At 44.1% G+C, this 112053-nt stretch overlaps 4 protein-coding genes across 5 annotated transcripts; 3 read left to right on the top strand and 1 right to left on the bottom strand.

Moving 5' to 3' along the window:
• Positions 1–31364: 31364 nt before the first annotated feature.
• LOC110086571 (uncharacterized) lies at positions 31365–44997 on the bottom strand. Of its 2 annotated transcripts, none has more exons than XM_020807567.3 (11): positions 44819–44997; positions 43655–43721; positions 42255–42287; positions 41058–41138; positions 39837–39919; positions 39396–39522; positions 35700–35899; positions 34773–35048; positions 33512–33736; positions 32770–32907; positions 31365–31721 (listed from the first exon to the last, which is right to left on the bottom strand). In XM_020807567.3, exons 2-11 carry the CDS (start codon positions 43711–43713, stop codon positions 31663–31665), a joined length of 1281 nt encoding a protein of 426 aa, XP_020663226.3. In that variant the 5' UTR covers positions 43714–43721; positions 44819–44997; the 3' UTR covers positions 31365–31662. The 2 variants fall into 2 exon arrangements, with proteins under 2 accessions (XP_020663226.3, XP_020663225.3); XM_020807566.3 differs by having other exon boundaries at positions 32770–32910.
• Positions 44998–46859: 1862 nt separating this feature from the next.
• Positions 46860–52874, top strand: CNEP1R1 (CTD nuclear envelope phosphatase 1 regulatory subunit 1). The gene is made up of 6 exons (XM_020807575.3): positions 46860–47014; positions 47886–47957; positions 49051–49124; positions 49494–49603; positions 50719–50773; positions 51394–52874. The coding sequence occupies exons 1-6, from the start codon at positions 46990–46992 to the stop codon at positions 51433–51435; spliced, it is 378 nt and encodes a 125-aa protein (XP_020663234.1). The 5' UTR covers positions 46860–46989; the 3' UTR covers positions 51436–52874.
• A 1249-nt stretch (positions 52875–54123) lies between these two features.
• HEATR3 (HEAT repeat containing 3) lies at positions 54124–66272 on the top strand. The gene is made up of 15 exons (XM_072980887.2): positions 54124–54369; positions 55992–56164; positions 57463–57550; positions 57934–58046; positions 58922–59031; positions 60000–60140; positions 60877–61160; positions 61698–61788; positions 62556–62710; positions 62973–63055; positions 63378–63514; positions 64205–64293; positions 64436–64579; positions 64686–64862; positions 65805–66272. Exons 1-15 carry the CDS (start codon positions 54202–54204, stop codon positions 65919–65921), a joined length of 2070 nt encoding a protein of 689 aa, XP_072836988.2. The 5' UTR covers positions 54124–54201; the 3' UTR covers positions 65922–66272.
• Positions 66273–74685: 8413 nt separating this feature from the next.
• TENT4B (terminal nucleotidyltransferase 4B) lies at positions 74686–111603 on the top strand. Its single transcript, XM_072980870.2, has 12 exons — positions 74686–75912; positions 97976–98099; positions 100612–100658; positions 101346–101466; positions 102815–102922; positions 104375–104503; positions 104950–105163; positions 106654–106780; positions 106876–106979; positions 107477–107664; positions 108611–108775; positions 109683–111603. Exons 1-12 carry the CDS (start codon positions 75113–75115, stop codon positions 109860–109862), a joined length of 2307 nt encoding a protein of 768 aa, XP_072836971.2. The 5' UTR covers positions 74686–75112; the 3' UTR covers positions 109863–111603.
• Positions 111604–112053: the final 450 nt, after the last annotated feature.

Below are 112053 nucleotides of genomic sequence, written 5' to 3' on the forward strand. Positions count from 1 at the left end.
CAACAACATGTATTTTGTGAAAATAGTCATAGTCAGGAAAAAAGAAGCCTAATAACCCAAATTCTGAAATTTTTACTTATGAAAAAAAAATCTGGCACTAGAGATGTAAATTATGTTCATCAAATGCTTTGTTTTCATCCGTTTGTGTGCAACAACAAAAACTTAACAAGGATTCTCCAAGCACTGCAAAATTCCTCAACTGCAGTATGAAAACAAAATATACAGTCCTTTTTTGGGTATGAAATTCCTCTATGCAAAACTAATTTTCCTTCCATTTGAGGCAAAAAAAACATTATAGGTAATTTCAATTAAATAGGAAAATCTTAAAACATCTGAGTGTCACATTTGCTACCATTTTGAGGTAATTAAATGCTTCCTACCACCCACCAGAGTTACAGGAATCCCTCCCTAGCCATCCCTTTCATCTTGGGGAAGACTTTGGGAGTCACTAAATGGGAAGTGGGGACTTTTTAAAGACAGAAAATTGCTGCCATCAGTCCCACTTCCAGCACCAGGATCAGTGGCAGCAATCTTCAGGCATTAAAGAGTCCTTGCCACCCCCACCCTATTTCTCAGTTCCCTAAGTCTTCTCAAGGACAAAAGGGATCCCTAGGGTTCCCCAGAACAGAAAAGAGGGAAAAGGAAATATCTATTTTCCCCCCCAAACAGCAGCGGATTATGACATCATTCAAGCTGCATGATGTAAACAGGATTCTGGCTCTAGACCTACATGCTATTCATTCATCTCTCTTTTGCCTCTGATGCGGACCACTGGAGATCCAGATGCCACAATTTTTGGGGGGCAGATCAGTGCTTAATCCTGGAATATATATCCTGGCCCTTCGGCAGTCAAAGAGGATTGAAACGGACTAGTGGGAAGAGACGGCAGGAGAAAATCAAGTATCAGAGTAACTATTTGGGCCTCATGAGTTTATTGTGGAAAAGCCCAGATGGCCAACTCCAATTAATTGAGAGACTCTATTTTTAAAATGTGATCAAGCCATTAATCAGCTAATTGCACCAATTAATCACTTTTCCCTTTCTGTCTTAAAGAGAGAGTATTAACAGAACGCATGGTTCCTATTGAGAGACTGTGATTTTAAAAGCCATGGTTTCTGCAATCCATACAAGACAAGTGTTATGGGGTCAAGCTATAAAGAATTGGTACATGATAGTTCAGTGTAGCAGAATATTAGCATGGATTAGGGTAGCCATGGTGCCAGCAATGATAATTTTTTTGAGTGATATAAACCTCTGTAGCTGGCTGGATAGGTCAGTGAGTTGGGTATCTTTCTGTGAAGCCAGAGGGTGCGAGTCTGATTCCCCACTGGGCCTCCAGAGAGAAGAACCAGCCTGGGTAGCCTTGGGCAAGTTGCACGGTCCGAGGGCACCTCCAGAAGAAGGGAATGGTAATTCACTTCTGAGTACTCTCTACCTAGAAAACTAAGAAACTAAGATCATGGCCACTGGTCCCATTACCTCCTGGCAAATAGAAGGGGAAGATATGGAGGCAGTGACAGATTTTACTTTCTTGGGCTCCATGATCACTGCAAATGGTGTAAGCAGCCATAAAATTAAAAGAAGCCTGCTTCTGGGGAGGAAAGTGATGACAAACCTAGACAACATCTTAAAAAGCAGAGACATGACCTTGCCGACAAAGGTCCGCATACTCAAAGCTATGGTTTTTCCAGTAGCAGTGTATGGAAGTGAGAGCTGGACCATAAAGAAAGCTGACCACCGAAGAATGGATGCTTTTGAATTGTGGTGTTGGAGGAGACTGTTGAGAGTCCCTTGGACTGCAAAGAGAACAAACCTATCCATTTTGAAGGAAATCAACCCCAAGTGCTCCCTGGAAGAACAGATGCTGAAGCTGAGGCTCCAATACTTTGGCCATCTCATGAAAAGAGAAGACTCCTTGGAAAAGACTGTGATGTTGGGAAAGTGTGAAGGCAGGAGGAGAAGGGGACGACAGAAGATGAGATGGTTGGATAGAGTCACCGAAGCGACCAACATGAATTTAACCCAACTCCGGGAGACAGTGGAAGACAGGAGGGCCTGGCATGCTCTGGTCCATGGGGTCACGAAGAGTCGGACATAACAACTAAACAACAACAAAAGAAAACACTAGAAAGAGTCACCATAAATCAGAACTGACTTGACAACACATGATAATCATGACTAATGTGTTTCAGCAATTAATTCTGCCAGAAAGCCCATTTGAGAACCAAGGAAATTCTGTTGCCACATATCCAAATAGTACTGGATTCTGCCATATATTAAATAAGATTGTTGGCTCATTTATGCCAGTTTTGTTGACAATGACTAGCAGTCGCTCTCCTGAGTCTTCAAGAAAAGACTTTTTCCAGTCTGCATATATATGACAAGGATTTAACCAGAGTCCCTCTACACGTAGAAAATGTCCTCTGCCACTGAAGTAAGACCCTTCCCATTTTAATCATGTCAAAATATGCCATTAAATAGTTTTTTTCATACACTCTTTGATTAGTTTGCAAATTAAGAAATTGAACAAAATTATGAGTAAAAACAAGCAAAAGAAAGAGGTTTTCCTGTTCATACAGCCAGGTTTTCCTCTCTTGTCAACAGGAGAAAAAGAACTATTGGGGGAGCCACATAGACATATTCATCTGGCTTTGGAACCTGTTATGTTACAGCACCTGCATGTGTCGGGAACATGGCTGAGAGGATGTTGCATGTAGAAATCAGGATCCTAACCATGTTTCCTCAGAAGTAAACAGCAGTGTCTTTAAAGGAATGTATTTCTTTGCCAATCGACTTAACATTGCAAGCCAGAAAAAAAGGAGATTTCATTCAAGGAGCTGGGGTGAAAGATGGGGGGGGGGGAGAAAAAAGAATATTCTTACCTGCATATTGATGTTTTCAGATTACCCTGAGTTCTGATCAGTTCATTGTTTTTATTTGTAGGTAGACAAGCCATAGAATTGTTGTCACTTTGCGCCTGGAAAACATGAACACTTGTTGAGTTCAGACAACTGTAAACAAGATGGCAGGAACATAAAAATTCAGTGCAGACACCTAACAAGGTGGGAAGCTGGTTGTTTTCAGAGAACTTACACATTTATTTGTATGAAGAATGAATATAATGTAATGGTGAAACTATCCATGATGGATGTTGTTTACCCATCATACTAGATTTTCACACATGGTTTATATTCTTGTCAGAACACTTATTATATGTTATCAACATTTTTAATTTTTTTAAAAATGCACTGCTAGCATATTCTTGCTTGCAATGTTTTCAAGGGTCAACATTATCCCTTCCCTCAGCACTTTATTCTAATTATGACATTCACCTGTGTTTCCCTCCTTAATTAGGCATTATTTTGACTATTTTAAGATAGCCCAAAATTGTTCTTATGGAAACATACTTCCCAAACCTAAGAAGAGACACTAATTAATCTGCTTCTTGAATATTTCCTCTAATAAATTTGAAGAAGTAGATGTTTACACAAAAGCCCATTTTGAAATATAAAAGCCTTTAAGGTGCCGCAACATTTTTGTTTTGCTATGCTGTGTTTCTGTGTTTCTTTGGATACAGTTCTTGAAAGTGAAACATCAATTAATCACAGTTCAAGTTTTGCTGTGACCTGCCTCACCAAGAATTGAATTTATCACTTGTTCCTGGTTTGTAGGGTTGCACATATTTGTGATTTTCTTTTAACAGCCTATTTGCAATTTTTTTTCACGCTAGGAATTGCCTAGAAAACATTAATTACAATGCCTGGCTTACCTAATATACTTTTGGCAGCCATTCACTGATATTAATGAATTTAATGATACTCTCTCTCTCTCTCTCTCTCTCTCTCTCTCTCTCTCTCTCTCTGTGTGTGTGTGTGTGTGTGTGTGTGTGTGTGTGTGTGTGTGTGTGTGTGTGTGTGTGTGTGTGTCTAGCTTAGAAACAGAATGTTTTCCACAGAAAAATTAAGCCCAGGAATTTCATTTTTGCTGGGGGGGGAATAATTACCTCACATCAATGGTTGGATTAAATGAACATTGAATCTGACCAAGCAAAAACTATCCTTATTTTCTGATATTGTGTCCTTATACTTTAGTGAAAGGGCAGGAGAGACATACCTATTAACATCTAAATTGTCATTCAGAGTATCTGATATTTGCATTACAAAAGCTGAGGGAAGAAAGCTGGGTTTTCTCCTCAGGGGGAGAAGAGTCTGCCCCTCATATGATCCCTGTTCTGAAGGACACCCTTGTGTTTTAAAACCACTATCATTGGCCTGTGTAGACCTACCTTTTACCACACATTTTGCCACAGCACTATGCCAGAGGCATGGCAAAAAAAAAATCCTCCTTGGCACCTGCCAGAATGAGATGAGGAAACCCCTGTTACATTGTCTCTCTGAAGGGAACTAAACAAGCAAACAAGAAGGGCAGCCATCTTGAAGTGGCCGAATCTAGGAGGCAAACCCCACATCATTTCTCTGAGAAAATGTGCCCTGCCTGTTTTTTAAAAATTATTATTATTATTATTATTATTTTAAGTCCCCTCTTTTTTTGCTGATTCTCAAGGTTGCTAGGAAAACTTCCTTTCTCCAAGTAAAGAAACAATTAAAGGAAAATAAAACTCTTCAGCGGACAAAAATGGAGGAAAGCAGCAGTCAGAAAGGGGCCTTTGCCGTTCTTTACCCCTTGACTTTTCCAGATTTACTTTTTGTGGGGAGAAGAACCCAGTCTGACGTGTTTCCATATTTATTTATTATTTATTTATGTATTTAATAACCCAAAGCAGATTGCCTCCTTAAAAACCCAATATGAGAAGTGAATAACAGTGGATTTTTCAAACACTAAAGGAGAATTCATCACATTATATTGAAACTGTGAGGTAAAAGCACTGCCCAAAAGAGATTTAGAAGCAACAAGAACGCTTGGCGGGAAACGCCTTCGACCGAGAGGCCTCGAAGGGGGCCATTCAGTCCAAGGGGGCTGACATTCTCCTAATGCCAACTGACCCTGAAAAAGCTTGAAAGACTGCCTTTTAGGACAACAGTTCCCAACATCCCCCCACCAGCTTGACCAGTGGCCATGCTGGCAATGAGGTTCTGTCCTCTGTGGTTAAATATGAATACTAATACCAAGGAGTTAACATTTCCAAGCTTTCCCAGGGCCTGCTATTGTACAGAGGGGTAAAATGCAATTTTTTTTGGTCCCTTTAAAATTGGCCCTGAAGAAGATATTTCAGCAGGCTATAGGTTGCATCGAAAGCCCTGCTTGCCAAAATGTTCTTTTCCACACAACTTTAAAGAGACCGAAGCTTGGTCCTCTCCTTTTTTAAATGTAGTCTCCCTAAGGACCGCTGCAAAACACAGTAGGGGATGCCGCCTTACACAAACGTACTTTTAAAAATTACTTGTTTCTGGACTACATTTCCCAGTATCCCCCAGCAGGCAAGGCCAAGCAGGCGGTGGAACACGCATACACGCATACAGACATGAAATATGCACGAAACCACCCTTGGTGTGTTAAAGAAGGATGGTTTTCAATTCAGGAGATGTTGAAATCTGAAGGGGAAAAGGCTTGCATGCTAAAGCAGACCTGTGGCAGGTTCACCGGGGGGGGGGGGCACAATCATGGCTTCTGCTACTACCTGCTTCCCAGTGGAGTGAAGAGGAAGGAAAAAGAAACAAGCACTGTTCTACAAAATTAACAGTTTCCACTCTCACCTCTTTCCTACGTCTCCTTTCCCTATATAATTAAGCAATAAGATAAGTCCTACTGTGAGCTGCCACAGATTAATATACCCCTCAGGTCCACAGTGAAGCACAAAGCAATTGTAAAAACAGGTATTTTAGAAGACGGCTAATTTCAAACCCACCCCCCCTTAATGTTAAGATATTTACAATTACTCACACACACTCACATACACACTTTTCTAAATGGCAGTAACTTCAGTGAACCTGTAGTTTGGAGTGGGTGGCATCCATCTGAGAACATTTTGCCATTCGGTTCCTGTTTTTGTATACTTTGCTTTGTGGAAAAAGTTCTATATGCAACTCTGTTCTTCAACCTGTTGCGTTCAGTCATTTGAAATGTTCATCAGGGTTTTTTAGTTTTTTGGGGTTTTTTTTAGAACCACTGTTCTGGAATTCAAGCATACACGTATCTTCTCCAGAAAGTGAAGATCAGTTGCATCAACATGTGGAACATTCCTCGATAAAAATAAAATGAAATCCAGATTTGTTGCTGTGTAATATGTGAGGTTACTTCCTTGCAAGGAATATTCGAGTGAAAGTAAAATCTGCCATATACGACATTTTCCACTCTTCCTTTTGGAAGAAACCTCTTTGAATGCCCTAAAAGTGGGGGACAGATCCAGAGCAGATGACTTTCTTTGGTGCTGCTAAACATTTTATTGCTGTACTTATTTGAGGTCCCTAGTTAAACTGGTTTAAATAATCAGTTACCATATTTTATACTTTCATTTCATGTATAAATATCAGTACTATTCTACCTCATAGTATATTTATTGATAAATATATATGACATGATTGATGTACCATATTGGTGCATTAATCTTTTTTAAACATTGAAATGATCTGTTGAATGCACAAAAAAGATGTTGTCTGTCTGACAATGTTTGCCACTTGGTAGTGTTATCGCACTCTTTTTGAGAACATCACAAAATCAATTATTTATTGCAATGTGTTTGCAAGCTTCAACCAAAATATGACCCATTACATTTTACTGGGGGGGGGGGAGTTGATGCAAAGGACAAATGCCTGATTTCCTCTGTGGGTGTTTAAAAGGGGAGGGGGAGTGTGTATGTGTAGCAGAGAAGGGAAATAGCTACTAACTATGCATATATTTCTTATTACAAGTGTGGCACGCATAAGACCAGTGAACCCAGCAAAGATCCAAGAGCTGTAGAGGGCAAGAGGCATCCTATAGCATCAGGAGCCAAAGGAGAGAAGATTAAACAGCAGGAGCTTCTGCAAAAGATGGAAGACAACAGCAGGATTGGGAGAAATGCTGGAGGGGATAGAAAAGATGGAACAGTAAGGGTATCCAGAGGGAACGGAGAGGGGGCTAGAAGTCCGAAACAGTAGGTGGGGAGATCAGAAGGAAAATGAGGAGAGGAGGAGAGGAAGGACAGCGGGGTAGGAGATAGAAGTTCAGGGAAGCAGGGGGTAATGGAAGGTCAAGGCAGAGTGACCTGAGAAGGAGGCAAAGAGAAGTAGGAACCAGGTGGAGAGCAGGTGCGTAAAAGTAACAGGCAACCACAACTAAGAAGCCTACACCAGGCGCAAAGGACACAAAAACAGAGAGGCAACGGAAGCACAAGGCACAAATGAACAAAATCTAAGGAATGCAGGGAAACTCAAGTCACATTAGAGCTGTCCTCCTCTGCTCACTAAATTCAGCCCATGGCCATCTATTCCTGCAGGGTGATTGAGAGGCTGAGATTTTCAGAGCCAAGATTTGGCACTTTTCCTTAATCCCCAGTGAGCTCGAAAATATAAGCCATTGATGCAGAGGAAGCAGTTTTTAACATGTAAAGCTGTTGATTGATGCTAACATGAGAAACCATAGGACTGCCAGGGAAAGTGGGATATAATATTGTCATTGGTGCAGTGATCCAGAAGTGTCACATATTGTTGTTGGTATCCTCAGAAGTGCTGTTTGGGCAGCTTAAATTCCCTTTCCCAATCTGGCTGTTTCCAGAGGCCCAGAATCTGATTGTGACCTGTAAATAAGTGGAAAGTGTCAGGTTGGAAAGAGCCAACCCTAATGCATAATACCTAAAAAACTGGGCAATTACCTTTTGCCACTGATCTGCTTTATCACTTGCCCCTGGCTATACTGTTCAACCACCTTTTGAATACCACAGGTTGTTGTTTTTTTAAAAAATCCAACCAAAATACTTCACAAAATGTCTAAAATATGCCCTTTAAATTCAGTATTTAAAAATGACAGGAGTGCATAACTTATGATGTGAAAACACCTAATGCCATTATGACTTGTGATGTTACTTTTGAGAAGTAATTAAAGGGTGCCCTTATTATCTCCCGAAGACACCTTGTTACAGGTAACTGTGCCGTTTTTTGTTTGTCACATCCCATCTCTGCTCTCACGGTGTTTGTGTTGCCAAAACTCCTCTCTTCCAAGCAAAGGATTCTTTCCAACGTCACAAGAGTTCTTTCAGCACTATCAGCACTTCAAACAGAGTTAAAGCCTGAGGTACCACATCATGTCTCTTCATATCTCCTCCAGTTTTATTCCAAACTTCCCACACCGTTAAACACTGACAGAGGTTTGAAATTGGCTGCTGTTTACTCCAAGGTGAAGGACGTTTGACTCCTCTTCTTCAGGGACCACAGTAAGAGCTAGGACACCATATTGTACATATTGCATCTCTTCTTTGCCTGCAAATTTCAGGGGTGGAGTAGCCACTCAGACTCCTATAACAATCCAGTGTTTCATCTCTGCCTAATCAATTTTAGACACCAGGTTGACTTGATGGCAATAGATCTTAGACACTTTAGCATTTTCCAGTGATGTCACTCTTTTATATATATTTCCTTATTGAACAAGCGTTGAGATTGCACTGATGCAATGGATCACTAGTTTCCTGAATCGCCTATGCAGATGGATTTTGGACAGATGCAGCTTGTCATCAGGTTGACAAAAGCTACACCTGCAGAAATCCCTCTTCTGGAAAGCTTTGAATGGCACAGGAACCCTGTCTTCCTCTGCATCTGCTTACCCTCACAGCTGTTCAGAGACCCTTTACCCCCAAGCCAGCAAAGGGATTTCAGCAGATCTCTGCACAGTCTGTATTCTTGCTTTAAGACAACCATTAAAATTCCATTTGCAGAGGGCCCAACTTGATACTCTATAACCTTGACTCTTTAATTTAAACCAAATAAAATAAAATAAAATAAAATAAAATCTCCTGGTTTTAGAGGTAACTTTTCCCCAGATTAGAACTCCGAGGTATATGGATAAAACATGAGAGAGAGAGGCTAAGCAGAAGCCCTAAACCTGAGAGATAGATAATGTACTGCAGGAATGCAGGAGATGAACAGGAATCTATGGTCTACATTAGTTTCTTGCTTAAGGCCACCAAGCAAAAGAGCATAGGCTAATCCTCCATAGACTGAACAGACAGTGGCAACCAAACAAACAAAAAAAACCCACAATACATTGAAGATATTAAGAAAGAAAACTCCCTCACAAAAAATAAAAAAACACTGCAGTACAGTTTGTAAAAGGTGCTGGAAAAGGTAGCATGCAAGTAAATTGTGGGTGATTTTTTTTTTCATTTTGCTCAACCCCATTTCGACCCGATCAAGAGCTGTGCTTATGCACTCACACAAATAGAAATACACACAATTTGAACATCTACTTTGATGCTTAGAAATGATTATGAATCCTGTAGTTGCAGCGTGAGAGGCGCCTTCTCTTGTCTTCTAACCCAGGCAAGCAAGGAAGAGCAATGCAACATATTTACAAGATCAGATCAGGGCTTAAAGTGGAGTGAGACTGGAATGAGGTGCCAGCCTGGTCTTTTTAGGCAGAGGACAGACTCTAAACATCCTTTTAGGAATGGCCTAACTGAATCTGGGGAATTCCTATAATACAGGGATCCGTTTTTTAAAAAAGGAATGTGTGTTGTGTTGAATCATCTGGGGGGCATTTATTTATTTAAAATATGTTTACCTCACCTCGTTCCTTGAAAAGGACCCAAGGTAGGTATGACACAGAAAGAGAGAGAGAGGGAGGGAAGGAGAGAATGAGTGAATGAATGAATGAATGAACGAAACAAATGAATATTGGAGTGCTATGACAAGTAAAAGCTGTCTGGATAGCTCGATTTAGGTATCTGTTTGCAAAACTATAGATTAGGAGTGAAATTCCTCACTGTTCCTCCCATGAGAAGAGGCAGCCTGTGTGGCTTTGGGCAAGCTGCACAGTCCCAGGGAGCCCACAGAAAAAGAGAATGGTAAACCATTTCTGAGCGCTCTATATCTAGGAAACCCTGAAAGGGTCAGCATAAGTCAGAATTGAAACATGATAATGATTGTGATGATGATGATGATGATGATGATGAGAGGTCAGCTAAGGTTGTTTCCTTACTTCCAGTTCCATCACAAATAATTTTTTTTCTTTCCCACATAATAGGGTGCAGGATCCTATAAATGTCAAATCCTCATTCAGTTGAATGATTCTGCTGTAGTGTTTCACACAAATATGGATGGGAATAACAAAGCATCTTTTAGTATCAGGTCAACAGCTCCATCTGAGAAGAAGAGTGGGAGGTGAGGGGTTATGAAGTCAAGGCTGATTTTCCATTTAAGAAGAACACTTTCCCGTTTTAGACCCCTGGGAAGAAACATGGTGGTGATATCACCTGACATGTTACCCACGAGTCACTGCAGCATTTCATGTTGGAATATGAGGCCCGATGGGGGAAGGAGCCCTTCCCATCACACTTAATTCCCCAATGTGTCCTCAACTTGGTAGAACCACAATTTTGACTCTGAAGGCGATCCTCCTCAGAAGTAAACCAACCACTCGGTGGGGTGCAGTTCTAGAGGCATACACACAAGAGCGGAGAGTTGTCCATATTTGTACCCTTGCTAGTCTAGGAAGCTCAGAAGATCTCCACTCTTGCACCCAGGAAGTGCCATTATAACACCCCTTTTGCCCTGTAAGTAATTGTCTTAGAAGCCAGCCTCTGGCAAGTGCCTTATGGCATGATTGCTCTTCGAGAAAAATTGTTGACATCAGAACAATGATGTAATTAAAAAGGATTAGAGCAGGCAGAGCTAATAGTGCAATTATTATTAGTTTGCCTTCTGGCTTGTATTAAAACTCTGGGTCTATAGTCTTTTATTAGCTGGGCATGGATCCTTTGCAAGTCGTGAAGCAGGGAAGAAATGTGTGGCACCATAAATTAAGAACGGCACTCTGTTCTGCTATTCATTGACTGATTGATGTACAAGGACCAACAACTGTGGTTGTTGTTTGCTGCTAGAAAACTACGGAGCAGCTAAGAGATGCAAAGAGTTACTGCATCAGTTCTAAACAGAACTCTGATTATGCGGCATATCCTTGAGGTCCCCTCTAACTATGAAATGATGTTATTCTAATGGAAAATATCTGAAGGCTGACTAAATTGAGATTGTGGTGATGAACCTAAAATGATAGCATAACAATATTTTTTTGTAATCAGAAGTGTGCCTTTTGCCTTGCTAAATGTCAATCCCCTCCAATCCAATTTTCCTGAAGCTCCTCCAGATTCCTCTATTACTGTTACAGCATTTTAAAAGAATATATCCTAAGAAAAATATTAGGAATTCTGGCTTTAAATTCACTCAAGGCCAAAACGTACGGTTCCTGCAGATCTGTCTGCAACCCCTGTTTCAAAGGCTACTTTTTCTGCGCCAGGACAACAACAGTAAAAATAACTAGCAGATGTGTGTTTGTGTGTGTGCACGCGTGTCCTTCAAGAAGTTTTATGTGGCTTTCCTATAGGTACGAATTTCTCAAGGGCTTCCGCATTTTGGAGAGGACTGGTGCAGCGAGAAGTTGTTACATGACCTAGCCTAGCGCTGTGTCTACCACGGCTGATCTAAAGATGATGAAATTTTAATTTGTCTGAGAGCAAAATACAATAATAATTGGAGCCCAAGTGTCTGCAGAAGGTTAGGGAACCAAGAACTGATGGAATACCACGACGTTGCAGAGATTCACAAGCTACACAACCTCTTTCTGGCATACAATATTAAACACAACAAAAGTTGTGTATTCCTCAAGTTTCCATCTCTTGTATCTTTTCAGAAACTGGTCAAGTGATCTGAAAAGGTATCTACGAATTCAAGTGGCTTTCAGTATGACATCTTTTGGGATTTACTCATACCAACTAGGGAAAAAAAGGGAAAGGTTTGAAAAGAAAACATCACACCACAAGATTGAGCTGAACTGGGAAACTTCCTGAGAGTTTTGTGGTGCGATATCAAGCCTTGTCTAGAGTCTATCAAAATGAAATCAGAAGATGGATTTTGAAGCCTAGTTTCCTTGTTGATTTTGTTTCCAGAGGCTAGGCTTCCTTCCTTACACACATTCATACACATACCTCACGGTTTGTTGGTGTGTACTGCCTTCTTGAACGATATTGGCCAGAATTTTGTTGATGGTTTACATGGGCGTGAGTTAAATTGAATAAACCACCAAAGCAAAAGGCCGACAAAGCTCAAGTTGAACTACTCGGCATACATCAATTGCCCAATTGCGTACAGCTTTCGTAACATGATCAGTACCTTCAAAGCAGCAGTTCTCCACAGTAATTAACATACTTTAGCTTATGTGCACATAAATTACTATCAGGATTCTAGACACTCTGTTTGGCTGATCAAGGCTATGGCCTTAATGTTGTACCTTGATTATAAACATCGATCAGTTATGTAATTCTACGTTTCAATAATTGAGATAATGATTCTTTACCTAAAAAGAATGCTTCTTTAAGTGATGAAACTTGTCTGACTGCAAAAGAATAGTAAAAGCAGAAGCACATATAAGCACTAGACATAGAATGTAATAATCAGCTTTTTTCTTTTCCTTTTCCTTTCTTTTTCTTTCTTTCTTTCTTTCTTTCTTTCTTTCTTTCTTTCTTTCTTTCTTGCTTGCTTGCTTGCTTGCTTGCTTGCTTGCTTGCTTGCTTGCTTGCTTGCTTTGCTTGTTTGCGAAGATACACATAGCATAATGTGCTGTGTGTAGGAGTGCAGTGCACTGTGTGGTTCATCAGGAAGACTTTCCACATGAATCTAACCTAGCGTATTGCCCATTTTTTCCTTTTCATCTGCCTGATTCTGCATGATCTGTTTGGAGCATTTGCTTTTACGGTGATTTCCTATTGTTTTTCGTGTTTTTATTGTAACTTTTGGTTTTATATTGGGAGGAGTGAGCAAAACAAACAAACAAACAAACAAACAAATACATAAATAAATACATAAATAAATAAATGGTTGCTGAACAGAAACCTTTATAAGGGTGGGAAATATATATATATTTTCTTGAACACTTGTTTTAACTGCCAGCAATTAGGCTCAGTGTGTTTCCCTGAGTCAGTTACTTTTATCTCTCCGTCTAGCCTGTTTCATGAGGTGAAAGTGAAGATATACAATATGCAAGACTACATGAGATAGGGAATCACATAAACTGCCCTGATCTCCACAGAAGAAGACTACAGATGTAGGAATAAATAAATATGCTATAATAAGTCTTCATTTAAAGTGCCTGCTCTCTGAATCCTTTATATGTATTTATATATAAGCCCAATGCTTGTGTTATGTTGCTTCCATCCACTGATAACGTGCTTGTATGGAGTAACAGATATCTCTGAGTGAATCCCACACCCTAGAGCAAGGACCTTGCATGCTTCTGGAGGAAAAGAGTTGGCTGAGAAAGAGAAGCAAAAGAAGAGACAAAGGAGGATATTTCCCCTGGAGCTGATGTCAAACAACTGACTGGTCTTCGAAGGACACAAACCGTGGGGTTTGAAAAGCTACAAGCAGGCCCCGCTGTTTTTAGACCAACCAAAAAAACCCCCACAAAATTGTGAAGGCAAGTCCACCAAGGATATTTTTACATGGCTGGTTCAGCCAGGTGTTTGCTTATTGCAATTACAGCTTCCAAACGCCATGTGCAGGAGCAGTAAATTAAGAAGAAGAAGAAAAAAATCTCTCCCCTCCAGCATCCCAGAGGGAGCCGTAACATTCCTCAGTCCACGTTCTGCACCTCCAAGTAAAAGAGAGGGGGCAGGAGAGAAAGGGAGAAGGAGGGAGATAGATGAAAGGCCGCCGGGTAACCATAAGTGGCCTCAACACTCCTCTTGGCAAAGCTGCGGATGCAAAAATATTATGAGAGCTGGATTTCCTGTTTCTGGAAATGCCCGTTGCTGGACATACCAGTGCCTTCGGATTGCACGGCGCCAGGAACAATGGACAGCATCTCCTTTCCCCAACCCACCATCCCAGCCAATTTGGAAGCCAGAGGGCCTCTTGAAAGGCTCAAGGAGTCAATTTTGTTCAGATGGCGAGTCTGGTTTCTTTCAGCGTCGCAACAATAAAGTGTGTGTTGGGGTGGGGGGGAGTAGGAGCTGGAACATGCACGGATGTTTTGTGCCAGGATGAAGATTTCTTAGGAAGGCCATCGGTAAGTCATCTTTGGTTTTGCAAAATAGACCCTGAAAGGAGACAGGCAAACTGTGAAGGTAGGTAAAGAGACAAGGGTGTTTCCGTAATTACAGGTTTAGTCCTTCAGCTAAAGGGTGACAGGATCGTTTCTGGTTCTTGTTGGAAGCTGGTATTAAGGTAGAGGCTGATCGTGGAGGCGATGTCAAAAGAACAGCCCAATCATTAGAATTGCTCGGGTTGCAGACAGTTAGACAGTATGAAAAGGCTGTAAATCTGTTATTTAAGTTACTGTGCTTGTATGCTTCCTCAGCTGGAGAGGGAGGGATACCGGTGTATGTGAAAGGATTTGAAGAGGTTCATGAAATGCTAGCAATATGATTAGGATGAGCAGTCAGTGAATGAGGCACCAATTCACATACAACAAAAATAAGAAATCGTAAGGGATAATGATGGTTGTTGTGGGTTTTTCGGGCTCTTTGGCTGTGTTCTGAAGGTTGTTCTTCCTAACGTTTCGCCAGTCTCTGTGGCCGGCATCTTCAGAGGATGGGAGTCAGGACCAGAGCACAGACAAGAGTTCTCCAATGAAGTAGACCTCACTGCCTTCTCAGGCAATCTGGCAAGCTGTCCTTCCACTGGAAAATCAGCTCTTCCCATTAGGCAGTTCTTCCTCATGTTTAGTCATTGGAATCTACTGGCTCGCATCCTAGATTCTCCAACAACAGAAATCAGTCTTGCACAATCTTTCATGTGGCATCGTGGCATCCGTTACTGCTTCCTAGAAAACAATACACACACACATACAGTATAGAGAGAGATGCCAGATCCTTAAGAGAATAAACAGCTGTTAACCACTGTTAATGGCCAGTCCCATGTCTAAGAATAGTTGAAAAATCAGTCCTCCGACAGGGAGAAATGCCGTGCATTGGCCTTTCCAGTTTTCTCCACCAACAAACAAAGCAGAAAAAGTTGAGGTGCTGTCGACACACTTCTGTACCCCTCCCATAAAACAGAAATGTAACTGTTTGCCTTCAGTTTGTTTGTTGTTTTGAATTATATACCACCTCATAGTGCTAAAGGACTCTCCAGGTGATTTACAACATACTTCAGAAAAGAACACTTTGCTTGCCAGCAAGCTGGCTACTCCTTTCACTAACCTGGGAAGGAGGGAAGGCTAAGTCGGCCTTGAGCCAGCCACCGAAACACATCAGGATTGAACTCAGGTCGTGTACAGAGAGGCCTGACTCCAGTCCTGCAGTTTAAACACTGCACCACCGCGCTATGTTGTTCCTTGCAAATGTTAATATTCAATGTTGAAAAGACATTAACAAAATACCTTTAGCAAAATATCTTTAGCAACAAGAACTGGACGTTCAGTTTCTGAGCCAGAAATATGCACTGCAAATTTATTCGTTGAGAAGAATTCAAATGTGCAATCTTATGCATATTTGCCCAGCAGTTCAATCCTAATTTGTTAAGTTGCTTGATCCCAAGCAACTGTCTATGGACTACAGCCTGCCTGCCTGCCTTTCTTCATCAGCTCCTTCCTTCCTTCCTTCCTTCCTTCCTTCCTTCCTTCCTTCCTTCCTTCCTTCCTTCCTTCCTTCCTTCCTTCCTTCCTTCCTTCCTTCCTTCCTTCCTTCCTTCCTTCATGGGGAACATGAAATATGAACTTTCATGATTCTGCCTAATCGATTAATACCCTCTGTTGACCTAAACAAGAAACTCTAAGGAAATTGGATATGACAGAGATCCCTGCTGGGATTTATTGTTATTAGTTTCCATTATTGCTGATCCCCCTCATTATTTTGCTCGGTAAGAAGCATGCTTTTCTCTTCTATTAAAAAAAAAAGAGGGTTTAAATTGATTTATGAAAAATGTGGGCAATGGTGAAGCAATTCAAGCAGCAAGATAAAAAAAAAACCTGAGTTGCAGAAATAAATGCTATTAATACCTCCTTTCTAATTAAATTCCATCAGAAATAATACAGGGTATTTCTGTCCCTCTCCTCATTCTGCTCCCATCATCTTTTGATTAACTCACTTCATGTGCTAGGAATTAAGGCGTGACCTCTAACTTTACAAAAGATGTGCCATTTTTAATATTAACGTCACACTGGCCTCTTCTTCATCCTTCGAAAGCGTGTGGGGAGGCAAAATCTAATTACACAGGACAGGATATGGTTCACATAATGCAAATGGCATTATAATGATAGGCAGCAAAATATAACAACTGAACACCTTAACCCTTATCCCCCCCTTTTTTTATTATTTTTATGGATTACAGCACCCTTCCAACTCCATTACAAACTGTTCTCTCCAGCGGATACACTGCAGAGATCTCACAATATATATTAAAGCTGCCGGAGATCCTCAGGGAAAGCGCTCCATCCTTCGGGAATCCCCTGTGCAGAAGCTTTCAGGCCATCCAATTTAAACTTACTCTGAAACTATATTTCACCCCGAAGCGGCGTCTGAGGAGCGAGGGCTGCAGGATTCCCCAGCGTACACGTGGGGAAGTGAGGAGGTGGGGTACACCGTGACATATTTTTCTGATCCTTTCCCGGTACTCAATCCTTCTGGAAGGGTGTGACAGACCAAATACTGCATTTTTTTTCCCTCCAGGGTAATCCCGGTGCTCCTATTAAGAAAGAACATTATGCAGTTTGATGTATCTGGGGCATCAAAGGGCCTAGTACATAGATGACTTTTGGAATTTAGAAGAAGAGGGTCTTGTCTTGGACATACTCTCTTTTACCAAAATAACCGAATTGAGCAGTCTTCATTTCAGCTGTCAGGAAAGCTACATTTTTTGCTTTCATAGTGCAAGGTTTAAGGGGAAAGGAAGGTAGTTTTTTTCACACTCACAAAAAGCTGACAAGTTATACGGAGATAAGGGCAGAAGCATCCATCTGTGTGTCTACACATACATGTTCCTTAAACCCTAAGCTTTCAGGGCAAAACCTCCGTAGTTCAATATGCTAAACTCCGATACGGTTTTACTCAACCTGCTTTCAGTATAACGTATGATACACTTCAGGTTTCTCTTGCATGTATTTTCCAGTGCTACAATATTTTGCCATGGCTTTCACCCTTTTAATTTCCCCCTTTACTCTTGCCAATATGCTAACACAGACTAACATCTCTACTTCTTGGAAAAAGGCTATTTATATAATTGCAAATACTATGAAAACACCACCCAACTTGACTGGATCGTCCCACGTTCTAGCATTGTGAGAAGGAAATATGTAACTCTGTCTACTTCCTCTAAACTAGGCACAATTGCATAGGCTTCTGTGTGCATAATGCTTCATGTATCTGATAAACTAAGCTCTGGCTCAGAAACGAGTGCACCCCCTGTGATGCATCTCTTTTAGAGAGCGTTTTTAAAAGATTAAATACTATTTTCTTGAATGTAATGTTAATTACACGGCTTGACGTTTCCGTTAATGAAATTTCTAGGTAGCTTGTGCGTCTTATGCCCACTTAGAAAGTGAACAGCTGTCAAAAAGCTGGAACAGGAATTGACGTTTTGAATATTTCCACCAAGAGAAGTGTGAGTTATTTATCTAATTATCTTCAACTCCCTACCTGCCTTGGCTTGAGCTTAGGCTGAGCCCACTAGCCTTTTCAATTTTTCCATTCCTTTGACAAATATCAATTTTCTTCCCATTACAGGCTATATGTATGAATACAGTGGCAAAGAAGGTATAGAAGATTCCCTTGTCAAGAAACTACACCAAAAAAACCTTGTTAATCGAAGAAAAGGTCAATCACAGGAGACCTGTGACTCTCGCTGTCCAAAATACATTAATTCCGGTGCCACCTAATGACTGAACCATGGAATTACACCATCCACTCATACTGACTATAAAACGGCACAGATTTTGTGAGCACAGTTCTACCCTAGTCTTGGGGAAAGTTTATTCTTGGCCCTTTTTTTGTCTGCTCTCAACTTTTAGAACAAGGGGATGAGGCAGACCCATACAATTAAAGGGAATTGTAACAGGTTGACCTTGTACCTTCCTAGGTTCTTTCATGTTTGACCCATTTATCAGTTGCAACACAGAATGAAAACAGAATAAGCGATGTGCGTACAGATGGAGGAAATTTTGATTGTTCAGAAACGTCTTCCCCTACTTCCTGCAAATGAAGATGGACCTCTTGCCATTTGGGTGAATGTAGGTTGCTTCCAGTTCATATCTTAACAGCCTATGTTTCCTCCCTTCATCTTGACCTCTTTTTTTCTTCCCCCAATTCTTGATGTCTGTAGTTTCTTGCATGATTGGAAAGGAATTGTGTGCGGATCACTAACTTCTGGACAGGTCAGCCATCTCAGCCTGAGCACTAACTACATGGATACGACTAATAAGAGGAAACGAATACATCAAACACATGTCTTTCTTTATCTACTCATACCCCTCTCCCCAGCTCTCTGCTTTCTTCCACGCTTGTCACTGCCCTTTCTTATTCTGTCCTCTGATTTCTCTGCAGAGATGGTTCTGTAACCAGGTAGGGAGAGAAGGTTGACTTTTTTTGGTCTTGGTTGACACTGCCCTTACAAAGTCACCCCGTGCCTCCCAGTTCACATGGATGGGGGCGGGAGGGAGGACAGGAGATGGCAGGAGAAAGATAATTTGACATTTACCAAGGCAAGGAAATGCCACAAAATTGTTCCCATTCTTTTTTTTTTTCTTTTTCTTCCTGGCTCCACTCTCAAGTCGGTAGCTATCGAAAGAAAAGTAAGGGAGCTATAAAGAAGTATACCTGTGGGATTTGAAAATAGCTGTCTGAAAGCAGGACATAACCCCGGATGGTTTTCTTATGCAAGACCATGGAACTGAAAGCTCTAGCAGCCATTACTAATACAGGAGTAAAGAATCTTAAAACGTGGTCTTTGATGACCAAAGAAGATGTAATGAGCATGTTTAGTTGTTGACTTGTGTTGACATCAAACAACCCTAGAGATTGCCAACGTTATGCACTTAGAATGACATAAGATTGAGTTCTTGAAGCGCTATGGGGTGGTATATAAGCATGAAGCTTTCGCTTTTATCCGTTTATCTATCATGGCATCCCATGGAAGCCAAGTACCAGAGAGTTCCAGCCAATCTGTTGATGACCACTGAGTCTAATATATTACATTTTTATCATATCATTCTCCCCCCACCCCCATGAAAATACAGGATATCTTACACCGTGTGTTTCCTTTAATCCCAACAACGTCTACACGGGGAGTCCCATGCTCACAGAAACTAAATTCAGCATAATGTTGACAGAGAAAGACAGCGCCTTGCTGGAATAAGATTGGTTTTTCCAGTCGTGCAAGCAGCGGTACCTTGGCTCTCTGGGCACGCCATCTTCAAACTGCTTGCCCCATCTCGTCCTACAACGGAGCCCCTCTTTGGTGTGTCGCTCAAAACAGGACACCTGGGAGGTCAAAGTCACATGGATTGGCAAAGGACACCCAGGGATACGGCCATTGTCTCGTAGACTCTAATAAATTGACCTTGATGGGCTAGGAGCACAGCAAGCCGCTATCACCCTTCAAACTCTTTACCCTCTCTGCAATTCGGTGATCATATCTGGCCGCTATATTAATTATTGGAGTCAAGGTTTCTTCCTTCACAGTACGGCTACTTGCAGACCAACAGACTGTCAGTAACGATGACTGACAGGAACCAGCTCCGTTTCATATCGAGAGCCAAACACATGTCAGCTTAGTTTGCTAAGAATGCTGTTAAACAAATCAAACAAAGGCCTGGAAGGAGAAGAAAAAAAAAAGGAGAGAAAGAGAATTTGGAAACTTTCCTGGTGTTCTAAACATCTAGCCATCATGCATTTATTAAGAATTTACTGTCATAGCCTCATCAGCTATTCAGGTGAGAATTTAAGCGACCACCCTGGGAGCTTTGACAGTAATTCACTATTAGTTAAGCATTATTTGACAGATGTAGAAAGCAAAACCATTATTTGTCATATATGCTGTCAGATCTCCCCTTAACTCTCCCCTTGCCCCTAAAAATGCCAACAGCCTATTGCCATGCACACCCTATGAGCTGCGCCCTGGTGAGCTGTCTTGATGGTGAGGCTGGAACCTTCAAGGAAACAGTGAGTGCTGGTTTTGTAGAACCGTCCTTTTTGCGGACATCGCGAGGCTAACCATGGGGGTGACAGAGAAACATTTCCTTTGTTTCTGTTTGCATGTTTTAAATATTATGTTCTTCTCAATTTTCCCCCCAAACAAAATGCTTCCATTTCCCATGAGACCAAACTGCTCTGTCTGGAATGCTCATTGTATCAAGGAATAAGAAATACTCTCCTTCTGGTTGTTGTGGGTTTTTCGGGCTCTTTGGCCGTGTTCTGAACGTTGTTCTTCCTAACGTTTCACCAGTCTCTTCAGAGGATAGCACTCTGTGCTCTGGTGTAGTTTGCTTGGGAGCGGAGTATTTATGGCTGTGAGATGGGCTTTTGTCCTTTTCAGGAGATGAGTAATACTCTCCTTCCTCAGATATCTGCAAATTTATGGCAACAAGTGAATTGGGCACCGAACTCTATGCCACGGGCACCTTTCCCTACCATTAGGAACATGTTAAGGCAATTCCTTTAAGAATTAGCAGCTGATGGTCGTCAAGATATCTCATTTGCTTAAGGGCAAATCACAGCCTCTCAGCTTGGTTGACTCTGTAGCAGTGGTTCCCAGCAGAGATGGGCACGAACTGGTTTGTCTCGGTTCATCCCACCTGGTGAGTGGCTGATTGAGCCAGATGAGACAGGGGAGGAGAGCAGCAACCCCCTGTGCTGCCAACTTTACAAACTGGGACAAACTTCAATGGACCGGTTTGTGCCCATCTCTAGTTCCCAGCCTTGGATACCCAGACGTCCTGACCCACAAAGGCTAGCGGTTCAGGTTCCTGGGAGTTCAAGGGCATCTGGGGACCACTGATCAATAGGATGGTTGGGAGGATAAAGTGATGAGGAAGAGAGCCACATACCTTTCCTTGAGCTCATTGGAGGAAAGGTGAGCTGTGAATGTAACAAACCCCTAGTTGCTTGCTGAAAAAAAGAGAGCAAATGAGTTGGGATTGTTGAGAAAGTATGAAGGCAAGAGTAGAAGGGGACGACAGAGGATGAGATGGTTGGACAGTGCCACCGAAGCAACCAACATGAATCTGACCCAACTCCGGGAGGCAGTGGAAGATAGGAGGGCCTGGCGTGCTCTGGTCCATGGGGTCACGAAGAATCGGACACGACTAAACGACTAAACGAATGAACGGAGTTGTTGGGTAATATTTCCTTCATCCCTGACCACCATCCATGAAGCCTTTGGCTAATGAGAGTCCAACCATTTCAGGAGAGCCCTGGGTTTCCCATTTTTTCCCATGTTTCCCCCTCCTGTGGACATTTCTGGATCATAATTCAAGAAAATTACATGCATGCAATCAACTTGCAATGGAATTTAGTTTACTCTGAATCCCAGCTTGCTCATACCTTGTGCCACAACATTTCTCGTTATATAGAAGGAGAGCTTTAGAAGTTAAAAAATGCCTTTAATAACCCTTGCTGTTGTTGGTGGTTTTTTAAAAGTTTTGTTTACTTTCACACTCAAACTCAGTGGAACAAGAAAATCAATTAGGCAAAATTAGCTTGCGCAGCTAACCCATAACCGTTTATTGAGCAGTTTTGTTCCGAGACCTGAGTTCAGGGGATGACCTTAAAATTCCCTGCCTGTTGGCTAGTGGAAAGCAGATAATGTTGGAGTTTAATGTGTTTGATTTCCATGAGGATTAAAACACAAGCTTTTTTTTTTTTTTTAAAGGTTGTTTTGTAGCAGCATAGAAGGATGCTGCATAAATGCCATCCTTAAAGAGGCCGCAACTAGTTCTCCCTTGTTAAGAGTGAACATCAAATGACAGTGGAATAATAAGGGTTGATAATGCTTCTGTTGGCAGAGCAGCCTTGCCTTTTGCGAAACGGATCATTGCTTAATTGTTTGGTAGTCTGGGAAATGTCTCCAAAATGGAGAAAACCATCCAATTTTCCAGCTAAGTCCATCTCTGTGTGGGTGTGTCAGAAATCACAAGTAATTAGTAACAAGTTACTCTATAATGAGTTACTTTTCTTGATAAGTGAGAACACAACCAGGCCATTTTTTTTCAAAAGTAACGTAAAGAGTGGGAACTATATTTCGATATAAATGAGAAACCATATATAGTCACCTTTTAATCTGACACAGCAATTGGCCAGAATCATTTATGGGTTTTATTTGCCATCTTTTATCAATCCAAAGAGGGCTTTTGTTTTCCTTCCTCAAAAGTAACAAAAAGTAATGAGTAACTCCATGCAACAAATTATTTCCCAAACATTGCTAAGAAATACTTTTCAAGCACCGTTAAGGAGATTGAGTTGCTTTTACAAATTAGCTTTCAAACCACTGTCGATGTTACAAAGAAACAGGAGAATCCATTCTCAAGCTGGCAAGATCCTCCTTGGGGTGTTCCAAAGAATTTGTGCAACCTGAGAGTAGGGAGAGGATGGGGTGCCATTGCTAATCCCTACCCACAACCAACCATCAAACAAAAGCAAGCTACTCTGCTATTTCTTACAGCTGTTGCTAGGAAAATCAGACTTTTTTTACACTCTCAAGCCAGCTGCACTTTGAACTGTGAAGCCAGAGTCTCCTCTATAATGCTATAATCACTTTGCCCCTGTTCCTCAGGCATAATTGGTGTATAGAGCTGCATGGTTCGTATTGGTTAGTATTTGTATCATCATCCGCTTTTGGATTAAATCCATCCACAGCAGCTCATCCCCCCTTCTGTCAAACAACTGTTCCACAAAATAATGTTTTCTGATCACGTTCTCCTGCGTTCAGGGAATTGCAACCCACTACCTTCCTCCATCGTTTCCGAAAGGCTTTTATTTTTCTTCAATTTGCAGCTACAAATGGATGAGGAAGTTCCACTTGGGATGGTAGGACTTCCCCCCCCCCTTGCACCAAGACGCCGCCATCGCTTGCATCTTCACGATGCCTCACATTGTCTAAGTGATGGCGTCTCCGCCAGGCAGATGCTTTGAAGCATAACAGAAGGTGATACTAGTAAGAACTTTGCAGGCTTTGGTCTAGGAGAGAGAGGTTTCCGAGGGCAGCCGAAGAGGAGACGGAGTAAGCTCTAATGAAGAAGCTACTGCTCCAGAGGGAAGAAGTAATCTGGGAGAGTGATCCCCACTGAATACAGAAGAAGTTTCCGACAGCCTCAAGTGCCAGAGGAAAGAAATAATGGTTGTCTCCTTCATGACCACAGGGTCATCTTGAAGGAAGATGTCGTCCACGGCCAATCCTTTTCCGAACGAGGCTCTCGCTACAAGCAGCTGCGAGATGCCCCACAAGACAAGGTTATCCTTCTCAACCCTCAAAAAAGTGATATTTTTCTTTCCTCTTCACTTGTCTTTTCATTAAAAATAGAGAGGAGCAGAGGCAGGTGAGGTTTCTTTTCTCCTTTTGCGTATTTCCTGCAACGCGGCTCGCCAGCTGTCAACCCCCATACGTTGCTGTACAAACTTTAGTTCGCTGTATTAACGTTTGCATACTATCATGGCCCTTGTACGTCTCAGGGCGTCAGCAGCCTAGAAATGCTGTAGACAGACAGACAGACCTTCAAGGAAGGAGTGCCTTAACCTGGCCTTTTGATGGAAGTTTGACTCCTGCCATTAATTACAGAGTGAACAAGCCCACCCAGCTACTTTGATGCTATTTTCAAGACATTTGTCTTCCACTTGTTGGGAGGCATTAAAATGTTTTATCACAGGAAACCTTTGCATTTAATTGCATCATCTCTTTGCAGAAACATCCAGAAGCTCAGCAAAATACCAAAGACGTCCAAAATAGAACTTTTGTCCACATTCAGAGCCTCATCTATATGCTTCTGTGAGTATGTTGTTGTTAACCGCCGTTAACGGTAGACCTTTTCTGCAACCTAATGAGTTCATAGCATTCTAATAAGGTAGGCTGAGTAAAACCATAAGGGATGGAGAGATTTCTGTATACCACCTAATAACCAGTATCTAGTTTTTTTATCTGGTATATCCAGCACTGTGTGGTGGATAGAGTGATGGACTCAGACTCAGGAGGCCTGGGTTCAAATCCACGCTCAGCCACGGAAATTTGCTGGGGTTGACATGCACGTCCTTTCCTTTTTTTAGAGGGAAGAAGGCATGAATTGTAGAGGATAGTGATGCTGTTGGCAGGATTGGGGGAAGGACTTTACCCTGTTTTTCCAAGCAAGCAGGTCCCAGGTATGGGGTGTGTGTGTGTCTAACTATCCAAAATCAATACCACAATCAAGCAGGAGTGGGCAAAGTACAGGCCACATTTGATTCCCAACCCCTGCTACTGCTGGCCCATTTTTCCTGGATCCGAAGCCAAAATTAAGTAGTAGCCTGCGATTCAACAGAATAGAATATCCCTTGAGTTGATGGCTAGACACAGGCCAAAGTGAGAGTAACTACAACCAAATCATGGAATATAAGGAACCGGGAAATGGCTGACAGCTTGAAGACTTGAGCCAAGGCGTTTGCAGAAACTAGACCAGAGGCAGCTCTAAGGCACTGATTGCCGGGTTGCCAAAACCAGGCTCAAAAGCTTAGGGAGACACTTCCCATTGCCAGGGGCAACCTGCTCTTTGCCATTTGCTGATGGAGAAATGCTTGGGATTTCTCTTCACTAAAGCAACTCTCTGGCAGGGGTGTGACGGATTTAGAAGGCAGAGGCTCAGGATCCCACCCTGTAGTGTAGGATGCGGAAGAGTCCCCAAATGCAGCAAGAGCTGCCTTATGCTGTTTTGAAGTGCATGGTGTAATATATCTTTGTAGAGAGGGGGTCTCCGTAAGACCGTCACTTCTGCTCTCTAAAACTACCAAAAAATACATTGCTGCGCATGCAGGGGGCTCCATGCTCGGTCCCTAGCAATTCCACAAGCAAAATGTATCATTTGGCAGAGATGGTGAAGTACCTTTTCATCGGGAATGCCACAGCCAGGAAGATGAGGCTGTTCTGAACAAGGAAGATATTAACAATAGTTTTAATGGGAAGAAAACAAGCAGATCTTGGAAAACGTGAATCACAGGTAACACAGTTATCTGCAACATGTTACTTATTTTATTTATTCAATTTATACCCCGCCCATCTAGACCGAAGTCTACTCTAGACCAAAGTTGTTTGATGGAGGAGGCACAATAAAGGTATTAAAAACTTGCCCTTCCAAAGTAACGCAACAAGAGAGAACAACGTTACATTAGTGGTGTGATGAGCAATAATTTCTGCTTATTTTTAAAAGAGGAAGTGAAAGTTTGAGTTCATTCTCTAAACAAGCCTTAAATGCATTAAAAAAATTAAAAGGCAATTAAAATTAATGTAAATAAAAATTGTGCAATTATCATGGTGACATTGTAAGGAAGAGGGGCAAAAGATGACCTTCGGAACACTATTACAAGTAACACAAATGAATTAGTTTTAGTCGTTCTCTAAGCAATGCTATAGTTTATAGGCCAAAATCCAAATATTATTCCTAGCTAGAGTAGACCTACAGAATCAGTAGGATTTATGGAGGTGTTGACTCCACATTCAATAATTCATTCAGTGGACTTAGTGCTGTTGAAACTAGCAATTGGATTCAGACCATAATTTCTTCTGTCAAGCTCATTGTATTTATAAAAGGGTTTTGTACGAAAACTATAGTCATAATTTGAATATCCCAATAAACCTCAGAAGCAAGCATTTCTGGCATGTGCAATTTTATTCCCGCATCCATTAAAAAAACCACCTCTCTCACTTCTTAAAATTGGACGCAACGTGCCTGGGAGTTTTTAGAGATTAATTCCTTTGCCCTCACAAACCATCTATTGCATCCTCACTTATAACCTCATGATGCACAATGAAGCATTCTTAAGCATTCCCCTCCTTCACACATGGATTTGTGCAACAAATCCGAGGCCTCGGGGAAATAGAGCAGTAAGATCAGGGTGAGTGCATGACTGGTTTCCAGAAACAGATGCAATGTCAAACCTCTGGAAGGCTCAGCCTGAGGCAGTGTGCAATGTACCACTCCTGCAACACCTTGGTCTATCTGTCTGAAAGGAAGCCGGAAAACCTGTACCCTGTCAAGTCAGCAGGAGGGTTTTACCGGGTTCCCTCTGAATGGAGCAATAAAGATTCTGAAGGCGCATCTCTGCTCTACTGACACATTTGTCTTAAACCAAGAGGACTAGTAGACTAGCTTGGTACAGTGGACCCTCTACTTACGGAACTAATCCGCACTGGAACGGTGGCTGCAGGTCGAAAAATCTGTAGGTTGAGTCTCCATTGACCTACAATGCATTGAAAACCAATTAATCACATAACCGGCTGTTTTTGATCTATTTTTGATCCATTTTGGGTTTTTTTTCTGGTCTGTAAGTCGATTCCCCGGCTGCAAGTCGAACCTAAATTTTGTGGCCAGAGAAGTCTGTAACTCGAACAGTCTGTAAGTCGAGCCGTCTGTAAGTCAAGGGTCCACTGTATTGCTTATACAAATTAGTGGTGAATTCTCCAAGGTTTCAGGAAGGTGTTTTCCCCTCTCCAACCCAGTCTGGAAACAGAACATGGGGAATCCTTCTGCATGCTCAGCATATGCTGTAACCCAGGGATGAGCAAACTTGAGGCTTCAGGCAGGCTAGCTGTTTCGGCACTTGGATATTCACCTGCCGATTGTTTAAGCTTAGGTCATGCAAAATTGGCAAGGAGGGGATGGAGAAGCGAGGAGAACTGTCAAGAGTCTCAGTGCATGAATCCGTTGGGAAAGATGTTAATGCTAGGAAATGCGGGAGACAGCAGGGAAAGAGGAAGACCAAATGCGAGATGGATTGGCTCCATAAAGGAAACCACAGCCTTGTGTTTGCAAAAGCTGAGCAGAGCCATTAATGATAGGCCATTTTGGAGGTCACTCATTCATAGGATCACAGTTCAGTCGGAGGTGATTTAACAGCACGTAACAACAGCATCCAGATTAACACGGCTGTTTCTTCTACAACATACATATTGATTCTGCACTGAGCCCCTTTTTGTCCTTCTTTCTGCCTGGAGAAATATATACTAGGGGTGAATGGATTTGCACCGTTGTAGCAGCAAATATAGTAGGACTCCTGTATCTGTGGGATCAGAATCCACTGATCCACTTACCCACAGTGTGAAAATATTTAAAATATTAAAAGAAAAATCCTACAAATACATATTTCTAAAGATGAAGTTACTGGAACTGGCTACTAGAGGGAGCCAGTGACCATGTTATGTATAGCTTTTGCTATTCAAATAGTGTTTGCTATAATCCGTGTTTTTTAGCATCCCGGGGGGGGGGGGCCTGGAACCGATCCCCCATGAATACGGGGGGCCCTACTGTACCAAGGAGTTGCTTTGTGCCCTTCCATCAGCCAGATTTTGCACTCTCTACATTTCAACACCATCAGTTTAAAAAAGCACTGAACACCCTGATCTAGTCTGGTGCTGCATGTTCTTGGATTACAACTTTCAGAACGCCTTGGAATCTTTCAAAAATAGTTCAGACTCCCTTTTTAAAGATGATTGAAGATTCTCAATAGTTTATTTAGCAGACTTGCATTTTCCTTTTTTTTTTTTAAGACACAAGTTAGAAAAGCACCAGATTCTATGAATTGGTTTTATTTGTGTTTTAAGACTGTAATCTCTTCAATTACCTAGCTGGTAAAGTTTCAGATACAGGTCTATGGGTAAACTCCGCTTCTTGTTAACTAGATTTTTCACTCCCAGTTTGCCAGAAAGGAGAGCACAAATTCTGGTGGCATCGTAAAGATTATCTCATTTATGAGATAACCCTTCCTGGAAGTGGCTGCAATCGAAAAAATATCAAATAAAAATTGTCACCAGACCTTCTAGTATATTATTTGGATGTCGGTTGCCGTTACAGAACCATTTCCTGCCACACCACTGTTTCCTTTTTTTTAAATCCCAGGCAACGGATGCCCTCTTCTGGTGAAAGTCAAGTTGTTCCATCAAGCAGGCAAATGGCAAGAAGAGGCTGGAAACTTTGCTGCGATGAATCTTCCAGGCAATTATACGTCGGAGCTACCCCTCTTCTGCGAAGCAACAAAGGTGGGCAAATCGTGTTTATGCAGTTTGGCAAAGCTGTAGTAGATACAATGGGAATTGTATAGCTACAGTGAGGGCGGTTCCTTAATCCTAAGATCTGCAAGCATTAAAGCTGTGCTCAAGGAAATTTCATAGGAGGAGAAAAGAACGGTGGCATTTCTCTCGTTTGCAGTGTGACAGTGTCATCCAGTACCACTGGGAGATTTGCCATTTTCCTTAAAGCTGAGGCACCGCAGAAGGAAGCCACGCAGCCGGGTGAGCGCAGCTGCCACCCGCCCCCCTCCGCCATGACCCACCTCTCCGGGCACCGGAAGGAGAGGCTCCTCCTGGCTGGGGCGCTCCAGCCACTCGCCCCGGGCCTCACCCTCCACCATGGCCGGTCCCACCGCCACCACCTTGGCTGCTGTATGCCGCTGGATGGGGCCCATCGCCGGCTGCCATCCACCATGGCTCGGTTGCAGCTGGGCCGGAGAAGGGGGCGATCAGGAAGCCGGGGACACCCCCTCCAGGCAGAGGAGGAGGAGGAGGGAAGGGGGTTAGGGTTGCATCCTCATTACCCCCAGGATTTTCATTTTTACCCCATTTTGGGTAATTTACCCCTGTTCCCTGACCACTGTATTATAGGAACATTTTGTGCAAAGATGGACATGATAAAGGACAAAAATGGGAGGGACCCAACAGAAGCAGGACATCAAGAAGAGGTGGCAAGAATAGACAGAAGAATTATACTGGAAAGACCTGGATGTCCCAGACAACCCAGATAATGTGGTTGCTGACCTTGAGCCAGACATCCTGGAGAGTGAAGTCAAGTGGGCCTTAGAAAGCATGGCTAAGAACAAGGCCAGTGGAGGCGATGGCATTCCAGTTGAACTATTTAAAATCTTAAAAAATGACGCTGTTAAGGTGTTACACTCAATATGCCAGCAAGTTTGGAAAACTCAACAGTGGCGAGAGGATTGGAAAAGATCAGTCTACATCCCAATCCCAAAGAAAGGCAGTGCCAAAGAATGCTCCAACTACCGTACAATTGCACTCATTTCGCACGCTAGCAAGGTTATGCTCAAAATCCTCCAAGGTAGGCTTCAGCAGTATGTGGACCGAGAACTCCCAGAAGTACAAGCTGGATTCCGAAGAGGCAGAGGAACTCGAGACCAAATTGCTAACTTGCGCTGGATTATGGAGAAAGCCAGAGAGTTCCAGAAAAATATCTACTTCTGCTTCATTGACTATGCGAAAGCCTTTGACTGTGTGGACCACAGCAAACTATGGCAAGTTCTTAAAGAAATGGGAGTGCCTGACCACTTTATCTGTCTCCTGAGAAACCTATATGTGGGACAGGAAGCAACAGTTAGAACTGGTCATGGAACAACTGAGTGGTTCAAAATTGGGAAAGGAGTACGGCAAGGCTGTATATTGTCCCCATGCTTATTCAACTTATATGCAGAATATATCATGCGAAGGGCTGGACTGGAGGAATCCCAAGCCGGAATCAAGATCGCCAGAAGAAATATCAACAACCTCCGATATGCAGATGATACCACTCTGATGGCAGAAAGTGAGGAGGAATTAAAGAACCTCTTAATGAGGGTAAAAGAAGAGAGCACAAAAAATGGTCTGAAGCTGAACATCAAAAACAAACTAGTTTTTTTTTTTTTTTTTTTGGCTACTAGTCCCACCACATCCTGGCAAATAGAAGAGGAAGATATGGAGGCAGTGACAGATTTTACTTTCTTGGGCTCCATGATTACTGCGGATGGTGACAGCAGCCACAAAGTTAATAGACACCTGCTTCTTGGGAGGAAAGCAATGACAAACTTAGACAGCATCTTAAAAAGCAGAGACATCAGCTTGCCGACAAAGGTCCGCATAGTCAAAGCTATGGTTTTTCCAGTAATGATGTATGGAAGTGAGAGCTGGACCATAAAGAAGGCTGACCACTGAAGAATTGATGCTTTTGAATTGTGGTGCTGGAGGAGGCTCTTGAGAGTCCCCTGGACTGCAAAGAGAACAACCCATCCGTTCTGAAGGAAATCAATCTTGAGTGCTCACTGGAAGGACAGATCCTGAAGCTGAGGCTCCATTACTTTGGCCATCTCATGAGAAGACTCCTTGAAAAAGACCGTGATGTTGGGAAAGTGTGAAGGCAAGAGGAGAAGGGGACGACCGAGGATGAGATGGCTGGACAGTGTCTGCGAAGCAACCAACATGAATTTGACCCAACTCCGGGAGGCAGTGGAAGACAGGAGGGCCTGGCGTGCTCTGGTCCATGGGGTCACGAAGAGTCGGACATGACTAAACGACTAAACAACAACACGTACATTTTAAGCCAAGATTTTGTTCTGCTTCACTCTTGAATGACAGGAGTTCATGTGGCATTTTAATTTATAGGACTCAAGAGACATGTAAGGATTGGGAAGCCTTTTATAGTGCATTACAATACCAAAGTACACAAACAGTGAAGTGGGGGGGGGAAGGAAAGGAGCGTCTCAAAAACTGAGAACTAGCCATTATTAATAAAGATTACAGGTGCAGGAGAACAGCTCTGATCTCAAACAATCTTGGATTTACAACATAAACTGTCAAGCACACTCTGGCTGAAATCTTGTTGCTTAGCATAGGACACGGTGCCACTAATTCAGTGGTGGTGGTGAGTGAACTCTGTCACAATTTCTATCGGGTTCATGGGCTGACTCTAGCTGTCATTTACTATACTAAGCAACAGGATTTTGGCCGTTAGTGTTATAGCCGACTATGAACTTCTTATCAGAAACTAACTTCTATTTTTCCCCTGACCAAAGAAGCTAGGAACTCCATGGTGTGAATACTGGGTGCTTCTCGCTACAGTCGGCTCAAAACGATCAGGCATGAGGTGAGCAAGGCATTTCCATGAAAAATCCATGTCTTAATGGGAAAGTTGTCTCCATCAGGGAGAGAACGCTGCCCAAGTTTCCTTGTTTCCCAAGAGAGAGAGAGATACGAAATAGTTGTCTTAGTGAGACCATGATAAAACCACATGACAAATTCTGCAAATAAATCCTTTATTTGGGGGCTATCCTTATTTAAAACATATCAATACTGGGACCTAAAACAGGATATTTCCACAAGCACCTATTTTCAGTCATCCACTGAAGTTAAAAAAAAAAGAAAGAAAGAAAAGAAAGCAAGTTCTCAGGAATGTGTACAACAAAGAGGCGATGCGTGGTTAAGCTTGTCCGGCCATACTAACAGCATACGTGTGCCAAGTTGTGCCGCCAGGAAAGAAGAGGGAAGTTGCCATCGGGGAATATAGTTTATTCTGTTGTTAAGTCTGGGTGCCCCGTCAAACCAGGAACTTCGGCTTGGGCACCCAATGATGCTGTGCTGATCGTGCTTGAGCAACTGCAAAAGAAATCACAAGAAAGGAAAGCATGATGGCTGCTCTCGGAACAGGATGGTTTACTAGATGCGGTCTACGAGCGTGCCAAGATTTCAAACCCAGTCAACAAAGACTGCTGGAACCATAGGCGACCAGGACAAAGATTTTGCTGCTTCTAGCTTCCCCATCCTCCCCATTTGGATTTTGGCCTGAGAAAATAAGGCAACATGTGGGAGGATGGGGACTAAGTTGTAAAGAACCACCACCTGCAAAAGTTCACATTGCTCCTAAATACGGATCACATAGATTATGATATCAACCTTTGGTTCCAATTTCCTGGCTTGGCGCAATCTGACTCTGCTCTGATCCACCAGTTTTTGGAGTGGACCAAAGAGTACAGGGACCAAACCATTTACTCCCTGAAGTATCACTTATTACTTTAACCTCAGAACTTATTAGTACAAATAGGAAAATTGCAGTCAAAATAGGCCAATTCTCCCATTTTCTGCAGACGCTTGCTTTTCCTCTAGCCTTTGCACTGCCTCGCCGGTACTTGAAAGATGCTAAGAGATCAAGCTGCATTCCTCTGCTCTCAGACTGACCCAGAAAAGGAAAAGGAAGTACAAACACAAACAGCCATGACTCAGTGATGAATTGCAAGTCTACAGTGGGAGGCTCACATACTGTATTTCTTTCCGAGATCAATTTTAGATTGGAGGGGGAAGGAAGATGATCTAAGAGCAGCAATTTCCCCCAAACTTCTGAACTTTGTCACTGATTGGATGTCATTCCAAGCTCTTGGCGCCCATGAAGCCTACCAACACAAGATCACATACAACTCTGGCTCACATCCACAGGGCTGTAAAGCCCACTCTGTCATATGCTACTTGAACTGCCTCAGTTCAACATTACTAAGAAGCATCTGAAATACACTGCACAACATCCATGATTTGTGTGGACTAAGAAGATGGCCACCAGAAGGGAAGGGAAACCTCCTCCCTCCCCCCACGTCCTGCACACACACACGCACACACAAACACACCCTGCGCAGCCAGCCACCTCCCTTCTCACCTGGGGTTGGCAGGAGGCCAGGCCGGACGCCAAGCAAGGGCCGCTTCGCAGGCAGGTGTGGAGACGGAGGCGGCAGGTGGATGGGTCTCTTAGTAGATTTTATCAGAAGAGGTGGGGGTTTCCCCTTTGGACCAGCCACTGCTGTTGGGGGGGGGGGAGGAAACAAACAAACCAAAAGTGATACTTTAGGGAACTGAATACAGCGGCTAGTCTTAATGAAAGCAGACCCTTTGGAAAAGAGAAGGAATTACACTTTAAGTGCTGTGTTACCATTCAGTGATTGATTCCATGGGCTTACATTTAGCTGGATCTAGCAACTGGTTGTCAGCTGGTTGTCCTTACAAGTTCTGGGACTTTTTATTATTCTTCCTTTATTTAAACTTGCATCCCATTTGCCACTACATACAGTGCTTAAAGAGTCCCACCATATTAAAAACAAGAAAGTTATAATAATAAAACTTTAAAACAAATCAGCTTTAAAAAAAACAAAAACAAACACCAACACACACCATGTCAAATCTATCTCAACAAACTGACTCCGTCCACTTGAGGGGCCAGGCTGTGTCTGAATCAGAACAACTTGGCCAGCTGGCAGAACGAATCAAAGAACGAAGTTCCTCCTACCAAGAAAGCTCTCTTTTGAGTTCCACAAAGTGCTGGTGGGAAAAGAGAAACTGGACTTGCATGCTGGTGGAGGGATTTTGAGAACGGCAGCCCCAACATCGTTCACTCTTTGACCAACCTGGTGTTGGAAGCAGAGCCCCCAACGGTCTTTCACCCAACAACGCTGGCTTGGCAGAGGGTCCCGCAGCCTGTCCCACCGCGACCGGACTCCGGCCAGGTGTCGGAAGAAGAGGTGGAGGCTTGCTCAGCGTCTGAGGAAGGGCGCTGGTACTTGGTCGGATGCTCGGCGGATATGCAGCCTCTTCAACCGAAGCAGCCAGAACGTTCGTTTCTGGAACAAAGCCTGGAGAACCAAGGGTCAGCAAGTAACAGGCACCAATTAGCGCGCACACCGTTCGTTAACAGCAGAGACTGCCGCTTGTGGGAGCAACACCCTCTCTTTAACTGCTCGTCTGTTTGTACAGGCAAGTTCTTAGCCTTTTTAAATAATGGTTTAAGGTCTCTACAAGCTGTAGGACAGATGGAGTTACTTAAAATAGCAGGCCTCCAGAATGTTTTCAGTCATAGAATATAACGTGGTCTGGATTCTACCCTTGTGTTCGCGAGTGTTACGCTTTTACTTTTAGTGCAATTTTAGTTACTCTAGTGATACCTTTTGCGGTGTGATTGTTACCAGAAGACAGAAAGTGAACAAAGGAAGTGGTTGTTCTCGGGACATTTGGACCCATTGTAGGCAGTGGTGTGTGGCGGGGCATTGCTTTATCAACAGTGTGTTTCCTGTCACCCACTGTTTGAGAGTGTCTCTGTTTCCCAAACCCATACGTGTACGGGGGGGGGGGGACTCAACCTCCACTTTTCTCTATCCTCCCTCTTTCATTCTTAAGAGCAACTTAGCAAGAAAGTAAAATCCACGACATGCAACAGACCTGACGGCGCTTTTACTCCACTGCTACGGGGATGGGTCTTAAAAATGCTCTGTCTTAAACAGCAGCAAGTGGATGTTTTTTAGGCGCACAGAAACAGACCCTGGATAAAGAGGGGTTCTCTGCACACAGACACAGCACAAAGGACACGAATCCACAGCGTTTGGTTCTATTTTAACCCCCAGAACCACATATAACGGGAAGAGTTACTGGAAATGTAGTTCACAGATGCCGCTATCGCAGAAGTGTAGGGTGTCCCTTTTGCCTACAAAGCCAGACGGACGTAAAGCTAATTTTAGGAAATGTTTGCACTGATACATAAAAATGGCCTATGAAGAAGGGCAGGGCAGGGCATTACGTTCGGTCTTTTGTGTCCTTTTTTATACCGCAAATACTCAAGAGCTGTTTTTGAAATAGTGGGGTTTATAGGGGAACAGGTGGGGAAATGGTTAATACCTTCAAGCTTATTTCTCCTGGTCTTCAGGTAGTCACTTATTGAATTCAGTTCTTCCACGTATAAATGTTTTCCCTCACTTAAGAGAAAAAGGAGGTGCCTAACGCCTAGAGGCACGTGGTAACTCTCATAGAGCTCCCGCTCTAAGTAGTCATCTGCCAGATCAGCGGCTTTGTGGGAAATCTCTGTGCGTTCCTGTTGTTCGCGCGCAGGAATAATGTTCTCAAATTCTTTAGCTATCAGAGCCAATGCATCCTCCATGGGCATATTACGGTGTACTACAGAGAAGAGAGATACCTTGCTTTTCAAAAAGTTCAAGACAAAACCCAAAACAATACGGCTGTGTGTGTTTTTGCACCACCCATCCACCGATGTTAAAAGCCAACGCCCGATTCAACATTAATCCATTTGAGCTGAGCTTTTAACAGAATCTTATTATATTCACGGCTCAAGATAAACCCGTTCAGTTCCACTAGGTGTCCTGTCATGTGCGCTTTTGGAAAGATAACGGGGCAACCCCTTAAAATCAATTAATCTTGTAAATGGAATAACTTTATAAAACTGTTCCTGAATAGAAGGGAAGTACTAGGAAATTCGTGTTGAAGCTAGAATTGTTTTATGAATCAAGGAAAAACACCCAGTTCAGTCGTGTTCCTTTCCTGTTTCAAATACGAGGAGAAAGTTAAGCCTGAACATTACAATTAAAAAACAAGAGGTATTGCATTCTTTTTTTAAAGAACAAGATTTTTTTGGGGGGGGGTGTTTGATGTTCCACACATTCAGCAATGTTTTAAAGGGGACTTAACTTTTATTCAGAAGCAATATCCTAATTGGTGATATATTTTAATACTTTATAGGTTGACCAGAGACCTAGATTGCCCCTTTTAAAAGAAAATATGGGGACTATTTTTTAAGGAAGCTGAACTTACTTTTGATAGACTGATGAAGCATGATTACGGTGCAAGAGCAAAGTGCTACGTTAGACGGTTCAACAAGAACACAAAATGGGGAACCATCGTTTTTAACTTCCTGGAGGGCACGAGTAAGACCTGATTCGGATGTAAGATATATCATTTCCACCACAAGGCCATGATCCTGCAACCGATGGCCTATGGCTGTTGAATATTCCCTTGAAGGAAAAAAAAAGAAGAAGCAGGTTATTTTACAAATAATTCCAAAAAATAAAAACTTAGTGCCCATGTTCTGAAGACTCGAGGAGCAGTTTACGAGAACACTGGGGGTCTTTTCTATTTACCCCATCCACATGAAATGGGAAGGATCGGGCTTGGTTTTGAGGACTGTTCAAATGAAGCCAGTAATCGAGCAGTCACCTCTGCCAAACGAAGCTTCGCTTCACCGCAACACCATGAATACAGCCATTACTTCTGATTTTGGAAAGGAAGGAGGGTTGGGCTTGGCTAGGAGTTAGAAGGGAGATTAGCAACATCAGTGGTCTCCATGTAGAAAAGAGGCTTGCCTGAAACTCTCCTTATACGCCGAGGCCATGTGGACCACCAGTTCGAATTAGGGTCAGGCCACTTCCTGCATTCGTTGCCAACTGGCCAGTGGATAAAGACCCTGGACTGAAAGCTACATTTTCACACACACGCATGCACGCACACACACACACACACACATGCGCGCGCGCACGCACGCACACACACACACACACACACACACACACACACACACACACACACACACACGCTGCGGATTTTCAGCCATTCTTCCTTTTCCGTTTGGGCTTCTCCATTGGAGACAACTGATTTCTTTACAATCGGAAACGGAACGTTTTTTCGCCTTTGATTGATCCATGAAAGCGAAGCTCTGTGGAATTTAGAGCTAAGCGAAATGGACTTCGTTTTACAAGTACTTTGGCACAAGCTTCCATTGTTATGTAGGTGAACTGCACAGGAACACAAAATGAAACTTGGTTAGCTTCCATTTCAGGGGCAGCTGGGGGGAAAAAGGCTCCTGTTTGTACCAGTGAGAAGCAATCTGGTATCTCTGAACATCTGGTTAATTTACAGATAGAACACATTTAAGCAAGGCTTCCTGCTCGTCTGTAAAATGAGAAACTGTGTGTTTATGCCAACGTGTTTAGCTCTTGGTAATTAACAAGACCATAATTCACAAGACGTAGTGAAATACAAGTCAGCTCTCTGTTCTAGGACTTTACATGCGTTTCCGCAGTTAAAAAAAAATTAGATAAAGAGAAGACAGCACAAATTACATTTCAAAGTAGTTTAGAAAATGGCCACCAGATTAAGACACGACATGTATTTTTAACTTTGTATTTGCTTTTTTATTGTGGAATCCCACCAGTGAAATGAGACTCCTGTTCTGGGTCATTCCATGTGAGTGACAATCATTGACTTCACTGCAGAGGCTTTATTTTTATCTCCAAGGCAAAATGACAAATTGTGGGGGCAAGAATATCAGACAGATGTTGTTGGAATGGCAGCCATTGACAGGAAGAGAGTGCGGTAATGTGATTTACGTGGAGGTATCCTATATTTCAAAACTATTTTGAATGAGTGCTGGTTGACTTTTTGGGACCTTCAGGATTTCTCCACTGAAAATGGTAAAATCGTATTTGTTATGCTCAAACTAATATTAAGAGTTTGAGAATGTTTTAAGAATATATCTCCTCTGGCCTCAGAAAGCATCAAGAGCTGAGATTATCATTCTATTATGTCTCCACAAGCATTTTAGTGAGTGACGTTAGAAGGCCCTTTCTAGGGTGAAAGCCACGGCTGACCACACAACCAGAAGGATGGATGGCCAAGTGGCCGTATCTTTTGAAGATGATAAGAACGAGACTTGCATGAGGACGAGTGACCAAGCCAACACTGTTATATTATCTTGTTCTAGGTGGACACGCAAGATTAGTCCACTAATGACAAGAGTGGATGAAAGGCAGATAACGTATTCAACCCATCTACTTGCTACTGGAAGGAAAAATAAAACTTCTGTACTAAAGAAGTCTAATATAGACCCCATGTATTATTCTTATAGTGAAATATCCAGGGAAAAATAAGATATAAGCCATGTTTAAAATCATTACCAGATAAGATTCACAGTATTTCAAGTGAATAAACAGCTTAAATTATGCTGATAACTCATTAAGTGAAAACCGACAGCATACTGTAGTATTTCAACAGAGACAGCAATTGCTTTTATGATAGAAAATGTGCTTGAACACTACATGGAGAATCAGAAAATAGCTTCCAAGGGAATAGCTTCTGGATGCAAATTAAGCAGCTCTGTTTAACATTAATACTACAACAGATTGAAGAGTCAAAAGGGAATGACAGAGTGAGAAAACCTTGATTGAAATATTACAGAACTCCCTAAGTTTCATTATTTAACAAAGGCATCAAATCTGTCTTTAATGGATGAGTATTTTTGCACCGGAAGGTGTTGAAGCTGAGAAAAATCCGAATATTGCACCTTGAGATGGAAGTGATAAAAGATATATTAATATGTACAAGAGTGTTGGCATGCAGTTACAATGTGTAAGACTGCATGTAAATATTTTGTTCAGAAAGAGGATAAGAAAAACTATTTAGTTGCAAATAGAATATTAAGTATCATGCGCTGAAGATACAGTTTGTTTTGAAGCTCCTGGCATTTACAGTCAAATCACGTGGACACTGAGTACTCGGTGAAACCTCATTTATGGAATAATCTTATCAGCTCCCAGTTTTTACAAACAACCACTGCTCTATAGATCTAGAGTACATTTCCTAAATTGATTTCATCTAGCAATAACACAGTTCTGTTCAAACCTCCATTTTAAAAAGATTTTAAAATATCAAATGCTTAAAAAACACACAAACAATCCTGATTTATAGCAACATTCAAATCATGTTTGGGCAATCCAGATCAAGACAATGTGTCCCACTGCAGGCACTTGTAATAATGAGTACGCAAAAGGACAAATCTTTGTTAATGATGCATACTTCACATTTCCTTAAGTGAACAGGTGGTGTATTATGTGGCCATGGATTTTTTAAACAGCCGAGAGCAAAAAAAAAAAATAATGAAATTTTTCAGTGTTCCTTTTCAATAAGGCTTCTTTTGTGGGGCACAATCAGACGAATCAGAATTAAACTTATAATTGTAACCCTGCAAAAGGTGCATGAATCAAAGCCAACTCTCATCGATAGAGCCAATGTGGCAAATTCGTATCTCTAAATGTGGGTCAGGTCCATTTGCGTGGGGAGTTGTAGTTCAGGAAGGCAACTGAAAGGGGAAAAAATGGAGCATGGAGGGTAGGTGCAGAACCTGCCTTCGATTTGCTGTTTCTGTCCCTTGTGTTCATCCTCCCAGGCGTGAACAGGAGAGAGGATTTAGCACCTCCTTTAACATCACCTCCTACCTCCTTAATAGGCAACTATTTAAAGGAACAGAGAGGCTGCAGTCCCAGGTGGTGGTGATGATTGGGCATCGGTAGCCTAGCACAGGTTTGCACCACTTTGGGAAAAAAAAAACTTTTAGGCAACACAAAAATTCTTATCTGCTCTATTCACTGTGAAAACAAAAGGCAAACATTACAAGATGAGTTCAAAGATCACTGCTATCCATAAGCAACGTCTTGGGAAAACCCCAAAAAAACTTACGCTTGATCTTTGCTGATCGAAACAATGACACAATCTGAAGGCCTATCTTTATCGTATTCCTTCTCTATCTGCTGGTAAAACTGCAGGTACAGCTTCTCCCGAAGAACGTCCTTGGTGTAGTCATCATCTGAAGAGGGGAGAAAACACACTGAAGGAAATGGAGCAGGGGTGCCGCATGCCAGGCCGTGATGAAAAACTATCATTATAAGTGCACCGATTCCCTCTCTTTGCTACCACATGGTCATGCAGCATAAACTCCACAATACCTGTTTCTAGAAGTGCATGGCAGCAAGGAGTCAAAAGTGCATTACGGTCATCTTCCCTGCATAAGGAAGGCTTTTTTTGTTTTTTCCAAACTACGTAGCATGACTAAGAAACAAACCCGAGGTTATATTTATTTTTGCATTGTTTGAACAAAAGCCACCAGGGAAGCCATCTTACCTTTCTGGGAATAGTGGTATCTCTCATAGTTATCTTCATTCCCTGTTGATGGATGATACTGCTGCCCAAAGAGCTCTTCAAAGCTAAGTGCGTTATGCACAAAAGAAAATCAGGAAGATTAGTTCAGGGGTTTAGGAATCTGGCTGCAGAGCCAGAGGTTGGGAGTTCGATCCCCCACTGTGTCTCCTTGACAGGGGCTGGACCTGATGATCCATAGTGCCCTTTCAGCCCTGCAGTTCAAAGACGATGGTGATGATGAAGAAAATAATGCCATTTCTGATTACTCTCCACTCTACAGTCTCCATCTGAAGTGGGAAATCATAATTCTTCTTTGCAATTACCACCCTTGCACAACCACATTGCTAGTCAATTCTTCTTCAATCACACTGCTAGTCAACTACGGCAAGGGCAGCCTCAGAGACACGGAAGATCTGGCATCAGGGGAGATGCACATGGCAGGAGGTGTGGGAAACTGTACATTGTCAGAACTACAGAATAGGCATAGCTATGCACACACTCCCTTACCCCTGCTTGTTTATGTCGACTTCTTTAAAGTATTTAAATTGTTCATTCTACCTTCAGTTTGGTTTCTAAACCCTTTTACAAACTTCAAGTTGAACACTGTTTATAAATACATAAAACAACTAGCCATCATTTAGGAGTATAAGAAACTGCCTGATACCATGGAGGACTCTCTGGCTACTTTGCTGACCAAGGTCTCCTCTGGACAATGGTCTTTTGGCCTCATACGCAGAGGTCTTTCACACCACCTCCTACCTGATCCTTTCATAACTGGAGATACTAATCATTAGGCAAGGGTCCCTTAGCAATGCAGTGACTCGCGGTGCAAACCGGCAGGCGGGGTAAGCACCATCTCCCTCGGACCATCAGCCACCGGTGGTCCTGCATTCGTTGCATGTGTTCCACCACTGAATGACCACGGTGCTTTCTCCAGTGTAATTTCAGATGGACCCTAACAGCAACTGTCTTATTTATGCAGTATTGGACACCATACACACGGGAGGTCCCTTCCGGGGAAAACAGCTGCTTTGAGATGCAAGGGTTATGCCCTATAGAAGGAAGGGAGATTGGCAGCTGTATTCCAGAGGCACAGAATAAACATTTTAGGAAGACTCAATCCAACCCATTGTGATTTGCCATATGCCTGGTGAGTAGGGAGTGCGTTACAGTTAAAATAATTACAGAGAAAAACTCTCTCACCTGTTAGCATCTTCATAGTCCTTTGAATAACCATCGGGAGGTGAGTAAGAGCTCTTCTGAATGGATTTGTAAGGATTTATGCTAGAAATAGTAAGATACAGAGAAAAGATTTTCAGAAGAACCTTTGGATTGTACTGGCTTAAAGAGGAGAACAAGTTGTCCCTAGGGAATTCTGAACTCTACCTGAAGCAGTGGAGAAGGGGCTTGAAACTCTTTTATCCATGAAGACAAACAGAAACAGCCGTTTCCCCTCCACTCAGACGTTAGGAAAACTTGCCAGAATACAGGAGGGCATAGCGTTCTCTTCCCTCATCCTGGTTCAATCAAGTTTTGTTGAGAGTTGGGGCAATAAGGCCACACCGCACACAAGTGGTGCCACAGTAGGAATGATGGAAACAACATCATTCAGAATGCAGGCCCTGACAACAGGTCTCCATGAAGGTGTCTTCCAGGGATGCTCCCTCAAGCAACCCAGAGAATTGACTGAGCGAACCAAAAGGCTCTCTGCAAGTGTACTGTGATTGCATCAACTACAGATTATTATTATTATAAGAATTCATAGTGATCTGGTAGAGCTCAATGGATTGAAGCCTTTGGCTGTGGAACCAAGGGCCAGGGGTTTAAATCAATATCCTTCTGCTAGAGCGATTGGCGCATAGGTGGCTGATGGGGTTACTTGCCCTGCTGCCTGTGTGGCCTTTGGCAAACGGTGTGGTCCCCGTCACTAGAAGGAGGGATTGGTAAACCATGTCTGAGTACTCTGTACTTAGAAAAGGCTGGGAAACTTTCCCAGAAGTTGGAATTTACTTGACAACACGTAATCATTATTTTATTAAAGAAATAAACCCTGCCCCTGAACAAAAAGCAATCACATACATGCGTTTCAGAGGGTCATTCTGGAACACGTGTGCAGACACAGGAAGATTTATGTTATTTAGGGCTACAACTGTCAGAAAACAGACTGAGAGAGTATATCAGAGTATCAATATGATTCTGAAGTCCCAGAAGCCCGGGCCACTGGTTAGGGCTTCTGCAATTTAATGTTTAAAACATCTAAGAAGAGCAAAGATTGAGAACCACTAAGATAGATGTAAAAAATTGCACCTTTACATACAGAACAACTGGATTAAGGTTTTGTTTTGTTGTTTTAAAGAAAACATACATATCAATGTAAACAAAAATATTTGTATTACTTACTCCAGAAGTCGAGGAATCCATCCAGGTCTATGCCTAGATTTGAAATAAAGAGTTGTGAGGGGAGTGCAGGTTAACGTACAGTAAATGGAAAACACGCTGCTAATAGCTATCATTACATCAAAATTAAATTATTGCAGCAAATTTCTTTACAAGAGGAATGTTTATTTTTGAAAAACCCATGTATATATAGACATTCTTTAAATATACAAAGCAATAACAGGAAGCTACTGTTTCAGGCAGGATTTATATATTTCAAATGATCAGAGCGCTTCATTAACACACCATGCTAATAATTGACTAAGAAAGCTATTTTTAGCTCCTAAAAGTGGACACCTCATTGCTAGTATTCTTCAGAAAATCCTAGTCTGCTTTTTCCCTTCATCTATTTCCTCTCTCTCAAACCTTTCTTTGGGTAGGTGGGTGGAAGCTCATTTTTAAAAGGTTGCCCAATGTACCCATCCTACATAATTATGAAAGATGACAGGGTTGCAGAAAACCAAACAATGCACGGTGGTAATGTGGAATTTTACTGGGTGATGTCTGTACAAGTTCCAGTCCTCTCAGCAATGAGTCCTGCAACAAAATGGGTATTGCTGTGGATGCATGAAGTTTGCTACTTGTCTGGGAGTAATGAATCATGACCCACAGTGCAGATGCAGCACACAGCTGTTGTTTCCTGGTGAGCAGGAACAACAAAGAAATGAACACTTTTGTGCATGTGTGTGCGTACAGGCATGCAGTTCATTGGTGAGCCAGGAATCCTAGTGTGCCATTATGCAGGAAAGTTGCCAATTGTGTTTGCTAGGGCTGGGTGGAAAGGAGGAGAAAACATGATTGATGCGCTTTAGGTAAGTGCCCAGTTCCTAAAAGGTTCAGTTACGCTCCCATTTATGCACAGAAATGTCAGTGACGTCAATAGGATTATCTCTAATGATTTAAATGCAAACTTCAACCTATTTAGCGTTTAGAAAAACATAATCAAATAAGCACACACTGTATTATAGAATCCTAGAATAATGAACTTGGAGAGAGCCTAAAAGGTCATTGAGTCCAACTCCCTGCTCATATCAGTTTTGAAATGAAATCAAGTGATAATACAAATATAAAGTACATCTATGTTAAGGTACATTGAGTACACCGAGACATGTTAAAATACATAAGAGGGCTTGTGGTATAGATACAGAACAGTGTTTATGCTTTGTAGGTACATAGAGATATATAGAGAAACTTCGAAGCATTGTCAGCACATATAGCTGCAGTAGCTATGTTAAAATACAGTACCAGTATCCCCTCCGGTATCAATGCTAGCTTCTAGAATTATTTAAATTCTAAATATTCTTTCAATAAATAAATAACTGAAGAAACAAATAAACATATGTAACTCAAAACTTTGCTTTTACCTTTTTTCAGGATCAGGAGCTTGTGCTTGATCTGAATTTGCTTTGATCCATGAAGACATTTTAGCTTCTAAATGGAGAAGAAACTGTTACTTTTTCTTTAAAAAAAGTTTCAAAAATTTCCAATACTACTTCGTCAATCATCTCTTTCCCTCCTACATGGTCATTGATAAGACACCGTTAATCCTTTAATCTATTTTCTCTTTATTACTGAAGTGAAACAAAGTGAACCATTAAATATTGCCTTACAATCCTGATAATCCATGTACTCCACAGAATTAACATGTTTCTTAGCTAAAATATGCTTTCACACAGCTCCTCTTATTCTTACAATGGGTCAAATTCATGTTGGTCCCTTCGGTGACCCTGTCCAACCATCTCATCCTGTGTCATCACCTTCTCTTCTTGCCCCCACACTTTCCCAGCATCAGGGTCTTTTCCAGGGAGTAAGCACAACAAGTGTGTCTGTCTGTCTGTGTCCGTCCTACTAGAGCAAAAGTTTGTGTGTGGGTGTGTATGTCCATCCTATAGAGTCCTACAGCTACTTCTTATTGCGTAAGAATCATCTTGCTATCTTTGGCTACATCTAGTTACCTGTTATCTTTGGCTATATACACATCCACACACACATGTATGTGTATCTATATGTATACAAACATGTATGTACAGTATGTGCAAATATCTATATCTATACTGTATCGATAGATAGATAGATAGATAGATAGATAGATAGATAGATAGATAGATAGATAGATAGATAGATAGATAGATAGATAGAGAATACATATGCATGCATACATGGCTAGATAGACAGACAGACAGATATCCAAGGTAACAAGGTAACAAAAGATAACAAGATGCTTCTTTTGCAAGCCGCCTAGAGTGGTCTTTTAGATCAGATGGGTGGGGTATAAATCAAATAAATAAATAAACCAGCCTCTCATTCTCCTGTGGTGGTTTCACCCGGCTTGTGGGCTGCAAGGAGACCCGGCTGGGGTGTCTCATTTATATATGAATAAATTATTTTATATATATATTTCTCTCTCTTCCCCCCCCACCCTCGTGGGCCCCTCAAGGGGAAGGCTTGGCGAGGGCCGGGCCGCCTCGTCGTCGTCGTCGCCCTCTTCCCGGGCCCGGAGCCCCGGCCGAAGCCGCCCCCTCACGCACCCGTTCAGGGTCTCCGCGGCTCTGCCTCGTTCCCCGGCCCGCCTTCGGGCTCTCCCGGCGGTTTCCGCCCGCCCGCCTCGGCTTCGCGACCAGCAGCGCTCTCGAGCAGGGACGGGGAGGGCGTCAAAGGGAACCCGGCCTCTTCTTCCTCCTCCTCCTCCTCCGGCGGCCTCCCTCCCGACGGCGGCTCGGCGTGGCTCGGAGGCCCTCCCGCCGCCCATGCCGGGCTCCTCCTCTTCCGCCACTTCGGCCGAGCCTCCCTTTCCCCTCCTCAGTTCCTCTCCTAAAGCCGAGAGGGAGGGAGGGAGGCCGGCCTGGAGGCCCCGGAGGGAGGCCAGCGCGGCCTGCTCGGTTTCCACGGCAACGGCCCGACCCTCGCTGGCGTGGTTGTGTGTCTGTGGGGGGGAAGGCCAGAGGGAGGCCACACCTCGGGTAGTAGCATCCTGCAAAGAGGCTCTCGCCTTATTGCTGGCCAAATTAAAGGGAATTGCAGAAGAGAGAGGAAGCAAAATATTGTGGCATTTTAAAGACTCCTATACTTATATCGGCACCAGCTTTTATGCACCAAAATCCCCATCTTCAGACCCTTGCTTTGTTGTTATTTAGTCGTGTCCGACGCTTCGTGACCCCCATGGGCCAAAGCACGCCAGGCCCTCCTGCCTTCCACTGCCTCCTGGAGTTGGGTCAAATTCACGTTGGTTGCTTCGGTGACCCTGTCCATCTATCTCGTCCTCTGTCGTCCCCTTCTTCTCTTGCCTTCACACTTTCCCAACATCAGGGTCTTTTCCAGGGAGTCTTCTCTTCTCATGAGATGGCCAAAGTACTGGAGCCTCCGCTTCAGGATCTGTCCTTCCAGTGAGCACTCAGGGTTGATTTCCTTCAGAACGGATAGGTTTGTTCTCTTTGCAGTTCAGGGGACTCTCAAGAGTCTCCTCCAGCACCACAATTCAAAAGCATCAATTCTTCGGCGGTCTGCTTTCTTTATGGTCCAGCTCTCACTTCCATACATCACAACAGGAAAAACCATAGCTTTGACTATGAGGACCTTTATCAGCAAGGTGATGTCTCTGCTTTTTAAGATGCTGTCAAGGTTTGTCATCGCTTTCCTCCCAAGAAGCAGGCGTCTTAATTTCGTGGCTGCTGTCACCATCTGCGGTGATCATGGAGCCCAAGAAAGTAAAATCTGTCACTGCCTCCATATGTTCCCCTTCTATTTGCCAGGAGGTGATGGGACCAGTGGCCATGAGCTTAGTTTTTTAATACTATTTGCATACTCCAGTTTTGTGTTTTCCATTTCTCAGAGTGACTTTTTTTTAAAAAATTGTATACCTATTGATCTTTGCCTTAATATTGCCTGTTAATGATACAAGATGCCTCGTTATTTACTGTTTGTTGTTTTCAATACAATCTTTTAATTATGTTCACAACCATTGTATACTCATTGTTTTCAACTTCAAATACAATCGCTTAGCGATTAAATCACTTAGCGATGTTTTTTCCGGAACGGATTAACATCGCTAAGTGAGGCACCACTGTACTGTCTTTAATTGTTCTAAGCTGCCTTGGGTGATTTTCAAGAAGAAAGGCAGAGTAAGAAATATTTTAAAGAAATAATAAATAAATAACAGTCTTTAATGTGCCGCCATGTTTTTGTCTTTTTCATTTATTATTTTATTTTTTTGAGTTTAACCTGTAATGTTTGCACAGACTAACATGGCTACTAACATGTATTTCTAAAACATCAGTTCCCAACATCTCCAGATGTTCCTGGACTAAAAACTCTCAGAAGCCTTCACTACCAGCTGTGCTCACCAGGATTTCTGGGAGTTGTAGTCTAAGAACTCTGAACACGGAGGCTCAGAGGAGCAAAGCTTCTTGAGCAAACTGACAAATCGCCTGGCCGTGTTTCCAAGCGACGCATGCGCCTCCTACTTTGCCCTTTCTTCTCTCGCGGCTTCTTGCCCTCCCGGCCGACCGTCCAATCAAAAGGAGGCTTGCTCGATCGCGGCGGAAACGATCCAATAGAAAGCGGCGATGATTGAGCTTCTGTGAAGGAAGCTCGGAGGGTCTGGCCGCTGCAGGGACAGACGGCGGCGGTTTTGGTGGGTGGTGGGGGCCGGGGCTTTGGACCGAGCGGGGCCGGAGGTTCGCCGGAGGCCCTGCCTCTCGCCATGAACTCGCTGGAACAGGCAGAAGGTAATTCGGAGGCTCCTTCTGAGGGAGGCGAGGCCGGGAAGGCCGAGGCCTCCCCTCAAGAGAAGGGCCTTTATTCCCCTCAGAAAGAGGGGCTGAGGCGAGGGGTCGGTGGGGGGAGCACACAGGATTCGGACCTGCCCACGCCGGCCTGTGTCCTTTAATTGAAATACACTTTTCTCCCTCATGATGCGAGCTGTACCTCTTTGGTTGCCAGCCTGTCAGATTTCTTTTTTAAAAGGGGGTATTAAAATATTTTACATTTTAAAAGGGAGGTAAAAAATGTTTTGAAGACAAAATCGTTGTGGACCCTTAAAGATTCGATTTGAATGTGAATATTAGATTTGAAGGTGAGCTTTTGGGGATCTAGTCTCTGTCCTCAGACATCAGAGTAAGGCTGTATGGCTGTCATATTTATGCATAGCTTCCCCACCCCCCAATTCCAGCTCTGCAGTTCTAAGAGGATGGTGATGATGAACACCAAGTGAGGATGTAGATAATGGATAAAGTGAACATGGTTCGTCACCACAGGAAAGGCACGGTCAAGCTGAAATTAATTGAACTAGCAATTATTAGGCAGGGTAACAATGGCATTATCCATATGAATGGCAAACAGTGGGAATCAATGTAGAGTATTATGCATGGTAATATGTTCAATCTTTCTGAGACCTAAACCACTGAGCTAACCTGCAGTTTTACACCACTTCTTCCCAAGTATGGGGGAAGCACATGGATGGGAATGAAAAACAGGATTTGGGTCAGAATGAGTGCTTTGATCAAAATAGGACTGGAGTATCTTTATCTATCAGGAATCTTATCCTTAAGGTTGTTCCCTATAGCTAATTCGATTGCTCTCTCCATCTATATCTTTCAGATCTCAAGGCTTTTGAAAGAAGGCTTACTGAATATATAGCTTGTTTACAACCAGCGACTGGACGCTGGAGAAGTAAGTCAGGAGTCTCAAATGGCAAGAGATTGAGAAGAGGACTGTGAAACATCCACTTCTTCTGTCTGTTAACAATGTATTCCTCTTTTGTTCACACTGAGGAGTGTAATTTACACTAAATGTAGTCTGTTTAAATAAACAAGATTCATAACTGATTGGCTTGTTTTGGACCTAACTAAAGTTAAATCAGGGTTCCTATTAATGGAATAAATAGAAATGAGGATTTTTAAAAAATTGGAATTATATTACAAAATAGGCTAGGCTTGCGATAGTGATTTATCTGTGCATATAGCTGTGCAGAATTTGGATTCTGGATTTCAGAAATCTGGTAGATGCCTTTCAGCTGGATATATGGAAAAGCTGTGTTTTATCTACTGGGCTGCCAGTTAATCTATGTATCTGTGTTGATTCTAGGGAAATGTCATACTTTGCAATAAAATAGGCAATTGTTGCTATGAATATTCATTGTGGGAAACTTCTGCTTAAAGGTTGTAGCTGCATTCTGTTCCAGGGACGTGCATACACTCCTGGCAGGAAGCGGCAGCTCCGAGCAGGCGGGGTAACCTCTTATTCTGCCCTTTCGCTTAGAGGTAGAGCATAAGATCAAAGCGTTATTTCAGCCAATCCTGGTTACTATTAGGTAACTAGTATCCTATCTGTCTCTCTCACAACATATTATGTAAATCATGCTAAGTCAATAAAAGAGTTCTCAGGGCGTTGCCTGTAGGTTCCCCTGGCTCGGACATCCATTGTCGACTTCTTTGTTCTTTCTCTAAGGCAATTAGCCTTCCTTTGTTCCGTGATCACCCGCAACTCATCAATGAACGCAGTATGTCATAGGCTTAGAAATCTGCAAACTGACCTGAGACATTTTATTGAAAAAGGTTTCCAATGCACTTGATATTGAAGTAATGAGATAGATACGCAAATCACTGTTTGAAGGAGGGAAAATCCTAATGATGTCATGTACTGAATGTGACTTTGTCAATTATTATGTCCTCTATGAGAGACTTTCCTTTTCTTGTGATACATGCAAGTTATCATTTGTATGTTATGCAAATGTGTTGTTTCTAAAATGTTTATTTTCTGTCAGTAATTCTTATAGTGGTATCAGTTTGTACAGCTACTGGTGCATGGAACTGGCTAATAGATCCTGAAACGCAGAAGGTGGGTAATATCTTTCTTAAATTTCTGTTGAATTTCTTTTAATCTGAATTTAAGGTACAGTATTTCCCTTAACAGAACTAAGGTTTCTCATCCCTGTCCTAATGACTCTCTGGCCACTTCTTGCCTCTTTGCTTTCTCAAGAAAAAAAGACAGGGAAAAAGAAACATTTGTCAGTAATGGGCAGGTAGGTATCCTGATACCCAACTTCTGTTGGATGAAGAAAACTTATTATGAACAGAAGTACTTGAGGCTTACAGAAATGATGTCTCAATTGCTGGATGTTGTGATGTAAAACAAAGGTTGAAATGTTTAAGAGACAGTCATCTCTTTAAAAGAGGGTATTTGTGACAGTTATTATTTCTCTCCCAGGTTTCTTTTTTCACATCTCTGTGGAATCACCCATTCTTCACAATCAGCTGTATTACTCTGATTGGCTTATTTTTTGCTGGAATACACAAAAGAGTGGTGGCACCTTCAATGTATCCTTTTCACAGTGTTTTAATAAGAAGTTGGGAAAAGTCACGTTTTTGGATTACAGGCAAAGTTCCTGCTACGCTGGGCATGCATGCACATCTCTGCCTCCCTGCACGCAGCTGTCTTCCTGTTAGGTTCTGCTCGCAACAGGGGAGGCAGAGTTGCGCACACACGCAGGGGTGAAGTTGCATGTGAGAGAGGTGGAGCTCTGCCCAGCGGGGCTGAAATTTAGAGGATACGTTGGTTACAAGTCCCAGAATCCTCCAATGATGCCATGATGGCTGCAGAAGTCTGGGAGTTTTCATTAAAACAGTAATGTTTCCAAGCTCATAGGCAGTTATTTCACCTAAACAAGTCTTCACTGAGAGCACAGATGGGGAGGCCTGAGTCTGCCCTGTGGGCCAGGTGTGGTCCTCCAGGCCTGTCCATCTGCTCCACTGGTGTCTTCCAAGCCTTGCCCACTTTCCTTGGCTTCATTGTCTTAGCCTTTCTTTGTGCACTCGGTGGGGACACAGGAGAGGGCCTTCTCTGTGGCTGCTTCCAGGGCTCTGGAACTCCCTCCCACAGGAAGCTAGGCTGGCCCCATCTCTGTTCTTCCTTGAGCAGGCAAAGACCTTTCTCTTCAGGCAGGCTTTTCCTTTGTTACTGGTGGTCTGAGAAGGGTTTTTCAACGGATTGTTGTGCTCTGTTTTAAACATGTCTTCGTATTGATTTTAGCACTGTTTTAAATATAATACTTGTCTAATTCTTTTAAAAATATTTTTATACTTACTTTTTTTTAGTTTTTAAATATTGTCTTTTTAAAGTTGTTAAAGCGGCTTTGGCTTCTTTTTAAGGAGAAAGGAGAGGGGAAAATGTTTTAAATAAATAAATAAGAGCGACCATTACTTAATACTATACCCTCCTATGCCCAGAAAGTTAAGCAGAAGTGATTGCTACTTTAGCACTATCCCCAATCCCTTTTCAAACTCTTTTTTGGAGCATCTGGCCTTATGGGGAGTTGACTCGGGCTCCTCAGAAACCCCTAATGAAGTTCCTCCATCCATTTGCTTTGCTGATGTGAATATGGATATAATTTAGCCGTAGAGTTTAGTAATGTTTCCTTGACACTGCCGTACAGCATAGCAGCTCGATGCCGTACAGTCTTGGCAGAATACAACATGTCTTGTGATGACGTGAGTAACTCTCTTTCCCCTGGCTGGATGTTTTGAGTTGGAACTAGAAGTCTCAAAGAAGTCAGAGAGGTCTTATTTTGTTGGACGGGCTGAGCAAATGATTCTGCCTGTCCTCTCCTCATTTTGCCAGCCTTCTCATAGACAGTGCCTCACCCTTCTGGCAGCTTGCATTGCACATTCCTTGCTTCTTTCTGCCAATAGTGGAAGTGGATTTCAGATGATCGGTCATGCATGAGGAAGAAAGCTTTGAAAGAATCCAAATAAGGCAGAACCGATTTTCTAATAGGGTCTCTGTAACTGTATCTGTTATTATGTAAGTAGCTACCCTGGAATAGATCTGTTACTGTATCTGGCATGAAATTTAATGGATCTTGTGAAACCATAAAGGAACGTGACAGCAATTGGGACAGGAATGGTCCCCTATTAATTTTACATTTTACGGGGTATGTTCTGGGACACTAGGATTATAAGTCTCATGCACTCAGAAAGAACGAATGACCGTTTAATTCTCTTGTAAACCACATTTCTAGTAATTAAAGTAGATGAAAGGGAGTTAATTCAGATAAAGGCATCATCATGGGAAATGCTGTGAAGCAAAAAGTATTTTCTTTTCTCCACAGACTGGAAAATTAATATTGAAACCCCGGCTTCACGTCCAGTAACCCACAGTCTTCCTTCAACAATCTCCATTGCCATGCAAACATTTACAAAAGGACTTTTCTTCAATAAACTGAAGACTGTGGGATGTATCTCCATGGAGGCATCTTAAAAATCGATGGTGGAAGCAGGAAATACCTGGCCCATTTATTCAGAACCTTTTTGCCTTGTCTGTGCTGTGCTTTCACTCCTACCTTTCAAGTATTAGCCACCCCACCAACCAGGTGGTTGCCTCTATGCAGAATATGACCCTCATTTGTTTTTATAACATGCAAATCACTGTAAATAGAAAACGGAACCAGTATTTTAAGAGGTACTTAAATTTGCCATTCTCGTTGCTTTTTTACTTCTGCAATTATTTAACAACAGTGAGTCCCAGCTCTTTTATACCTGTGAATTTAATCTTTGTGACGTAAGATGCATTGCCCTTGTTTCCACAAAGTGATGATGAAGCAGAACTCCTGGCTCACATTGTTCTCCTGGATTGCTTACCCTTGGCTTCTCCCATCACTGTGAGCTTCAGTTTCCTGGAGGAAAAACATAGTTTGTGTCTCAACGGGACCACCAGGCTTGTTACTTCCTTGAGAAACCCCCAAGTTTCAGCCTGGTTTACGGTTGATAGCTTGTTTTGGAATGACAAGCCAGGGTTGGGCTAGGTGGATGCAAGGCTAAGCTTTTTCTTGCCGGCGAGTTCCTGATAATGACAGGAGCAAACCAAGGGGGAGTGTTGAGCATCATCCACAAACACCTCAAGTAGTGAATAAACCATGAGTTCGAATTCTGGCTTATCACATTTTGTCCTAATGCAGCTGATAATGCCAGTTTCCGGCATTAATTTTAGTTTGTCTAGTTTCACCTACAGTAGTTCTGGTGTAGATAAGAATGATGTATTGTTTTTGAAATTTACACTGGAGCAGTTTTTAACCACAAAGCTAGTATTGCTGAATTTCAAATTATTTGATCAAAAGAAGTGCCACAAATATAAAAATAATTCAGTTGGTTGGTTGGGGGGAATCCTTTTGGGCAGAGGCTGAACGACAATCTGAATCTACTCTTGTTACATAAAAGTGTTAACAGTGAAAATAGCAGCCACTATAACATGACTTTGAAAGAGCAATTTAATTTTAAATCCTAGACGTGCCTTTTTTTAAAAAAAATGCTCTTGAAATTATTTTAGAAAGAATATAAAAACTGTGAGACCATAACCCCAACTGTTGTGTACAGAATATCACACTTCAAGAATCCATAGGACAATTGTGTCTCAAATGTTCTGGCAACCAAAAATTACACTTGCATCAATAATGAATTTTAATTTGATCACAGCAATAAAATTCCTGTGCTCTCCCAGTCTTCTATGCATCTCTTGCTCCTTCTCCTTTGTCTTCAGATGATAAACATTTTTGTAGCAATTGTGTACTGAATAAATATTTTATTTATAATTCTTTATTGGACGTTTTCATTTTTTTAAAAAAACACCAAGTGTATAACTGTCGGCTGTGAAACTGTTGTGGACATGGAACATCCCAAAAGCTTCTCAAATGATAGATTTGTAAAAGTTCCCTTTTAAATATCAAGTCTGATTGTAGTGGTCAGAACTGCTCATTTGTGCAGTTCAACACTTACAGAAATGCATAGAAAACTTGTGCTGTTTCAGGATTTGTGTAAGATATCCAAGTCCCTGAATTTTTCTCTTTTGAATGTAGACGAAGGATGGAAAGTTCTTGGCGATTTTAAGACCACAGGCATTTCAGGAGCATTTAATTAATTAATTATTCTGGAGAACCTTTTAAAATAATAACAGCAACCCAAATTAAGATTCATTAGTAAATCAGAGTCTTGGCTTTTTTTGGGGGGCCCAAAACCTCAGGATGTGTGCGGTCTCACTTTTTTGAGGTTTGAACGCCTCAAATCTGAACCCACCGTCTTGAACGGACACTTTCCTGGATGCCCACGTTGTGGCTGACCACGCCGAGTGGGCATTCTGGCCGATCTGCCCCAATATGTGCTTGTCCTGCTTTGGAAGTGATTTATTCTGGGATGGATTTCCCACCACTACGGTTTCTGCTATTTTTTTAAAAAAAGAATAAACAAAAAAGCGGCACAGGCTTCTCTTTGCAGGCAAACCACAGACACAAGAGATTTTTCATAGGAGGAAGGGCCACTCCACACTCTGGTTTTGCCATTGTGAGATGCTCTCTCTCTCTCTCCTGGGGGTCCAGGAAGGCATATATTCTCTCTCTATATATATACTGTATTCTCTCTCTTTAAGTCATGCCATCCTGGTAATACTGTATCACAATTGTAATTCTATTCTTTGTGATTTTATACATGTTATATTGATGTGTTTTTATCGATGTAAGCCGCCCCGAGTAGACATAGTCTAGAGGGGCGGGGTAAAAATCTAATTAAATAAATAAATAAATAAATAAATAAATAAATATGTCCCCCCCCTCCAGGCCTGCACCGGCCTGGCCACCTCCAGGCGGGAGAGGGGGGGCTCCCTTTTCCGAGCCGGTCCATCTCTCCCCCCACCCCCGCTTCTCCTCCTCCTCCTCCTCCTGCCTCCTCTCCCTCCCGCCAGGGGGAGGCCCGATCCCGGAGCCACCGAAGCCGGCGCGCGCTCCGCCTCCCCCGTCCGCCCGCCCGCCCCACGCCCATCCGGGGCGGGAGCTCTCGCTCGCTCTCCCCGCGCCTGCGCCCCAGCCGCCGCCGCCGCCGCGCACGCGGGAGGCTGCTCGGGGAGGCGGAGGAAGGGCGGGCGGGCGGCCGTCATGGGCAAGAGCCGGGCCAAGCGGTTCCGCCGGGCGCCCTTTTCCCCGACCGGCAGCCGGAGCGAGAAGCCGCCCGAGGCCGGGGCCGCCGATGAAGGAGGAGGAGGAAGAGCGGGCGGCGGGGACAGCGAAGGCGGCTCTTCCGCGGCCGCGGAGCTGCTGGAGAAAGTAAGCCCTCGGGGGGGGGGGAGGAGAGGCGGGAAGGCTTCTGTGCCGGACTTTTTTTCTTGCAGGGTTCATTCGTACTTGTTTGTCCATTGCTTTGGGAGGGAGGGGCAGAGAGCTCTGTAACAGCCTTGCAAAAGCGTGATCATCATCATCATCATCATCATTTTAAAACAGCAGAGCTGGAAAGGGACCCTCTGGATCACGGAGTCCAGCCCTTGCCAAGGAAGCCCAGTGGGGGAATCGAACCCCCCAAAACCTCCGGCTCCGCAGCCAGAGGCCGGCTTAAACCCCAAACCCCTGGGGTTGGATAGGAGAGCCAGATTCTCTAAACCGGGCGCGGTGCTTGATTCAGGCGCTCCTCCGAAGCCAGACGGGGTTCAATTCACAGACAACATCCCCCCCCCCAAAAAAAAATACCTGTATGTTCTTTATTGACTTCCTTGGGTTGGTTCGTCTGCCTAGGAAGCAAAGGTGCACTCCACTCCAGTCGTGCTTTCTTAGCCCACGAGTACCCCCTACCTGTGAGTAAACCTATTGGGAGGCGGTTCCCTTTACTGCCCTTGGGGTGAAGCCCCCTAATAGGTGCAAACGCTTATCAGCTGTAAAATATAAGATCTTACGCCTCCGGCCACCTTTTCTACCAAGGTGTCGTTAGCCGTTGGAGTGTGAGATGAAGGCTTGGGAATTCCTTGTTCAAATGGCCCCTCCTCGGCCGCAGGTGATCTTGAACTTGCTCACAAGGTGGTTGTTTTAAGGATAAGGGGGGGGGGGGAAGAGAGTTATAGTCTCGCTGATAAATCTGGAGCTCTTTCACATGAGCTTTGTGCAAAGCTGGGGTCTGTTGAGATCCCAAGCTTGGTAGGTCGAAGTTTCAACCTTGGTTCTCAAATTCCCCCCCCCCCCCCGGTTTGATTTCCCGCTCTGTCTCCCGGGACGAAAGCCAGCCTGGATAGCCTTGGACAAACTGCATAGTCTCTGGAGTGGCCCCAGAAGAAGAGGATAAATAAAGCATTGTTGAGGACCATCTGCCTCGGTAAACCCTTCAGGCACAACCGACTTGGTGGCGTGCGATCCTTGTTAGGATTATCGCAGAGAAGGTGGAGCACGTTTGTCGTCTGCTGCTCCTGAGGTCAGTCTCTGAACCAACGGATCTAGACGACGAAATAAGAGAGATGTTCCAACTAAATTTTAGGAGGAGTCCATGAGAACTGGCGCAGTTGCCTTGAAAGTGGGTGGATTCTCCTTCGCCAAAGGATTGTTGGCTGTTTGCTAGGGATGCTTTAACTGTTGGCTCTCCTTCCTTGGTAAGATAACAGGAGTGGTTCCCAACCTTGAGTTGCCCAAGTATTCTTGGACCGTAATTTCCAGACAGACGCCTTCACCATCAGCGGTGCTGCCTGGAGGTTTCTGGGAGTTGCAGTTCAAGAAGACTTGGGTTGACCGAAGGTTGGAAACTTGGTGATCACCGGAGAGCTTCCAACTCTACCGTTCTGTCATTTTGTAGCGAGGAGCAAAGGGATTGTGATTCTGCGACCCAGAGCATCATCTGCGTGCCCGACTGGTGTAACCTCCTCATTCTGGCTTTCTAATCTCTCCCTCCCTCCCTCTCTGCCTCTCTTTAGCTCCAGCACCCCAGCGCTGACGTGAGAGAATTTGCCTGCGCCAGCATTTCCAAAGTCTTGCAGCAGAAGCAAACAATCCCCGCTTTTGTGCAAAGAGATGTCGTCCGGTGTTTGGGTCCGATGCTGCTGGATGCGAGCCTCGCCGTTCGAGAAACTGCAACGGGAGCTCTCCGGTGAGTTTAAAAAAAGGGGGGGGGGCAAAGCAGACTGGAGGAAGGAAATGTTTCAGAAGACCCTGTTCTGTCCCAGAGTCTTCAGCTAACACGTCCCCCGTATCTTGCATGCTGCTTTTGGCTGGGAAAGCATGAGGAGGCAAGAGTTATCTTCCCAGATCAAACCAAAAAGTCCACCTATTTGATTCCGGAGATGGCGAAAATCACATTTTTAGGGAGTTGGGCTATGACACTACCGAGTATGGCCAATAATTTCTCCCTCTGGAGGGAGATTGTCACTTATTCCCTCTCTGGCCCAGTTTTACACAACTGCCAATATATTTTGAATGACAACTCATATCATTTCTCATCCCTCTTTCCCACTGGACATGCTAGCACACACAGAGGCATGCAACATATCTCCTTTTCATTCTCTGTTCTTTGCCCTAACGTCTTGTTTATGAGATTTAAAGCTGAAGGCCAGATACACATTATTATTATTTTGGAGAGGCTTGTTGGCAACCATGCCAAACCATAATTTAAATATCCAGAGCTTGGGAAGATACAGTCATGCCCTGCTTAACGATTACCCTATATAATGATGAATCCGCTTCACGATGATGTTTTTGCAATCACAATTGCGATTGCGATACGATGTTTTAATGGAGTTTTTTTTGCTTTGCGACAATCGGTTCCCTGCTTCGGGAACCGATTCTTCGCATTATGACGATCAAAACAGCTGATCGTTGGGGTTTCAAAATGGCCACTGGCTGCTCAAAATGGCTCCCCGCTGTGTTTTTGGACGGATTCCCTGCTTTATAGGCACCGAAAATGGCCACCCCTATGGAGGATCTTCGCTGGACGGTGAGTTTTTCAGCCCATTGGAACACATTGAACAGCTTTCAGTGTGTTTCAATGGGCTTTTTTATTTTGCTTTACGACGTTTTCGCTCTACAGCGATTCGCTGGAACGAATTAACGTCGTCAAGCGAGGCACCACTGTAATTTTCAGTTGTACTCAAACTCCCAGGCCACGCTGGCTGGGGAATTCCAAAAGCTGTCATCCGAAGAAGTTATTTTCCAAGTTCTGTAAATATTAAGAGTCTTTAGTTTTACCAACAGTTTTGCACCACCCAAGGGAAATATGTCTGTTTTTCAAATCATTTAAGGGGCTTGTCCCAGTTTTAGTTACAGTTCTCCATCATGCCTGTAATTGCTAATTTTGTGATTACTGATTCTGAAGGTAAATATGATGCTACGTTTAGGGGAGAAAGCACACACACAAAGCTTCTCATCAGAAGATTTTTTGTTTTCTTACAGAAACCTCAGCGCTTGTGGAGGGTTTGAGGTGTGCGATGACATGGTGACCAAAGATGTCATGACCCCCCTGGTAGCTTTATTGAAAGAGGTACGTAGCGTAGTGCTTAAAAAGCTGAGCGGAGAATCAAGAGGATCTTGGTTTGAATCCGGCCCATGTCACCTTTGGTGTAAAAGCACCTGTGGAGCTGTCGCCCTAGGAACCAAAACTAAATTCACTGCATGGACGGCGCCAGCAACCAAACGGGGAGTTATTTTTGGCATTATTTGAAGTTCTGGTTTGTGAAACAAGCCTGCCCTTGGAGGCTTGGAAAGAGAGACCCCGCCTTGCCTAGATGAGTGACACCACTGGCGTGCCGCTCTTAGGGAAATCTGCCGCTTACTGGCATTTTAACCATCAGGTGTGCTCTGATTCATCCTGATTTGTTCTTGTTTCCTTCCACCACTTGTGCTAATATATATATATAAAATCAGTGCCGGGCAGGGCTTGAGGAAAGCAACGGTTCTCTGAAAGAAGCCAAAGACACCAACAAGAACTACTTTGAAAATATCGCCTACGAGGCGGTCAACCTGCTTTGGAATGTCTGGTAAGCTACAGCTTCCTTCCCTCCTTCCTTCCTTCTCTCTGTCTATCCTTCTATCCTTCCTCCCTCCCTCTTCCCTTTCTTCCTTCCCTCCCTCCTTCCTTCTCTCTGTCTATCCTTCCCTCCCTCCCTACATTTTAATAGCATTTGTACCACTGTTCATTTAATAAAAAACCTATCAAAGCACTTTTTGGGTGATGATGATAGTGGCTAAAGACCCGTCTTTGAAATGACTCTATAATATAGCATTTTGTTACTACTGTAACTGTTGTGGCTCTGTCCTATGGTAACGCAAAGCCAAGTGTGCTGCTTATAGACCGCCCCATAGCACTTAAAGGACTCTCTGGGTGGTTTACAGCATCGTTATTGCAGGCGACGCATTGCCCCTTTCCCCAGCAAGCTGGGTGCTGAATTTACCAACCTTGGAAAGGTGGAAGGCTAAGTCACCCTGGAGCCAGCTACCTGAATCCATCAGGATCAGACTCGGATCGTGAACAGAGTCTGGACTTCAGTCCTGCAGTTTAACTTCTGTGCTACGAGGCTCCTAAAGTGGAACCTTTATTGTACGTCTCCCTCCCTCCCTCTTCTCCAAAAATATAAGAAACAATAGGTGGAATCTTGTTGGCCTTCACACTAGATATACGAAACCCGCTGTGGCTAAATGCCGCTAATTGAGGAGGTGCTGGGGCACACCTTGGTTGCTCAGGCAGGCAGGCAGGCAGGTGCCTGAGACACATTCCAATGTATCAGTTCGCCCTACTAAGTGGCCTCCATGTTACACCAACACTGATAGCCTTCTGCCCTCTAAATCCTAAACAGATCTTTCGATGGACATGTGTGGGTCCGTTTGCTAAAAATTCCTTTTGCTCAACTTTTAGCGAGTGCAACAGCACGGCAGTGTCTATATTCAACAGAGAAGGCTGCCTGGAAATCCTGCTGCAGTATCTGAAGAGATTTCATACAAGTGTGGACCTTGCTATTGTAGTGGGTAAGTCGAGGGAAATGACCGATAGCCCCCCCTTTTCTTCCCAGGGTAACTGACCACACACCCCCGGCCTTACCCGGCATTTCTGACTGGGAGGGAGCTGTCTGTTAAATCTGCCAGCCACAGCAGTCTATAAACTAAATACTTGGCAATTCGGGTGGTGGTGGTTTCATAAATGGGTGTCCTGCTTTTACTGTGTTTTCCAAACATTGCAGATTGGCATATGGGGAGGGGGGAATTGAAACACAGCCACCGTGTTGTACAAGCAACCTTATTATCAAATCAAACAACTCCAGAGCTGAAAACAGTGTGAGACAATAAATAGTGATAATAATCATGTGCTGTCAAGTCAAATCTGACTTCTGGCAATCCTTTTCAGGGGTTTGCAGGTAGAGAAGAGTCGGAAGTGGTTTACCATCCCCTTCCTCTAGGGGGCACCCTGGGAGTGGGCAGCTTGCCCAAGGCCACCCAGGCTGGCTCTCTTCGCCAGAGGCCCAGTGGGGAATTGAACTTCTGGCTCTGCAGCCAGAGACCTAAACCACTGAGCTATCCAGCCAGCGGGATGATAAACAGCCACACCAATAACAATACTTTTGAAAAAAAGCAGGCGAATAGGAGTCTCTGTGCCAGTGTCTCACACCAAACCCATGTTACTGGCATCCATAAGTGGGGCCTAGATTGGAAAAGCCCCTCAGTTTCCTCTCCGAATGTGGGGTCTGGAGGATCTTAATGCCCACTCCTTTGGAGAACGGCAGCCTTTGCCCTGGTGGGCCAACGATAGTGGGCAGGACTCCTCAGGGAGGCTGCAGGTTGCTGATCAGCATCTTCGAGAACTGAGCCCACCTGCAGTTTGAGGTCTTCCGCCAAGGCCCGAGGGCCTGTCCCGTCACCACAGCAAGAACCCTCTGCCCTAGTGCTGAAAACAGTGGGCAGGATTTGAAGGCCCTCTGTTGTTTCTCCGGTCTCCCCAGCGTCCTGTTTACAGGCCGTCACAGAAGAGAACCCGGATCTGCTTTCTGCCTTTGGCGCGTCAGAGCATCAGGTGCTGGAAACCGTCATGGCGTCATCGGAGAAAGCAATGGAGCACATCCTTCTGCGGACGCTGGTGGCAGGTAGGGTTTCATGCTGCGTTCGGGGTATCGAGCAATACAGAATAAGTCTCCCACGTAGATGTCAGGCTGATTCTCTGCCATCTTGAAGTAGACCCTCTTGGAAACTCTGGCCGCATTTCGGTCTGTAAGCACATTCTTTCTCTTTCTTACTTTTTAACCTTTGTATCCTGCCTTTTCTCCAGTGAGAGCAAGGCAGCCTATACAACGCTCCTCCTTCCGGCTTGCTCCTTCTAACACCCCTTTGGAGGTAGATCAGATGGTGACAGTGTTACTGGCCCAGGTTCATGTCGTGAGCTTCACGCCCGAATGGACCTTTGAACCCCAGGTCTTCCGGGTCACAGTTTCAAAGAGGTGTAAACCATCTCATGCCATCTGTATCTTCCATTTCTGTGTTTTAGTTAACGTGGAATTGAGATGACATTCTTAACCTGTGCTTATGCTTGCTAGGTCCTTAAAGCACTTGTTGGAAAATGGAGGCGTCATATAAATAAATAAGTTGACGGTGTGCCCGGGTAAATGTGCCCAAGGGTGTGTGTAAGGATCGAACTGGCAAAAAAAAAAAAAAAAAGGAAGAAATGTGATACCTTAAAGACCAACTTCTATATTTTAATGTGAGCTTTTGTGGACAAGAGCGGATCAAGCTAGCCACTGCATCTTCTGTGTTGCCCTGCCATGTTACGACGTCAGAGGCTTGAAGGCTGACTGACCTCTGTCTTTAATCTCCTTTTTACTAAAGGTGTCACCTGGAATATAAAGAGCACCTTGCCTGCTGGCAGCCAGGCAAGTACCGTGAACGCCATTCTGAAGATTTTTTCAGAATGTTTAGCTATCGACGCAGGCGAGACCATTATTTCAATGAAGGAAGCGGAAGCCGAACGGTTGAAAAGCTCAGCCCAGTTGGATGCAGAAGAGCACCAAGGCAACGGTGAGAACTCGGTGCTTAATGAAGAAGAGGAGATGGAGGAGGACGTGCCTAAAGACATAGTCAAACGGGAAAACGACGTGTCGGATCTCCTCCCAGTAAGTGACGCTGCATATTTCAGACCAGGTTGGTAGAAAATGATTTCTGCTCTGGAGGTTAGAACTTGTAACTCTAGAAAGGGTTGCGGCTTGTTACTCTAGGAAGAGTTACAACTTGTTACTCTAAGGAAGAGTCACAACTCGTTAGCCTGGACCCCCCCCCCTCCCCGTCCAGCACCAGAAAATGGACACCAGAGCATGAGTGCTGTAGTGAAACAGCGCTAAACGGGACAGCGCTATACAAGATACTACTGTACTCAGATGGGCAATTCTAAATATTTCCTCATAATTCTTTCCAACTAGGCCCAGCCCATTACGGAAAGATTTCATACCTGGGATAGCCCGCCTCGGTGTAGGTGGGATATTCCGGGTGACTCCTAAGCATCTCCAGTCAAAAAAGGGCCCTAGTAACAGATAATGGGAAAGATTAACAGAGACTTTGAAAACTGCGGCCTTTCTGGAGTGGGCAAAACTAGTCTGGATGGGCCAGCAGTTGAATCCGGCATAAGGAAGATTCTTACACCCTTTGCTTTGTAGAACAGCAACCAGGAAGTGAAACAGGCGACGGCTTTGCTTCTGGCTCAGCAGACTGCTCTGGAAGTCATCGTGAATATGTGCTGCAATGAAGGTCGGTGTGGCTGTTTTGTTCATCTGGTGCTAGCAAGAGCTTAGTAAGATTACCTTTTTTGATCTACAGCTCCCAGAATCTCCCAGCTAACCATTAATTCTAATTACTTCACCAAATTACAATCTCGTGATTCTGTAGGCGGCAGGCATGGCAATTAAAGTGGTAATCAAACTGCTGTAATGCTTGAGTGGGAGGTACACACACACACACACACGCACTGGCCAGAATCCTCTTGGGTTTCTGGCCAGCACAAACCCAGAGTGGCGTCCTTAGCACGTGATAGTGGCCGCTGGCTGTCACGCCCTCGGACCTACCCATTCCCCCAGTCACACACTCGGTTGTGCCCCCCGGGGGTGAGACAGCCAGCTGGAAAACGGCCAAAATCAGTGACCCCATTTCCCTTGTAGAAGGCGGTAGCCGGGTGAGTCTTGGCAAGCATTATAAGTGAAAACAATTTTTAAAGAAAGTTTAAATAAAGAAGAGAAAAATGTAAGGGAAAATTTTTCTCTTAAGTGCATAGTATTTTGCAATTGGATTCCGGCTAATTTCTCGTAGTGAGTAGCTGGAACAATCGGTTACGTTTTTTGTTGTTCCCCCTCAACTCCCCTTCCCTTCTTCTGTTGTTTCTTTCTACCATGTGAAAGTCGAAACAGCAGACTCAATGGTGTATTGCACCCAGAAATACAGTCCCGACAATAACAATTTAAAAGGAGCTGTGGTGATTCTGAGTTCCTAGAATTTCGGCTGACTGGATTCTGTTTTCCCAGATCCTTCCGATGACGAGTGGGAGGAATTATCCAGCAGCGATGAAAGCGATACCTTTACCGAAAACAACCTTGAGGAAGAGGGGAAGCTGCTGTCTCCCCTGTGCCTGTCGGCGGAGGTTCACACAGCCCTCATGAACCACCTTGTGCCGAAGAAGGTAGAACCCCACTGTCATCCCGTAATTTGGGGTGGACTGTATCCATTTTGAAGCCTGCAGGTCCTTCTGGATATCTCCCTTGTGCGGGAGGGAGAAAGGCCTGCCTGGCCTTTTAGTTTTCCTAAACTAGAAATAGATCTCTACTCACCATCTTTTGCTAGAAGTCTTTTACTTCTTAAAATGCACACCCATGGTCAATGAAATAAGAATCGTAACAATCATAATGATGTGATGACGTGGAATTGCTCCTTTTCCTCCCTAGATACTTGAAAAAACAGCTTTCCCCAACGGTATTGCTGTTGACATCTGTACTCACCATTCTGCTTGGAAGCCACTGGTTAAAAAGTAGGTGTTCGCTCATTTGCCTCATGTTTTTTAATGTGGGTGGAGGCGGTGGGTCGTTGCATCAGTGGTAGAGCACCTTGTTTGCACACAGAACGCCCCAGATTCAGACCCAGGGATCCCCAGGTGGGGCAGGAAAGAGCCTGCCTGAAACCTTCAAAAGAAGCTGCCAGTCAGAGTGGACACTATTTGGCTGTATGGATCAGTGGTCTGACTCAGTGCACGGCAGCTGTTTATGGTGGCACAGTTCCTGTTTGCATCCTTGATGGGCTTAGTGTGGATGGTTTACGGCACTCGACAGGATGTCCTGTTCTGGCTGTTCCAGGTTGAACATGGTTCAGTACAGAGCCCTCACCTGCCTCCACAACATCCTGCTGGTGTCCGACATGGACTGTCTCGGGGGAGCATCCGTGCTTCAGTCACTCTCACAGCACCTGTCCCAGTTGATTTTTTCTCAGCCTGGTGAGTATTTGAGGACATTTCATGCTGGGTTCCCCCAGCGTCTGCCTTCTCCCTACCCCTTCATTCCTGCTTGGGGCTAAACCTTAGCTGTAGCCAATCAAGCAGGCTTATCTCCGATCTCTGAAAGAACAGAGGATTTACAAGTTCCTGCTGCAATGAGGAAGTAACAGGGAGAGGTGGCTTACAATTTGAGGTTTGGCTGCAGAGGGTGGGAGGGAGGGGTGGTACTCTGCTCATTACCCCAGGATTTTCACTTTTAACCCATTTGGGGTAATTTACCCGTTCCCCGACCACTGCTGTAGAGAGATACTTTAGCTGTTCATGGCGATGGACGAGGTTCCAGTTTTTTTGCCTTTCCATGGAGCAGGTCTTGGCAAACTCTGTTCCCTCAGTAAGGAGGATTCCAGGAAGTGTGACAGTGACCATTAGAACGACCTTGTTGGTGGTGGTGTTTTTGCTAAGAGCAGTTAAATTATCCTTAACAAGCATTTGCTGGAGGGTTAGGAGGTGGGTCCAGATTGCAGGAGTGAACGAGCAAACCCTGAATTTCTGGAAGGCAAGGGGTCTGAAAACCGAAACACATTTCAGCCTGGTCCAATGTGTCCATTCTCATTAAAACTGGTGTCTTGAACGCTGCATGAATTTAGTGTTTTTATTTTTTTAAAAAAAACTATTTTTACTTTTGATCAGAATTTTCAAAAGAGGTGGAGTTTCTGGAAGCAGTAACCAGTGCCTTGAGAGCTCTTTTGCAAAAGTTGGCGTCCAATAACATACCGCAGGTGAGATGATTGGCTCCTCCACCCTGTTCTCCCCCAAATTAATTTATGGCAAAATATCCACTAAGCTTAAGGATTCCACTTTCTCCCTCCCTCCCTTCCCTGGCTATTGTTCCTTCCCTTTTTCAAACCTTGTTTTACACAGTGCCTGACCCCTGAGCAGCTCATGACGTTGTGCGAAGCCGGAATTCACAGCAGCAACATCAGCGTCCGTGTGAATGTCGTGAGCATCCTAGGGATCGCAGGTAGCGTTCTTGCGAAAGTGGAGGACACGGTGGAAACGCTAAAGGTAAAACTTGGATGGCCCCTCTCTCTTTGAGCCTTTAGCCGCCACTGTGGTATCTGAAAGACCGCTGAGCTGCTTTGTGGCATGTGTTACTTTTGTGTCCTTCCAGATGATCGGGAAATTCCTCCTTGACGTTGCAACCAAAGACCCTTCCCTCGTGGTCGTTGGAGAAGCCCTAGACGCCCTCTTCGATGTTTTCGCCGACGGCAGGGAAGCCGAAAGAGCAGCCGAGCAAATAAAACTGCTCCATGTACTTAAGGAATTCCAGCCCGTTTTCAAATCGCGGGTGAGCATATTGGATCAATATGAGAGGGGGGAACGTTAAGGGGCTTGGAAAGCTTGTGAAGGTGTCAGGAGGCAAAGCCAGCTCTTGACTAGAGATGGGCACGAATCGCCAGGTTGGTGGTTCGTTTGTCAGCCAAACCACAGTTCAGTGCCCTTCCACCCTCCAGGAGCCTTCCCTAATCCTGAGTGTTACACATGCTGATGGAAATTTGTGTAAATTACTCAGTTTTGCACAAGTTAATGAGAAGGACGGAACAACCCCTGAACAATTTTCTTTGGTTTGTATTCAAAGATTGTTTTTTTTTTTCATAGTTGTCATTTATTCTCTCTCTCTCTCTTTGACACCTGCAAAACCAGGGAAATAAGTACTACAAAGCCCATTGTCCTCACATGGGCGGTGGGGGGAATGGCTGTGCCTTTCTGGAACAAAAATATCATTCTGCAAAGAAAGCAAAATAAATATAAATTAGTTTGTGCTGGAATCTAGTGGCTGAAATCCAGTAGTAGCCACTGGAGGAGGGCCACTGAATCCATTGCACTTACAGGGGAGCTGGCTTGCCAAATTCCCTCTGATTCAATGGTCCTACTCTAGTTACTTCTGGCTTTCAGCCCACAAAACGCTTGGCCATGCATGGGGCTGGGTGTAACCAACACCTCGACAGAAATACCACAGCGTCTGCAGTTTGAACTTTATCCATATAAGTACTGATCAGGATACTGGCCTGAATCAATGATTCTGTAGCTAGTCAGCACTGATTGGACGTTCTGTGCATCCATCTGTTCTGATTTGGGCTAGCAGTTGGATTTAGGCATTTGAGAGCATTTCACCCTTTTTGGAACAAAACAGTTCCCTTAATTGGGTGTTTTGGGCTCTTATCTCTTGCAGAAGGTCTTAAGGGTGTACGGATTCCACCACACACTTTTTTTATTTTAAATTTTGCAGATGCGGAAAGAAGGGAAAGGGTGCTACAGCATCGACCAGCTATGTGTGCTTGACAATGTAAAACTGAATTTAAGAAGATTTATAGCCTATCAAGAGACACTGGAGAGGAAAAAATGACGTTTGACTCCTAAAAAGAACGTAAAACTATTTTTTTAATTATTATTTTTGTTAAATATTTTAGGAACGAATAGCACCTTGCAGTGAGTGGTGGTAGAAGGAGGAGGGGTGGTGGGTTTGCTTTGGACTTCACCATTCTTATTGATAAGGAATGGGGAAAGTGGGGGGTGGGGAGAGATTTCTTCCAGTTAATAAACAGAATTGGAAATTAAAGCTGATTCAGGATTTGTCCACGCCAGGCGTTGCCTTACGTCAAGACTGGAAATGTATTGGGAACTCTTAGGAGGTACAATCTTCTAAGCACAAGGCTGCCTGATACTGAATAAATATTATGAATATTGGATGAAAGCATGAGGTTTCCAGGTGGCGAGAATTTTTCTTCCTTTTGAAGCCATATCGCAGATATAATGGTCTAAGCCAGTGACCGGGGGGTGGGGAGTAGCGATCTGGAAACTTATGGCTCATGTGCCCGCAGAAAGGGCTTTGCGTGGGAGCTGTGGCACGCGTGCCATAGGTTCGCCATCACTGGCTTAGACATTGGCACTCTTCCACAACCACAGCTAGGCCTCTGTCCGAGACGAAACACCTGCAAAACCTGGGAAATAAGCACTATAAAACCCATTATCCTCAAATGGTGGGGGGAATCTGTGCCTTTCTGGAACAAAACTATCATTCTGCAAAGAAAGCAAAATAAATACTAATTAGTTTGCTGCGACAACCATTATTTTTATATATAATGTGTATTAGTGTATATTAGTACACTAATACCGTGCTTGGTGGGGTGAAATTAATTGGAAAAACATACGCAAGACACAACTGATATTGCTGTGAAGTCAACCCCATTGGTTCAGTGCTGGTACCGGCTCTGCACCATCCACATTGGCTCCCCACCTTGTTAAAAAAAAACATACGAGAGTGCTTTGGACTCCTGGCATCCTCTTTGGAATATTTATGGGGTTCTTCAGGGCTGGGATACCCGTATAATCAATTTGGTGTAGGGGGGGGGGGAAGAATCAGGTTTCATGGGCCGCTGGCCTTTTCTAGACTGCCCGGGATTTTTCATGTCTTGGCTGCATAAAAGATAGATGGCCATCGACTGCTTCTGCTGAGCAGTGGCAACAGGTGTATACGTGGCTGCACTACAGAACTGCCCATGCCTGCCACCTTGAAATGTGTTTGCTGAACGGTTGGGGGGGGGGAGGGAAGAAAATTGCAGATGGCACAGAACCCGTTCCTTTTTATCTCAGCTCGATCGAGCGGCTTGAAACTGAGAGTTAATGCAGAAGTCAGAAATTTCCAGGGAGATCAGTGTTCGTCAGTGGTCTGGTGGAGCAAAACGGGTGAAGTCTTGTGCCGCTTTGAAGATGCCAGGTTTTACTTGGCATAGGCTTTTACGGACCGAGTCTAGAGGACCGTCGACAAGTAAAGCTCACTAAATCCTTCAAGTGCCACTTCTGGGCTACAGGCCGCGCCGGATAACACTCTGGTCGTCTTTCAGCGCCATGTGATCGGGTTGGTTTTGCTGCGAGCATCCGAAAAAGTGGCCCGGCGAAGCCACAAGAGGGATGTGGCATCTTTTGATTTAGCGTGGATGAAGAAGGTCAGGAAGCAAGGCACTATGGCTGGAGGAAAGAAGTTTGGATTGCACGGGGAACCAAGATAGATCAGTTCTGCATTCAGCTTATGGAGGCCAAAAATATGGATGGCCTTGAATGATTAATTCCTTTTTGTTCTGTCCTCAGCCTTTTGGTTTTACATGAGGTTGCTTTGAAATTTTTTTTTAAAGTTCATATATAATTTGGCTGGGTGGCCCTTTTGGCCAGAAAAGTGTTTTCGTAACTATTTAAATAAAGAATTTTTTTAAAAAGGAGAAACTATTTCAGATTTACCTTCTACTTCCGCTCACATCTTGGTCAGTGGAGGAACAGCTTTGTACGGGTTGCTTTTATCAAACCAACAACTGGTGTAGCACACTGGGTAGAGTGTGTCTGCTAACAGCTGACAGGCATGTTCAATGCGTGTGCACGTTCGGACACTCCATGTGATGAAGAATTTAATGGCTTTGGGGTGATGAAAACTAAAATGTTGCTCTGAACCAGGCATTACTGGAATCTCTGCACCCCAAAATGATACCCTTCATCTTTCGTTTTTTGAGCGAGATGGTAAAATAACCTTCTAAATATGCCAATACCTATGTAACAAGGATTGTGTTCTTATTACCTAGAAGATGATACAGTATAATATATCAAAGCAAGCTTTTATTTGCCTACTCCTCAATGTTTTTCACCAAATGAATAATTATTATCCGTGCATTGTATGGCTGTGTTTTCCACCCAACACACAGCTTTATGGATGGTGGTTTTTTTTCTCTTTTTATAGAAAAGACCAGTGATTCCCAGACTTGAATTGCCAGATGTTCTTGGACTACAACTCCCAGAAGCCCTTGCCAGCCCAGCTGCTGGTGAAGGCTTCTGGGAATTGCAGTCCAAAAACACCTGGGCTACCCAAGATGGGGCACCCACTGGAGAACACTTAATCAGTTGCTTAAAACAGAGAGTTTTAACGACCACATTGAAGACACCGTTATTTTTGTACTGGAATAGACATTTTAAAAATAGATGCATTTCTATCAAAATACATTTATTGGGTCCTTGGGAGGATCCAGTTTAGTGAAATCCGAAAGTACCTCTTTTCAAAGATATACGCGGGTTGGCCCCTATGCATACATCTAAGTATTCTGTACATGTAGATAGTAGTCAGATACACAAATGAAACTTCTACAGGGGGGATGTGAGTTTTAGTTCAATGTCCATGGCAAATAGCGGGTTGGGGAAGGCTGTCTTTAAATCTTTTGACATATTATTCCGTTAATTTTTTTTTTTTTTTAAAAGGGAATTGAAGGAAGGTGAAAGATGTTGCATCCGTTACTCAGTTTCAGACAGCTGTCAGTCGTGTGGGTTTCAAAGCAAAGCTTCTTGTTCTTAAAATCTCCCGAGCATGAGTCTTTTGGCGGCTTATAAATAAAGGTATGGAAATTCATGCTGAGGATTTGCAGAAGCGCCAGCCACCTGCCTCTTCATATTTCTAAAATTGGTGTCACTTTCTTGCTGTTTGATGCAAATACAGCATAAACAATTCCTGCCTGTGGCAAATTTTGTTCATTATTATGGAAGAAAGTGTTGCATGCTTTAAAAACATGCATTAAGTAGCGCTCAGTAAATGTTTGGTCAGTTTAATCATACATACAAAGATGGAAGATGTCCGTGAGCCATTGATAACCTAAACAATTTTCACAAATCCATCCGGAATAAGGAAAACAAACTAATTTCCCCCTTCCAACAAATGCGCTTGACCCTCTTTGTTCTGTGATTCAATTTTCCATTACAGCTATAAATGTAAACCCTTTTTTGAATAACTTAGAAACCTGAAGTTATTACTATTAAAAGGGGGTAGGAAACTGTGTGTTGCGTTTTATTAATGCCATTCAGCATGCTACATCTGTATTGGGAATATTTTAAAATTAAATGTACAACTTGAGTCCCTAAAGCAAATCCAGTCTGAACCATATCTGGAGTCGAAAATGGCTATCATACTTTGGGCACATCATGTGAAGTCAGTATTCTCCTGGAAGAGTCAACAATGGAAATAATAGAAAAGACGATAATGCTGGAAAAGGTTGAAGCCAGCAGGAAAAGAGGGAAACCAAATAAGAGTTAAATTGACTCCCTAAAAATCGTTGCATTTGTGTTGTATTTGTATATGTGCACATATACAGACGCCAACATTTGCTTTCTCTTGATGTCCAGGTCAAACTGTGTGCTTAAGATTGTGTTTGTGTTTAGTCGTTTAGTCGTGTCCGACTCTTCGTGACCCCATGGACCAGAGCACGCCAGGCCCTCCTGTCTTCTACTGCCTCCCGGAGTTGTGTCAGGTTCATGTTGGTTGCTTCGCAGACACTGTCCAGCCATCTCATCCTCGGTCGTCCCCTTCTCCTCTTGCCATCACACTTTCCCAACATCAGGGTCTTTTCCAGGGAGTCTTTTCTTCTCATTAGATGGCCAAAATACTGGAGCCTCAGCTTCAGGATCTGTCCTTCCAGTGAGCACTCAGGGTTGATTTCCTTTAGAACTGATAGGTTTGTTCTCCTTGCAGTCCAGGGGATTCTCAAGAGCCTCCTCCAGCACCACAATTCAAAGGCATCAATTCTTTGGCGGTCTGCTTTCTTTATGGTCCAGCTCTCACTTCCATACATCACGACAGGAAAAACCATAGCTTTGACTATTCGGACTTTTGTTGGCAAGGTGATGTCTCTGCTTTTCAAGATGCTGTCCAGATTTGTCATCGCTTTCCTCCCAAGAAGAAGGCGCCTTTTAATTTCAGGGCTGCTGTCTCCATCTGCAGTGAGCATGGAGCCCAGGAAGATAAAATTTGACACTGCCTCCATATCTTCCCCTTCTATTTCCCAGGAGGTGATGGGACCAGTGGCCATGATCTTAGTTTTTTTGATGTTGAGTTTCAGACCGTTTTTTGCACTCTCCTCTTTCACTCTCATTACAAGGTTCTTTAATTCCTCCTCACTTTCTGCCATCAGAGTGGTATCATCTGCATATCGGAGGTTGTTGATATTTCTTCCGGCAATCTTAATTCCGGCTTGGGTTTCTTCCAGTCCAGCCTTCCGCATGATGTATTCTGCATATAAGTTAAATAAGCTGGGGGACAATATACAGCCTTGCCGTACTCCTTTCCCAATTTTGAACCACTCAGTTGTTCCATGACCAGTTCTAACTGTTGCTTCCTGTCCCACATATAGGTTTCTCAGGAGACAGATAAAGTGGTCAGGCACTCCCATTTCTTTAAGAACTTGCCATAGTTTGCTGTGGTCCACACAGTCAAAGGCTTTCGCATAGTCAATGAAGCAGAAGTAGATATTTTTCTGGAACTCTCTGGCTTTCTCCATAATCCAGCGCAAGTTAGCAATTTGGTCTCGAGTTCCTCTGCCTCTTCGGAATCCAGCTTGTACTTCTGGGAGTTCTCGGTCCACATACTGCTGAAGCCTGCCTTGGAGAATTTTGAGCATAACCTTGCTAGCGTGCGAAATGAGTGCAATTGTACGGTAGTTGGAGCATTCTTTGGCACTGCCTTTCTTTGGGATTGGGATGTAGACTGATCTTTTCCAATCCTCTGGCCACTGTTGAGTTTTCCAAACTTGCTGGCATATTGAATGTAGCACCTTAACAGCATCATCTTTCAAGATTTTAAAGAGTTCAACTGGAATGCCATCACCTCCACTGGCCTTGTTGTTAGCCAGGCTTTCTAAGGCCCACTTGACTTCGCTCTCCAGGATGTCTGGCTCAAGGTCAGCAACTACATTGTCTGGGTTGTCCGGGATATCCACATCTTTCTGATATAATTCCTCTGTGTATTCTTGCCACCTCTTCTTGACGTCTTCTGCTTCTGTTAAGTCCCTCCCATTTTTGTCTTTTATCATGTTCATCTTTGCGCAACATGTTCCTCTAATATGTCCAATTTTCCTGAACAGATCTCTGGTCTTTCCTTTTCTGTTATCTTCCTCTATTTCTTTGCATTGTTCATTTAAGAAGGCCCTCTTGTCTCTCCTTGCTATTCTTTGGAAGTCTGAATTCAAGTTTCTGTAACTTTCCCTATCTCCCTTGCATTTTGCTTCCCTTCTCCTCTCTGCTATTTCTAAGGCCTCGTTGGACAGCCACTTTGCTTTCTTGCATTTCCTTTTCTTTGGGATGGTTTTCGTTGCTGCCTCCTGGACAATGTTACGAGCCTCTATCCAAAGTTCTTCAGGCACTCTGTCCACCAGATCTAGTTCCTTAAATCTGTTCTTTACTTCCACTGTGTATTCATAAGGGATTTGGTTTAGATTATACCTGAGTGGCCCAGTGGTTTTTCCTAATCTCTTCAGTCTAAGCTTGAATTTTGCTATGAGAAGCTGATGATCAGAACCGCAGTCAGCTCCAGGTCTTGTTTTTGCTGACTGTATAGAGCTTCTCCATCTTTGGCTGCAGAGAATATAATCAATCTGATTTCGATATTGCCCGTCTGGTGATTTCCATGTATAGAGTCGCCTCTTGTGTTGTTGGAAAAGAGTGTTTGTGATGACCAGCTTATTCTCTTGACAAAACTCTATTAGCCTTTGTCCTGCTTCGTTCTGAACTCCAAGGCCAAACTTCCCTGTTGTTCCTTTTATCTCTTGGCTCCCTACTTTAGCATTCCAGTCCCCTAGAATGAGAAGAACATCTTTCTTTGGTGTCAGTTCTAGAAGGTGTTGTAAATCTTCATAGAATTGTTCAATTTCAGTCTCCTCAGCAATGCTGGTTGGTGCATAAACTTGGATTATTGTGATGTTGAATGGTCTGCCTTGGATTCGTATTGACATCATTCTATCATTTTTGAGATTGTATCCCATTACAGCTTTTCCCACTCTTTTGTTGACTATGAGGGCTACTCCATTCCTTCTACGGGATTCTTGTCCACAATAGTAGATATGATAATCATCTGAGCTGAATTCGCCCATTCCTGTCCATTTTAGTTCACTGATGCCCAGGATGTCGATGTTTATTCTTGCCATCTCCTGTTTGACCACCTCCAGCTTCCCAATGTTCATAGATCTTACATTCCAGGTTCCTATGCAGTATTTTTCTTTGCAGCATTGGATTTTCCTTTCACTTCCAGGCACGTCCACAGCTGAGCGTCCTTTCGGCTTTGGCCCAACCACTTCATTAGCTCTGGAGCTACTTGTACTTGTCCTCCGCTCTTCCTCAGTAGCATGTTGGACGCCTTCCGACCTGAGGGGCCCATCTTCCAGCGTCATATCTTTTAGCCTTTTGTTTCTGATCATGGGGCGTTCTTGGCAAAGATACTGGAGTGGCTTGCCATTTCCTACTCCAGGTGGATTGCGTTTAGTCGGAACTCTCCACTATGTCCTGTCCGTCTTGGGTGTCCCTGCACGGCATAGCCCATAGTTTCTCTGAGTTACTCAAGCCCCTTCGCCACGACAAGGCAGCAATCCATGAAGAAGGTGCTTAAGATTAGTTTTCCTTTTTAAGGTTCCAAAGGACGACCTGGGGCATTTTGAAATAATTCCTGAGAATACTGTACTCTGAATATGGTTGTTGTGGGTTTTTCGGGCTCTTTGGCCGTGTTCTGAAGATAGTTCTTCCTACCTTCGGCCTAAGAGCCCGAAAAACCCACAACAACCATTAGATCCTGGCCTTGAAAGCCTTCGTGAATACTCTCAATATGTTTGAACATCCGCGATTGGTACCATGGATTAGGCAGTTCTGTTAACACGATCTCCCAGTGTTTTGTGGTGGGTTTGATCTTGTCAGTCAGAACTTTAAAAGCTGTTTGAAATAATTCATAGGTTTCATCCCTTGAGAATCTGAAAACGGTGTTTCATCTTGTGTTTTCTTCTGCATGTGCACAAGAGAGAGAGAGAAAAGTAAGCTGTCCAAAATCTGGCTACACCTTCCTCAGCTTCCGATTGGAAGCTTGATGCAATTTCGAACAGATAGAAGTCTCTTTTTTGTGAAATACATTTCCCTTTTGCAGAGATGCTTTTGGATCTAGGATCTTTGCCGAGCAATGGTCTTCATTCTATGCATTCCCTCCATGTCGACAATAAATGCATTTTTCTTGCTTCGGATGCCAGATTTCTAACATGAACTCCACCGTGAATGGCGTACTTCTTTTAATTCACAATACAGTTTCGCCACAGAGAACTGGGAATTATTTCACCCCAAGCTCATCATTCCTTGCCTGTTTCAATGTCACTGCGTCTCTTTATTTTGCTGTATATTTGTCGCTGTGAGGGAGGTGCGATAAGGACCTCGGATACTGTAAAATGGCAGCAGCCATCCAAGCTGGGGAATAAAGATGGGAAGACTTCCACTAAGTGGCAAAAGAAGAGGGTATCTATCTAGGCGGACTTCGGCTGGCTGAAAGTTTATTTTTTGTTGCAATAAATCAAAACGAGGCCTTTTAAGATGCTACCGGGCTTTATTATAGATTATACATCTGGATGCCACACCATCTTTTGACTCCTGTTTCTTTTTCTTCCAGCTGAAATAAAATTGTTCAATTTATAAAAGGGCCATATCGATAATGCTTTTGTTTGGTCATGAGTAAACTATGCTGGCATTTGTTACTGAAATTGTGTTTTTTCCTCACCAAACTCCTATTGCTCATGAAAGCTCAAGGTTAGGATGCTTTCCAAAATCCCTAGTCTTGCGACTCTTTCGTCGCTCCAGGTGCTGCAAGGCGCCTGGATCATCATCCTCCCTGCTCTTCTCAGAGATGCTCCCACACTTTTGGTCGTCATTAAGAAAAGTCATTCCTGCTTTTTTATTTTTTTTTAAAGCTGCTGACCCAGGGGCGGGAAGGGGAGGAGGGTCCCTTCCATCTCGGCCGTTCTAAGATGATGAGGATGATGAGTCGAGGACTAAACACGGGGGGAAGGGTGTGTGTGTGTTGCCACCGCCAACGTGCTTTGAGGGGAAAAGCGGGCGGGCGGGCGAGCGAGGCCTAGCTGAGCCCCAAACCAGGCCCTCTCGTAGCGGGAGGGCCCGGGCCAGGTCGAGCCTCCGCCGGGCCGCCGCCGTGCGCTCTAAGGAACCCGCCGGTCGTCTCTCCGCCGGGCGGCCCTTCTCCTCCTCGTCGTCGTCGTCTCCCTCCCACGCCTTTATTACGCCAGGTTCCCCCCTCCCTCCCCGGGCAGGAGCGGCGGCGGCTCCGCCTCGGTGGCCAGGCGAGGGGCGGAGAAGACGACGGAGAAGGAGCCGCCAGTCCGACCGAGACCTCCCGCCAGGCCGCCCTCCCTCCCTCGCTGGGTCCCCGGGCTGGGAAGAAGCGCGAGCGCGGGGCTGCTGAGGCGAGGTCAGGCCGAGGAGGACCCAGCCGTCGTCTCTCTCTCTTTCTCTTTCCCTTTCCCGGCCGGGTCTCCCCTCAGCCGTTGGCCGGCCCGCCCGCCCGCCATTGGCGCCGAGAGCCGGCGGGGGGCGCCCCCGAGCTCTCGGCCGGGCCGGGCCGGGCCGGGCGGGGAGGAAAGAAGGGAAGGGAAGGCGAGGAAAGGAAGGAGGGCCTCCACCGCCGCTGCCTCCGCCTCCTCCTCCTGCTCGGCCTCCTGGGCCGCCCCAGTGCTCCGCGGGTCGGGCGGGCGTTTGATGGATCCCCGGATCGCCTGGTTCCAGCCAGAGCAGCTCGGGCCCTCCAACCGCCTGTGGACGCAGATCTGGGAGACCACGCAAGGGGTCCGCAACCTCTACTTCCAGCAGCACCACCAGCAACCGCCTCCACCACCGCCGCCTCCTCCACCACCGGCAGCCCCGGCCTCGGCCTCTCCGGCGCCCGCCAGCCCCGGCGGCAACCCCAGCAGCAGCAGCCACAGCGGCCGCCGCCGCCGCCGCCACCCGTCCTCCTCCTCTTCCACCGCCGCCGCCACCGCCACCTCCGGGCTGGGCCCGGCCTCTTCGCCCGGCATGTCCCGCGGGGACCCTCCGCCCGACTTCCTGCCGCTGGAGACCACCAGCAGCAACAACAGCGGGGGCCATCCTCACCATCATCACCACCACCCTCACCACCACCACCACCACCATCATCATCACCACCACCACCACCCCCGGAGGCAGGCCTCGTCCTCGCCGCCGCCTCCCTCGCCTTCGCCTTCCCCGGCCGCCTCCTCCGCCGCCGCCCTGGTGGGGGCCCCGGCCTCGGCGGCCCTCCCTTCGCCCGCGGCCCTCTCGCCCTCGGCGGCGGCCGCCAGCAACAAGCGGAAGCGGGACAACAAGGCCAGCACCTTCGGCCTCAACTACACCCTCCTCCTGCTCGGCCCGGGAGGCGAGAGCGGCGGGCCGGCCTTGGGCGACGACGGGGCCTTGGGGCGGCCCCCGGCCGGGCCCGACCAGCCCGCCTACACCGGCACCCCGTGGAAGAAGAAGGGCAGCTACAGCCCCGGCGTGGTCGGGTGAGGAGGAGGGGACCCCGGGGGGGGACCGGAGGGGGTGGGTGGGTTGCTTGGGGTGGGGGGCGCCCCCTTTGCCCCCCTCACGCCCGGCTCTCCCTTTCTGTTTTTAATCGCTTTTCTCCCTTTGGCCTGGTGGTGGTTTGGTTTTATTCCCCCCCCACACATACCCAACTCTTGGGGGGGCTGAAAGGGTTCCTGGATCATCCTCTGCAATCTTCTCTGGGGGGTGTGTGTGGATCAACCCCCACCTTATTGGAAAGGATCGGGGTGGGATGCTGGGGCCAAATTCAATAAATCAATACATTTGCTTTCCCCCACCAAGGCTTGGCAGGATTATGGGGAAAAAAAACCCCAAAAAGGGGGGGGTCCAGCCTTAGTGTGGGCTTGGTGGATCGGCCCCATGAAGTGTGGGAAGGGGAAAGGGAATCTTGGTTTATTTGCTTTATATTTAATTCCAAAGGCAGAGGTGTCTGGTTCTACCTTTGGACTTTGGGAGGCCCCAGAGGGCCTGATCCCTGGCGCGTGCCTAGAGAAGGGGGTAAAAGGTGCGCCCAGGGGTGGAGGCGATGCCCTTTGCACGTGCTGGCAGGTGCTCTCATCATCTGCCGGCCGGGCTGCCTTCTCCCACGCCTGCGCGCACACCCACCCACTCACACCCCTGGACCGACTTGGCCTCTCCCAGGAAGGCCCGGAGGGTATTTTTCCAGGGCCGAGATGCAGCTGTGAGTGGGATCCAGGCGCTGAGAAAAATTTTGGACGAGAGAGTGGAAAAGTTCCCCCCCCCTTCCGATCAGGTGGCCGGACCGGGTGGCAGAGCCTCCGTGTCTTCTTGGGACCCACGGGGTAGTCAATGGGGGAGCAGAGGGGTCAGGTTTGGCTGCCGCTGTACTGCGGAGTAGGGTTCCCAGTGAATCGCTTGGGGGCTTCTCAGGAGTAAGTAGGTGGTGATGCAGAAAGAGAGCACTGGTGCGTGGGCCGAAGGAAGCGTGGCCGTTGCGCTCGTGGGGGTTTATTTTGGGGGGGGGGGGAGAGAAAGCCTGCCGGGCACTTGGAGGTTGGCCAGTCTTTTACTACTACTCAGGATCGATCCAGGCAGAAATGTGCAGCGTAAAGGTAGGTGGATAAGCGTGGGGAGCGGCGTCAGGATGGAGACACGTGGTCCGGAGTGCTGATCTCGGCCGGTTTGGAAAAATAAAAATCAGGCAAGGGGCTTGTGTGTGGCCACACCAGTTTGGTTTCAGGGCGCTCTGCGGTAGAGAGTGATGTGCCGGGAAGGGAAAGAGAGGGCCTCTTTAAGATGCTGGCTGGTTCGGTGTAGGCCCCGAAGCACATGGCGTGGGGTGGAAGAACATGTTCCCATTCTCATGTGCAAAGCAGACCTCTGTCATGGTAGGATGTTGGCCATCTACCCACCTTATTTTTATTGTTTATGCAGCTAACCTGCCTTCTTCGACTTTGCATGGGATGTATTAGGGGCGGCTTCTCTGTCTCTTGTACTTAGATTTTAACATAGGTTTGCCGTGCAATATGCTTCAACCTCCCGTTGCTGATTTGTGCTTGCAAAAGGGTTCGGGGGCCACTTAGATGTGCGATTTGTTTTAGTTTTTTATTTGCACAGAGGGCTAGAATTAGCAAATGTGCCATGTGTGCCCTTAAATATCAAAGTAGGAGGCTCACATGATGTACGAAAGGACATGCCCCGGGTTCAGTTGTCTGGCCATGCGGCGAGCACCACCCTGTGCTGTCGCAGCATGGGTTTCGGTGCATGGGAGAGCATGGGCCAGCAGTTGTGTTACACAGAGGTGGTGTCAGAGAAAGCAAGGCGTGCACAGAACATCCATTTGTTGTGACGTAAAAGGCTTTGTGTTCAGGGAAAAGAGGGTTACCTCCTGAGCCGGCTTTTGCAAAGACTCCTTTTGTATGCAGTTAACAGATTTTCTAAAGAGAATCTAGTCATTCATACTGTAAGATTATGCAGGATCCTAGAAGATAAATGTGTTTCTGCATTCGAGGGTAGCGCCAGTAGACACAGCACAGAGGGCATGGAGGAAGGTCTTAAGTGGAATGGATGCACAGCTGTTCTGTAGCGTGCCACACTTAATTTAACAAGTGTTTGTTAGATAGTTAAAGACATTTCAGAATAGTTCACCTGCAGATCTTGCTTGCTTGACCCTCCAATTATCCTCATTTAAATGTGGCCCAGCCCTTTTTTGCTTTTCACTTTCCTTACTTAAAATTAAAATCTTCTGTGAGGTGAACAGGCTAGTGTAGCAACCCATTGTGTATTAGCCTGCTTGAGACAATTTTACAATAATAAATGAAATTTGTCAGCATTATGGATAGTGAAACAGTGTGGTTTGAAATTGTAGCTTTTCAGTTGAGAAACTGCAAGGCAGTTTGCTGTTTTTATTTGACTTACTTACCAGGCAGGGGAGATACCTTGCTTTATGACGCAGGCTTTCCCACATATGCTGAGTATATGCGGATCCCTGCCATTTCCCCCCCAAAGCGGGAAGCTGCTTAAATGTAATAATGTAATAATTTCTACTTGCTTTGTTATTGTAGGGTCCTTGTTGTGGCACAACTGTCTGTCGGCGTATGTCATGCATGCCCCTGGGAGTGACTATAGAATGAAAGAGTAAAATTGGTTTCAGAAAGAGAAGACCACAGTCATCTCCAAAGTCTAATTTGTTAACTGTTACTTTTGTAAGGTTTGAAGTATTTTATCGTCTCTCATTTTCACTCACACCTTGGATAGTTGAGCTTCCTCAGAGCAGAAAGTCCCACCAGCCCAGTTCATTCTGCTTAAGCCAGTGTTGCTGTTGTATAAACGACCTCCGTAAAGACGACAACCCACCCTCATCTTGTTCAGGTACTGCAATGCTCCATTACCATGGTGGCCGCACTTCCTGCCAAATGGAAATTCAGTCGGCTACTGGCCTTTGAATTGGATGACCAAGTGGTTTGCAATGACCATAGACTAGATACCCAAACTGTGGCTAAAATGTCCAGAAACAGATGCTGGTCATGGTTTTGAGTTGATTTAACTGCTGTCCTTTCCCATCTGTTTGTTAGGGTAGCCTCTAAGTGCTGTAACCTCTCGAGATGGCGCAAGCTTAGTTTGTGGATGTTGGTAATACAGTACACCACATCTTGGTTAAACTTCCTTAACTATGTTTTGGCCTGGAAGCTGAGCGGAGTCAGTAATTTCATTTGAATGGGACTTCCAAGGATGGTTTAGGGTTAACACGTCCGAGCTGTGGGCTTGTCTGATTTCTTTTCCCATCTTCCTCCTGTTCAACACCGAGCAGGAGATTTTAGGCTTTTCCTTCCATTTTAGTTGCTTTTGTTGCTGGGAGGGGTCCCTATGCCCCCCTCGATGCTGTGGGCTGTGACCCCTCTTATGCTTCAGTGGTTCTGCCTGCAGGGATCATAACTTGTTCATGGACTCCCAGATGATTGATTGATTCTTTAACCCAGAAGGAGACATATAGGTAGCCGACAATTAAAGCTGAATGTATGTTAACGTTGGAGTGAAGTGACAAGAGACCATCTTTTGGGTTTACAGAATGAGGCGCCAGGTAGAAACGGTGGTTAAATCCTGAGGACTAGTCACCAACAGGGGTTGCACATTCCCAGAGAAACTCCTGGTGTGGTAGCTTTTTGTTAGTTCATGGTTTTCTGGATAGACTTGACTTCTCTTTTTTCCCCTAGTCTTCAAACTCACTAGTTTATTCTAGTAGGTTGTGCTTCTTTGTGGTCATCTCTCTGTCAGCAGAGCCCGTTAGGGGTAGAGCACCCTATAAGTCTTCCTCACAGTACCTAAAATAAATGAACAATAGGACTTGAAGGTCTAACTTTCTGCATGGGAGTCGAATTCCCTCTACCACAGAGCGGTTAGATTTATCAGCCTCTGTTACTGGTATTCCAGACAGATCTGTAATCTTCTAGTTTCTTTCTCTTCCTTTGCCTTCGAAATCATCGTTTGCAGTGATTCTCTCCCACCACCCTCCTCTGGAATTTTCATTTTTAAATTAAAATACAGAACTGGGCTGTGTCAGGTTTAGCAAGATTCATGTGCAAGTGTGCATGTCTGGAAATAATCTGTGCACTCCTTAGAGAGCATGTGAACCTGTTCATTAATGCTGACTAATAAACCAGCTGTAGATAAGGTGGCAAAGCTTTTTTTTCTTTAGAGATATTTCCAAAGGATTCTGAGTAATATATCTTGAAAATTAACATGAAAGCTAACACAGTATACTTCCTTTGATTCTCTGCACAGGAACCCAGTCTCATTGTTAGGTTCCAGAACCTAAGGAGCAATGTCATAGTTCAAACACGTGCATATGCGCGCACACACAGGTATATAATTCATTAACTATATATTTAACAAGGGAATTCAACAATCTTTCTGTTATAGCGAGTTTATCTATTTATTTTTTTGGGGGAACTCCTGTTAACACAGAAACAATGGACAGCTTGTTACATATAATTCTTACCCATATGTCTAATTATTTAATTCATGCAGGTTCCAAAATAATTTAGATTATAGGTGCTGCCTCTGACGAAGTGAGCTGTGTCATGCTGTAATAGGTCTGTGCTGTATGACTTATTGTCATTTTTCTGCATTGGACTAGCTGTGGCTACTCCTTTAGAAATACCTTGACAGATTGGTGCAATATGAACATGCTCATCTGTTGCGAAAAATGCTCATTTTCTCCACAAATTAAACCAGAGATTCCTGCCGTAATGAATGTATAATGGTTGGGTACTTCATTGGGTGTTTTAGCCCTAAAAGAAATAAGTTTCTTCCATATGTTTCATCTTTTCAAAACATGTCACATTTCTTCTTGAAATTTACTAAACATTGTCAGTGTAACAATGGCTGTAATCCTGTTTGTAATCCTGCTCTTTTTCTTTCAGGCAGTGTTTATTATAGGCAACAGTATTGTGCTACCAAAAAAATAGATATTTAAAAAATCAGTGGCATAGTTTAATTCTTACAGCAATGGAAGTGTGGGCAGACAGATTGACTGGTGAATCCAGAGGTCATTGCCTACTAAAATCCGACAAGCCGAGGTCCTCATTTTGGATTCTTCCAGGATTTTTCCAAATATGATTGGGTCTGCTCCTTTCGCTGCTCAGTTGACCCTCTGAAGGCTCATTTGATTTGAGGGAAGCACCTGTCTTGTTCTACCAATTAATTTCTCACTCGGGGAATATCTTCTATGTAGAGGAGTTGAGAGTTGTGCTTTTCGACTACAGTGCCCAGAATCCCCCCCAGAGTAAGCACCCGCCAGTGGCTTTCTGAGAGTTGGCGCCTAAAGCCCCAACTTCTATGTACTGTATTTCAACTCTTGTGATGCATGTATGCTTTATATGGGTTGATACCGTTTGTTTGCACATTTCAAGGTTTTTAAGATAATGAGATTCAAGGGAAAGGATTCATCTTTTAACCCCAGTTTTCTTCTTATGTACAGAAACCCTTATTTCTTTTTGGGGGGTTGGAGCTTTGTTTCTGAGACTTTTAGGTTTTCATCCATTGGACCTGTGGAGTAGCTGTCATTAATGTTCTGTTTCTCTAATCCTTTTACGTGTATTCAGATTTCCAGCACTCCTTAATCTGTTATTGCTGGTAAACTGGGTGCCAAAAGTGATTTGCAGACTAACTAGCTAATGACCAGCAAATCTGATACAGTGGTGACTCGCTTAACGATGATAAGCTGTTCCAGGAAAATCGTTGTTAAGCGAAAACATTGTGAAGCAAATTAAAAAAAAACATTGAAATGCATTGAAACCCCTTCAGTGCGTTCCAAGTGGCGTCACAACTCACCGTCCAGCGAAGATCCTCCATAGGGCAGCCGTTTTCTCTGCCCGTCTTGCGAGGAATCTATCCCAGAAAACAGCGGGGAGCCATTTTATTTACCCGGTGGCCATTTTGAAACCGGCAATCAGCTGTTTTAAAATCGTTGTTTTGCGAAGAATCGGTTCCCAAAGCAGGGAACCAATCATCGCAAAGCGAAAAAAAACCATTTAGACCATCATTTTGCGATCGCAATCGCAATTGCAAAAAGATTGTCATAATGCAGTTTCGTCGTAATGCGGGGCAATCATAAAGCGAGGCATGACTGTGATGCCACATGTCGGAAGCCCGCATCCCGTTTTTCCTTGCTATGTGGATCTATTTTTGTCATATGGAGTAACTTTAAGCCTTTGTATTCTGCTGCTTTTGGAACGTAAGTGCTTCTATAAGATGTGTAGGGAAATGTTGGTTATTGAGCAGTTTCTAAATGTAATGAACTGTCAAAGCTCTGCTGAAGGACTGGATAAATTGAATTGAAAGTATGCGCCGGGTTTCTAAAACTTGTTCTTACAGGGAACAACAAACCAGGCCTGGGGAGAGGTCTTTAATGGTTGGGATGCAACCCCAAAATGCCTCCTTCTCAAGAGCCACATGGTCGTAGGGTGGGAGGCATGTGGGGCAGGGCGTCTGATGAATGCTAATTGGCGTGCTGTGTCCAGATGGGAGGAAATCCAAATTTCAGCACTCAGAGTTTGCTTGAAAACGGGCAGGCAACTAGTAGAGTTGACTTAGCTGTTTCCTTTGAGGTGCAAATGTAGCGTTTCCAAAATATTTTGGACCAAGAGAGAGAAAAATGTACATATTCGTGCAGTTTGCAGAACAATCTTACGGACGTTTTCTGAAAAGCTCCATTCAGTAGAGTTTGCTTTTATTTCACACTGCATAGAAATGTAGCCTGAGAAGTATTTTAAGTGGAAATAAATGTCCAGGTTTTGCGTGAGTAGAACTGTGCCTATGCTTAAAATTAAAAAAAGAGTGAACTACAAATTGCTGGACCCCATTTTCGCCAAGCATATCTGTCTTACTCTTGGCACCTGTGAAGAAGAAGAAAATGTTGGAAATCAGAAGCGCAGGTTTTGCAGTGAGCAGAAAAGGGTAATGTTTGTATAGATAGTCTCATACAGGTACAATATTAAGGAACAGCAGTATATTTGAATATTACGTTTATAACACCAAAGTTTTCAATGTATATTATCACCACACAGACTCTGTATTACATATAGATACCTGCTGTATGTGGCTGGGTGTTTAGCTTCTTATATAAAGTGCAAAGTCACGGTAGTAGCATTGCCTTTAATAGATCGTGTCTGGATTTGATGCTTTCTAATACTCTGGAAGCAAGATCTAGAAGAAAGCCCTGTCTTGAACCTGTGGATTCAAACAGGTTGACGATCTTGCACATAATGGCTGAAATCGTATAGACCAGATGGGTGGGATACAAATCAAATAAATAAATACATACATCCTGTGGGGCATGTTCTGGATGTACAAGGGGAGTGATGTCGTCATCAGCAGCAGAAGATTGCTCCTGGTTAAAGACTTACCTTTTTTTTCTTTTTGGAATGCACACACCTCAGGCTCATTGCATGTGAGTCACGCACACCCCATAATTGAAAAGAGGAAGTCTTTAATCAGTGGCAATCTGGCATTCACAAGGGCGTATTCCTCATTGCCAGGCGAAGCTGTGCAACAGGATTCTGGTCATTACTATTTGCTATTCTGCCCACAAGTTATTGAGAATAAAATAGTTGGACCAGGTCTTAAGAAAGGAGGATGTGCTAATGAAACTGTAGTTTTAGCTGTTAAATGGACAGGACAAACACATTAGTCTGTAGATCGCAAGCTACCCATTTGCTTTAATCAGTGCTAGGGGAAAAATACAGAAGAATGCTGTTACTGGCACTCAGATTTTTTTTTAAAATGTTGGCTCTGTATAGGTTGTGATGTTTGTGCAGAGTTATTTTGTATAGATGCCACAAATGTGTTTTTTTTTTCAGAATACAATGAAGTGTCTAGACTAGGGTTATGCAGCAGTCTCAAAACATTCTCCCTATCAAAATAAGACTAAGACACAACTGGGAAATTTTATCCGCTGGCTGGCAACGGTTATGGTCTTTTACAGATGTTACTCTGTAGAGTCATGCTATGCTGTGGTTAAAACTTTCTGTTGGAAGCAGTGGCATCTCTGCCGATGGGCATTATAATCTCATCATCATCACAGAACGGGATAGCTTGAAGGGACCCTTTGGATCATCCTATCCCTCCCCTGTCAAGGCACAGTGAGGAATCAAACACCCAACCTCTGGCTACGCAGCCAGAGAACTAAGCCACTGAGCTGCAGTCTATATGACTTACATTTCACCAGATGTTGTCCTGGTGGTAGAATATTTAATTGGAGCAGAAAACGTGGCTTATGGTACACAGCTCCAGGCGGTTTGTGACTGTGAATGATGGCAGCCATAGAGGCCACTGGGTTCCGTTGGAACCTCCCGTCACTCTGTTGGCTTAAATCTGTCAGCCGTGTTGACTCTCCTTGGTTCTGGCTATCATGGTTCCACGGCCTTTAGGAAGGACAGTGTTTAAGCAAGAAGTATGCGCACATGTAAAAGGAGGTATGACTGCTTGTGCGGCCCAGATAGTGTGAATTAATGCTCGATGCCATTTTTCGGGAGACTCTTGCTATGCAGAGGAAATGAAAGGTGTATAGGTGTGGTTGAAAGAGCTTAGGGTTGAGCACTCGGCCAGTCCTCCTTTGAATCGGTTCCTGTGCTGATAAGGGAATATTTATCATAACCTCAACACCTCTGTGCACGTACACAGGGCGGGAGTATCAGCCCCTTTCTGTACAGGTGCCTGTTCAGTGTCCTCATGTGATACTTCTTACCTGTTCTTGACATGAATTAGTTCCTGCCCCCCTTTTCTTTAATTATTTCGCGTCGTACAGTTCTGCTCAAACGTATCTCTCTGCCTCCCAAATCATTGAGAGACTTGGGAATGAATGCATCTGAAAATGCAGTTGGCATAATAATGGGTAAGATACAGACTGTAACCTGTTTGCCACCTGGACTGTATTGGGGTCCTTCTGTGGCAAGTGGAAGCAGATATTTTCCCCACATAGTGTTTTCTTCTTGTCCTCATTGGTTCTCTCCCCTGTTGTATGTTTCAAAACAAGTGCAAAGGGCAAGGAAATACACTCATGTTCTGATAAGTTCATGTCACCATGAGTTCTACGCGTCTGCCTTCAGAATCAGCCCAACAGGTAGATGTGTTAGTCAGTTTATAATCTGTCTTTTAGCTGCTGTGTTATATACAGTGTAGGCTACAGAAGCTAAACACACTCCTAAGTCCATTAGTAATTACAGCGGACCCTCGACTTACAGACGGCTCGACTTACAGACTTTTTGAGTTACAGACTTCTCTGGCCACAAAATTTAGGTTCGACTTGCAGCCGGAGAATCGACCTACAGACCAGAAAAAAAACAAAAATGGAACAAAAACGGCCGGTTACGGATTAATCGGTTTTCAATGCATTGTAGGTCAATGGAGACTCGACCTACAGACTTTTCGACCTGCAGCCACCGTTCCAATACGGATTAATTCCGTAAGTAGAGGGTCCATTGTATTCTTGTATGGGGATAGCAGCCATCTGAATTTGCAAACATCCAGATGAAACATGTGTGGATTTATTCCCCAGGTGCTAAACAGTGTATATGAGTAAGGGTACCTAAAGACTGATCTCTGATTTTTTTTTTTAATGATTTAAGTTTGAGGCATCTTCTTTCCACGTCTGTGTCTCATCCAGGGTGCTCACCTGGTTTGCGGCAGAGAACGACCGCGTGCAGGTTTTCGTGCTTGTCCTTCCTCTCTGGCCGCAGTTCCCGTTTTTCCCTCCTGTGGAGTGGGACCACTGTGCTTGTGCAGCTGGGCAAACACCAAGGAGGTGCTACCAACACGGAGACTTTTTTTGTTGCAGATCCTCCCTGTTAAACATCTTTTCTTATTTTTTCGTTCCTTCCCCAAGGAACTTAGCCTGGCGGGAATGAAGAACTGAAGTGGCTTCACAAGTCATTCCTGGAGCGACTCAGACTTTCCACTTCAGGAATCCCTGGGGAAAGATAAAGAAATCCTTAAACGTACCTTGTCAGTTCTTTGAAGGGAAAGTTGCTAGCAATCTGAATCTATGTTCTGGTGTTCAAGGGCTTACGGGACTATTTAAATATCAAAGGTGTACCAGACTATCTGATAAGTTGTGCAAAGTCAAGGTGAAGGTGTGTGACCAATTCTGTTTTTTTAAAAAAGGAAAAGTTTGTGTCAATCCTTAGAATTACACAGTTCATAGAATCATAGAATCATGGAGTTGGAAGGGGCTTATAAGGCCATGGAGTCCAACCCCCTGCTCAGTGCAGGAATCCAAATCAAAAGATATCTGTCAGGTGATGGTCTACGTTTTTCTTGAATGCCTCCAGCGTTGGAGCACTCGCTACCTCTTGAGGTCATCGGTTCCATTGTTGGACTGCTCTAACAGCAAGTTTTTCCTGAGATCCAACCGAAATCTGGCTTCCTGTAACTTGAGCCCATAGTTGCATGTCCTGCACTTTGAGAGACATCTTTTTGAATCAGTGTATTCATAACAAAGCAGTAAAGTATGGCTTAAAATACTAGTAGGGCTTTCACGCACAGCCAGATGCCAGAAGTTGAAAAGACGATTGCATTTCAGAAAGAGAGAGAGTATAATACATGCGTGTAAATTGGGATTTGCATTTTCTTGGAACATAAGACAGAGGGAGGAAATCTTGTCAGCTTCCTACTAGAATAATTGCAACAGATTGTGGAAAGCCGGTATGTTTGTAACCAGATGTAAAGCCTTAGCATTGCTCTCTGAAGCTGCAAAAGATAGTTAACATTCTTTCATACCAGAATCCAGCGTTTGGGTAGCGGAGTTGCTGCACAGAGGTGATCAAATTAATAGGCGTTGGTGTCAGATTATTTGTGGCCTGTGTGACCGAGGACTTGCTCTGAGTATTTTCCAGTTATGATGATGTAACCAGTAATAAATCTTGGCGTAAAATCTACTCTTCTTGGACTTCTAATGTTACACTGAGTGTTGGTTTATTTTTTAAGGTTTTTTTTAAACAGGGCTTTGTACTTTCATAGCATTGATCTAAAATCTCTGGACTATTTGATGCGTAGAATGACTCACAAGTCTGTTATACAAATATATCGCAAAGGTGTGTCTTAAATGTCAGCTCCCATGGTTTATTACCACTGAGCGGGTTCACTTGGCCTTATGTGATTTTTTTTGTATGCAGAACATCAGGACTGCATCTGGTGGGGAAGACATTGGAATCATGGGCTGGCCGTGACGTTTCTTGGTGACAAGGCAGAGGCAGTGTAGAATATATGGAGATATATCCTGCACTGTGTTTAAGGTTGGTCTAAAATAAATGTTTCCTCCAAGGCTAAATGTGAAGTAAAGAAAACAACACAATGGGAAGCCTTGTATGAGGTTAAGATGCTGCAGGACAAGCTCGGCGATCTTGGATTGGCATGTGCCGTATCTGAGCAAACGCACACAAATTGTGTATGGCGCAAATACTGGGGATAAGGGCTGTGTAGCTCGGTTCAGGAATGGCGGCTGGAGACATTGTCTTGAAATTTTCTGCCGGTAGTTTGCTTGCCTGCTGTGTTCTGAGCTCTACACGGGCGAAAGTACACTTCTGGATAATATTTAAAGACCTGACGGTTGTTCGCTGAGACGGAAAATATTTGATGCTGATTCAACGAAACTTAATTGGGAGAAAGGGTCAAAACGAGATCTATCAAGCACCATTTGTTTTTTTTTAAGTCATGGGTCTGCCTTACAGGGCAGGTGGCAACACGTGTGTTATTTTCACAAGTGCCGTGCAAAGGGATAGAAGTGACACACTTGGCCCTCACTGCCTTCCCAGTATCGTGGTGCTTTCTCTTTAGTTTGGCTTTCTCTCTTAACCGAGAACAGGAAAAATCAAAACAACAGAGTTCAGTGAGATTTTCACGGATGGGAAAAGGGGCAGGCCGTAGCTTTCCATGGGCCCCGCTCCATTGTGTGTGAAAAAGAGACACATCGGAAACACTAATAAAACTAATGCAGTTGCCTCGCTCTTTATGGTTGTCTCCGTGTCCCACTAAAACCAATGGAATAAGTTACTTGGGATTCATCTAACTCCCATTGTTTTTTATAGGGTCCAGACGGACTAGCTTCAGTTTGATTGGGCGACCTTTAAGGTCAAGATGTATGGAAAGGCAGCCCCGAGGGTAAAAGACATAATACGAAAATAGAGCTAGCTCGCGGCAAATTCTTGAGATGCTGGATGGTTCTGGCTTCCTCCCAATGGACATGAATACCAGCAAGCTGCAGGCTGGCTTGGCCGTCGGTCTTGTCCTTCCCACTCGCTTTGGGTGAGCAATCTTTTTTTTTTTTTAAGTGCAAAATTGCTTTAGGCCTTACGATGTTGTAGAGTGAAATTTTCTGGTGCCATGAGTCAGCCACTCGGTATTGTTCACTGGCAAATGTCTGTTTCACAGTCGCGGTGCTGGAGTATGTTGGTGTTTTTTGTTTTTGTTTTTTGGGTTGGTTTTTTTTTAAAGAACCCAGGTCTGAAATGGAATAGGTACCTTTGTGCTGAATATGTTGAAAATGTTTCCTCCTTTCAAAGCCCTATTTGTGCCAGAAACAAGTGGGAGAGCTTTCTTTTCGATCTACAGATTTTGTGGCCTCTAAGAGGTCTCATTGGATGTCCTGGTAACTTGACTCGCAGATTGGTATACTTGAAAAGAAAAGTTTTTATAACCCCAATGATGGGGCTATACAACGATATATAGACACTGCAGGTACCCTGGACTGGCAAAAAGATGAATTAAGTGGGTTCTAGAGCAAATCAAGCCTGAACTATCTCTGGATGCAAAGGTGATGACACTGAGGCTTTCATACATTGGGCGGATTGTGAGAAGAGTCTCCGACAAAGACAGTAGCACGTGGAAAGGTTGAAGGTGGCAGGAAAAGAAGGCCACCAAATATGAGATAGATTGGCTCTCTAGAGGAAGCCACAGGATTGAGTTTATACTTACTTTAAAAGAGAACACACAATAAAAAACGAATCAAATTTTAAAGTCTAATAATAAAAGATGCATGGAAAACCTTTGTACAGAGCACTGCTGAATCTGATCTAAAATATTTGCGTTTTAGCTTCTAAATTTTTAGAATGAATCCAGAGTGATTTTTTTTTAGTAGGAGTTTTAAAAGGGCTGTTTTAAGAGTTCTGCTGGGGGCGATCACAGTCTTCTAGACAGATAAGTCAAAGGGGAAAAAAAAGGGTTGAGGTTGAGGCAAAGAGTAAATAAAGGGTAGAGGGCTTTACAGTTGTTGGTTGGCCAGGCAGGTTAAGTCAGAATGTGTGGTTTCAAAGCGTCTTCATGTCTTTGTTGGTTTCGTTGCTGCGTGGCCAAGGGTGCATCCGTCTCTGGCTTGCTTTTCCTTAAGCAAAGACCCAGCAGAAAGCCGCCCTGTAGCCTAAGAAGCCTCCATCCTTTCTCTTGGACAAGTGCTGGAAGCGTTGGGTTTGCCAGTTAAGCTGTTTGATGCATAGCTGGGATGTTCACCGTGACTGATTTCAGAAGCTCAGCCGGGATCCCTTGATAGGGCGAAGAAGAGGTATTGCTGATCTGAGTTGGCAAGACCGTACTGGACAGACCCGCAGAGCCTGGCGTCTCCTCTCTCTCTCTCTCTCTCTCTCTCTCTCTCTCTCTCTCTCTCTCTCTCCCCATGTGTGCTGAAGCTGTATTTCTGCCCCCGGTCATAGGCAGAATTTCCATGTATTGAAGTTTTACTTGTGCAGACATTTCGAATGTGGCTCTACGTCAGTTCAGATAAACGAGTTCTGCCTTTTTAGCATTGTTAGTGTTTTGGAAATGGGGTGCGTTTAGGAGAGAACAGGTTTTCTGTTGTTCAGACTGAGTTGAACCCCCCCCCCCATCCTGATCAAATTTAAATGTTTTAGGATGCTTGTATACTAGTCTAAATAACATTCAGTTGATTATATTTCACAGCTACATTTTTAAAAAAAGTTTGCCTTCCATCATCTCGTCGTCGTTTAGTCGTTCAGTCGTGTCCGACCCTTCGTGACCCCCATGGACCGGAGCACGCCAGGCCCCCTCCTATCTTCCACTGCCTCCCAGAGTTGGGTCAAATTCATATTGGTTGCTTCGATGACACTGTCCATCATCTAGGTGATAACAAACATTGTCATGTTCACTTTGGGGTATAAGAATGGACTAGGAAATGGCTTTGTTTGAGCAGGAGCTGTTACTCAGTTCTTAGTCTTTTGGCCTGATCCTGTTTACAGCTGGACCAGCATCTAGGGCTGATGCTTCGGAGCCCCTTTTCACCTTCCTGCTCCTCTCCTCCAGCAGGTGGTAGCCGCGTAATAGCTAGCTGTTCTTTGGGAAGAGGAGAGTGAACAGCCTGGTCATTTCAGTAAACGCCTCTCGGTCCTGGGATAGGAAAGAGGATGGTATTGGGTCCCGCCAGCGGTTTGATAGCATTGCGCCTTCTAAATGCAACGTGTGTCCCTCTGTAGCAGGAAGGGGCAACTGATGGCCCTCTGGGTCTTGTGGCGCTGCCGTTCTTGCCAGGCCTGCCCAGGAAGGCAGAGGTTCCAGGCTGATGAAAGTTGGAGTGCACAAACGTCTGCAGAACCACAGATTCCCCGCCTGCGATCTGCTGTGCGTGAATGTGCGTGGCAGGACACAAAAGTGAAGGCTCAGTAAGCTTAAAGGCATTTACTAATGCTGACAGGTATTGCTTTGCAGAGTTTTGTTTTTTGAGAGAGAGAGATAACCTTTGGTAAACGTGTGTACTTTACCAAAATGAAAGGGGAATTGTAGTGATAACGTGCCATCTGTGCAATGTTGAGAAACTGACTTTCCATCCATAAACTTTCACCCAGACCAATCTCAGTCCTCAGAGTCTGCTTTGGAGGAAACGATTTAAAGATTAGCATTCCACCTCTTTGAACCAGGGGAGAGGAACAAAGTCGGAAGACCTGTCTCTGTGCTCTTGTTCGGAAATGAGTTTAACGTGCATCAGTTTGAACTGCATTCCTTTTCCGAGAGAGGGCAACTTTAATCCATAGTGCATGATACAATGAAAACTACTTTCTTCTGCGGTTCTAAATGGATACACTGGAAAATATAGTTAATTTGGAAGAGCCAGTGATGTTCGTAGTACTGCTGTGCAGGACTCTTGTCTACCAGCGTTTTAGAGGTCATAGAGAGTAAAAAGAAAGAAAGAAAGAAAATCTGGATTTTGGTATGCTGCTCTTTTATTTTCAGAGATCTGGGATTTTCCCTTCTGTATACCTTAAGTTTAGAAGACCTTGAGCAGGGCTATTGAAGACTGGACATATTGGAAATGTCTCGTTCATAGGGTTGCTACAAGTCGGAAATGACTCGATGACATATCACAATAACCATACACAACAGATCCAAGTGCCATCAACTCATTTGAACCTCATGGGATTTTAGAAGTTCCTCTTAGCAAGAACGTTGGTAAGAACGTTTTGATTTCTGGTTTTTTAAAGCACAGATGTGACAGGAACAGTCCTTTTCCTGATATTTTTAAAAACACCTCCATGCTTTGACTGAGTCCCAGATCAAACACTACAAGAGGTGAACTACTGTCCAACTCACCCCAGTCAAAACCGCAGCCAAGGCTGGAATCAGATGTGCCTCTGAAAATATATGATAAATATGCCTCCAGGTATGTTAACCAGTTGTAAAGCCTTTGTATTTGCCACATTTCCCGTAAGAGCTAAAACATCTGTTAGTACAGTATTAACTTTTAATGTCAACACTGCGGGATCATGATCCAGTGGACTGTTAAAGGTAGACAAGTTGTATGCTTTTCCTACCTCCATCCTTTATGGTGTTGCTGTTAGAATTCAGAGGTGCTATGGCTGAACAAAAATGCAATGTTTGCCTTTTTCAGTTTTGCCCAGAACAGAAGTCTAGCAGAGTTTAAGGAGCAGGACATTTGTTCTTCCCATAACTTCAGAGAATCATGGTAGGGAAGACAAGACTTGAAGGAGTCGTCCCTGAATTGATTCTTTAATGAATCTTCTTCTGTTCTTCAGGGTATCAATCAGGTTGTTTGCGACAGAAGAGGAAACCGTTAATAGCCCTTCCTTAAGCCCAAGGGCACAAAAGCAGACAAGAGGTTTGAAGGACCAAACAACAGTAGCTAGTCTTTATAAGGCTTCCCAGGAGAGTAAAGGGCGTTTTAGTGTTGGAAAGACATGCCCTCGCTCTTTTTTCTGTTGTGGCTGGTAAAAATAGAATCCGACCCTGTGTTTGAATGCAAAGCAATGAGTATCCCTGGAGATAAATATGTGTGTATAATTCTGATTTCTATATCTTGATTTTTTTTGGCATTACACATCACCATTGTTCATCTGGATCCATATTCATTTGGCACAAAATGCAGCTGCAAGACCGATGGCTGGAGGACTCATTTGTTTCTAGAGCGATGGGATGGTGGTGGTACACTGGCTTTCTTGGCTGTCTGTCTGTTTCTGGTGCTAATTCAAAGTGCTGGCCAGTATCTTTTAAAAGCCTATTTAATATTTAAAGAATTGCCTCTCTCTATGGTTCTGTTCATCAGTTAAAGTCCAAAGGAGATACAGTACCTGTTAGACCCATACTGTTTTGGAGACCTGCTTTGACTTTTTGGTGGAGGGTTCGCCAGTCATTGAAATCTGGTTTTGTTCCATCGCTCTGTTGACTTTCTTTTGGATTGATCTTTGGTTTTATTTGGAATATGTCTTTCCGTCTTGATACTGTATGTTGGGAACTTTCCTGCGTGTTTTACCCTGTCTTGTAACCTGCTCAGATTTCTTTGCTCTCAGCCACCTTGCATGCTCTAGTTTTCTTTTTACTTTCTTTCTTTAAAGCCTTTCAATACTGGCCTTCAGTTTAGCCATCCTCAGAGTGGCTACAGAAGGTCGTAAAAATCAATCAAATGGTGAAAACTTTTTTAAAAGGCACTAAAATGTGACAAAAGGCAAGGAGCCATAAAATGGCTAAAAGACCACTAAATCACAACAAGAAGTAAGAACTGCCTTAGATTTCAAAATCCTGGGGGAAGCAAGTTGCTTTTTTCTTGGCATCTAAGAGATACCAGCATGAGTAGGCAGTAAGTGAGAGTTGACCTTGTGGAGAACATTCCAGAAGTCTGTCTTTCTTTATTCGTAGGAGAGCATTGTACATTTAAAATTATGGACGTATAGTATATGAAATACAGGTAACGTTCAAAGCAAATTAAAATGTTAAGATACCCATAAAGGCTGCATTGACTGAATTTCTCCTCAGTCACAGAATATCTATCCTATATCCCAGGTAGTCCCATTTTATTTGATAAATCCTTGATCTTCCTCCTCCTCTTGAAAAAGTCGATTAAGTGACTTCCAGCCGGAGTCTTGTCCTGGTGGGAGACACTCTTCAGCCTTCATCCATTTGGCTAGGTGTGTACAAGAAGCACTACATTCAAGAAACGAGGCATCACAACAAGGGGGGAAAGGATTATTGTTCCTTAGGAGAACCTTTGAGTAAGATCTTCGTGGGCAGGATGAGTGCGGAAAGGTGGGAAGGATAATCTTGCAACCAATAAAATAACACCCGGTATTCCTTAGTGCTTCTTGAGAACAGGTATTCCCCTCCTTTGGGGCCAAAAGATCCCTTCTACCTGTGTGTAATTTGTGTTTATTTGGGGGCTGATATCATGGTTTTTTAATCCTGCTTTTTACAGAACAGTTACTTCTTAGTGTTTTGCATTTACGTTGTACAGTAGCTTTTATTGTTTGTTATTGTACATATGCTTTGAAGATTGTGTGGAACACAATAATAAAAAGGTTTCTGAAGTGGACTTACTGTTGTATCACATCTGTGCAACATCACTCAGTCAGAGAAACTGATAGTATTGAAGGGAGTTCATAACTTTGATTGCTATATTCATTTTTTTTAATTTTACTTTATTATCAGAATGCATTTGGTATGTTTTCTCAGCGTTTTATACATTTCAAGTGGAATTACGTTTATATGTGGTGGTGTTTATATGTGTTTATTGGCTGCCAGGGGCAAGCTTCTGGTTTTTTTTATTACAAGAAGAAAAACATGGTTTTTATGATGGGCAGCTTTAGAATTTCAGTTACACTTTAATGTTAAAGTGCAACCAACATGTGTGTTCACCGACTTGAATTAACTACCACTATTTATAGTTCTTCCTTCCCAAAACTGGGCTTGTAAAAAGGGAGGATTCTCACTGCCTCTGGAAATTCGGCCGCCTACCAGACAGGCAGTATATGGAGAGATTTCGAAACCACAGAGGCTGCATATGATCCCACTTCCCTGTATCCTTCCATCCACCCTTTCTAGTTTTTATTTCCTCCAGGCCAGAAAAGTTGGAAATTTTCTGCTCTGTCCTGTTTGCAGAATAGAAATAGCTCTGCTTGAGGTGGACGTTTGTGTCGCCTGTGATGGAGAACCAAACCTGTCTTCCTTTCTACCTCTAAGCAAATCTGTGGGCTCCTCTGGATGAAATCTAGCATGGTTTCATCATCTCATAAGCCCCTTTGGTGGTCTCCAGGGTGTTCTTCCTCCATTACCTCCAAAGACAACGTGCAAACTACACCGCCTTAAGCTAAACCTTCCTCCTTCTTCTCTCTGCATCTGATATTTCTGTACCATCTTTCCCAGAGAAGAGATCTGTGATCTTAAAAGCTTTTGTTGTTGTTTAATCAAGTCATGTCTGACTCTTCGTGACCCCATTGACCAGAGCACGCCAGGCCCTCCTGTCTTCCACTGCCTCCCGGAGTTGGGTAAAATTCATGTTGGTCACTTCGATGACCCTGTCCTACCATCTCGTCCCCTGTCGTCCCCTTCTCCTCTTGCCTTCACACTTTCCTAACATCAGGGTCTTTTCCAAGGAGTCTTCTCTTCTCATGAGATGGCCAAAGTACTGGAGTCTCAGCTTCAGGATCTGTCCTTCCAGTGAGCACTCAGAGCTGATTTCCTTCAGAACGGATAGATTTGTTCTCCTTGCAGTCCAGGGGACTCTCAATAGCCTCCTCCAGCACCACAATTAAAAAGCATCAATTCTTCAGCGATCAGCCTTCTTTATGGTCCAGCTCTCACTTCCGTACATCGCTACTGGAAAAACCATAGCTTTGACTATGAGGACCTTTGCTGGCAAGGTGATGTCTCTGCTTTTTAAGATTCTGTCTAGGTTTGTCATCGCTTTAAAAGCTTGCTTAATACAAATAGGCCTCTTCCGTTGACCTAGTAAAAATATTGCCCCAGTATGGACTTTGGAGTTTCTTTTAGGGTTGCCTCGAGTCTTCTGTGTATGCATTTTGGTGGCTGAGATAGAGCATTCACGGGTTTCCCTTCACAGATGCAGAATTTTGTAGGGTTCGTAAGCTTCAGAGAGGGCCCTGAACCTAGTCAAGGGAGACTTGGAAATGTCATTAATGAAAACAACAGTTTGTCCTTGCCATATTTTTAAAGAAACAGTACATAAAGACTTGCTTTTTGAGTTGCAGTCATCCTCATTTCAGCAGGTGGCCTGTGGCTTTTTTGGGGAAATAAAATATTTCTCTTACTCTGCACCCCAACCCCCAATTTTCTTTGCATGTTCGTGGTACGAGGCATGTTGGGAAATTGGTTTTTCTCCAAGCAATTGAATGTAGAACTAACATGTGTTTAAAAAATGAGCCCAAGAAAAACATTGTCAAAGCAATTTGTAGACTGTCCACCAATATCACTGACTTATACTAAAGGCAAGTCATCTTTTCCATAAAAGAGAGGTGGATTTCAGGTAGACTCTTGTTGTGGAAGAGAGACGTAGGCGCTGGGTCTCACTTGAGGGGAGAGGATGTGGAAAGAGGCTGGGTAGGCAGGCAGAAAACTATCAAGATGGTGTTGGCTAAATATTGGCATGCCATATTCTGTGTCTGCCGCATCATAGAAGGATTGTTTATTTCTTGCTGATATGAGAATAATGGTTTAGAATCATTGCTTTAGAGGCCTTCAGGGTGACTCTGTTGCATTTCACACCCATCTTCTCAAAACTTTAGAACTGATGAAACAGGGGTTGGCCAAGGCAGCCTGCACAAGGGGTTTGCGGAATTCTTTTTTAATATTTGTATGCTTGCCGCTTTTAGGTTTTAAATGCTGACTTTTCAACGATGTAAGCCGCCTTGGGTTCTTTTTTAAGGAGAAAGGCGAAGTAATCCTATTTTGAATGAGCGAACCGATGTTTACTTACCTGCGAGGGAGAATGGGAGAGGAAGGTTGGAGAGCACCTTGTATTTCTGTTCTTGGGCAGGGCAGAGCAGGATGGGCTTCCCTCTCCTGGCAATATCTTCTGTTCCCTGTGCAGAGGACATTTTTTGTCAGCTAGCTCGCTTCCCTCCGTGGAATTCCTCACACAGGCCTATATGCCGTCTGCTGTGGCTGCCAGGCTCCTGGATCAATCTATAATGATAATCCTGACTTGTGACCCTTTTCAGGGTCTTCTAGATCAGTGGTTCTTAACCTTTTTGAAAGAAACGCCCCCTTGAGCCATTGAGGAAGTTATCATCGCCCCCCTCCCCATGGTGATGAGATCTTTTATTTATTCATTCATTCATTCATTCATTCATTCATTCATTCATTCATTCATTCATTCATTCATTTATTTATTTATTTATTACACTTAAATCCAATGACCCCTGAAAACAAAATTCAATTCCAAGAAAATGAAATGCCCCCAAAAAGTAACATTTAATGATTTAGTTGCAAGTGAATTTTAAGACGCAAAAAGAAATATAAAAAGGGCATAAAAACAAACCGCAATGCAGGAACTAAAAATTTCAAGACGAAAACTCTGAAACTAAATTAAGATTGGAGGAAAACATATATTCATGCACATTGTAAAAAGGCTGCAGCCATCTTCACAGGTTTGGCTTGCTCCAGCGCCCCCCTGCAGCCCCCCTTCTGCTCCAGCGCCCCCACGCCGCCCCTTTTCGTTCTACCGCCCCCCTGAAAAATGAAATCGCCCCCTGGGGGGCATTATCGCCCACGTTAAGAACCACTGTTCTAGATAAACAGTGCTCGGACGTGGTCTCCCGTCCCTTTCTTCTGAGGACACTTCTGAGACTGTACAGCTGGCCCAAGGCCCCACAGGCTGGCCCTTCTGGACTCCCAACCTCTGGCTCCACAGCCAGAGACCTAACTCACTGAGCTATCCAGCCAGCCTTGCATCAACATAAGGCTTGATTAAATTGGGTTTAGAGTAGTTACAGTTCCTTCAGCCATTCTTTCCCATCTATAGTTGGGGAAAGTTCTTGCAACCGTTCAATATGGATGAAAATGTTATTCAACTAGGCGGTTTTCTATGTTGCTTTATACCATAAAGGAGTATTTTTGTGCTTCCATCATTTGTGTAATAGTTCCGTGCGCAGTGCAGCTGAGCTTGGACTTGTGGCTAGGAAATGGGATGTGAGGAACAGTGTCGATTCTTCTGTCATTTTTTTCCCATGACAGTTCATGGAATCATAGAATAATTTAATTGGAAGGGGCCTATGAGGCCATTGGGCTCAACTCCCTGTCCAAAGCAGGAATCCAGATCAAAGCAGATCTGACGGAGGGTTTTTCAGTTTTCTCTTGAATGCCTCCAGCGTTGGGAGCGCTCACCACCTCATAATGTCATGGGTTCCGTTGTCATACTGCTCTAACAGTTCGGAATTTTTTTCCCCTGATGTTCCGCCTATTCAGTTCAAACCAAGCCTGGATTCCTGTTGAACCGTAGATTCTGTTGACCTTGGTGTCACCAGGAACAGAAGCTCCTCGTTCTGGTCTTGGCGCATATATGGGGGAAAGCAGCTGATGGAAATGCATATGCTTCATCACAGCCCTGTTATCCCTGTAACTTGTAGTTCTGATCTTACCGCTTTTAAGTGAGTTCAAGGCTGAGACCTAACATATGGTTACCAGGTATAGGTTGTCGCTTAGTGTCCATGGGTCTGAATCCTATTGAACTTGGTTGGACCCTTTGAGTTCAGAAGCCCAGAATCACAGTACATAGGGCTATTATTGCTTCGTGGAGCTAACTTGATTTTTCTTTTTCAGACTTCATGAAGAAATCCATGACTTCTACAAATACATGTCTCCCAGACCTGAAGAAAAGAGGATGCGGATGGAGGTGGTGAACAGGATAGAGAGCGTTATAAAGGAGCTCTGGCCCAATGCAGATGTAAGGTTAACAAACTTCTGCTTAGTTATCGGGAGGAGTGGGGGGGGGCTGTTTGTTTCTGGGAAATGGTTCCCTGAATAGGGTTCTAGGTGTATGTTTGGCCTCGGATCCACAACTCTGCAGTTGAGGAAATGCAAAGCCTAGAATAAAATTAGGTAAATGCTTACCTAAGTTTTTAGAAGGCCAGCAGAGGCAAAACTGCTGGCCAGGAAGAGTTAATGCTCTGGATGAGAGCAGCTTGGCCAAGTACAGTTCAGTTGCAACCATTCCAGTTTCTAGCTATCCAGTGATTCAGCAGGAGTGGCATCGTAAGGGGCTGCAGGTCAAAACCTATCTCTTAAAACCTTCAACTTCCATTTCACCGCTTGTTGGCCCCCTTTCCTCTAGACCCTGGCGGGTGGCAGCGGAAGCGGAAGTGGCGTCGGAAGGGGGAATCCCAGGCACGGAGGTGCCTCCAGACCCTATTCTGGATCCGCCTCCCGTTGTGCCAAACTCCACCACTGCCTAAAGCTCGGCCACCCCACTGCCTCCATTGCCAGCTGCTCCGGATCCTGGCCTGCTGGAGCGCGAGCATCACGGCAACAGCCTCTTCCTCTGGTTGGCCTGCCGGGGGGGGTCACCATCCAGCGAGTTACGGCTCGGGTGCCCACAGAGAGGGCTCTGCGTGCCAGCTGTGGCAAGCGTGCCATAAGTTCGCCATCACAGCTCTTGACTGTCCCCTTTAACTTTCCCCCGTAGGAATTTTATAGGTGGCAAAAGAGCTGCGAATCTCCCCGAGTAGTCTTGAAACAGATGCATGGCTAGATTTTTGACTGTGTTGAACTTTGGAATTCTGTTACTCCTAATAATTAGCAAAAGGGCCGCATGTAAACCATGCAGCCAAATCAGGTGACTTGAATGGTAGCTCCTTTTTTTTACAGGGGCTCAGTTTCTGTATACTCTGAAACCTATGTAAAGTGGGGAGTGGGGGGACGTCAGCTAATTGCTTAGTGGCTGACAAATTAAGCAAGCAGCTAGCACCCTGCCCAGACCCTATTCAGATTTTTCCCACTAACTCAAGCCAGTCATACTTGGTTGCAGAGCTCTAGATACGGAAATATAAAATTGGGAGAGAAGGAACGTCTGCAGGACTTTATGACTTTTTGATAAAGAGCCTGGAGGACAGAGACACAGAAAGAGAAAGAGAGAGAGTATATAATTAGCGTGTCTACGAAAACAATAAGACAGAATTGGTGTTAAGCGAGCCTTTCTTAAACTATGATTTTATTTATAGAACCCAGCAATTGTGTCATTTGCTCTGTTGCTCCAGGGAATGTGCTTAGACAGGAACATTCCTAATAGGTGAGAACTGTTCTTGGCATCAGCCGGACTCCCCCATAAGAGTGGCGAAGAGAGGCTTTAATTATCCTGGGATTGAAACGCTAGAGTGGACGAGAAGAGGAAGCACGTTAAATTCATTTGGGGGAAAAGAAAGTGAAACTTATTAAAACGAATCAGCAGCAGGCTGTTAGGATTAGCACGACCCTTAGAGGCCATCCGGTTTCTTTCTTGGCACTCTGTCTAAAAACAATATTATGGAAACGGCACGGGTGGCGATGACTTTTCTGTGGGTGTGCTTTCCTGCCTCCTTTCAAACCTGCCCCGTAAAATCAGGGATCAAAATGCCTCCATGCAGAAACACCATGCGGCACCTGTATGATATAGGGGTCCCATTCCTTCAACGCTTGCGGGCAGAGATGAAAAGGCTACCTGCCAACATAAAGGCCCAGGGACGGCTTTATCATGTACCTGGTGCGTTGAGGGTGAGTTGAATTGAAAGATCACCCATGCGGTCCTCGTAGTTGAGCCAGGCCTTCCAGATAGTCGCCCCGGGTAGACATTGTCTAGAGGGGCGGGGTAAAAATCGAATAAAATAAATAAAATAGAACACTGTTGTGCATGTGTTTTTATCACATGGCCTCCACCTTGTATGCTGTATGATTATGATAAGAGTTAGATGAAGCCTTTGATGTTATAAAAGTCGGCGTGGCGTGGTTTGCCCTTTAAAAAGCATCAGCAGGGAGGTGATTCGGTGGTAAAGAACATTTGGCAACGAGAACGTCTGACATTGAGTTTCAGTCTCCTCTAGTTAAAAGCATTGAATTGTGTGTTGTGGGGGGGGGGGGGCGGAAACGTCCTGTTCAGCCCCGTTCTCTCCCCCCCAATGCCATGACTCTGGCCACCCCAGAATGTAATTCTGAACATCTTTGCAGCTTAGAAATTAGAAAGTTCCTCCTGCTTGATAGCAGGAACCTCTTAGGATTAGCAGTCGGCCGGCACGTTTTAGAAAGTGAAGGCACAGCAGCAACTTGATCCACTGAAGAATTAATACTAATGTCTTTTACTGTAGCCAGACTGAATATTTTCCATAATCTACCAGCTGATGGCAGCAACCCTCAATGCTACTATTTATTCCATGTTTTTGGAGAAGAATTTTAACTTACAGCTTGTGCTATTTTTCCCCTCCCTCCAGGTGAAGATATTTGGAAGTTTTAAGACTGGTTTATATTTACCAACTAGGTGAGTACTTATTATTATATCTATATCCTCCCTCCCACCACAACCCCCAGAGCTCAAGGCAGCATACACAATCCCCCCCCCCCATCTACCCTTCACAGCAGCTTACACTTGTGTCACTTGAAATGAACACATTTTCCCTGTCTTATATAAGTGATATTAAGGCTAGACAGCAGCCATTTTTATGATGCTGAGCTGGGACATTATATAATTTTATTGGAAAGCGTATTTGAAGTTAAAAACGGTCACTCTTAAATAAGTTGTATTCTTTTCCTTTTTTTTTAACCTGTCTCCTAACCAAAGACATGTTCATTTATTCTGAATCATTCCTGCATTGAGCAGTGGGTTGGACTCAATGGGCTTATTATAGACCCCTTCCAACTCTATGATTCTATGAATCTGTTTATTTAGATCCTGCATTGAGGGGTAGAAATCATTCCATGGTGTATTCGCGAAGGCTTTCACGTCCGGGATCTAATGGTTGTTGTGGGTTTTTCGGGCTCTCTGGCCGTGTTCTGAAGGTTGTTCTTCCTAACGTTTTGCCAGTCTCTGTGGCCATGGGCATCTTCAGAGGACAGCACTCCCAAGCAAACTACAACAGAGCCTCCCATTCTGATTCAGAATCTGCTTACTCGAGTGGGAAACAGCCTTCGATTTACTGTTTTGTTTTGTTTCTGTTTTAAATTCCAGTGATATTGACTTAGTGGTGTTTGGGAAATGGGAGACGTTGCCCCTGTGGACCCTGGAAGAGGCTCTCCGAAAGCACAACGTGGCTGATAAAGGCTCCGTAAAGGTTTTAGACAAAGCAACGGTAAGTTTCCTTTTCCCTTGACCCTCTCTTCCTTTCCAAGGTAGGCACAGAGACCATCCAGAGATGCCAGGCAGGGCATGCAGGACAGCTCTGTGGGCCTTTAGCTTCTACGGCAAGCAAGGCGTGTTTGAGATGTGTGTGTAATGCTGTTCCTACAGGCCCTGCAGACTTTCATACAGGTTTGCCTGGTGGGTGCTGCATACCTTCAGGCAGTACTGCTCAGCCTTTACCGTCTTGCATCTCGTTGATTAGTTTATCAAGGAACTCGAGTCGTTCTCCCCCCCCCCCCCCCAGTGCTGGAAATGCAAAACACATTTTTTTTAAAAAAAGACATTTGTATTTTTAGATGCGCGCGGTTCCTGTTTTTATTATTGGTGACATTTGGGTGGGTGGGTGGAATAGGGGACCGAGGAGAAACACTTATCTAACGTTGCTGCTGGGATGTTGAAAGATCACAGATGAGTAATCTCTGCAGGCAGTATCAGTAGCACTTGAAGACGGGAAGGGAGGGATCAAAGATTCACAGCGGGTTGGACTCCATGGCCTTACGGGCCCCTTCCAACTCCATGATTCTATGAAAGGAAACCGAATTCTTAGTTCTTTTTATGAAGCTCCTCTGTTTTGCTCCGTTTGCTTTTCTGTCCTACCAGTGGTAGGGCTTTATGCCTGTGTTTCTCAGGAAATTTCAGAGACTGCCGCACACTTGAGGGGAGTAGAGGGGAACAACCAGAAGCTGTTTGAGAAATACGGCATTGGTGGTAGATGGTTGATCAGAGGAGTGGTCCAGCCTAAGGACAGGCTGAGCTCTTTCAGTCCTGATTTTCTGGGGGTCCATGGTTAAGCGCGAGCCACGAACCAGCTCGATTCGTTTTTCGATTCGTGCCCACCTCCAGTTCTGACTTTCGTAAAGGACACCTCTGTGATTTAGAGGAGGCTTTTGAATCTTCAGCAGGCTTCAGCGCTGTAATTTGGATCCCAACGAGATCCAAATTCCAGTTCTCACTTGAGGGCAGCGTTGTCTTTCAGCAGGAGCTCAAGAAGCATCTCTATGTGATGTGAGTTGCTCGCTCTTTCTGCCCTGTGCCTTTTCCTTCACCGCCCTTGTAGGAATTTTTTTTTTCATTCTGTGGCCTTGTGTCTCCCCCTGCTGTCTGTTTATGACTAAAAGTCGTTTGCTTTGGGCTTGAATTACTGTCTTGTCGCTGTATAAAAGCCCTCTCGTGCCCCGTGGAAGACGGGATTCTATAAAGATTAGTTTTCTTTAAGTGAGGGCTGTGCGAACGGAGGTTAAGTGGAGCAGAAAAAGCTCTTTCTCTGACATAAACATTGTGTTTTACTCTTTCCTTAGGTACCGATCATTAAACTGACTGATTCCTTCACTGAAGTAAAAGTTGATATCAGCTTTAACGTTCAGAATGGGGTAAAAGCTGCTGATCTCATCAGAGATTTTATCAAGGTAAGCTGATACCTGTGAACTCTTTCCTCCCAACACAGATTGCTCCCATTTGAATTTGGTTGGGAGCCGACAGCAGCAGACTTAACAGTAATGCACTTTCTTGAGAATTTTCACTGCTCCTTCTCTTCCTTTTTCAGCTTAATCTGGTTTGGCTACCCGGCAGCGTAAAGAAATGCTAGAGAAGTTTTAAGGAGGGAAAGGGATTTTAAAAATTCTTGTTAATGCGTTCAGAAGAATCAAGTTTTAATTAGCAAAAGATGGTTTGTAGGATGGGCTCACTTTTACAGATGCATTTTAATGGAGGGGTCTTCCAGTTCCCAAAGGGGGACCCCCTAAGGGTCACATGGAGCCACGCTTTGTCCACCTTGAATAGTAGTTCCCAACCTTGGGTCTCCAGAGGTTCTTGGACTACAACTCCCAGAAGCCTTCTTCACCCCTCGCTGTGCTGGCCAGGATTTCTGGGAGTTGTAGCCCAATAACATCTGGGGACCCAAGGTTGGGAACCACTGGTTTAGAATTTTTTTTTCTAAAACATCTAGCCCTAAAAGAGTCCTTCACCTTATTTTACATTTTCCCCCAGCAGAGGGCACCAGAGAGCGTGCAAGGAGTTGGTCCGTTTTAAATGCCGCTTTCAGAGCAACTTTTCCCTAGATGAATTCATGCTTTGTAATTAACGCAAAGCAAAGTTTGTGCACTGACAGTAAATTGGCCGCTTCGGGAGTGTTGTAAATGGGCCGATACATTTATTTTGACAGTTAAATTCCGGTGACTGAGAGAACGAGTGAGCCAATGAAAAGTACCCAGTGACTGAGCGCACACATTTTTTGCCTTGCGATAAACAGCGCTTGCTGTCAACCGGCCAGTTTCCTTGGGGTGTTTCGCCAAGTAGACCAGGGAGGCAGCCATGGAGTTTGTGGGGGCCTCATCTGCCTCCTATCCACCACCACCCCCGGCTTGTGCCCCTTACAAACCACAGCCGGCCACTTTTGCAGAAATTCAAGTGACTAGATAGTCATTTTTGGGTTTTTTCCCCCTACAGTGTTTTCAAAATGTCTGCAAGTTTGACCACAGCCCAGATGAACTGGGACAGAACCCACCCTTGTTGGCTCTACAAAAATCAACTGTGTTCATCTGAATAATTTCAGAAAATGTGCCATTAAGTAAGAATTAGAGTAATGCATCTATTCTGCTCTCCCATTTCTTGCCTTGGTCCTTTTAAGAAGAAAGGTGGGGTAGAAATACGCTTAGTTTCTTATTTACTAATTAATTAATTATGTTAGATCCTGGCTACACAGCAAAAAAAAAAAAAAAAAAGCGCAGGAAAACCAGCCGTTCATGGCCATCGCTAATCACAGTGTCATTTCTAGCAGCATATGTGACAGAGTTGTGCTTTTCATGCACGATGTTGGTGAAGTGGACTTCTGATTCCCATTTCCTTTTTTTCTCTTGCAGAAATATCCTGTATTGCCATATCTAGTTTTAGTTTTGAAACAGTTTTTATTGCAGAGGGACCTGAATGAAGTCTTCACAGGTGGAATCGGATCTTATAGTCTTTTTTTAATGGCTGTCAGCTTCCTCCAGGTAAATTATGAGCTCCTTTCATTACATGGCTTTTTAAAAAAAGAAAATAGTTGCATGCGTTCTTGTTTGCAGTAATGCAGGCTGCACATTAAACTTAATCTGCGCAGCTTGTGGGTGGTTGGGGAGAAATGAGCTGTTAGGCATAATAGCAAATCTTTAATATAAAATACTGCTTAGACTATCTGCTTGCTAATCTATGCCGTTATATTCCTTGGAGAGAAAGACCACTATGTTTAAAACCACAACTGGTAATAACCTTTCTAAAGGATGAGCACATTCAGCTGAATGAAGGAACCCTCTCTTTGCTTTTTGTAGAGTCCTCCTCCGCACGAGCTTTCAAACGGAGATGCTTTCATTTCACCTTTTGAGTTTTATTTTTAAAGGGCCTGTAAAGAAAGAAGGAGAAACGATCTTAACGCAATATATATATATATATTTTACAACAGCTGCACCCCAGAGAAGATGCCTGCAACCCCGATGCCAACTACGGGGTTCTTTTAATAGAATTTTTCGAACTCTACGGCCGTCATTTCAATTACCTGAAGACTGGAATCCGAATAAAGGATGGTGGTTCTTACGTCGCCAAGGACGAAGTGCAAAAGAACATGCTGGATGGCTATCGGCCATCGATGCTGTACATTGAAGATCCCCTACAACCAGGTCGGTGGAATGCCTGCTATCGCCCCCATGAAGGTTTTTTTAAGATGAATTTGTGCAGAGCACAATTCTTAAATCCCTGGCGTCTGCCCGGCTCCGGATTGTTAGTCCTTCATAGAATTACCATATTTTTCGCTCCATAAGACGCACCTTTCCATAAGACGCACCAATATTTTAGGAGAAGAAAACAGGAAAATATAATCTGTTTTCTTCACTCCGTAAGATGCACAGACTTTCCACCCCCCTGTTTTGTGGGGGAAAAGTGTGTCTTATGGTGCGAAAAATACGGTAGACCCACTGGCTGAAATACAGTGGTCATTCACAACAAGAGTAGGCCATTGAATCAGTAGAACTTGCCTAGGTGTTGACTGAACAGATCTTCACTGATTCAGTGGGCCTACTCGAGATGTGACTTTCTCCTGGGTGTCAGCTGTGGCATCTATGGAGCCTACGCAACAGTTGACTTATCGCTCAGCAGTTGATTCTTTAGTTCAGGCACTCTAATGAAGACAACTAGAGACGGGCACATACTAAGAATGTCATTCGTTGATCCTGGTCTTAACCAGCAGTGACCTCAATGAGGAGCCACGTCCTCCCGATATCTTGCTCTCCAATTATACTTTTAAAAAGTCATTGCCAGCATTTTCAGTGGGGTCTGGAAACAAACCAGAAGCCAATGCAGCTGTTCAAACGAAGGAGGAGTGTATCCCACTTCAAGTATCTGGCAACTACATTCTGGATGAGTTGGGTGTTTCTGATAGCCCCTTGTTGGGTGCAAGGCAGATGCGATGCATCTTGTGTCCGTTTCCAGAGGCAACACATTTCAGGTGTCTTGCCATCTTTTCTTTGAAGACTTTGGATCACTCACCCTGCTGTCTTTTTCTTTCTTTCCGATCTTGCCTGCTAACAAGGCCAGACTTTGCCAAATTAGTCCTTAAACGTTGCATAGGGTTTGCTTTCCATCATCCCCTAGCCAGGCCGGTCAATGTTCAGAGACAATGGGGATTGTTGTCTTGACAACATCGGAGAGCCTAGTTTGGGGGTGGGTGGGTTAGGAAGGTTAAATTTAGCTCAAAGTGACAGTGATCAAAGGTAATGGGGATTTCTCTGTTGTTTTCTTTCTTGTAAGTGTGCTGGCTAACTTTGTTCCTCGGGCTTCGGTCAGAGTCTCCTCGGAAGACAAACCTGGAGATCAAACTCATATTGATTTCAGCACTCTGTTGTCCAGAAGCAAATGGTCTCTTGTCTCCCAATCCCTTTGTTCCCTAGCTAAAGGGAGGAAAAGAATAGAAATCATGTATCCATTAAAGGAGGGCTATGCTGTGTTAGTCTTATAATTAGTGGCACTGATAATTTTCTTTGGCAGACCAAGAGGTTGATCGGTTTGTTTTAAAACTAGAGCTTCCTGGATCGGGTGAGGTTGGATTTTATTCAGAGGCCCTGTTTCCCTACGAGTCTCCTTTGTGAATGTATTGTTGTTGGTTCCTCTTCAGGTAATGATGTCGGAAGGAGTTCTTATGGTGCCATGCAAGTAAAACAGGCCTTTGACTACGCCTACGTCGTTTTGAGCCATGCGGTCTCGCCAATAGCGAAATATTATCCCAACAACGAAAGCGAAAGGTAATAGATCGTATCCACGTCGGAGGGAAGGTTGGTTTCTCCTTCCGCCCCGTGCTCAGACTTTAAACCCCATGACGTTTTCTTTCTCTTCCCAGTATATTAGGGAGAATAATCAGAGTTACACAAGAGGTGGCAACGTATAGAGACTGGATATCAAAGCAGTGGAGAGTACAGAACAGCACTGAAACTGCGTGCAACGGTAAGGTTTTTTTCCTGCCTTGCCATCATCCTTTGGAACCAGAGAAGGCAGTCTCTATCACATAAGTTGTACGAGCTTGACAGTTCTGGACGGCTGTCTGTGTTTTGAAACAAGCTGGTTGTCCTCAAGAATTAGAGGCAGAAGCTCAAAAGGGTCATGGCAGGATCCGGTTGGCCTTTGGGGCAGAAGGGTTGGTCCTGACAAGACCGGTTTGGTTCAGAGCCATCGCCTGTGGTCACAGGGTTGCCCTCATCTAAGATAGCTGCCATTTATGACTTGTAACCAAATTGAACACAAGTTGCATGTCCTCCTCACAGTGGAATCAGCATATGCCAAAGTGGACAAATGACGCAGGCGCTGATTCCATTTACAGAACGAGAGCTGATTGAGGAACATTGTATGGGTGGCATGGATTTCTCTAACAGAAGTCAAACTTGGGAGCAATTCTGTTGTTACAAAAGGGTGCTTATGCTGTCCTCTCTGATCTCTGCTTGCAGGCAATGGTGTGACTTTGATAGTAGACAACCAGCAGCTGGACACTTGCAACAACAACCTTTCGGAAGAGAGCGAATCGCTTGGGAAGCCTCGGAGTAAAACCTCAGAGACACCAAGCAAACACTCGTCTAATTCTTCGTCAGGCCCTCTGTCGTCGTCATCTTCCACACTTTCCAGCTCCAGTGACGTCGTAAGTGCTGTTTGCCAAACACCTTTCATCTGGATTACTCCAGGACACTCTTCAAGAGACCCCCAGAGATCCAAAATGCAGCAGCCAGGCTGTTGAAGAGGGACCGTGTTATGCAAGATTCATGTTACCTCCTTGATGAGTTATCAGTCTGTTCCCGGACTCCATGTATTGAAACTGGGCCTTCAAACCCGAAGCAGTCTGGATTTCAGAGTTGCCTCTGCTAGCATGGACCTGTTAGCAAACCGTGCTCATCTTCCGAGATCTACTGAACAGCTCGTGGCCTTTAGCAGAGTTTCACTTTTGGGAAACTAAAATGTACACAAATCGGCAATTTGTGTCGATTCGTCTTTTGGATGAACAGGTGTTCAGCGGTTTCCAGCTCAACTTCCTTTGGCGGGCAGCCACTCAGAGGTGGTGCCCTAGCTTCCCTGCCCCGCCTCCTCCAGGCGCTGCGGTCGCCTGCTAGAGGAGGCAGGGCTGGGAACTGCTGAACACACCTGTTTGGCCAAAAGATGAACCTGCCCATCTCTAACCCAACTATGCAGTAGGTACCCCGGAGGAAGTTTGTTTGCTCCCCACCCCTGATTATGACATGTCCTAGTTTCTAAGAAAGATCACTGTATGTCGACGATTAGAATACTGAGGTTTAGCCCAGCGTCCACAGAATGTTTGGTGGGAGATGTGCAGTCCTCAGCGCATTCTGCGCTTATCCTTTCTGGAAAGAGTGTGTGCATTTTGTGAGCACAAACTGGTACCCCAAAGTTATTGGACCCCTCATAAAAATGTGGTATAGCCCTCTGCATCCTCTGATCATTGCGAGCAGCCTTTTATTTTCTTTTGTGTGCCATTTTTTTTAAGGCACTAACGCTCTGATTTTTCCTCCCACCTTTCTGCTTAACTGTCCGTCCACGTTTCTACAATACGTGATGGCTGTTTTCCCTGCCAGGAGTCAGATGGAACACCTTGCAAAACCTCTAAACAGCTGGGCTGCCGTCAAACTACCACAACCCAGACAGCTGGTCAGGACTTACCGCTGGCCTCCACGCAGCTGAGCGGGAAGATCCCAAGCAGTCAGACGGTGAACGCATCCAACGCTGCAAACAAATCTCAGGTTGGTGGAATGCCAGGCTTAGCTGTCTTGATCTTGTGTCTCTCTTCCCCCCCCCTCCCAGGTCTGCAGGTCGTGTTCCCTGATCCTGGGTTTAGACACAAACCGGCATCTCTGACTGTTGGAAGCCAGATAGCAATGTAAATCAGCAAAGCCTGATAGATAGACAAGCCATTGTTGCCTGGAATGATTGAAACAAGGAATAATCTTGATATTCAGATGAATATTGATGTGCTTGCCTGTGATTGTTCGGTGTCATTGTTGAGATAAATGCCAGCTGTGACAAACAACAGGTTTCTGATCTTTGCCCAAAGAGTCTCTGTGTTGCTCTGTAGGACTCCTGGGGGGAGTCAAGCAACCCGTCTTGGGTTTTGGCATGACCTTACAGTTAAAATTTGGAAACATGCCATGTCCAATCTGCTGGTAGGGAGATACTTATTTCTGTATTTTTAGAAAAGCCTCCAGAATTTGAGAAATGGATCTGTTGGGGCCCCAGAGAACCAAATGGGGTGGGTGGAAGGAATCTAAATAAATGCAGAGGAATGCAGATCTTTTGCAGCCTGAAATTCCACCATAGAGAGTGTTACATCAGAATAACACCATAGAGAGTGTTAAATCAAAACACTGTACTGTGTTCACTGCAGAGTCTCATGGGTACCTTAAAGATTCATTAACTTTACTTGCCCTAAGATTTTGCAAATTCTAAGGCATTTGTTGAGATGCAAGAGGTAAGATCTCAATTGACAAGACCCCTATTAAAATAGGCTTGTGTTTATTGTGTTGTTGGGTCTTTAGTTGTGAACTGCCCGGAGTGGCCCTCGGCCAGATGGGCAGTATAAAAATGAAATGAGATGGAATGAATGAATCAATGAATGAATCAATCAATCAATCAATTTTCTCTATTTTGCAGCACGGATCCACGAGATTATTCCGCAGTTCTTCCAACAAAGCCTTCCAGAGTCCAGGGAATTCAAGCCACAGTCCCTCGGTGACAAACAAACCCCACCCGGGCAGCAAATCTCATCAATTTTGCCACGGCAAAAAAAGGAAACACAAGAGGGACGCGGTGCTTTCAGACCTTTGTAGATAGTTTTCCTCTCCAAAAAAAGAGAGAGAGAGAGAAGAAAAGAGAAAATAGTTATTCTTCTGTGTGCAATGATCTCACACTACAAGAATAAGGTGGACCGCGACTCCCTCAGGAGGTCTCATCCGGGGTCTCAAGACTGTTGGGAATGTTGACTAGCAACACATTTTAGGGTTTGTTTGGTTTTTTTTTCCCAGCTCGCCACGGAACAGATCATGAAGACTGATCACTGCAAAAAAAGAAAAAAAAAGAAAAAGAAAAAAAATATATTAAAAGATATTAATTAAAAAAAATATGTGGGGGGGAAGGGGAGGGTGGAAGAGGCTGCTCATCGGATAAATTATATGCTACAACAGGGTTGTTTAAGGTATAAAAAGCTTGAATGTACAAAAATAAATATTTCCCATCAGCTCCTCCTGTGTTGGAAATGTAGGGGTAGGACTTGAGTGTGTTTAAGGGGTTGGTAATGGACTGAAATAAACAAAAGGGGGTGGGGGGGGCGGGACAGAAAAAACATGTATTCTAAAGGAGACCCAAAGCTCAAAGCAGAAAGAATAAATTTGAGCATGATAATTTTTTAAAAAATTATTTTGCATATATTTACCATTTTATTGTGTATCTCTCTGTAGATGACCATATAGGAAAACTGACATTTGTAATAGTGGATTTGTTAATAACTTTTTACATAACATTACTGTTTAAATTGTAGAAACGACTCCCTCCTCCCCTTTCTCCCCCACCCCTCAGGATTAGATTAAAAACTGTTTTAAATCTCATTGTCAGCAGAACATCAGACGAATCTGGACGAAATAACACGGCTCAGAATTGTGGTGGGGTTTTTTTTTCCTTCCTTTTTTAGCCTTGAAATCATTTAATAGCACATTTATGCGTTCTGCACAAGTCGCGTCTCTGAAAGGAAAAAAAAAAAGACGTGTTTTAAAGTGTACAAATGAATCCTTTGTGAACGCTAACCTTACAGTCCTCTCTGGAGAGGGGGGAAAAAAAGAACTTTTCATCTTGTTTCTAAAGTGCCACGTTCTCAGGCAAAGGGATATTTCCAGGTTTTCCTTCTTTGTAAAACAAGAAACCAAGGGTTCAATGATGTATTATTTCTTGGACGGACAGATTTAGCTGCATGGAAAGAAAAACCACTGACGTTTGGTAATACCTGAATTTTGGAGAATGGTCTAAATCAGCCTTCTTGGGCCAGGTTCCCTTCAGAAATTTTAGACGGAAATATCCACCATTTCCCACCACGGGGTGATGGGACTTGCCATTGAGTTGATCTAGAAGGAAGGACGTGGTGAAGGTAATCTACCCTGAATCTTAATCCTTTTCCATGTGCCTTCATCCATATCTCCCCTTCTCATGAAAAGAAAAAAAAACTTTTTGGAAAGAAAAATGTGTAGAGAAACAGACCTGGTTGGCCTTTTAAACATGCATGCATGCATGCGTTATCCTTCATCCCATTTTAGACCTTTTTTTAAATCCACCCTTAAGAGAATTCAACAGATTTCAATAATGGGTTATTATTCCATTGCTATCGCGGTCTGAAGAGGTGGAACCAGCTTTTCCGATCTAGGTATTCCTCCACTGCGTTTCCCCCCCAGCCATTGAGCCTCAAAGATGTTTGAATGGACCCAACTCAGCCATACCGTTGTTGATTTTATGATTGCAGAGATGGTCACGTTACGAATGTGTAGAGCTGTAGTCGCTTGCGGTATTTGCAAACAAAAACAAAAGGAAATGGAGCACTTTAATTGATAGAATGTAAAGTGACATTTACTGTAATATTTTTTTTTCTTTTGAAGAAGAGTGTGTGTTTGTGTGAGCGAGTGTGTTCGAGATGTAAGACCCTATTTGGTGTATCCAGTCTGGGGAACGGTTAACAATCCCTTTTTCTTTTCTTTTTTTGAAGAGTAATGATCGCTTTTAGAGGTTTCTTTGACAGATTGCAGACCAACTTGACCAAGTGCCGGGAGCTTTTTAAGTAAAACAATGCGACACGACCAAAAAGAAAGAAAGAAAAGAAACAAAAAACTGTCATGACTGGAAAAAAAAATATAATAAAATAACATCTCTAGATGTTAAAGTATTTTGACTTTTCTTTTTAAAGGGAGGGGAAGAAAAGGACATGTCTTAGCCACCATAATGCTGACAAACACTAAAATTATATATTATTAAAAAAAAAGAATGT

Source organism: Pogona vitticeps, chromosome 10 (genome assembly GCF_051106095.1).
Source record: "Pogona vitticeps strain Pit_001003342236 chromosome 10, PviZW2.1, whole genome shotgun sequence".
Classification (NCBI taxonomy): Eukaryota; Metazoa; Chordata; class Lepidosauria; order Squamata; family Agamidae; genus Pogona; species Pogona vitticeps.

What these genes read in the sequence shown, in the direction of transcription:
- LOC110086571 (XM_020807566.3), bottom strand. Translation starts at nt 43,713, where the DNA reads ATGTCTTCATGGATCAAAGCAAATTCAGATCAAGCACAAGCTCCTGAT. An exon ending in GACTATGAAGATGCTAACAG is followed by an intron (nt 39,920 to 41,057) that starts GTGAGAGAGTTT and finishes TAACGCACTTAG; the next exon opens with CTTTGAAGAGCTCTTTGGGC. An exon ending in TGGCCTCCTGCCAACCCCAG is followed by an intron (nt 31,722 to 32,769) that starts GTGAGAAGGGAG and finishes TTTCTTTTGCAG; the next exon opens with TTGCTCAAGCACGATCAGCA.
- CNEP1R1 (XM_020807575.3), top strand. Translation starts at nt 46,990, where the DNA reads ATGAACTCGCTGGAACAGGCAGAAG. An exon ending in AGCGACTGGACGCTGGAGAA is followed by an intron (nt 47,958 to 49,050) that starts GTAAGTCAGGAG and finishes ATTTTCTGTCAG; the next exon opens with TAATTCTTATAGTGGTATCA. An exon ending in TAGATCCTGAAACGCAGAAG is followed by an intron (nt 49,125 to 49,493) that starts GTGGGTAATATC and finishes TTTCTCTCCCAG; the next exon opens with GTTTCTTTTTTCACATCTCT.
- HEATR3 (XM_072980887.2), top strand. Translation starts at nt 54,202, where the DNA reads ATGGGCAAGAGCCGGGCCAAGCGGTTCCGCCGGGCGCCCTTTTCCCCG. An exon ending in ACGTGTCGGATCTCCTCCCA is followed by an intron (nt 61,161 to 61,697) that starts GTAAGTGACGCT and finishes TTTGCTTTGTAG; the next exon opens with AACAGCAACCAGGAAGTGAA. An exon ending in ACACGGTGGAAACGCTAAAG is followed by an intron (nt 64,580 to 64,685) that starts GTAAAACTTGGA and finishes GTGTCCTTCCAG; the next exon opens with ATGATCGGGAAATTCCTCCT.
- TENT4B (XM_072980870.2), top strand. Translation starts at nt 75,113, where the DNA reads ATGGATCCCCGGATCGCCTGGTTCCAGCCAGAGCAGCTCGGGCCCTCC. An exon ending in TACAGCCCCGGCGTGGTCGG is followed by an intron (nt 75,913 to 97,975) that starts GTGAGGAGGAGG and finishes TTTCTTTTTCAG; the next exon opens with ACTTCATGAAGAAATCCATG. An exon ending in TGGCTGTCAGCTTCCTCCAG is followed by an intron (nt 104,504 to 104,949) that starts GTAAATTATGAG and finishes ATTTTACAACAG; the next exon opens with CTGCACCCCAGAGAAGATGC.